This window comes from Astatotilapia calliptera, chromosome 12, assembly GCF_964374335.1.
Source record: "Astatotilapia calliptera chromosome 12, fAstCal68.1, whole genome shotgun sequence".
In the NCBI taxonomy this organism is placed as follows: Eukaryota; Metazoa; Chordata; class Actinopteri; order Cichliformes; family Cichlidae; genus Astatotilapia; species Astatotilapia calliptera.
In genome coordinates, this window is record NC_137433.1 from 33278762 (window position 1) to 33422940 (window position 144179).

The 144179-nt window shown below is 40.3% G+C and overlaps 6 protein-coding genes across 9 annotated transcripts; 3 read left to right on the forward strand and 3 right to left on the reverse strand.

Moving 5' to 3' along the window:
* Positions 1 to 1301: 1301 nt before the first annotated feature.
* coq5 (coenzyme Q5, methyltransferase) lies at positions 1302 to 7778 on the reverse strand. Its single transcript, XM_026188821.2, has 7 exons — positions 7566 to 7778; positions 5612 to 5761; positions 5299 to 5523; positions 3502 to 3608; positions 3252 to 3340; positions 2115 to 2226; positions 1302 to 1688 (listed from the first exon to the last, which is right to left on the reverse strand). Exons 1-7 carry the CDS (start codon positions 7744 to 7746, stop codon positions 1587 to 1589), a joined length of 966 nt encoding a protein of 321 aa, XP_026044606.1. The 5' UTR covers positions 7747 to 7778; the 3' UTR covers positions 1302 to 1586.
* A 5564-nt stretch (positions 7779 to 13342) lies between these two features.
* kremen1 (kringle containing transmembrane protein 1) lies at positions 13343 to 74445 on the reverse strand. Of its 3 annotated transcripts, none has more exons than XM_026186144.2 (9): positions 74170 to 74445; positions 50099 to 50261; positions 41954 to 42045; positions 22876 to 23000; positions 21229 to 21382; positions 20083 to 20415; positions 15439 to 15720; positions 14794 to 14878; positions 13343 to 14144 (listed from the first exon to the last, which is right to left on the reverse strand). In XM_026186144.2, exons 1-9 carry the CDS (start codon positions 74246 to 74248, stop codon positions 13985 to 13987), a joined length of 1473 nt encoding a protein of 490 aa, XP_026041929.2. In that variant the 5' UTR covers positions 74249 to 74445; the 3' UTR covers positions 13343 to 13984. The 3 variants fall into 3 exon arrangements, with proteins under 3 accessions (XP_026041929.2, XP_026041930.2, XP_026041931.2); XM_026186145.2 differs by having other exon boundaries at positions 13605 to 14144; positions 15481 to 15720; XM_026186146.2 differs by having other exon boundaries at positions 13605 to 14144; positions 15559 to 15720; positions 74170 to 74442.
* Positions 74446 to 93479: 19034 nt separating this feature from the next.
* Positions 93480 to 126555, reverse strand: susd2 (sushi domain containing 2). 2 transcript variants are annotated; one of them, XM_026186142.2, is made up of 14 exons: positions 126163 to 126555; positions 125819 to 126017; positions 125345 to 125493; positions 117481 to 117832; positions 116482 to 116683; positions 115893 to 115978; positions 115526 to 115794; positions 114837 to 114980; positions 113885 to 114037; positions 113206 to 113457; positions 112189 to 112467; positions 111722 to 111898; positions 103810 to 103906; positions 93480 to 94432 (listed from the first exon to the last, which is right to left on the reverse strand). In XM_026186142.2, exons 1-14 carry the CDS (start codon positions 126227 to 126229, stop codon positions 94381 to 94383), a joined length of 2478 nt encoding a protein of 825 aa, XP_026041927.2. In that variant the 5' UTR covers positions 126230 to 126555; the 3' UTR covers positions 93480 to 94380. The 2 variants fall into 2 exon arrangements, with proteins under 2 accessions (XP_026041927.2, XP_026041928.2); XM_026186143.2 differs by lacking the exon at positions 103810 to 103906.
* On the forward strand, positions 126552 to 129366 carry LOC113032962 (retinol dehydrogenase 14). The gene is made up of 4 exons (XM_026186147.2): positions 126552 to 126976; positions 127166 to 127408; positions 127810 to 128112; positions 128944 to 129366. The coding sequence occupies exons 1-4, from the start codon at positions 126856 to 126858 to the stop codon at positions 129201 to 129203; spliced, it is 927 nt and encodes a 308-aa protein (XP_026041932.1). The 5' UTR covers positions 126552 to 126855; the 3' UTR covers positions 129204 to 129366.
* Positions 129367 to 131734: 2368 nt separating this feature from the next.
* Positions 131735 to 136254, forward strand: LOC145432462 (E3 ubiquitin-protein ligase TRIM35-like). Its single transcript, XM_080309423.1, has one exon. The coding sequence runs from the start codon at positions 131855 to 131857 to the stop codon at positions 133271 to 133273; it is 1419 nt and encodes a 472-aa protein (XP_080165549.1). The 5' UTR covers positions 131735 to 131854; the 3' UTR covers positions 133274 to 136254.
* Positions 136255 to 140905: 4651 nt separating this feature from the next.
* LOC145432464 (nuclear factor 7, brain-like) lies at positions 140906 to 143035 on the forward strand. Its single transcript, XM_080309425.1, has one exon. The coding sequence runs from the start codon at positions 140936 to 140938 to the stop codon at positions 142367 to 142369; it is 1434 nt and encodes a 477-aa protein (XP_080165551.1). The 5' UTR covers positions 140906 to 140935; the 3' UTR covers positions 142370 to 143035.
* Positions 143036 to 144179: the final 1144 nt, after the last annotated feature.

The window sequence follows — 144179 nt, forward strand, 5'->3', positions numbered from 1 at the left end:
AGAAATGTGAATGCAAGGCTGACACTGGTCAATACACAGAATTTGTTTTATGCATTGCATTTCTGTCCAGTTGTGGCCTACCTGTATGAGAGATGCCAGAGCAACGTGGCAAGCCTTATGCTGGGCTGGGAAGCTATTTGTAGCAATATCTAGACACTGCACAGGTTTTCGTTAAACTTCAGACCAGAGCGAGTGTCTCGGGGTCAATAGATTCAAACATAGAGTGTAGCACTCTACTTAATGTTTGGAAGCCCTTAAAAGTGTATTTTTTTTGTCACTTACCCGATTTCCACAATGAAACATGCTCTATTAAATATCTTTAAAGGTTCTAGCATGTATCAAAAGGCCAAAGGAAAGTAGCTGGAAAAGACTCATCTTTTAAAAGGGTTCCTTATTTGTACTGTGACTTTTCTTTTTGAATGATGCAGTTATAAGTACCGCAGTGTATCCGTTTGAATCGTGCTGTGCATAATACATACTTGCGATATCATTGCTTGTCATTCATGCCTTTCTGTTTGTCCTGCAGACTGTTTTTAATACTGTTTCTATGAAATATACACATTCTCTACACAGAGGAAAACCTGAAATAACCCTATTTATAAGTTAACCCAGTGCTGTAATCAAGTGAGAATCTAATCTTGCCTTTTGCATAGAGATATGTACCTACTGCAAATATAACATTTTGGGGTACTTGAGTCACTATTTAAGTTTTTTTGTTTTTGTTATTGTTTCTAGCACTTAAGATTAAAAAATGTGTACAAAAATTAATATTTTTTAAGAATATAATTATTTTCTGTCATTACTATTACAAATGTTTAAAAAAAAAAAAGGCTAGAAATCAATCTGTATATTTCTGTACCTGTATAGCAAACACATTTCATAAATGGAAATATGTTCTCTGAATATTTATTTACTAATATATTTATCTTTAAGCCATGTCTTATGTTCCGAGTGTATGAACATTTGAGTTGCTTTTTATTTTGAGGAAAATCACTAACATGAGACTTTGTATATACATGGTAATTGCACAAAAGACGATTAAATCTTCTCTGACCAAAAAACTGATTTTAAAACTTTAGTACCATACAGTTTTGTAATTAAAGTGTATAAAGATATGTAAAATATACAGTTTTATTCAAGTAACTAATGTTGTGGTGTCCTGCTTTTCATCATGTGCACTCTATATTAATGTTTTCTTATTTTGTGCAAAAAGTCAGTGGTTTAAATTCTAAGAGCTTCATTATAAGGAGTAATTAATGTGCCTTTTGCAGCTTTGGTAATAATCCATTTGGATATTATGATTAGCTTTTTTAGCTTTTATTCATCACCAAAACACATTACCAAAAAAAAAAATCATCTTGTCATTTGTACAAGTACACATACAGTGAGATCTATTAAGAGCAGTTTTCATAATAATTCCTCTGGATTTCATAAATGTTCTCTGACCTTTGGTCATTCTGCAATGAGCAGATGGAAGCCTCAAGCTAGAAAACTCAAGTCTGAAAAATCTGTACAGTCATACTGCAGAGACGCCTGAAACTGACTTTACTTATTCGATATTTTACAGAAGGCATTCGGAGTGCATCTCACAGCTTGAAACCAGAGTGAAGAGCCACAACTCCACCTGTGAAATTGTAGTATTGCACACAATAGAAACCTGCATCTTCAATCATGGATTTGAACTCCTCCTGCAGAGGAAAAAGAACAAGGGGACCAATGACTAACAGTGAATCCACAAAGTGACAGACATGCACACAGCAGTACAGTGTGAATACATAACAAGCTTCAGCTGTTTCTTTTCCAGAGTGGATGTTTAATACTGTGACTGTGCATATAGATCCAATCAGTTGATGTGCACTAAAGACACTGTAACCTCATTTAAATGCTGTCAATTTTTTCTTAGACTAAAAGAGGGTTTAGAAATGTGACAAACAGTGCCAGTACAATCGAGTACTCAGATAAACAAATTCACGCCATTTATCATGAATCAAATCTCTCTTTCAGAAAAAATTATGTGAATGAAAGATCTAAGAAGGGAACTTGAAATTCAGAACTGTAATCAAAGTAAGCGCAGCAATGACAGAAATAAGATACAGACCATAAATCTGCCTTACCTGGCTGGGGAACTTGCGGATGCTCTCTACTAAATACTGATAAGACTTCCAGTCTCCAGCAATAACCTCTCCCAACACTGGGATTATCTGGAAACTGTACGCATCATAAAGCCTGAAAAAGAAAACGGGAATCTCTCAGAACTAGAACCCAGTGTTAGTCTCAAATAACTCCCATAATTACACATTTCACTGAGCTCCTGGACAGTCTGAGGTGCAGCCTGACAGAATTGGATGCACCAAATCATGTCAGGTAAGCATGGGGCTACTCAATAGTATCACTTCCTCCAGGAACTGCCTCGATACTCTCGCCATATGAGACTGAGCTTTTTCGTCACCAGGGGGGAGCCAGGACCCACTGCAACAGTGTGAGGTCTGACACTCGTTTAATCCTGATACCTAATGGCAGTCAGGGTATCTATCATTGGAAGTAGTGCAAGGACTTGGTTTGAGTAGAGTCCATGCATGAGTGGCCTGGGAGATGAGGGCTACTCAGGTGGGCAGGGGTGATTGTGTGTGTGTGTGTGTGTGTGTGTGTGTGTGTGTGTGTGTGTGTGTGTGTGTGTGTGTGTGTGTGTGTGTGTGTGTGTGTGTGATTAACATACCCCTCTGCTACTTGCTGTTACTTGACCAGATTTATTTCACAGATGTTTAATAAACATTATCCTTTACTCTTGATTTATATGATTTTCCAGAGTTCATTTGTGAATATCATGTATTTATACTTTTCAATAAACTAAAACCTCTAAATCACATGCAATCACAGTTCTAGTGCCTCATTTCACTTTGTGTTGAAATCTGTTGAACTTTAAGTCAACAGTCTGCAAGTCAAACTGATCAATGATCAGCTGATGATTCTCAACTTCTTTTTAAATATCCCAAAACTCCATTTCTACTTAAGTGCATGCATACTATCTTAAAGAGAACCAGAAGAGGGCAGCAAGAGCTCATTTAGTCTGTTACATCTGCAGTTTCAGAAAAAGTCAACTGACTTGTAATTAAGCAATATTCATCACATTATATAAACTTATAAAACCATAAAAGCATCTCTTATAGAGAAAATGAACATTTCAGCAAGACTATTTTTTACAGTATTGATTTATATTACATATGCACTCAAGGCCATCATCTCCTCCTCACCTTGCTAACAGGGGATTTGTCACTTTGCTGAACTCTAAGCACATAAACCTGCCGCCAGGTTTCAGGACCCGCAGAGCCTCCTGCAGTGCCTGAAACAGCCAGTTATTAATTTAATGTCAAAGGACACAAAAAAATGTTACTCTAAAAACACAGCTGCTGGATTCATCTCTTATTTAAACTGAGAATAAATTAGTAAAAAATAAAATTTAACTGGCAACAGAAAATAAAAAGACCGTTAAAAGTAACTTACCTGATCTATATGAGTAACGTTTCGAATGCCGAAGGCGATGGTGTATATATCGAACTGGTCGTCATCAAAGGGCAGTTCCTCTGCGTCGCCAACCACCCATGATAGACCTGATACAAAGGAAAACGCAAACAAGCATGAATTCTGTGGGTTATTGGCAGTTTGCAATTCCTCGTGACAGTTTATGCCAATAGCTCCGCCATAATTACAGTGTATCTGTTCGGGTCATGCATGGCTGAACAGAAATCTCCCACACTTATAATTAAACTGTTTGCATCTCCTGTATCCTGTGTGTCGTTCCCACCACCATGACTTGCAGAATGTTTCAAGCTGAATAGTGGCACAAATTTAATTTACATTTTGTTTTACTTGATCTAAAAGTGTTTACAGTCAAGTTGCAGTGTTTCCACCACTAAAGCTGGATGCTTATATCTGATATCAGTGAATGCAGGTTTTTTTCTTTAAACGCATTTCCGTGCATACGTCTCCTCCGCTCTGGTGTCAGGTTGACATTGTTGTCAAGATTTCACAATCAAATAACTTTTTTCCACTGACGTAAGCCAGGTATACACTGCAATTGTGGCTGTCCCACAAGAAAGACGACCAACGTGAAGGAAATGCTCAAAAACGCAGTTGTACGTAACAGCGAGTTGCCTTTTGTAACAAACCAACCAGTATGATGCAGAAGTTTGGTCTGTACGATGTGTTCAACTGTTCCGGCTCCAGAGAGGATGCAGGTGGGATAAATATCTCAGGAATCACCACCTTGCATCGGAACATGCAATTAAACACGTATAATGATTGGATAGCGTTCTCGAACAACTCCTTTCCCCCATAAGTTCTGCATGGTTTCTTTTGAGAACCAGACGATATTTTGACAGGTTTGAGAACCGATTATTATGTAGAGTTACAAGCAGAAGGTAGGGGAATTTCTGTGGGAAGGAAATGATGAAGAGAATCTCTGAATCATTGATATTTTTTTTTGTTTGTTTTTTTAATTGTGACTTAGCCCAAAAGCCACTAACAACTCCAGGTTCAATTTTGGACCACAGCAGTGGTAAACATTTTGGCACTGGCATCAGTCTTTTTTTGGTGGAATTGCATAGAATCTGTCCTATATTGGGCTCCACAGATCCACAAACAAAACTTTTGCTTAACTACCACAACGATCAACTCAATACTGGCATCACTGCGGAGAAGAACAAACCCAAACAGACATTTCTGATTTCAAGAAAGGAGAAAATCTCATTGAGCTGTGGTAGCAAAAACTTCATCTGTATATGTGATCTACTATTTTAGCTATTACCAGGACCACATTTGAATGAATATTTGAGGAACTGCTGCTATGCATCAGACCCAATGAATCAGAAGGTATGACCTTTGGAAACTGTGCACCAAACCTCATTTCTACAAGAGCCATTTCTGAAATCTCACAGACTGTAGGCATTTCAAGTATTATCTCCAGGCTGATGACAATATGTTATAGACATATTAGTGACACTTTTGCACATCTTAAATTAAAAAACAGTATTTTCCACATTAACCTTTTGATTCTGAATGGTTAGTTCTCCTTCTGTCAGACACAAAGCCAGCTTTCATCAATGAAAAGCTGTTGATTTCTCAGTTATAATGCATCTGAGGCTACGTGACACAGCATACATTGCCAGTTTCCTTCAGAACAACTCAGCCAAAGTGAGGCTAAGGCTCCTATTACTGATGAGATCTGTACATGCACAGAATCACAGGGACCGAGTATCCAGCTTGAAGACACTTGAAGCAGTTTTGCATTTAGAAGATTACCAGCAGTGATGCCCAAGCTCTCAGCCTTCTCCTTTCCCACTTTGAGCATCTCTTTGTTGATGTCACAGACAACAGCCGTTGACTCCCGGGGCCCGTCCGTCTCTATCGTGGAGTAGCTGTTGGAAATGTCCTGCAATGACAGCGTCTGGCCGAAGCGTACCGCCCGCCTCTGTTGCCGCTCCCGCTGAGAGCGAACGTACTCCAGGAAACGGAAAGAAATGTCACCTGAAGATCATCACAGGGAATACAGATGTGTATTGCCAGTAGATGTTTCAGTTTGATGTTTCGCAGAAGCGCACACAAACGGTTTTACCTGTTCCACCCGCCACGTCCAGGAGCCGAGCACCAGGCTGCGGATGCATCGCATGCAGCAGCATGTCCTTCCACAGTCGATGAATCCCCAAACTCATGGCATCATTCATTATGTCATACTTCTGTGCCACATTCTCAAAAACTTTATATACTGAAAAAGAAAAAAAAAACAATAAGAAAGAGGTATAGAATAGGGGTAGGATTTATGACGTAACCTATAATATTATCATAGCTACCCTGGACATCAAATATGACATGATACAGTGGTTTAGTGATACAATGCAAAATAGTCCATATATGAAATATCAGTAATCTGTGCAAATGAAATAAAAGAATATCCCCAAAAAGTTTAGAAAGCAGAGCGTTAGTGTGTATGTGTATCACAGTTATTCGTTTTAATGTAGCAGCTCAATGTGAGTGAGTTCCTCCTTCACTTCAAGGTTTGCTGCAAGAGTCCTGACAGCGACTAGAAAGAGAGAGCAGATTTCTCCTGTTTTGGCTTCCCTTCATTGGCTCCCTGTTAAATCCAGAATTGAATTCAAAATCCACCTCCTCACATACAAGGTCTTAAATAATCAGGTCCCATCTTATCTTAATGACCTTGTAGTACCATATCACCCTATTAGAGCACTTCGCTCTCGCTCTGCAGGCTTACTTGTTGTTCCTAGAGTATTTAAAAGTAGAATGGGAGGCAGAGCCTTCAGTTTTCAGGCCCCTCTTCTGTGGAACCAGCTTCCAGTTTGGATTCGGGAGACAGACACTATCTCTACTTTTAAGATTAGGATTAAAACTTTCCTTTTCTCTGTATCTATTATTGTGCGATCTACTGTACAATATAAAGCGCCTTGAGGCGACTTTTGTTGTGATTTGGCGCTATATAAATAAAATTGAATTGAATTGAAGGTCATTTTGTGTATTTTTTATTTTTACCCTCAATAATATGGCAAGCTAATGCACAAGGAGTCAGGAATTACTGACTGCTACAGAGTTGTTATAGTTAGTTTTGTATTTTCTAATTAGATTTTTTCTTCATTGAACTTTTAGTTTTTAAATTCAGTTTAGTTTAGTTATTTTCCAAAGTGGATTTCCTTGTTTCAGGTCTAGTTTTTATTTATTTATTTATTTTAATAAATGTTTAGTTTTAATTTAGTTGTTAGTGTTAGTTTTAGTCCTTTAATTATTATTGTATTAAAGGCATGTATTAGAGGCAAGATTTAGGAAAATTAGTGCAGATATTACAATAAAAACTTATGACAAACTCATAGTGTGTCATAGTATTGTAGACATCTCAATAATAATATAATGTCTTTCGGTGACTAGCAGGCCAAGTTACCAAACTAACAGACACTAAAACTAAGGCCATTACCTCTACATTTTTTTTTTTAAGTTTAGTTTGTTTTCACATCTAGTTTCAGTTTTTAGGTTAGTTCCAGTTGACTGTGATAAAATTGCTCTGCTAAGTCAGCCCAGGTCAAAAGTTTGGGAGACTTTTTGGAATTTTGGAGAGTTATAGAGGTAGGTAGGGTTGGGATGGTTTCACATGTGCAGACATCCCATGTCTGCACATGTGAAATATGATGAATATGAATATACTGGGTATAAGATGTTAAATATGGAGCACCCAGGCAGGAGGACAAGAGGAAGACCACAGGGAAGCTTCATGAATGTTATGAAGGAGGAAATGTATATGGGCTGGTATGACAGGATGCTGTGGGATATTAAAGGTGTCACTATGAAAATAATCATAAATAAAGTTGACGGCATCGCACTTTAAACACTTAGAAGTTCACTGAATGTTGCCTCAGACATAAACGGTTAGCCGAATTGTCTAGCAGTTCCTCACGACTCTAAAATGACCTCATATCGCGTGCTTCAAAGTCTGTACATGTCTAGAGAGGCAACGAACTATTAAATGGAGAGATTTTTATATGAAGACTGGCTCCACAGTCGCTCACCTCTTTTCGCCTTCTCTGCTTCCGACACGGTCTCAAAACCAAAATGCGTACTTCTTTCTTCGGCTGATTCGCTAAAACATCGACAGGACGGCCGAGCAGAAACCCCGGCGGCTGTAACGGTGATGTTTCTGTGAGAAAGTCGGATCGCTTGACGGACAAGCAACCTCACGGACGCCGCCATGTTGCCTGACAGTTATGTCACGGGATGTCGTCATTCGTAGGCGACAATGTAGTCTTTTTTTCTAAGTAGCAATATTACAAAAATCTAAATACGTTAGTAATAATAATAATAATAATAATAATAGTTTAATGCAGGTTTTGTGAAATTTTCATGTAACACAGGTGAAGGGAAACTTTTATGGTAGCTGGCCAGGCTACATTTTCTCTTTAGCTGCATTTTAGTGTCCCGTGGGGTTCTCCATGCAAATTGCTTTATTGTATAAATTGTATCAGCTAAACCTTTTTCATGGAAAGGATATTGTATCAGAGTGTGTCCTTGTAGTACAGTGTATTAAATATTTGATATTAGATATTTTTTCTCTACGATATGTTTTTGGTTACTTGCTTAAAAAAAGGATATTATTACTCAAATAAGAATCATAACTGTAGGTAAAAATCAATGATACACTCACCGGCATAGATGTGGCATAGATTCAACAAGGTGCTACAAACATTGATCGGAGATTTTGGTCCACATGATACATGATACAGCAGCATCACAAAGTTGATGCAGATTTGTTTGTTGCGCAACTATGATGTAAATCTCCTGTTGTGGTCTAAATCTAAAATATATAGAGACTGTTGATAAATATTATAAAGCTCAAGATTTTAATTTATTTGAAAGCTTGTTTTATTGTTTTTGTTTCATGACATTGTTCTGGTTAGCAAGGCCATTAGGGGGGTTTCATAGTTGACGTTATGCAATCAAACAATTACTGTGTGACCAAAATTTTAAAATAAAAAACTTTATCATAATTTCATTTCATTCACTGAGAAAATATTATTATCCAAGAAGACACAAATACGAAGAGCTGGTTCGGGTTCAGGTTTTTAGGCCTTTCTCAAAGGTCAGTTTGCCAGGGAACTAAACCTCGCAGTATCCATTCAACAGATGAATCAGTGATTTTACTAAATCTGCTTGGTTCTTCTTTTTTATTACTTTTTGTATAAATCATCAGGGGTGAAATGTAATATTTTACTTTTCTGTTGTTGCTCCTAAGTTAAGCTCTTCTTGCCTACTGTGTGTTCTGTTTTGGGATCGCTATTGTTTCTCTTATATTCATTCCTTCTTCAGCACATTTTGAGCATTTTTAAGTTTGTCTCTTATCACTGTTATGCACATGGCATTATGCACATGGCATTCAGTAATACATCTCTTTTAAGTCTGCAGATTTTTCAGAGGTGTTTAGACTCTATTAAAAGTGGTTGAAAATTGTCTCTAACTTAAAATGAGGAGAAAACAGAAGTCCTTGTTTGTGCCCCCAACAAATTTATGCAGAAAGTAATGGTGACTAGTTCATCAGGAACTTCAGAGTATGTTTTGAGTCAGCTTTCATTTTAGACACTCTGTCTCACTCTTGCTTCTATCATTTAGGGAAAATTGTTAAGTTGAGCTCAGTTGCGTCGCGCTTTGAGCTGGAAATTGGAAATCATCCTTTTATTTCATCATGTCTGGATGATTGTAATTCATTGTTCACGTCTCCTATGAAATCTTAAAGCTCGTCTGCAGGTTGTTTGTACTTACATGTCACACCTTTAAGGTGCACTGGCATCCCATTAACTTTAGAGTTCACTTTAAAATTCTGGTTTTGACTCTTAGAGGTCTCCATGGACAAACGCCAGCTTACATCATAAAACGTTACATCCTTACATGCCCAGGTCATGTGATCAGGGGCCTGCTGGCTGTGCAGCATTTAAGGCCGAGGACTAAAGGAGACAGAGCTTTTGCAGCAGTGGCCTCCCAGTATGGAACGCTCTCCCACTGAGCCTGAGTTCTGTGGATCTGTGATCTCTTTCAAAAAGCAGCTACGTATCCATTTTTTAACTTGCTTTTGGGTAAATTTATTGTTTGGATGTTCTACCACTTTTATTGTAATGCACTTTGTGAGATTTAATGTTTTAAAAAAAAAAAAAAAAAAAGCATTAAACAGGCCAGCATACCTGTTCATTGACATTCATGAGATAGTACTGCAGAGTGAAGTGGGTCAAACAGGCAGGTTCCTCCACGACCAGTCAACTTCTTTCACAGGGATCGTTTTCAGATCTATCAAGTGAGACAAGCTCCTTTACCCTCTAATGCTACATCCCTGCAAATTAACCTGACTTCAGTACCCTGAGTGCAGAAAGTGGCAGGTATTGTCTCCTATTCTTCTCACTTTCTCGTTCTTACAGTAACCAGACACTGTCACCTTTTGTCCCATTGTTGTCTTAATTACTGGTCGACTTGGGTTCAGAGGGATCTGCTTACTCAAGTCTCTTTTCCTTGTCTGTTGACTAGGCTGAGACTTTTCATTGGGACCCAGAGGAGCGATAATAAAGTTTAATCTGCACTACGGCTATTGGGAGAAAAAAAAAAACACTTTCAATGAATACATTCATCCAACAATTTTAGCAACATTTCAGATTATCTGTGGTGTAGAAAGATTATTTTACACACAAGTAGCAAAAAGGATGCCGCTGGTACCAAGCATCAAGGCGAGGATCATTTAGATATCTTATCACCAGTAGAGGGAGTAAGAGGATTGTCTACAGATTGCTTTTTTGTCTGATGTATTGGAATGTTCTTGCTGATCTCCAGAGGACTTTGCATATTAAGACCATTGATAGTCTTAAAATTGCTTATTGTTATGTGCACAGGTGTTTTGCTTTAAAATTTGCTTCATTCAGAAGCCTCAGAGGAGGTTTTTCTTACTCTCAAACAATAGTCAAAAAAACAGGACAGTTCCCGTTTACCACTGAGAGAATGACTTTACCATGAAGTTGCATGCGGCTAACCACCAAATATACAATCCAGATTTCAGCAAAGCCAAGCTTTAAGCAGTTTCAAAGTGAGCAATGATGAAAGGAAAACAGAAACACCTTTCATGAATTAAGAAATCAATGCTGTAAATGTCGCAAGTGTTCCAGCTTATTAAACGCCCCTCTGTGTTCGGTTTTGTTTTTGGATTTTTCTTCCTCGCAGTGTGTTTCCAGTTGTAAAGCTGGACTCCTGCTGTTCCTTCTAAAATGTGCAGGTTGCATGCTTGACCTCATCCCACAGTGGCGCCAATGGCTCACACATGGCACTCCAAATCCTCACTCTTGCGCATGCATCTCCAAACAATCTGGGAGTCATTTCGCATATCTGATAAGTTTTGTGCTTCGTGGAAGAAAAGGCGAAGGCCTGTACACATGTCCCGAGCCTGAATCCAATCAAGGCAAGTAGACTTCAGAAAGTCACACTGCACCTTTAGATTTTCGCACACAAAGCACAGAAAGACTTCAAATGGAAACGGGGAGAATGGGATTAGCTTGATCTGATATTTGCAGCCCATATGCTTTGCAGCAGCTCGGGTATCAGAAATTGAGTTTGATGATGAAATAAACTGTACTGCTGGGGCAGAAGAAAACAGTAGAGTAAGCACAACACAGGTATAAGAAACATGCATACAGTGTTTATTTTGCAACCAGGACACATTAAATAAAACTACAAAGATACTTCACTTATACAAAAGATAGATTATATCCCATTCACATACAAAATAACAATAATTTACTGTATAAATTAAAATTTTCACTATTTTGCTATTTACAATTTGATGAAAACAATGTTTTGGCCTCTTGTGATGACTCAGGGCTTCTGGTGTTGTTTTCATGTTATCGAGCACTACAGGACATTCATATCAACAAAAACAGTTTTGGAGACAAGAAAAAGACTGTTTCCACCGCTCAGAAGACGGCGTGGAATTTTACGACTGACTGGAGGACCGGACAGAAAATGGAAGTTTGCATAATTCACCAGGCTATCCAAACAAATATGCCCTTGTTAGATTTTAACTGTCAGATTTTGTTAGCTTGTGTTTGACTTGAACGCGCATTAATTTCCCATTGCTCTCCGTTTCTCCCCTTCTTTCTACGCTTGGTCAGCTCTGAACATCACAGACCCAGGGGCATGTGCTCTTGTCTTGCAATAATTAACATGAGTTACAGTTGAGAGGACAGGCAAAACATAGCAGAGAGTAACATTTTAGAAAACTTCTGATTGGGAAACAAAAGTTATTCATCTTTTTACGGGTATTAAATTCTGTCTCAGTTCTCGAAAACCATAAATCTTTTGATTTGAATGTCACTGTAATGCTGTGTCATGCATAAAATATAACCTTTCTTTCAAGTGCTCAGGTTGCTGTACAAGTGCGTATTTTTTTTCCTTTTTTTGTCTTTTCACTGAAACAGAGCTGTAAGTGATTAAGTACCATTTCATCTTGTAAGCTGAACCAAAATTAAGTGCTTCAAAGTTAGGATCTTTTTTTATTTTTCTTGCCAGTGAGAAAATAACTCAGCGGCCATCTGCAGAAACCTTGAACATCCAGTCTCACATCAGGAAAGGCCAATTACTATGCCGTTGGTGCATTAGTAGATTCTGACCTTTCACAAGTAGTTAAAATGTCACAGAAAACCATTATAGCTGGAAACCTTCTGTCAGCTTGTGGATAGTACCTTGGGGTGCTTTTGGTTATATTTCTGTCTGACTATATTGTTCGCACTCAACCTTTTGGCCTGAAATCTATATGACAAGTAAAAGCTTGAAGGTCTGCAGCGTTCTGCAGAATTTAGACAATTTACTGGTATCAAAGATTAGAATTTTTTTTTTTTTAAAAGCACTCCACCGTTGAGCTAAAGTAACACAAAAGAACTTTGACAAGTTGCTTAAATGCTTTGCCGAGACACAAAATGAAAGAGCAGTCATAAATATCATCATTCCCACACTGAATTACATAATATACAACAATATTCATCCCCCTGTAATCAAAAGACAACATAATGTGAACAATATGTTCAGTAAACGTCCAAGACTACACATAAGATACACAAATAAGAAACAAAAAAAGCCTTTTAAAGCCTCGTCTGTCATTATATGAAGAGTTCTATCCCAAAAGGCTAAGTGTGTCAAAGAAAATAAATCGACATCAACAAAATCGTGTTAAAAAAACAATGTAAAAGATCCCGTCTGAGATTAATGCTTTCAATCACTGCACAAGACCGGGAGGCATTTTTGACATTTAAGTGGCGGAAACCCTATTCTGGAATGAAACTCTTCATATCTACATGGATTTGTTAAAGAAGTGCAGACTTTTGTGAGGGACACCAGTCCACTTTGTGAAAGAAACAGATGTGCGGAACTGAGTCAAGGGAAGAGGAGATCCTTAAGGCACTTGAACAGCATCAAACCGGAAAGACTCCCACCCACAACCGAGCAGAAAAAGCCCTCAGATCTTCCCGAGCCTCCCTAAATGGCAGTTTGTGAGCAAACTGCACCAACCCCCCAACCCCCCAGCCAGCTAGCTACTTCTCCTCGCCACACAAATCCATGGGCGCTGAGTGAACGAGTGGGCGAACAAGCTCCCTTTCTCGCTGATCTTTTCATTTTGCGGTGACTGATTCGTCCCCAAAGTGCTGTCATATCTACCTTCCGTGTGACATTTCCGCGTCCTGTTTCCCTTTCCTCAGCAAGCCAGGTGTCACGTAAAACATATATTTAAAAAAAACAACAAAAAAATATTAGCAGTTTGAATACAGAATTAAGAACACAAATGAATAAACAACTCTTTGGATGGGAGGATTCTGGATTTTGGCTGAAAATGTTCATCCGCATGAGGCAGTTAAGTTATTAAAAAAAACTGAAGTTTTACAGCATGTGTCATATGTGTATATGTATTAAAGACTCAGTTTCTTCATCCTCTCGTTGATGCTGATGAAGATTCGGCTGCCACTGAAACTGAACTGAGCTGATTTGTTTTTGCACTCCAGCTTTGTCATATTTTCACTAGTGAGCTTGCTGTCCAGAGGGGTTTTTGGAGGTATCTTGATTGGTAGGGTCATCCATGGGTGATGGAAACAGCTTCTTGTATGATAAAAGCATCTTTGAGATTTTCCTCTATCCAATCTTTTATTCTCCTCTCCAAGAGTGGAGTCTTACAGTCCTGCCTGCCCTCCCGCTCCTCTTCGGTGCTGAGCAGGTTAGGAGGGCGTGGCCACTTTGGCACACAGACCATTTAGTAGCATTCACTCAGTCAGTTGTCATTAGCCACTCAGTTGTTGGCTTGTTTGCTTAGCGCCTCAAAGAGTTTCATTGTCTGAGGGCCTGGCATCTGACGGCCCTTGAACAGAATAGTGGCGGGTGGCGGTACTGTTTGGTTAGATGGCAGGACGCAGCAGGAGCACTAGTTGCCCACCAGGGGGCTGAGGTCACCGTGGTGGTTCTTTAGCTTCTTCTTGAACAGGGAGATGGTAGAGGGGCGGTACAGGATGATCCAAGGCTCAGAAGACGCTGTGCTCTGGCTGCAGGTGTCTGAACCACTGACGGTTGGGATGTTTGGAGACCTGAGAGTAGAAATGAAGACGAAGTAAAGACAAAGAAAAGGAATTGCACAAAAGAGAGGGGAAAGGAGAAAAGATGGAAAACAATGAACAGAGATTAATAAAGAGAGTCACAAATGTGTCCTCGATTAATGTCACAGACAGATCCATTAAAACGGTGGTACTAAAGCTCTTGTGTAGGTTTTTACAATTTTTGGGTACTTGTTTAAAAGCCCTCAATATTTTTGGACTCAAAATTATTGTAATTAGTGGTAAACCTTGGCTTTAACTTAAACTTACTATATTTATTGCATTCGTTTTTTAAGGAAAATGGATCCATTTTCAGGGGAAAAATCTTTATATAAATGTTTCTGTGTTTTCACTGAAGGGAAAGGGAAACTATGTTCTACTGGAAGAAAATGTTTAAACAACGTCTTTTTCTTGTTTTTCAATTTTCTGTTCTGTTGATGCTAGGAGATTCTTTGATCGGAAAATTTCTGGCTTTAGTCAAAGTGAAAAAACAGACTTTTGCGGCTCCAGATAAAAATTCTTTACATAAGGACTTGTTCTTTCATCTTCAACCAGTATGGTATGAATATCGTGGCGTACGGGTAAAAGCTTGGAAACGTGATACTTGGCTGATCCGCCACGCCTCGAACATCCTCATACTTACTTGACTGTGACGTGCAGCAGCAGCTTTGCTACCATGGCGATGACAGTCAGTATGAGGAGAGCTGCTAAAGCGTAGATGGTCCACACTAGACAGAGAGCGGAGCACATTAACAAGACATCAGACATCCGATCACGGTAATTAAAACAAACCGCAGCAGACTGAAGAGATTAGCGAGTCAAGAACTATTCAAGCGCTGCTTAATTCAAACTTACACCTGTGAGAAGTTCAGTCAGCTAATTGTCAAGAAATGGCGATACATTATCAGTGCACATCTGTTATCAGCTAGCTGTTTGAGAAAAAGAATTAGGGCTTGGAAAGAATAACATTTGGAGGAAGCAGAAAAGCGCAGAGCACATCAGTCCACCCTGCAAAGTGTTGACTAGATGGCTGATTGGGAAAAGTGGGGACTTCTGAGACAATGACAAGTGAAAACAAGCGTCATGTGGCATTACTTCAATTATGATCATAGGGAGTCACTCTGGGCCAGAGCTTCTAGCAGTATCTCGACAAACCAGAACAATTTTCAAACTTTCAGAGAAACCAGGTCATGCTAAGTGGGAGTTCTTGCTAAGAAACCTCCAACAGCATCCCAGCAGAGGCAGAGAGAGGCGCGGTAAGTGCAGTGTACGACGGATGTTAACATACTAGCGCTGTGGCCGGTGGTCTCGCCGCGTCCAGCCCACTGACCTGGCATGTTGTGCTCCGGTTTACCGGGGCTGGACGTGATCACGTAGAGGATCTGGGACGAACGTCCATTCGTCGTACCGTTAGATTTCTCTGTGACTCCGCCAGCCAGCTGGGGCCCTGCTGTGCTAGACACGTCTTCGTTTTCCTCCTCGTCATCTCGTTCAGACTCTATTGTTCTGGTGTCCTGGCTTTGAAGCGCTCCTTCAGACTCTATTGTTCTAGTGTCCTGGCTTCGGAGTGCTGGGGGGAAAAAGAAACAGACAGTTGAATGTTATTCCTTAAACTATCAGGTGGAGACATGGAACAAATCAAAAGCTTACTATCCCACAGCACCAAGTTGATCTGGTTGTTTCAGTGACTAAAAGATTACTTTGTCAGGTGTGGTGCTAAGAATATTCAATTCTGATGTGAAGTGTCTCACAGCACTGGCATTTCCAAAGAAAACTGCAACTTTCCAACTATTCAGACATAAATGATTGTCCTGTCCTTGAGGTATAAGCAGAGACGTCAACTTTAACAGCAATAAAACTAGTTCTCAGTCCCAAAAGAAAATAATGCATGAATACAATACAACAACATTACTTCCATCCTTTTTCTTAACTGCTTATCCACCTTGGGTCATGGGGAGGCTGGAATACAACCCAGATGACTTTGGTCAAGAGGTAAATTACACCTAGGACAGGTTACCACTTCACCACAGGAGGCAGACAATCACCAGTTAACCTAACACACAAGTCTTTAAACTGTGGCAGAAACTGCAGCACCTGAAACGAACTAACACATCCTCAGGGAGAAGATATAAACTCAGACAGGATTAATATGGACTCAGTGGCCAATATTTATCTCCTCTCTCACATTCTGTCTCACGACGAGTTAAAAACGTTAAAATATCGCTCCCTGCCATATTATAACAGCACACCTGTCTGTAAACTGACACTTTCCCCCCCAGTTTTTAGGTAATGCATCAGTTTTTGTCAGGGAGAATAATGATTGCATGCTCTTTGTGGTAAAAACTAATTTCATTCAGGACCACTATAGCCAGAAGAGCACTGGGATTTCAATATCCAGTTTTCAGTTGATGACCAGCTCAATTCTGCGACCTTCCCATCCATTCATGTGCTTACATTTAAAGCCAGAGGAGGGCAGGGTGGAGCAACTAAATGCAGAACAACACAGCAGGGATCAATGATAACACATGACATATTACACTGATATGACATTGATAATGTTAGGTACAGAATGAAAAAGGGTGGAAAGCGGGTTGCAAAGCTGCTTGCACCTGTGTAGCAACTGTAGGAAGACTGAATAAGTCCAATATTGAAGGTGAATAAGGGTATCAGCTGACACTGAGATCAGCTGATCTGCTAGGACTGTGACTAAGCTTGAGTTTTGGCCTGTCTGAACTAAATCACTGTGCTGAATTTGTTCGACACAGTGATTTCTGATCACGCTACTGCTGTTTTGCACACTGATGAGCTCTTTTTGATATAATACAAATCTGATCTGACGCATTTAATTTGTCAGTAGCAACAAAACAAGCAACGTTAACGGAAGGCAGATCACATCTCGCTATATCAGCGAGTTTTTATGAAGTCCTCCATCATTTGCATTTAATCATTTGTGAAAATGTCACCCTTTAGCCACAATAAGAAAAGGCTAGAAGGAGCTTTTGATAAGATAGGAGAGGAAAACGACTTTCATTATTCAAGAAAATCTTTTATTCATCTGGAAATATATAAATCATTTATCAGTTTTAGTAGTAAAATTACTCCTTGGTTGTTATTATAACTTAGCTTTACTGCCCTTACTAGATTACAGCTCTGTGTAATGTAACATCCCGTGTCTTCACAATGAAGTGATGAATGTAGCGTCGAATGCAGAAGAGGGAAATGTTATGCCATGTCACTGTAATTTCTACAAGTTAAGGGCATCGATCACTTAACACTCCTTTAATTATTCCATTGTATAAACTGGGCTGCAGCAAGCATGAGGTAATATTATACTACTTCATGCTGATCATGTTGTTGAAAGTATATACAGCAGAGGCACGAGTGAATATTTAATACTAACTGCATTTGTTAAGAAACAGATGGAGTTTGCAAAAACACCCAAGCGTGCTATAAACATGTGGTGCTGAGAACTTTTTTTTTAAATTCAAGACATGATTCAAAAAGTGTTTGCAATAAATTCTGTTTGCTTTAACCTGCTTACAGCTCCAGATGGGCAGAGTTTGCTTCATAAAACAACAGTGCCAGGGAGCATGGACTATTTCAGCTCATTTATGGGCTCCCAGAGGAAAGCAATATCCTAAATGAGATCTCCTCTGCCTTTCATTTACGTCTCCTAAACATAGTTGCGATTTATTTAAAATCACTGTGTGATTTTAAGAAATGTTCTCGTCCTCCGTGTGAAATGTTGCCGCTGAGAAACAAACTGTGCAGTGTTTCAGTCTCACACTGATATTTATGAGTGTCACTTGGGTCTTTTATTATTTTTCTTACATGTTAAGGTTTGAGTCATTATGCTGCAATTGTAATCATCCGCAGATGAGATATTGTGCTTTACTTAGATGCTTAGAGCAGATGTCTGTGAATATCAGAAATTAGATTTAAAGAATTAAAACTTTTAGACACAGTCACAAAACATCAAAAGATTAAGCACACGTATGAAGAAACAGAATAAATGACTTAAGTTATAAATTGAGAAAAAAAAATTTTTTTAAGCATATTTAACTTCAGGTGACTTAGTAAGGACCTAGCCATCTCTAACAATTTGAAACAGTCCAATGGAAATGATAGTTTCCACAACTCTCCACTGACTGCTCCATTGGCAGTGCAGAATAAACTTTCCAATATGTGAGTAATGGTCGAACCAAAAGCATATTTCATTCGGGAATACCAGTGTTCAACTGCAGAAATTTATATCTGGTGGCATGGATATGTTCTGGAGACTAATTAAGTCAGAAATAAAACACAATCTGGGTTGCAAAGAGGCTTGCAGATATGCAGCAACTATGGGCTACGACAGCTGCTGGCATGTGGGTTGGGACTGGCGTCAACTTATTTGCTGGGAACTGCAGTTAAGCTTGACTTTGTGGCCTTCCAACTAACCAACTCAGGCTCAAGTTATTTTTTAAATACCCCAGTATGTTCAACAAATTATTAACTTTACATTAAACACATGACATGTACTGTGCAGTTCTTTTATATTGCTTCTCATGAATCTTCTGTACATTTATTTATCTTATTTCACATCACCTCGCCTCTTCCACTGCTGAGGTGCTTCGAGTTTCTCAGCTGCGTGAACTACTTTCAAATATCGATTATTCCAGGACTGTTCCACTCTTTTATGAATGCTGGTCAGATGTTAAACCAGCATGGGTTTTTTTTCTTTTTCACGTAATTGCTCAACCTGGCTGTGATGTTCCCAGAACTGCCCACATGTTTCCCATTTGCAAACAAAATGCCATGCTTCAAACCCAGTCACAGCTGAAATGTGCTGTCACTGTCATCTGAGAGCGTTTATCCTCAAATTACAGATCCAACCGCTCAGCCTGCCACCAAGGAGATATTAAACGTATATGGTGCTGACACTGTCTGCTTTCTATTTGTACCTCAGTCACTATGTGTTTTTATCTATATAGTTCTGTTTGAAAAACAAAAAAACAACTACTTAATTCAGGAGGTGACCTTTTCTCATAACCCATCTCAGATTGCATTTCTGGAATAGACTATACCTCCCGCAAAACAAGATCCATGCCATGAGAAAGGATCGTGCCTGTCTGAGGGTCAGAGGATTTTGACCTTCCAATATTGTTTTTACTGTAATGCCAGCAGGCAAAGAAAAATGACACAGAATTACAGATGGAGGGAGAGAGGGAGGGGCGGCTGGAGACTGCCTCTTAATGTGAGCTTGAATGTCACCTACAGTGAATTATATCAGGGTGTGCTTTGCTCATTCCTGCAGAAATTAATCTATTAAATCATTTCTGGTGCTTTCAGACTATTCATGAGAGAACATAACACAAAAAAACAAGGTTTTTTTTTATTCCACATGAATCCTTATACATTCTTTGCATTAGCCTGGGAGGAATAAAATTACTTTGAAGTCCTCTGAGCTGTAGTTTCTTAGAAATGCATCCACTAGACAATGAAATCGGCATATCAGAAGCCGTAATGCACACGATGGTTGTATTTTTTATGTAGGTGGCATAAAAACTTTCAGTGCAATTTAGCAGAGAACACACTCTGGGTGAGCACTCTGCAGCAGCTTGATAAGAGACTGAGTTCCTAGAAAAACAGAACACATTTAAATATGCAATATCACCCGGGGCTGTGAGACATTGACTAGCAAATGAAAAGAGAAAAGGGCCTGCCAAAGCCATGACAACTGCCTAACCACAACTAACAGGTGTTGCTTTACTAAACTAGGGATGCTATGCAAAACTCTATCATAGTGCTAGCCAGCCAGCCAGCCACGCAAATGAGGGTTCTTACTTTGTTTGCAAAGTGTTATGAATGAAGGCAGGCTGAGCACAGAAGCTATAATGAAGGAAAACATCACAATAGGTGAGACATTTCAGAAAATCTGGTGAGCTCTCACCTTGGTAAAGAAGAGCAAATCCCTTGGCCTGGTTGGTTCGGTCAGAGTAGAAGTACAGTATGACAAAGTCGCCCGTGATGTTTACCAGATCCCGCGGAGGGCTTCGCCAGTCGAAGCGGGCCACCACTTGATTTGTGTAGCCATCCAATAGCTCCACCATGTCGGTCTGGTCGGAGATGTCAAAGAAGGTGAAATTGAAGAGGATGGCCGAAGATCCAGGGACCTGGATAGTCCAGTAGCAAACACGCCCAGCCCCGTATTTGTCAGGGAAGTCAGGGGAGTAGATCACTCCTGATGGAGAAGTGTAGTTCCCACCACAGGCCCCCACTCGGGCTGAAAAAAGAGCAGTAAAAAAATGCCTGTGTTATTCGTTTAAAGATTAAAAGTTGTGGAGATGGTTGACATCTGTACTTGTGATCATGCTGTACATGACTTTTTGTGATTGATCAGACACAAAGGACAGACATGTCCTTTGATTTTTAGCACCACAACAAAACACCATAGCTGTGGTATCTGATTTATTAAACTCAAGCTGATTTAGATTCAGAATTTAATTCAAAGCATCTTTACAAGATTCAGCCTAAAAACAGCCTGAAGAAGAATGTGGTTTAACTGAAGAGTATGTGAGTATTAAAAACAAGAAATAGGATTCACGCATAACCAGCAACAAAGCTTCTGGAAAATGAGCCTAACTGGACATAACATATGAATAAATGTTATGCAAGAAACATGTTTTTGAATGGACCAAAAAAAACCTTTTCAGGAGACTGAAATATAGGTGGTCTGAGAGAAAACTAGACTGCTGAGCCTTTGGGCTTTAATTTCAGGCTGTACAAAACCTGATCTTTGATAGCAGATTTTGTCAGTCAAAAGTCTTTTCAGAGCAGATCCTGTCTTTGATGGCATGGCGGTATGGGTTTAGAATAAAGAAGAGCTAGCTGCAGGCAGGGTTACTAATTTTAAAATTGTAGGTGTGTTGTGTTCTGACTTCTTACAGCTTTACGATGATAAAAGAAATGAGCTGTCCCCAAATCAGATTTGTACAAAATAAAACTAGACTAAATGTTTGAAAATGTATGTGACATTACAGCAGAGATGTGAAAAGACTAAAGAATGAGATCAAGAATGACAACTGTCAGTGCTCACTGCTGAATATGATGACCCAGCCGTCTCCGCCGCAGGGCTGAGTGTGGTCACCGAAGCAAACATGGTTACACTCCATGCTAGGTGACTCCCCACGTTTCTGTAGGTCCACATCGTTGCCACAGAAACAGGCATATCCTGACTCCATACCAGCAAGCTGCAAAACAGAAAAAGGAGTTGTGCAACTGAGGAAAACACTGAGGGGGTCATTCTGCTGACTGCAAACACACATTCTTTCAGTTCTCTCAAACTATAAAGATTGTTGTTTTCCCATAAAATAAGACTTGATTACATTACATTTTTTCATTTTAAAAGGACCAATTATGTTTTTCATGTTCGATTTATGTGGAATTGTGTAAACGTGGGGTAAACAGTTGACTACATGTAGCTACTTCCCTCTGAAATAAGTGACTCGAGCCTAAAGCGCCCTAATTGCTCTTTCTCTCGTGATTACAAGATGTTGTAATCCGAGTCTGTATAACTGTGGCCTCTCAGCTGATTAGAAGACTCCCTTCAAACACGCAGCTGCACACGGGGTGTACAGAAGAAACGGTACAGGAATAACACCTATCTGTCTTTCAAATCAAAACTGTTAGTAAACCATTCCAGAAAGTGTCAGCGCAGGAATGTGACACGTCAAAAACCTTCACACATCTTGACCTCGCCACTGCTGGCCACTCGCTGTCAAAAGAGGTATTGTTCTTCATTCAGAAGGACGCCGTTGTTCGATATTCAGGCTCTAAACGAACACACGCAACTGAAGGTACTGGATAATTTCCTACTCATGGAATAAGAATTCACGCAGCCTCTGCTTCCACCCAGATGTATCAAGCTCCTTGTTGTATTATTCTATCTGATGCGGTTAAATTTGAGAACACGTACACAAATACTTTTGGCAGAGTAAACAAGCCATGGATTGCTGTCTCACTCATCAGGCATGCTCTCTGTCAAAAAGTCACGTGGGATCCATATTTCAGAGCACTGATGTTTCACGTGTGTATTGAGGACAGTGACAGTCCAAGGGTAGGCAGATGATGCCAGTCTGTTGCCATTTCCTGTAACATCTGCCTAACTGAGAGGGGAGGGGGTGCCTGTCAGTATCTGTCAATGCATACTGAGCTGAAGTGGATCTGCTGAGACAGAAAATTAACACCTGGCACTGTTTGTAGCAGGGACAATGGCACGCCAGAAACAGAGAGAAGGGAAAATGCAGTGAAGAGGAGGAACCCAGTGGGCTAATAACCATTCATTTCCAGCTGTCAGCCTTGATTATTGTGATGATTCGTCATCTGCTGGTTGGCTTCAAACAGGAAGCGTGATGGCTGAATAAAGAGGGCATCATCTAGATAACTGACAGAAAACTACCCATAAAAGCAGATGATTTGCATAAAAGCCTGACTACTGCAAAAAGACTGCTCACGCCTGTTTTAAAAACAACAATTTACTCTGTTTTTACATCCAATAGGTAGATTTGAAGTGATAGGACAGAGGATAAACCATAAACCAATTACGGTTTGTTTTCCTCTTTTATTTTGGATTTTTTTTTTACATTTAGTTTTACAGAACTTGTCATGTTTGATTGCAGTTGAAATAAAATTTCTCATGTTTTCTTGTTATTTAATATATTTTTAATTTAATTCCAAATCTCACCTTGTATCTTTGCTTCCTGCAGAAGCTGATACAGTTTTGGATAGTGAGTTTGTTGGAGGTCTCACTGGCACCAGTCAGGGTGGGGGGGTCACCACTGTCTCTGAAGCACCCCAAGTTTCCAGGCACTGTAGGGAGAGCAGACCAGAGTGGGAAAAAATGATTAGTTATATGCTGCATCTTAGATGCAGTCTGCATCACACAGTAAGGCGAGGTTTTCACATGATTAGGGAAGATCAAATGTATAATGGAATTAAAGTACAGCAGGTGTTAGAAACAAGTCGACAGATATGGAAAGAAATGGATTATTTCATACAGAACATGCTTCAAACTATATTTACATGGTCTATATGCTGTTTCAATTTTCTAATCATGTTTGTGATTAACGCTTAATCTCAAAAACCCAGCCCAAAGAACAATCAGTGATGACACACTCGTCAAATATTCAGAACTCTGTTTGAAACTTCTAGCTTGAACTGCCAAGAAGCAAGCCAGCTATTTGGCTTCTGAGAAAAAGAGAAGAGGAGGAGGAGGTGGCGAGTGGCAATGGAGGAAGAGGAGCAGAGAAAAGAAAAAGGGGTGAAGAGGACAAGGATGTTTAAGTCATAGCGACACAGAGCTGGAATTTAGAAAATGTACCATGTCAGATTTGAGAGCTGTTGCATCAGATTAGAAATATAACATTTTCTAAATGTGTGACTGTGTGTGTGTGTGTGTGTGTGTGTGTGTGTGTGTGTGTGTGTGTGTGTGTGTGAGTGAGAGAGAGAGAGAGAGAGAGAGAGAGAGAGAAAATAATTTTTTAAAGTCTCACGTACAAAGAAAAAAAAAAAGGGGGGGGGGGGGGTTCCCATGTGGAATTTGTCACATGACAGGAAGAAGACCATGTCCAACACCTGGGCCTTTATTAAACTCAGATTTATTAAACTCAGTATTTTTGTAAAACACAAAAATTAAGAGCAGCATTAGTTTTGGCACGTTCCAAAATTAAGCTTTGCCAGCAATCATTGTGTATAAACTTGCAACAGCTGATTACAACACCCTTCAGTAAAGTGCACAATATTTCTGTTGCTTTAGTTGTTCAGCACTGTCTTCAGTCAGTCCTGCCTCTGCAAGCCAATTTGCAACCCATCTCTAAACCAACTCCTCATTTTTATCCTATGTCTGACTTTTTCCCAGTCATTGCCATCTATGCCTGTTTTATTTCTACACATAAACAGCATAGATGGCTAATAAAGTCTATTTAGGAAGACCCAAGCTAAGTGTTTTTGTCATTGATCAAACTGTGAAAATGCATGAATATTGGCTACATTTCATTGACAAGTTGCTAAGTGGATAATCTTTAAAAAATGACCTTTATCTTCTGAATATGACTTAAAGCTAATGATTACAAACCACAAGATAGTGTTTACTAAAATTATAGATTACAGAAATCACATCACTCTTATGCTGGTTTCACTTTTCATATGAGGAGGCTGAAATCCTATTCATAAATCAGTTGTCCTGACGGACGTGTTATAAAAAAATATAATACTTCTGTGCTTTTACACTCAGACAGGCTTAAGCTGAACAATAGATCTTTGCACAGCAGCCACTTGACATCAAACAGTAGGTAAGCACAATTTCTAATCTCGTGAATTTAGGCTCTTTGACTAAACAGAACAGAACCGACACTAAAAACATTACTTTTGAATTATTTTGTTGATACTTTGATGATAGCCTCTCATGTGCACCAAAAAGTTTCTCTGCATGCAAGTTAGATTTTACAATATGTGAGACCAATGCGCCAACAATGCCAGATGGATTTCTAACCAGACAGATAGATGAAAGATGGATGTTGACACCTTTCCAGATCACATTCGTGCAGATGAATCAAACTGTCTGCCCTAATCCACTATGTATTCATCAAATACTATACAATCTTTCAAAATCTAGTACAGTGATTAAACGCTGCAAAGCTTTTAAATTCAATGTAATAGCTTGGGAAGTGCCAATAAAGCCTCCAGCAATCTATATCCTATTTGTGATTTGCTTTTCATTTAAATCCAAATGCGCTTAAAGTTATTTATTTTGATGTTCAGAGCTAAAATGAATTTGACAAACATAAGTAAATGCACACCATGAAAGTAATTTCAACGGGAAGTTGAAAAAAAATTCTCTTCAGTGTAATTGGAAGTGGTGTCATGTGGCCTTAGGGTGTGAAAGAGATCATTAGGGAACGATAGAAAAGACAAGAGCAAAGACTGCGTCCAAAATAGCTGTCAAGTCTGCTGTGAGATACAACAAGGACGCAAAAATCAAAAGCATGTGACACTGTGGTCTGTATTAAAGCATTTACAATTTCCAATTTCAAATGACCTTTAGTAAAAACTCAAAGTCTGATTGCTCCTTATTTCATACAGTCATGAAAAAGCACAGTGGCTGAAATCCTATAACTGGAAATCAAACCGCTACACAAAGATCATTGTTAGATTTTTGTGTAATGCAGGACAATCATAGTTTGGAGATCAGCAACTTCCAGAAAAAACGCACATTCTCCAAAGGGTCAGCGATGTGAGATCAGATGCAAAGAGGGTGCTGCACCAAAAACCTCCGCAATTGCTTTGGTCAACTACCAGATTGATGCAGTTGATCTTAGTCTGCATGGAAGACGCTGAGTTGTCTGCAAAAAAAAAAAAAGATGACTGCCAAGACACGACTTTTACTTTGAAAGCAAGTGTTTTGCTTTCGATTTGCGTCACGTTGTTCACAGTTTCGTTATCGCTTGGTAATGACTTGCAAACTGGTGACCACGGCAACCTGCTGGCAACCAAAGAAATCCCATAGAGGTTTTCTCTTTGTGAGTAATTTCACACTAGCAATTGCTAGTAACCGCTTGCTTACTGGTCACAGAATATACCCTTTTCCCTAGGGATTGGTGGTTACCACTGGGTCATTAACTGGTCTCTAGGCCTGCAAGAATGGGGCTTTTACATTCAATTTCACAGCAAATGCGAGCCACCACTCACACATTTATGGTCACTGATGGCCTGTGAGGCCTTAATAGCATTTGTATTGATTTTTTATTTATTTCTCTAATGACATGCAAATAGAATCCCACAGAGAACTCCCCGCTAGAGTTTCCTCACGAATTGAGAAGAGCGCAAGACGTTCATTTGATCCTAAGACATTACACAATAGCAATTCCTGTCTATTTGTACAACAACACTGTCTTGCTTTGCGGGTACACCAAAGTCTGACAACATGCTCAGACACTGTAAAGTCCCCTGATACTGTACACCAACACTGTCCTAGAAATAAGAATCTCTTGAGCTCTGCCTGTCATCAAACATGCAGGCACAGCTCGGCTGATGACAGTAAGTTCCACCAGTGCACAAGCAGTTCCCAGCACGAAACAGAAAAACACTTCATCTATTTTTACAAGCCTGTCATGAAATGTGGAATATATTGGTATTGTGCAAACAAAAAAGGGAGTATGGATTTGCATACAACTCTGTTTGAATGTTTATAACATTACTACAGAAGAGCATCAATCAACTCTGCCTTCATGAACTGAAGTGACCCTAATAAAGACCACACATGTGCATTGTCACTGGCGTGCCAGCTGCTGCCAAAGTTAACTTATTGGCTTGCACAAAGCACCAACAGAATCTGTAGATTCTCTCTGTTTGAGGCACAAAGACTCTTTGGGGAAAAAGTGTGACATGTTTTAGATTCTTCACAAATTGTTGTCCACAAGAATGTCCCCCACAGACTGGAAAATGAAGACGAATAGAAAGAAAAATGGTGCCGAAACAGACTGGCAGAGAGACAGCCACTCCCTGCATTTCGCTCACATTTGATGACCGTTAAGTGACCGGCGAAATTCTGGCAGCAGCCAAGAACTGTGTTTGACAAATGACTCAACACTTGAAGACAAAGTCCTCAGACACACTCAGACCAGCAATAAATCATGTGCTATATTCCTTTTTCAGCCACAAACATGCCAGAGCTTTAGAAGAGATTAATGTGGTTGGTTGGGATGGGGGGATCATTTACTAAGACTCCACGGTGCACACTTGCAAAAGTAAGCACCAGATTATTTGACAGGTTAAAGGCAAACATGACAGTTATAAGAATGTTTGAGGTCTCTCGTATTTTCCACGGTGCTATAGAAGCGGTTTCTTTTTTATCAGTTGCTTAAGTACACACTAGCGGTGAGGTGCACAACAGGGAAGCAGAGAAGAAAAGAGAGATAAACACCTGGTAGGGAACCAGCAACTTCCCTCCGAGCAAGGCAGGCAGGTACTACTTCAATAGAGGTTTTGAAAAGCAGAGGAAAAAATGCTACTGCTGTGCTCAGGAGCTAGATTAAAGGCACAAATGCTCTTTTTCAACTTGGCTTTGACAAGAAGATTGCAGACTAAACTTAATTTATCATTCTTTGTCCTCTTCTCGTTTTAGGGGCTGAGAAGTACTGGCTGAGGAGCGGTAGGTGTCCGGCTCATACACCGGTGCACTGGAGGTTTGTGCAGAACTGAAGACGGCGACAATCGCTTTTCTATGCACCGCCCTGCAGTGTGCATCCACAAAAAGCACAGAATTGTTCTTATATGAAAACTCCTGAGCACAGCAGCATCTCGCTTAAAAACATCTGCTTTGCAGGCGCAACAAGTGCAAATATCTTCACGTACAGTAAAAGAAAAAACACACACAAACACACTCAACACACTTCAAAGCCGTTGCTGGAATTTAGACTTTAACGAGCCAGAGGGGAGAAATGGAGGAAACACAAGGTGTATAAATGCTCCAGTTAGCCCACACCAGACCTCTGAAAACCCTGGGAGATCACAGTGGGGAAAGGGGGGGACTTCTACAATGTTTAAAAAACCCAGCCACACTCATCCCAACCTGGCAGCCTCAGCTCACTAAAGAGCAGTCAGCCAGCTTTCCCACAATGCACTGCAGACAGGAGGCACTGGGCAAAGCTGCAAAGTTCATGGTTGTCTGTTTAACAGGAGGTCTTGCCAGGCAGCAGACACAACAGCACCACTGACCTAAAACACATGAGAGAAAAAGAAAAAAAAGCTCCAACACAGAATGATGACAAACAACATCAAACATGTGCAGCAGGCTTTGGCAAATGTGCTTGGCAAGCAGTACGTGCAAGCTGGTTGATGAGCTGGAGGGACGAGCATAACATTAAGCAAACATAATTATAGTTATAAATTTCTATGACGTGGAGGGTAAAGAACTGAAGATATGCATAAGAATAAGCTACAGAGGGTGAGAGAGAGTTAAAGAAATGTTTTCTTTTTAATGGGACTCTGGGTAGGACTTCTTATTTCAACCCCGTTCGCTTGCACCACCCAGCAGAATGCTCCACACGAAGCAAGATAGTGAAGTTGAATGATGAATATGATTTTTCTGTATTATAATCAATGGAACACTGGAGAATTTGGCAGAAAAGTTATTCTTGCAGTCTGTCCTAATCCTATAATCTAGAAGAGATGAAAAAAATTTGAGTCTTTTCTGTCCCTAAAAGCAGGGTAGCAAAAAGAATCCTTACGGCACACATAACTCTATACCTAACTTAGTTGTTTTGAATGGACTCTCTATTCATGATTTGAACTGACAAAAACGAATCCAGTCATTTGGTTTTGTTTTATTTAGTTTCTTTTTCTGTAAGCGGTTTGTGAGTTACTGTCTCAAGAATTTGGGACGTGGGAACATAAAATGTCAAGTTTAATGTCAAAAGGGGATGACTGACGATGCCCACTCAGGTGATGAATGATATCGCTCTGTGGCTTCACTCTGTGGGTGATGGCACGAGGTCTCTAAATAACTGTGTTGAAATTTATGTTCACTTTCTAGATCAACTCGTCCGCCAGACTTATCAAGTACAAACAAAACTGACACAAAAACACACTGAACAACTGATTAATTTTCACATTTGGCTCAGAAAAAAATATCACCTTGAACTACAGTAAATAGATATATATCATAATGTCCACTAGTTTACTAAAATATTACAAAAAAAAGAACTGATTTCCTGAGAATATAAGCACCAGATTTCAGGAAACAGCCTTCAACACCAGGGAAATGCGCAACGTGTAAGAAGTTCAAAGGTGTGAGGAATGAGGAAGCATCACTGTAGGAAACAAATTCTCTTTTCCGCATCCTCATGCAGACTAGAGCCCAGAACAAAGCCCAGCTGGGCTCAGCCAATACTGATATCAATTTTTGAGAGAATAAAAAATCCATTATTATAACATCTGGCTCTGACTACCAATGCTTCAAAAGCCATCCTTAGAAAATAAGACAATACAAAGCTATACAGCTATACAACTTAATCAGGGCCGAGTCTGATGTATGGGGATAAAGATGTAGTGATGACAAGTGGGGAACCAGACATACACACAAAAATGTAAAACACATTCATACTTTTAGATGAAAATGCCAAATTTCATTTATTTTATTTGTGTGCCGGCTCAACTTGGGATATAAAAACAATAAATAACAATATAACTTTTTTTTGGTTTTCATTAAAGCTCCTGCTTTAGAGCTTTTGCAGACATGTGACCACTCACCACATGACATTAATTTGTCGGCCATTTTTAAACGTGTAACAATCCTGACACGCCAAGTGAGTAAAAAACCTTCTAAACATTATGAAGGCGATATAGACTATGGCAGCTGTAAGTATTAGTGTATACACTCTCTCAGAGGAAGTAAAACACTCTCATGGCAAGCATTTTGCTCGTTATGTGGAGAAATGTGGGAGGGAGGACTTGAAGATGGATGTTTACTTACTCCCACTGAGTGAGTTTAGTGATGCTCTGAAGTGCAACCGTGGTGCTCTCCCTGACTTCACAACAAACGATTTATATCATTATGCTATCAACAGCCCATAAAATTATGCTGGACCAGATCTGAAGTCCTGCAAAATGGGTAACAAACCTCAGTCACTGGACTCTTCCTGGAACTGCAGTCACTGGACCAAGGGGACCATGGTCACTGGTCACTGCTCAGGTATTTACCTGATTTTTATTGCATTTTGATATTGATGTGTCACTGTGCATTACACTGTCGACAAGTGTATGTAGCTCATTTGTGATTGAGAGTTTTGGGATGCTAGAGTCTTAAAACTCTAGAGATCTATCTTTGGCGGCCCATACCCTGGGAGGGGTGACAGATTCTATTCTTAGCTTACTTAACGACAATAACTAAATGCGACAACATCAAGAATAAATAAACACGTTCCTGTTGGATTTCTTATGTTAGAACCAACTTCAGTTCAGGAGTGAGGCTTGAGGTAAGGAGGAAGAGGATGAGATGGAGACGAGGAGGAGCGTAGCGGTGAAGGAGGCAGATGAAGAAGATGAGAAAGAAAAAACTAGAAATAGAAATATATAAAAAGTAAAAGTGTCAAATGGTCAAATATTCTTTGAAACAGATACTGTTAAACTTTAAAATTCAAATAACTTATAACTGACCCAACTATTTATCAAAGAAATTGTCTTTTTCACCTTCCAAATCAGCAGGAAAGCAATAAAAAAAAATATTTTGTGTCCTTGATGATTGCAACACCCAACAGTCAGTGATAATTTCTGTGTAAACAATGCATGACTTTAGGCGTGATCACTACCAGTGTCATGTCCAATATGGCGGACAGCTCTTGAGCGATATGCACATGATGTGACGTGCAAAACATATAGCATTTCCTTCTCTTCTGAATGTTTTGTGAGCACGGAAAGATTCATCGGTTTTTCCTTTTATGAATCCATCCATCTGCTTCCGCTTATCCTTTTCAGGGTCGCGGGGGGCTATCCCAGCTGTCATAGGGCGAGAGGCGGGGTACACCCTGGACAGGTCGCCAGTCTGTCGCAGGGCCAACACGCAGGGACAGACAACCATTCACACTCACATTCACACCTAGTGGCAATTTGGATTATCCAATTAACCTATCCCCACAAGCTGCATGTCTTTGGACGGTGGGAGGAAGCCAGAACCCACACAAACATGGGGAGAACATGCAAGCTCCACACAGAAAGACCCCGGCCTGATGGCGGAATTGAACTCAGGACCTTCTTGCTGTGCGGCAATAGTGCTAACCACCGTGCAACCACCGTGCTGCCTGAATCATGGCCCTCAAACATTTTTATAAACACCTGTTTCCTTGACAGCTTAATTTATTATATTCGCATCAAATCTGAAATCTCGAGAGATTTAGTTTCAATAACACTCTAGATAAGAGAAAATCGCTGAAAAGAATCACCGCGTAAAACCCGTTTATTCAAAAAATATAAACCTTAAAATGATTCTTTAAGCATCACCAATGCTTCATTACCATCCAATCACACCATAACAAAAAGCGAATTAGTGCGTTCAGATTAGAGACGGGACGTTCTAGATGTGTGGTCACAAAGCAGAAGCAGGATTTTAAAGGCACATTCCTCAAGTGCTAATAGGCTCAATTGAAGTAATTTAAAACACAGGTATGTTGACGCCTTGGAAACTCTCCCGGCAGCCCATTAATCCACCACCAGCAGGTTAACCATTCAAATCGGAGGCGCACACACACACCGCTTGAAACATGCACTGCCTTCTGAGGAATGCTAACTGCAACAAAGCAAGAAAACAACACTTATCACAGTTGGTGTTTATGTGCTGTTTTTTTCTCCTTTCCATCCCGTTCTGTCTCTCTGCCTTCATTCCTCGCTCTGTCTCCCTTTCATTGTGTCTCGGCCCCATTTATTACCCCTTTTGTAGTACAGTATGCTCAATACATAAACAAATACAGCTGCTGCATTTCATCAAGCCTTTGATTAGTCTTGTCGACTGCACCACAGCCCACGAGAACACAAGAGAAATCGAGAAATATGCCACAAACTCCCCCAGGAGAATCATTTCTGGAAACTCAGTATTGTTTGTAAGGAGGTGGGTGTTGCCATTATGTGTTTCTGCTGCGTTTATGCTTTGTTTTTCTATGGAGATCATAAATTCTCCAGCCTGTAAATGGGAACAGTTTACAGTTATACAATAAAGGACTTATTATTGGACAGAATGAGAGAAGCATTTGTATCCAGCAGAGTGACTTTGCAAGTTGGACATTCAAAGCACGTTACTGTGTGTGTGTGTGTGTGTGTGTGTGTGTGTGTGTGTGTGTGTGTGTGTGTGTGTGCGTGCGTGTGCGTGTGTGTGTGTGCGTGCGTGCGTGTGTGTGTGTGTGCGTGTGTGTGTGTGTGAGAGTGCGTGTGTGTGTGTGCGTGTGCGTGTGTGTGTGTGTGTGTGTGTGAGAGAGTGCGTGTGTGTGTGTGCGTGTGCGTGTGTGTGTGTGTGTGTGTGAGAGAGTGCGTGTGTGTGTGTGTGTGTGCGTGTGCGTGTGTGTGAGAGAGTGCGTGTGTGTGTGTGCGTGTGCGTGTGTGTGAGAGAGTGCGTGTGTGTGTGTGCGTGTGTGTGAGAGAGTGCGTGTGTGTGTGCGTGTGTGTGTGTGTGAGTGCGTGTGTGTGTGTGTGTGCGTGTGTGTGTGTGCGTGTGTGTGTGTGTGTGTGAGTGCGTGTGTGTGTGTGCGTGTGCGTGTGAGAGTGCGTGTGTGTGTGTGTGAGAGTGCGTGTGTGTGTGTGTGTGTGAAAGAGCGACAGAGAGGCAAATGCACTGCATATTGCGCTTGTTTACTGTATATGATGTCTGTTTCTTATCCCATTTAAACATTTCTGTAGTGTAGTGGTGACTGTGTCACAATGTGATTGTGATGGAGGAGATCAATGTCTCATCCCAGGGGCCTGGGATACTGACTAACCATCTAATTAGAGGGAACAAGCAGGAGCCAAAGCTTTAAGTGAATAATTAGTGCTCTCAGAGTCCGAGAAGAACAATGCAGGGAAGAGATGAAAAACGATCACCATACCACATCACTGCCTCCCCTCACAAAACCAAACAGCCTGTGTCCTGAGGAGTTTTATGAGACTTGATATCAGAGCAGCTGGGAGATGAAGAGAGAAGCAGACGCTCTGTGACCACCTCAGATGTTAAATAAGCTCCTTTATTTATCATCTTGCAATTTCAGTAAAAACGACACACGAGCAGAACTTCAAACTTGTGACACTTTTACTCATTGGCAGTATTTCTATCAGCATCGGGCAAAAACAATAAGTGCATCATTCTTGCATCCCTTATTTGGTCCAATTGGCATCAGCAACAGTTTTGCTGAAGCTGTGTAACCGCAGAGGACACTAAAACACAACAATGGAAAGATAGATGGAAAAAGCATTTTTCCAGACATCCTTTGAAACCTTATGAGAGTAGGTAATAAAAGACTAGCAGCTACAAGCACCAGTAATGGTCCCTTTAAACGCACAACTTTTTTTTTTTTCCTGAGGATGAAGCAAGAGAAAAAAAACATGCAGTCATTAATCAAAGAGCCTTATTAAAGAGGGAGTTTAAATGTGATCCATAAAATTCATGGGATATTTGTCCATTAGATAATTAAATACTCCATTTTATCCACGCAGCTGATATTTTCGTTTGAGGGTAACACAAAACAACGATGAAAGAAAAACTGAAAGAAAAACTGAAATGAATCCTCTGGGAGGCATAAATGTGCCGCAGGAGAATGTGGTCTGCATGCCTGCACTCATCAGGTGGTTACCAAAAACACATATTATCATGGACCATAAACACATTTAATTCATTGTGCTTCATGGAATTCAGCCAAAAATGTTTGCATTTTTCCTTGATCGGTTGAGAAGGCCCGAACTACAATTAGAGGAAAGTTGATCACGAATAGACAAAAACAGCCAAATATATCGAGCCCTCGAAGAAACTCTACTAATTAAGTTATTATTTGTAATTTCAAGTGCAATATCTCAGCAACTAATGGATGTACTGCCATGAAATTTGGTGCAAAAGTGCACTGCCCCCCACCACCCCAGGCCCATTGGCTTTAGAGAGAATTGGCAAATATTTGCATTTGCCAAACAAATATTGCACAACAAGAAGATTAGTAGAGATTACTTTTACTTGGCTTACAGGGCGTCTTTATACAGACTCACAGAACTGCTGTAATATGAGTTCTAGTCAGTTAACCTTACCTTTAAAAAAAGCATAAAAACCAATTGCCTTGAAAATGAAATATGGGATGGGTGTGTTATACTACCAAAGGGTGCAGGACACTTGCATATCCTATAGTTTGAGTAATAAAGTAAAAACTGTACAGAGTACTTGATAGATTAGATTTAAATGTAGTCTTTTAGTATATTCCCAGAATGACTCTTTTAAAAACACCCAATTAAGTGAGACACACTGTCTGCACAAACCGCAGACTCATTTTGTCACTGTCACTACTTTCCAATATTAAAACTTAGACCGACTATGATAAAGCATTTTGATCAAATTTAGCAGAAAATGGGCAAACCTGCAAAACACACACACTTACACACACAAAACAGGTAAAAACACTAGGCGATCGAATGCCATTTGCCATACAATAGACACTAAATAAAATTAAATATATTATAACTGTGCAGAGCTGATCTACATTTGGCAGCGAGCCCTCATTTGTGAGCCCTAAAGTAGCTGACCTGCTATTCATCTCCTCCTCGTTCCCAGGAGAAATACTAAACAATGGCCATCTACTCATTAGCAAACATTCTACACAGGCAGCTCACCTCGTGATCAATACATCTAATTCCCTAATGGTCCTGACTGATTTAACCCCAGACATTTTGAGAATGGGAAGGAGCCAGAGACGGGGTCTGAGAGACCATATTTACCTGATTGTCCTCTGGTTTGTTTTTGTGTGTTTACTTTCTAGATTGCATTTAAAAGTTTCCTCATAACACTTCATACAGGTATTCTCCCTGAGGGCAGGTGTGGGTGGAGGTGAGCTTTAAGGAGGTCAGAGGTCACAATAAGCTAATAGTAGTGATTTCAAAACTCCTCTGCCCACTTCTTCAGGTAAGGGCAGGCCTAATGAAAGTGAAAGGGGCATGTCAACCCCATAAAGAAGTGAAGCTTAGTACTAAAAACATTTAAAAAGTCACTTCACTTCTTCCAGAATAGTTAACCTAATATATGGCACAAAGTTTTAGTCCCATTATTGCAAAGCAGTAACCATCTAATTCTAGTCACGGAACACCTGCGAGAACACTATACATAAAACTGCATTAAAAAGAAGGAGTTTGGCATGTTTCTGTGAAAAATGTGCAATTAATTTGGCTGGGAGACAATAATCTTGGCAGGTAACATTTTTTTAATTTATACTCTCTGGGTACTTAAGTCAAAAATCTGAATTCAGGCATTAGTTGCACTTGGTTGCGCACAGACACAAACACATGCACGCACTTACACTATTTCATCCTTAATAGAAGCCTCCATTTAACAAAATGAGTATCCTTTTGTGAATGTAATGATTTTAAGGGAAACCACATTATAAGGCTCTCAAGGATCATCCGTTATGTTCATTCTTTGTGTTTTAACAACACAGAATGACTCATATTTTCAGTTTTCCATTATAAAATGTGTTTGTGTGGGGGGAGAATCTCCAGAGAAAACTCATAAGTACAGCATGACTGACCTTACCTCAACTTCAGTACTTATAATTTTTTACATACAGGAGCTTATTAAAGAAATAAGGAAATGCCTAAATTAGCTCACTTCGTTAAATGTTCTCTCTGAGACTCGAAATATCTCACTGGGTTTTGCACTGGTAACAGTGCAGGGACACGCACGTGCACACACACACGTGCACACACACGTGCACACACACGCATGCAATGTTGCCTGAACCTGTGTCAGTATTATGGCCGAAAAGCTGGCTGTGGTGAAAGCTGGTGCAAGACCACCTAAGGGAAATATTCGGCCTCTAAAAACAATGACAGAGTGAGAAAAATACTGCAGTAGCAAAACCTGAAGGCATCCCTGGTTTAGGCAACCACAGCAGCCACGAGGCAGGGCTGTGGTGCTTCGGTCCGGGCTTCCAAACCACATGTCCAACTTGTCTTGACCTCTTGCTTATTTTGATTCGCACTTGTCCTCGTCTCAGACACTCATTCAACCATTTACTTGAGCTTTCCTGTCAATCATAGCATACTAAATAAAAACTTTCTCCAACCCGTTCCCTTTTTCCCAGAGCTTAAACTTAAGGAACACCACCCATGTATAATCATTCAGCGCTGGATGGTGTCACATTAGGACTAACTCTGACATGAAAATAAAAACATAGAGACAAGCCTGCATTAGACACCTCGAGATGAGTCTCGCCTACAACCTTACTTGACCTGCTGTTAGTTTGTAATACATGAAGAAAACAGATGCAAGACATTAAAAGCAAAACACAGTTTAAGTGTTAGGCATTTCTGGACATTATTGGGGGAAATGAAAAATTCAAAAATGAATCCTTAATTTAAAACACATTTTATATTGTACAGACATTTTATTACAATATCTGCTACTTTGACTTTTTACCTATTCACGGTAGATTTGTATAAAAACACACAGATTTACGGTTACACAAGGTTAAAGTCAATTTTATACAAAAATCTGAAGGTCTTTATACAATTGTGTTCATAAACCAAGCAGAGCCTCATTTACAGAACATTTTATCCCTAAAAAGTGGACAGTAATGGACATCAGGGAATGATGAAAAAGGATCCTCACTGTAAAACCTTTTTAAAAACTATCACAATTTGAATTGGAATACTTTATTAATCCCTGAGAAAATTATGTGGTTTCATTTGCTCCAAGGCAGTAAGAACAGTAACTGATAAACAGATTTAAATAACACAATACATTAAAAAGTTATAAAATATAAAAAATAGTTCGAAAATATATATAAATCTATTAGAGCTGCATATAAAAATAGTTTGATTATAAATATATAAAATCAAAAACACCTGTGAACCCTGAACTATCCTGTATTTAGTAGATTTATATAAACTGTCAAAAAATCTGGTTGATGCCCTTTAGATTGTTTTTATTAATCACAACCTTACAAACCCAGTGGTTCTACTTTTTGTTACTAACTGAATCCAAATCATTAACTGGGTGGAAGGATGTGGTATACTGCATCTTTCTATATAATGGGGACAAAAATAATCTACACTACAAGGAAAGGGTTTCATTAAAGTTTACAGCTTGTATTTAAGCAGTGACGATGGACATTTATAGCAACTTCAAAAGTAAGTTAAGTCCAAGAAACACTCGTTTCAGACATTATAAACCTTTGACATGCAGACTGTTCACTTTCCTCACAAAACACTGAACAAGAACGACGAGGACGAGCACACCTGATCGCATTCACTCAAGAGTACGTCAGGGTTTACTAAGGTGATCCGCAACTTCAAAGTGGCATTTAGCGTCATCATAAATCACCGTAAATGAAGGCACTTATCTCAACACTTCATATTTACCTCAACGTTCAGCAATAAAACCTGAACCAAACACATTACTGCTTTGTTTTAATGCTTTTTAAGGTGTGACTGGTTAGCCTTGCCAGATGAGTGTAGTACTGCTCATATTGAGACTATTGTTGCATGTTGACCGGCAGCGTTAGTCAGACATTCCCTCAATTGTTTAAACAGATAAAAGAATAACTTACTGTAAGTGTGGTGCAAACACATTGACAGCTCTGTAACAAAATGATATCTTAAAGTATCACAGAGCTTAAGGGAATATTGGCATAAAGATAACGTCTCTCATCCTAACACCACCCAGCAGGTATCGTCAGCCACAGCAACAATGTCTAAAATAAACAGAGACTGTACACCACACTCACATAGTCTATATAACTTGAAATAAATCGGCAACATGGGCAAGCTTAGCTGGGTTTATCAACTCTTATTATTCCTAGGATTGGTCATGGAAAAATGTATTTTCAAACTATTCTAGTGAAGGAAACCAAGGGGAAAACTCAAATGCTCCACATCTCCATACTACAGGAACACAGTGGCATAACAAGTTTTTCTTGGTTATATGCTGTTGAAAGATGAGCTTCCAATGTGCACATCAAAGCGACTTTATCTTGGCAAACGCTTGAAGACTTCACCCTGACAGTTTCACTCTGTCAGTCAAATTCAGTCAGCGCATAGCATCAAGCAAATGCGTGTCAGCTTCAAGGAGCCACACCAAAAGAAAATGTCTCTGCAGTATGGAATGCTTTAGGGAAGGAACCATCACACTGTCAGTGGTCATGTAAACAAGCATTTCAGAACATCACAACAGAGACGTACAGCAACAGAATCCTTTGTAAAAAGTTAGGTCTATAATTTTAACCAGATTTTTTTTTTCGTGGTTTTTTTGTCATCTTATCAATCACTAATATGACTGCATGTTTTAACAAGTGAGTAAAGCATATTTTCAAACTGAGCTAATGTTTGATGAATCTGCTGTCAATGCAAGTAACCACAAACTCATTTTTCTTTTACCTCCCACTTACTGTCTCACTTTGAATTAATGGATTTAGCAGTTGCATTTGTTTTAAATTTAATAAACCTGCTGGTTTGGTCGCAGGTTTTCCTTCCACCTCATTAGAAAATTCCTTCCTCCCAACAGACTGTACATAAAGGATGGATGTAGCTTTTAAGTCTAAAATGTAAAAACAGTTTTGAAGTTCCTTAAAATGCATTCTTTCTAACAGCCAGACTCTTTTGGTTAAAAAAAAGTCTCTTCAGCAAACATTCTGGTCTCTACTGATATTATTATTTAGGGCACACTCGTCTTGTCATTGTCGAGTCACTAGAACACGAGCAGGCAGGACGGTTGCTCTGACACAGTCACCCCATGGTCAAGATACCAAGACAGCCATGATCAAAATGCTCAGCTTGAGGTGTTACAACGGGAATTTACTACTTTACTTGTGACATCAGTGCGGCCATGTCCATCCTTTATATATCCTTCCTCAGAAAATGATTTCACAAGCTGTTATTATGATCTATAGTATGGCCTCTGTGGAACGCGTGAAAAATTGCATGTAAAATTGCATGTAAAAAATGAGTGGCGTCACCTTTAACTTGGCATCCTGTAGAATGGAGCTTTTTACGTTGAGTTTAACATTATCACAAGTGTGCACATCATCCCAAACCCATCACAGGCAAGCTTTAACCTCCAGTCTCTGGGTCAAAAAATGGGTGTGTTGAGGCCTTCTGACGTGCATGTTATCACGTTGTGTATGTTGTTTCAGGAATGCTTGTATGGGTTTAGTAAGACACGACAGATGCGATCACTTAGTTGGAGGACCTGAGTGGACTTGTTGCTTTCTACAGTTCATTGCTAAAACATAGTCCTCTCGGTACACTAAAAGCCTGGTTAAAATGTATCAGCATTCAACTCACCTACAACGTTGAGAAAATTAAATTTCACAATGAATGAAAGAGTCACATTACTCAAAAGAACATTCAGTGCAGTTTAATAATGAGATAATTTTAGGGGAATTGAGATTTTAGTTATGTGAAAATGTTTAGAACTGCTGTCAGAAGAGCAAGGCTAATGTTCGAAGCAAGATGTGGACTTCAATATATAACGACAGCGAGCATTTACCGATCTGGCAACGAGGAGCGGCTCTACCTTTAGGACAAAACTTGCTGCGCAGCTGTCATTGTGTACAGACGTGCACTGACAGCGTGCCTTTTTGAAATGTTTAGACAATTCCACCACATGACGCTGCCATGAGGGATTACTAAGATCAACAAATGTACTGACCTACGCTGTAATCCACACTGTCAGTTCCTGGCCTCGTGTGACCTGCCTGCCTGTGGATGCTCCATCAGGGTGTGTCACCCTCAACAGGGGTGGCATGACCCTAGATGACAGGAAACCCAGCTGGATCACAGACGAACCACTAGCAAGGCTGCGGCAGGTGGCTCAGCGAGTGGCGACCCACTACCAACCACACGACATCAAACGTAAGCAAAAAAGCAGACAAAACGAAGGCACAGACAAAACAAAAGTGAGACAAAATGAAAACACAGACCACTGTTGCCTTTCCTCTGGCACACCACAGTGTTTTTGAGGCTATTGTAGCCAGCCGCAGACTGAGAACACTGACACCAAAAGAACATCAGCATTCTCTCACTTGGCAGCCGAAGCTTTCAAACGCAGAAGATTGAGAACACACAGCGCCAGAAGGTGAGGCACCACGTGGCGATTGTGGTTTTACAATAGATGAGACAGAGCATTCGTGTCTGAAAGCTGCCTCGTACCCCTGCAGGGAGAAACCGTCTCCACCAAACAAGCATGTTTTCATGACACTGAATGCCTGGCTCGCAGCACACCCCATCTCCTTTTCTTATGTTTCATTGCTCTATCTAACTTTCAACAGCCAAACAAAAAAGGGAACGATCATGTAAGGCAGCACTTGATATGGGCAAAGCTCTGAGCAGCTGAAAATTGGCCACATGTCACAAGGATGGGTTACATACGCAGTACTAGGATCCCAAACAAAAACAAGGCTCAACCAGCACATGGTATATCCATACGGAATAAAAGCTGGCCTAATTTTACCAAAGACAGTGACAAGCTCTCAATGTACACACTGCTCTTCCAAACCTTTGTGGTTTGGGAGGAAAAACACACTGTGCTAAATGGACAGTTGTCTGAAATAGGTCAGTCAAAACTCTAATGGGATACAGACAAGCTCCTATATGCATAATATACCGAGGATAACTATGGCTACACACACAGGCCGTGCAGCCAACAGGCATTATTAGACGGGTTAATGGGTTCCGGGCCATTCAAACAGCAGGCTTTAGTCAGGCATGCTACTCAGACAGGATAATGGTGGGATAGCTAGAGGGGCTGGGAGGTTCTTGAGGCCTAGTAGTGCCTCGTAGTACCTACTGCAAGCTTTGCAGCTTTCCACCTGCACTATTTCTACTGTTTTACCTCAAGTTCCAAGACAGGCTGCATTTTCTTCTTCTTTTTTACCTCTTTTTTGTGGTCTTTAGTCTTTATTAATTAGGATTTCTGGACTAGCATCACTAACCCTGCAGAACAGGTTAGACCCTTAATGCGGTGACAGTGGTAAGCACTGCAGATATAACTAAACACTACACACATTAAATATTAAGGAATGAAAAGGGCTCAGGCAGCCACAGGAGAAGTACAATAGATATTTAAGGATTTGGAAAAATAATAATAGAAAATACATAAATATAGAGAAGGAATCTCAGGCACGCAGCGATAAAGTAGGGTTTGATTAGATTAAATGGAATGTTATTCATTCATGACTGAAGAGGAAAATGGAATATTTATGTAAGTTAAACAAATCAGTCAAGCTCTGCTTGGTAAAATTTTTTGCCTTTATCTCTCCTATTGTGCTCACTTATCAGATTCATTTAGTTATTAAAATAATATTTGTTTCCCAACTTTATTGGCACTTTTATAATAACACATTGTTTGCATTTAATAACATCAGCATGTGCACCAGTTACATGCCATAAATCACTAGATCTGAATCTCCTCTGCGGGTATTCAGATATTTGGCATCAAAAACAGTGTTAGGCTGATCCATCAGAGTCTGTTTTCAACAGGAGCGATTAAAAAGGTGGAAGGAACAAAAGCACCGGGATTAAAGACAGGCAGCTCTTTCTAGATATGTGCCAAACTAGTAGAGAAGACACACAGAAGCCCTAAATCTCCCTGTGTAAACAGTCCATCACACATATTAATCCCGGAATTACTGGACAGGGAAACTCTCACACCCACATGTGAACAAAACACACAAAAGCATCCACAAACTGGTAGATGCACATAGTCGCTCACATCAAAAAAGCATGTCAAAACAAGCTGCAAAGCCAAAGGGGGAAACTTATGAAGATAGATATATACAAAAATGCACACACGCACATTCACACACACACAAGTAGGCAGTGACAGCTTGAAGACAGGCCCAGGCATGGCAGGAGGAGGAGTGACGGAAGGCAATTAGAGACATTTTTTAGATGATAATAGCTGTGTACAAGCCACCGCAGTCCATAAAAGCTATTCATAGCAGGCGAGAAGATGAGCATAGCAATGAAAGTGGTTGGACCGTATGCCCAAGATTTGCCCCTGAGGGCATGGAAGGGATGAAGACAGAGAGCGAGATAAAGAAGTGGCAGTCTCTTACTCTGGCATGTAGGGATGTCACAGTATCTCCAGTAGATCCCGTCCTCATGATCTGCAATGTAGCACCACGGCTGAACATCCCCATCAGGATTCCTGCAGAAAATTATAACAATCATTTGCCTGCATTGGATAATTTTAAACAAGAAACAAATAGTGGGAAGAATAGTTGAAGCTCCTCTTGTGATTATAAAATTATAATCTGACAGTATAGCAGCACATAATTTGCAATGTTTCCCTGTTTAACAACCCGCTTCATTTAAAAACGGGTTGGTGTTTGCCCTGCTCTTTGCCAGATGTTTGTTGTTGTGCACATTTTTTGTTTAAAGTGGAAATAAGGAAATTTTGCACGTACCGAGATATCTATTATTAAAAAAATGATGGGTGAATGCATCAGATTGCTCTCTCTCAGAGTAAAGATTGAGGAGAGCTGAAAAAAAGGATTAGGGAAAAGCATGGGAAGAAGAAATGATAGTGGGATATCAGATCAAAAAGACCGGCTATCGACTGAATACTCAACTATGTTTCAGAAGGAGATTATCTCAGCTGTGTCAGTCATCCTTAGTAGCACCCTTTGGTGCTTGTTGGTTTCACCCCTTCCTCTGTACTCTGGAGGCTCGACCCTGCATGCCAGTCAAGAGCCAGTCCAATTGGTCTAGTTAGAGGTTGGGGGGGAAGCCTCTTTGTTCTGGGCCAGACACAGACCTAAAAAAAAGGACGGCTGATGGGGCCAAGCTTTTGTCTGAGACTATGGCCTCTTTTGATCCTCATCAAGGCCCTTTAAACCCATGAGAATAAGGCTGATGGGCCCCTCAGTGCTTTTCCTTTTCAGTTTCACTTACAAAAGCGATGAGAAGTGGGATTGAAGATACCTAAAAGCCTTGTGCAGGCTTCATATCTCCAGGGTAATCATCCAGCTTTGTAAATCATGACCTTCACAGTAACTTCTAATTTGTCGATAAATAAAGTCAAAGCAGCAAGTGTGCAGCGGAAGCGCAACTTGGTCTGCTTCATGTCTTTAAGCTCCATTTCAAGATAATTCCAAACTGGAAAAATACACTCTCTGCTGACTAAAGAAGCCTTCTAAGATGACATCGCTATTTTTTAGCGCTGACGGTAATTGCCAAAAACCTTTTCTTCATCTCTTTTGACACACCTCATTGTAGCATCTTGACAAAGCCCTGCAGCGCTGCACTATCCCGTTTCACCTTTTGTGCGCACAGTTGTGAAGGGCGTTTCCACGTCTTTTATTCTGCTATCTAACACACTATCCTGAGTTTCCTCCTCTCTTTTCACACTGAGAATGAGGTATTGACAAAGAAGACTTTTCAGAGTTGAACTGAAGTTTAAGCTCCTTAAAGCTTTTACTCTGAATTCATAGCAAACATGGCTTTCTTTATTGCATCCTGTTAGCCATGGGAGTCTTAAAGAAAAGGCTCATCTAGTCACGATCATCTCTCTCAACCTAAAATGTTCCCATGTTCACAGGAAACCAGCCTTGGTTGCCAGTAAATTTGGACTTGATATCATGAGTGCAGATCTGTCTGTCGCTCCACCCAAATTGGAGGCAGACACCTGTTTGTTTACCCCGAGGCTACTGTTAAAATGGCGAAAAAGAGCAAAAAAACTGGGTCCAAGCATAAAACCACTGATATATATACCCTTTCTCCATTTCTTCTTCCTCTTCTTTCCTTTCTGCGCCTGTCAACACATAATAGTCCTATTTGAAATAAGACTCCAAGAACAAACCTAAGATAGTGCTGCCACTTATGTAATTTAGTGCACTTTCTTAATCATCCCTCCAAAAGTCAGGCATGAATTACAGCCATTAGCATTAAAAAAACATCCATCCAGCAGACCACCCAACCCAAATCTGACCTACTGACATCTTTGAACAGTACATGATGTAGTGTGCTCCCCCTCTCTGAGCTTTCACCAAAACCCTGGAGCTCAGATAGCATTTTATCCTTTTTCTAACCCACACACACACACACACCTGCACACACCCTTTCAGTAAAAGCATGAGAACATCATCCACGGAGCTAAATGAACAGGCAAGCCCAAAAAGTTGGGAAATATAATCAATCCTGCCTCGAGCTGCTAGCTCGCACACATACAGAGTGTGTGTGAGGGTCAAAATGGAAGGTGGAAAGCAGACAGCTGAGGTAGCATAGGGCAGATCAGCGGAAAACTTAATGCGGAAATCCATTTTACGTATATATATATATACTGCATAAAGTGTGTCTGTCTGTGTGTGTGTATGTGTGTGTGTGTCTGAGGTTGCATTCACCTCTGTGTGCGTCACAGATTGCCTGCTTGGCTCTGAGTAGATGAGCTTGTTGAAACACTCCCATACCCAGAGGTAGATCACAGAAGATGTTTGGACATTTAATTGGCACAATTACGCTGATCGACTCATTTTGCTCAGAGTGAGCCACACACTTTGGTACTGAGCCAATTATAGCCACATTGCATTTTGCCTTAAAGGCTCCGAAGCTGCGCATTTGAAGGAAAGAGGGGCTTACAAACGAAGACTGAGAAAAACAGCTGTTGTTAGCTGGCTGCTGTTCAAAAGGTTTCCTTTACGTTAGTCCCAAAATGTATGATGCCTGGCACGGAAACTGCACGTAACTATTGAAAAGAAATCCTTTACTTCAGACTATGTTTTCAAATTCTGGAAATCTGGAGATGAAACGTCCTAACATTTTTTCATGAGATAAACTCGAGATTCTACAGTGACTTTTGTTTAAACAATTGAAGATATGGAAAAAAAAAACTTGAAAGAGTCACATTCATCATTTTGCCGAATTGGAGAGTGGAGAAATGCTGATTGCACAGTGGTGGCGAGAGGCTTGTCTGGATAGGGATTTGAGGTCAACAGCAGATCAGAGTCTGGCAATTTACTGCCTGAGAGAAGACTCTTTAATTGACTTGGATGATTTAGCATGCAAACTGCTGCCCGCTGCTGTGCTCCATGAATGCATGTATTGAAGAAGAGGGCTTGTCAGTTGTAGGCTGATATGTATAGTCTACTGTCTATTGTTGCTCTCTCATGGTCTACTTGTGCTAAATGTGAAGTTGTGATCTTCCCGTGTCCTGTCTTGCTGGTAAACCAGCCTCATACTTTTTTACCTTACTTTTATTCATATCTTATATGTCAATAATCTTGGTTTAAACGTGCCTGGAAAATATCAGTTTCTGAGATTTGATATGTTTAAGGGAAATGAAATGATTTCACAGCACTCACAGCAGCAACAGAAACTATATACTGATCAGCCACAACATTGAAACCTCCTGCCTATAATGCGTAGGGGATGTGAGCCCACAAAAACAGTTTGGTCTGATTGGATCATGGACACAAAATCGCCTTTGGGTGTCTGGCAACAGGATGTTGGCACGCGATCCTTTGGGTGCTGTGGGTTGCAGGGTGGGGCCTCTGTGGCTCTGGCCTGTTATGGCACATCCTGCGGATGCTCAATCGGAGTGTGATCCGGGGATTCTGGAGGCCGGGCCATGTTCCTCGAGCCATTCTGGAGCATTTTTGCAGTGCGGCTGGGAGCATTGTCCCAGTGCGTAGCGAGAGGGGGTGGGGTACGTGTGAAAGTAGCATCCACATGACTGCCTGGACCTGAGGTTTCCCAGCAGATAATTTGCATTGCGACCACATGATCAGTGTTATTCACTTCATCTGTCAATGGTTTTAATGTTGTGGCTGACTGGTGTATGCTTTGAGATAAACAGTCGTCACTGCTTTGGGTAATCAGCAGATCAGTTTTTGTTTAAACAATTTCTTCAGCACAAAACATACCCAAATGAAAGCTGTTGACAGTGAGGCCTGAGGAAACAGGACACTGCTGCTGATTAACACACTGTTAACTTTTTTGTACACCACAAACCAAGTTGCAGGAAATACTTTAAAACCACCTAGCTCCAAAAGTGATTTTTCAAAATAACTCAGATTGACCAATCCACTATTTGTATTCGCTCAAACTCCAAAAACATTGCAAAAGATGAACACCGGCATCAGCAAAGATCAGTCAGTCAATATCAGTCTGTATAAAGGCAGAAGTTAATTGCTTCAAGGACAACAACGTGCTGTGATCTGCAATGCAAAGGGCAGCAAAAATAAATAAATAGAGAGTATGTTTTAAGAAAACAAAGTATCACAGTATTAATACACTTATTTAAAGATTATTTAACCCGGACATAGGACCACACACCAAAGTAGTCTGAACAGAACAAATTACATCTTGGAGACACAGATAAAATGATAAAATGTGGATTATAATATAATACTATACAATCAGGAGCTCATTATTGTTCCCCAAACATATCCAGCAGCGGTGTGCATCGCTGAATGGAGGCAGAAATCTCTTAACATCTCAAAACGAAGACGAAAGAAACCAAACCATCTGTAAACCGAACACAAAAACCTGCTCAAATAAGGAGAACATTTTAGTACAGGAAGTTTGTTCCTTCTATGCTTCTGATATTACTATAATGTTGATGTACATCTTCTTGTGGGACACTTCTATTAACTTCCTCAATTTAACAAAGCAGCACCTTGGGATCACAATAAAGTAATACCACCAGTGGACAACTTGGCTGCAGTTTGTCTGACCTCAAATTTGCACCTGACATCATGGAGATTCAATTACAATCAACTTGGGGAACACTTTTCACTCTGGCATTTCCATTATCTCATCTATGTAAGGGAAAAGCATTAGAAGCCATACTGAACACTCATAAATCCTACCGTACACACACACCTGCATATATATAGCCATCAAATGGATGGCAAAGCTATTCAACCACCCACTGAACCTTCAAGCAATTCACACCCTCACACTAATGCAGTCCAATAGCAGCCCTTAAGGAACAGTGGATTAGAACGAACAAATGAAATATAAATCAGGATTTCTATTTCTGTGATGCTCTTCTTATGAAAGTCACAAAGTATTACCAAAATGTCAAAGAAGTGCTTAAGGTCTGAAAAAAAAAGTGTCTTTTTTTAAGCGTACAACTGCATAATTATTAGGACGCAACATCCGAGCTCAACACCAAGAGTTAGAATTAACATCTATTTCATAACAAGAAATCAGCTCAAAATCCAACCAGGCTGATAATTAGCGATGTGATATTCACTGCCTTGCTAAGACTCAGCTTAGAAATGAGCGCTCTTGTCCTTTTCCTGAGGCTTTGTGCTCCTTTCTTTGCAGGGGAATAATGTGACATTTCCCCTCTGCCCAGTTTCCCCCTGTTTTCACTCGGATATTTTATAGCGGGCTATAAAAATGAAATGTGGGGGCTGTTAGGGTTCTTTCTTCAGCACCACTCTGGTGCCCTCTCCAATAAATCACCAGCAGGAAAAACGCCAATGATGGGACTAAAAGTCAGTTTGTAATCCTCTACTTCTCTGCTTCACAAAACTTGATATTTGCTTGGAGCTGTGTGTTAAAATTAAGATGTGTGATGATTCCTGGATTCACACTTTCCACCTGGGCACTGGCTTCAATTCTCACCTCTTAACACTACAATTGGCCTAACAGTTAGACATGCCAACATTTCCCTGGCTCTCCTCATTTTACTCCATTTTCTTGCTGGTACTTCTTTTGTCCAAGGATTACCACCTCTTTGTTTTCAAGCCAGAACTGTCGACAAAAATCTAAACCTTAGAGGAGAGACAAACATGGGTAGGTCAGGGAGATGAGAAAGCATCTGAAGGTTAAAGAGGGTTAAAGAAACACTGGAAACAATTTGAATTGCAAGATGCACCACATGCAAATAAGGAGATTTACAATTCAAATTGGGCAACAATGTCCAAGACACTTTCCCACATGGCTGGAAAAATCCATCTCGTGAGCCAGCTTTCTGTGATCAAACAAATCAAGCATTACACATTTTTATGCAGTGGGATAACTCCCTCTTCTGCGGGTATGTTCATAACATTTGCAGTCAACAACATGCACAGACATTCACAAATGCTTGACCTTGTACAGACAAAAATGCCATCCCTCATCTTTCCACAATGAACAGGCCACTTTGCTTCCCATAGCAATGCTGATGGGTGACTCCTTACAAGGAGGGTCTCTGAAAACAGTTGTTGCTACAGCCCTAAGTGACAGAAATCCCTCTGTCGTGAGTGAAGCAAAGCTACGTGCTATCAATGAGTTGGAATGTCTGCTTACTGCTTCAGGGGCCAAGAAAACAGCCAAATCCTAAAAATGAAGATGTCCATTTTGAATGGTGTGTTGGACATAATACGCTTCTAATACGCAGGAAAGCTTTTCTCCATCCTCTGCATGTATCCTGCTCATAAATCTTCCGAATTCCCATCCAGCTGAAGTAAAAACAAATCTGTCCAGTGCCACTTGAAAGCATTGTTCCGTTATGAGTTTACAACCATGACATAGAGAGGCTTTCAGAGGCTTTGGGCCCGGGAGGAGGAGGAGGAAGGGGTGTTCTGTTTCTTATGGCCGGGCGATCTGGGCCAAGCCACTGTTCTGGACGTCTCTGCGAATTTGAACTGACTCACGAATGAGTGTGGCTCCCTGAAAATACACAAGTTTGACAGTTGTGCATGCAATACTGACAGTTGTACTTGGAGTGTGACTGACGGAGAGAAAGGGCTTGCTAGACACCCAAAGCCACTGTGTCCCTTCACATTCCAGGGATGAGGAATAGAGATTTGCTTACACAAACTCTTCAGGCGTATTTGCGTCCTTGCGGTGACAGGGCTAAACGTTCTCCTCTGGTACTACATATAAAATATTCAGAAGCAAATGTCTTAGCTGGTCCCTGGTGTTTAAACCCTTTGCAAGACAACAACAACATGACTCTAAATTCTTCACAAAGTCAAGTGCTTTGTCCACGAAGTTCAAAGCTCCGTCAAACAGCAGTATTGAAAAGAAACTTTTTAAGGCGCTACTAATCAATAACAAATGATCATCATCATAAACAAAAACAAGATAAGTGCTTATATAATTGGTAGGCTTAGACTGTGAGCCACAGCTTAGGACTTTGTGGTAAATCTGATGGATCTGCAACACAAAAGAAGATTGCTTTACAACAAACAGCATGAGGGAAAAATTTGTTATTCTTCCAGGCAACCGCCAGAAAAGCTTGCTCAAAAGGCTGTGTGTGGAAAGGAGTGAAGCTTGCAGAGAAATGCCTAAATGAACTTTTACCCTTAGCTCTACATCTAGACGCTGAAATCCTTGTCAACAAAAGATCAGAAACTGCATTTGTGAAATCAGGCCTTATTTATTAATCACCTAAATCAATTTATGGATGCACAGGTCACTTTGAGGTGAGTGTGACCTCCGAGGGAAGTGAGTCCATCCTGGATTTAGAGTAACAAAGGTATAAAAAGAAAAAAGGTTGAACAGAAACAGTTTTGGAGCAGTGGTTCCCGGCTAGGAAATTACTGGTCATGAGCTTCGGTTTTGTAAGGATGAAACAAACAGAATACAACGTGTTCATTAGTGGTTTTTGCTACCTTTGCTCAAAGGCAGGCCACTTGTTTCCACCTGTTACCAGTCTTTGTGTTAAGCCCAGTTAGCAAGCTGACAGCTGCTGGCGGCAGCTTCATATTTTGTGATGAAAACAACAATGCCACTCTCTTCTAACTAAATACTTCTATTGAAAATGCGAAATCTGAGAGCTTGTGAGCAAAGAGATAAGAAAGAAGACAAATTTGACTGTGCACATCCCTTTCCTTCAGGCTTTTTAGTCACATTTGTATCTTGTGATGTACTGGAGTTTAAGTTCTTAATTCTATGCATTAACAGATCGCAGTGTTTTATTTCTGTGTGGATGGTGGCAAACATCTCATTAATCTTGTAAAAATGTACTTTTTAACTTTTTCTTGTTATCCACAGTGTGAATTAGCATGGCATTTGCTCAGTGCTCTGTTGAGCTGAACACAGATACTGTTCTGGATTGCGTCACGAACGAAGCTTTTATGTTGTGAAACTGTGCGCATGTATAGCAGATGACTAGCTTACTGTAAAAGCTATATAAACTTCAAATTTGAGTTAAAGTCAACCAACTTTTGAGGGATTTTTTCATTGGGTCTGATTCTGCAGTTTTTATGTCCCAGTGACCACTGAAATTAAAGTTATGGCTCTGTGGAAAGTAAAATATTCACCTGCAGTAGTTATGGCTGCCCAGACCTCCTTCTCCATTCGGGTATTTGAGGGTGTTGTAAGGGTGCTGGAAGGTCTCATTCCAGAAAAGGCAAGGTTTACCCCCATGCAGGCTGGTCTGGTTCTGGAAGCCCCTGTAGTCTTCTCCATTGGCAGTGTAACACTCTGTAAAAAGAGAGAGAGAGAACGTGAACTACGATTATAAAGCAGCCTCTAATGTTTGCAGTAAGGAATTAGCCATGTATTAAACTGAAAATCAAACACTTGGAGAAAGCTTTTAAACAGGCGCGTAAAACTCAGCCGCACATGTGTCCTGCTTTATTAAGAATCTGGACTGTGAAATTTACTTGTGCAATTAAATTTTTTAATGTCTTTGGAATGAATATAGATGAAAAGTTTGGAATAATTATATTCTTTGCCCAGGCTCCATACATTTTAAACTCTGGCCAAAAAAATGTTAAAGCAAGATCAATGACAACATTGTTTCAATTAATGCAAACACACGAGCATAAAGAAAAGAAAAGACCCTGCAGATATGTAGCAAAAGCAAATATGGATTGAATTTTGAGGAAGTGTATAACAACCATCTGGCTAAGCGCAAGAAAAAAAGAGAAAGCCGGGTTCCCAAGGCAAACAATGGCTGGTTCAGAGCTTTTCTTCGCTGAAAAGGGAATTCAAATAAACAACGGCTGATGGAACGATGATGAGCTATCACCGCTCATCACAGTGAGCCTCGGGGGGGATCCTGTCAAGAGAGCTTTAACAGCTACAACTGAATTCCTCTTTTGATTGCATTACAATGGAAAATATTAATTTATTGTGTGACTGTTTTGATTACAGATGACGTAAATTCTCGTAACTTGAATGGCTGATAGATCAGGAAACCCATTTTCTTTAATATGTGGGGATCAAAACAGGCTTCTCAGTGTACAGGTATGGCATTCATTTTTGTGCAAACAGAAGGTGCAAAAGATGCTGCAAGAGCAACAAGTTGACATTTCCACAAAGAAGAAGAGCACACATAAATATCACAACAGTTTTACTTCTTGCCTGTCAGTCAAACATTAATGAGGAGCAAACAATACTGGGGTCTTGTTGCTATGTATGTGGTTCGCCAATGACCGGCCCCTTTTATCAAGCTAAGCTGTCTGGGCTGAGTATGACCTAATGCACTGCAATATGACAGTCATTATACCCCTTGGTGAGCCAGCTGTGCTCCAAGGCTCTTTCATATTCTCTTTTCAATCCAAAGTTTCCCAACTTCCTCTCTGGTGTGTTGTCATCTGTTCTGCTCTCTCGCTCTCGTCTACTCGCTTCTTCTCTGCCGTTGCTTTTCTGTCGTTCTCTTTCAACTGACACAGATAAGCATTTCTTTGGGGATGCTTTACCCTCACAGACTTTAAACGTTACTTCTGTGGTCAGTTGCCAGGTCCGTTCTTTGCTGGTTCTCTGAGCTAGTCGCACAGATAAGGAGAGCTGAGCAGCACTGATAAAAAGTTATTTTCTGTGGTAGATCAATGAACTTCCAAGTTAACCCTCTGCGTGTTATTGGTACACGTGAAGCGGTAAATAAATGTACAATTAAGTTACTTACACTAAAACTAAGTGTCGTTAAAGTTTCATATCTTTTATAATTAGCTTCCCATACTCTGCAGCATGCTGTGCGATATTTACAGCAGTTAGTTTGCACGCAAACATGCATTCCAGCTTCTTGCATCCACCACAAAGTAGTGCTAACACTTAATTTAGAGTAAATCAGCGTCCCGACTGCTCTCAGTGCGTCAGCCAAAGTTGATTTTAATTAAAGTTGTTTCGGCTGTGTTGTTCAGTCAAGCTTATCAGCTATTCATCGTCTGGCTGACAGCAGTTCAACAGCAGCAAGGAGCTGCAGGGTGTCAGGTTCCTGCAATTATGATGCCACTCTATTGTCTGTAAATGGCTCCCTTCTCTCTTAGCAAATTAATACTGTCTTGGCATGCAAGGATATCAACCAGCAGATCGTAAATCCACCTGAGAGCGGCTGAGGCAGAACACGACTCCATAAAATTGGAAAAACAGCTTAATGGTGTTTCAGTGGGGGTCATGCACTTGCCAACCTTACATAGGGGAGCTATGAGATGAGTGGAGGAAACAAGTTATCATCAGGCTGACATCCAGAGGACAGACGAGGCATATTAAATAATGCTCACTTCTCAGGCCTCAAAAGATGCACCTGCAAACAGATGCAGAGTTTATGGGGACTTCTGGCAGGGGGGGGCTTTTTCTCAGGATTAATGCTGGCTGCTCTGCTTCAACACTTATCTTGATAATTATTCTTAATGTAACGTATCCTCATTTGGTAAAATGGGACTCATATGTTGATTTTATGTTGTATTTACAATTTTTTGGATGTTGGCAGTCATGGCAACAAAAAGACAGGGAAACACTGCTTCTGAGACTTTGGCAGCAGGACGAGAGCAATTATGAGTCACTGCTCCCCAAAAGCAATCATGGCTGTTACTCCACAAGTCAAAGAGGATAACATCAGGAGGGACAGGGCAACTGACTGCATCCCAAATGAGCTCACGTCCTTCAAATATCTTCTCCTCAAACAGAGTGAGCATTAAACTGACCGAACTTGGCTGCATGCAGAGCTGCTCAATGCACTGTATCAAAAAGAAAGAGCCAAATGACTTTGCAAATGTCTTCCATCTCTCTCTCTTCTCCTCCTTCAGGAAACTTTCCTCTTGAGTTTCAGGATGAAGCATTGCTTGTCTGCACATGGTCCGCTTGGAATGGGTTGCCGCTGGCAAACATCCCGCACCGCTGTGGCCAAGTTAGCTTTCCAGGATGAGAGGGTAAATATGGCAGCGTTTTGCCACTGTTACAGAGATGGGGGTGGGAGGGTAGGGGGTTGATCCATGTGGTTTTGAGGCATCATTTGCTTGTGGTGGGAATGGGAAGTAACAGATCTGCAAGGACTCTGATATAAGTGAGGCCATCGTAAAGATGAATGGCCCATTTAAAAGCCCTGCGGATGCCCACACATCTATCACACTAAAAAGAAAAGGCCAATTTTGCATTGGAACGGCGTAGGTATGGACCCTTTATCCTTGTCCTCCAGAAAAGGAAGAGCTCATCCACTGATTGGCTCTTCGCCACTTCAGGCCCACTCCCCTCCAAACACACCCAGCCCTTTCCTCACACCCTCTTACTTGTCACCAAGCAACTGTTGCGCTCTCGTCACAAGGCCCCGGGCTTTCTTGTGGTTTCATCATAGACTGTGATGGGAAACAGAACCACCACCGCATAAAAGCGAGAGAAAATGGGGAAAAAACTCCAATAAAATACATGCAGATCTACAAATAGAAAAAGTCCGGGAAAGAGAAGAGGAGGACTCGCCCTTGACCAAGCCCTGTGCTCACAAAATACAGCACCACCCCAGCAACGAGAGGCAAAAAAAAAGAAGGCACAAACTGGAGAAAATCACTGAGAGAGAGAACTAATCGCCCTGTTATTATATTTGCTGGGATTTGAGGCTAATGCTTTCCACATTGCAACTCGAAATCCACTTGATGCTCCAAAAAAGATGGGTGACGAAAAGCGATAAAAACTGTATGGGGTTGTGGTCGTGTGATCTCAAGAACACAAACAAACAAATAGTTTCTCTGAAACATGTTGCCCGGTCACACGAGAGCACTTATTTGTTGTGTTTGCTAGGAGGGATGAAAAGCAGCGATAATTACAGACAACTGCTTCCTCACAGAGGGTTGACATAAAGAGCTTCCTTCCATCTTTATTACATGCTTTGGACTCAGGGGACAGCAAAACAGGCTTACTGCGTGAGCAACATTTCCCCTATAACAACATTACACAAAATGAGTTTATGATAGAAGTAAGCATGTACAGTATTACGGACTAAAACCAATTTGTTCAGGCACTAACAAAGCTCAAAAACTGGAGGCAGCCCGCAGAATGTGTGCAATGTTTCAAAGTTTTGTTTCAAAGTCTACAAACAAAGATGACAGAAATGACACATGATTAATACAGTGCATTGCACTGGTTGCCATTAATGTTGGCCAAACTGGGCCAGATGTGTGGGGTTACAGGGTTCTTTTCAGAGGCGACACAGCTGGTGGTAACACAAGTGTGGTTCCCCTTTTGTACAACAGCATCCTCAATCCACATGTAAATTTCAGAAGATCACAGAAAGGCAAATTGACAGTCGCACGTTTAGTACGGCTGCTTTAATGAAGTTAGAAGATGCTTCGGAGAAGTCAGTGACTTCTAAGAGGAGGCAGCTCAGCGGTTAATGGACCACACCTCACCTCCTTGCTTGAGAGGTTTTTCTTTTAAAAGCACCCTCATGCAAGGGTCAATGCAAGTGCAAAGAAAAAAGCAAAGCGATGAGAACAGATGCCTCTAAGTAGGTAAATCTGCAGACAATGACTTCTAAATGGTATTTACAGTCCCCCTTTTCATTCCTTGCTTTTGTCATAGGTTGTAGCCTCAGATAACCAGGTCATAAACCAAAAGCTCATTCACTCCTAAAATAGCCTCCACCACCACTTTTCCTGCAAAAAAAACGCCACTGCACCACCCCCCGTGTTCACTACCACAGTAGCCACAGGACTCCCTGCCAAAGTTTCTGGGTAGCACCTATAAAACGCGGCCCCATCTCATTTTTGTGCAGCCCCTATTATTTAGTTCTGTAATGGAAAGAGTGTAATCTGCTGGTGGGTTGGGTGTTCTGCCAAAATCCCCTTTGTTTGAAGTTGCTTGAGGCAAAAAAAAAGGAAAGCATACAAGTATTTTACTTTTACCCCAATCTACTCAAAGGCCCCCTAACTTAGTGTTGTCTAAAGCAATTTTGAAAAAAATCAATCAACAAAATTAGTGAAGAAGATAATGCATCCGTCTTTTCAGGGTTTCCTGTAGAGGCCAAATTAATATCTGATAAAATACAGCACAGACTGACGAGGTTAGCTTTGGCTCTGGAAATGAACAAGGATGGAACTATGTGGGACGATTTTGAGTTTCACTTGGCAGACGTTCAGGGAGTGACGGATGGGCTACAAACTCTGTCAGTGACGTAAAGGACATTTGGAGTCTCACTGAAACCCTCGAGGGAAGTTGCTAGCAAAATACTGAGATCAGGGGCCTGTCAACTAGGCTGACATGAGGGTGGATAGGGTGTTTTATTCAATTACCTCCCCCAGGGACTTCCTTACCATTTCCTATAATCACAGTCAACATGTGCCAAAAGAAAAAAAAAAGAGTCAGTATTTCTAAACAATAAAAACGTACTTACTCTAACACTGCCTTTGATTCTTCAATACTTTGTCTTTAGTTTAGTTCCCTTTCCATATGATGAGAAAACAGAGGTTACAGGGTTAAACAAACAGAAGGTGAAATCTCCTGCATACTCAACACATGCCACTGAACCTGCTCTAAACCAGCTCCAGACATCACAGTAAACATGACTTTTGCAGTCAGAAGAAAGCAGGCACTTTAAGTGAGGACATAGAGGAAGCAGAGATAGAGATGCTGAGCTTTCCAAGGTGCACAATTAGGCCGTCTGGGATCGATCCATCTTAAATTAAACGAAACTGCAAATTAGAGCAGAGCACTGAGACGGCAGGAAGGATTGTGAAAGACAGAGCGATGGCAAGGGAAGCAAAATTAAGCAGAAAAGAAAGAAGAGAGAAAAACAGACAGGCAAACACAGAGTAAATCAGGGTGGGACAAAGACCGCTTTTATGATACCACAGATAGTTAACCCAGGCTCTAATTTTCTTCTTCTTCTCCACTGCACCAGTGAAGTGAACACTTGGTTTATTTTGCACTTCCCCGTGTTATAGACAGGGCTGACAAAGCCCAGGCTTGTAAAATTAACAGCAAACACACAGCCCAGTGCCAGGGGTCTGAGTTTCAAGGTACAAATCTCATTCCAGAACAGCTCTGTGGTGCAGCTGCGTGCTGGGGCCCTTTACCAGCAAACAAACAACTGATGCAGGGCTTAAGGGAGAGAAAATATGTCCCTCTAATGCGTGCCTTCGATGAAGAAAAACACACGACCCATATGGGTTCCTCGTTGCAGGCAGCCTTTGATAACCAGAGGATCTAAGGCTCGTGATTCAAGTCATGATGGCTCACTGTTGCTAATGGCCATGTTTGACTCACATGGGGGTATTTTAAGCTCCCTCTCTTCTTTTTGTTTTGCCTGTAAATGGATGGTAAAATGATCTCCCAGTCAACTTGTACTGTCAGATGCTCAGATAAACATATGCAGTGACAAAACATGCATTAATCTGAGCTCCTACCCACATCATTCCAGTCCCCCCCCCCCCCCCCCCCCATACCCCTACTTTCCCCCCCACATGCACTTACAGTAAGAATGAAAGGGAGCAATTTTCATCAGTCGAGCAGCCGCAGTATTTTAAGATGGATCCGATGTGGAGGGAAGGAAGGACGAACACACACTTGCACACACACATGCACACAGGCTCCTTTGTTCCTTCAGTGGTAGGGCCAGTGTCATTGTGGCGATGCCATTCTCACCCACTCATCGCTGTACTGTAGATATCGCCCACTGAGGGTGTGCATGTGTGTGTGTGAGCTAACATGTTTGCATGTTTGAGTGCACGTCTGTCAATTCCCTAACGCCTCTGCTCACAATAGACCGATCTTTCAAAGGCAGTAATCAGTTTGCAGTAACACTGTGTAAGCTTTGCGGCCAGCGGGGATTCAGCTCATTAAAGAGCCAGTCTACCTCGAATTCAAGTCCTCTGGCCTTAGTGCTGACCATCTACTGCTATGGCACTTGATTAGTTGCGCTTAAAAAAAAAGAGCATGATCTCTTTCCAGAATTTATGACGCAGTAGCACAAAAGCCGCAAACCATGAAATCCTTATATATATCCTAAATAATTAGGCCCTATCTTATCTTAATGGATTCATAGTGCCATATCACCCCAACAGAGCACTTTGCTATCAGACTGCGGGGTTACTTGTGGTTCCTAGAGAATTTAAAAGTAGAATGGGAGGCAGACTCTTCAACTTTCAGGTCCCTCTTCTGCACAGAACCAGTTTTCAGTTTGGGATTCTGGAGACACTTTACTCTACTTTTAAAATTAAGCTTAAAAATGTATATTTTGATAAAGCTCATAGCTCCTAGGTCTAGATCACGTGACCCTGAATCCTCCCTTAGTTACGTTGCTTCCCATGATGCACCATGATACACCACTTTGTATTTAATCATTAGTTATTATTATTAATCTCTGGCTTTCTTCTACAGTGTCTTTCTTCCTGTTAAAGGGAGTTTTTCCTCCCCAACGTCACCAAGTGCCTGCTCTTAGGGGGTCTTGCGTTGTAGGGTCTTTACCTTACAATATAAAGCATCTTAGGGTGACTACATTTGGATTTAAACTAATTGAACTGAACTGCTAATCTGATCTAATCTGGGGTATCGTTCACCTACACATGGCAGACTAAGGCATCCCCCTTGGTTAAGATGTATTGTTAGCTGATTCCATGCTTCTTTTATCTGGATAATATAGACAAGAGAAAGAAAACAGTTCCTGTAGAAATTTTCTCAAAACAAGGTTTGTGGATTTCTTTAAATAACTGGGGCGTGATTTGTGCAAAGAGATACTGCTGCTGAATTTTTTATAGGTATTTTTTTAGCTCCAAAAAGCAAGTACCATCTGTTTTTATATTTTATTCAACAGAAAGCAGAGACCTCTACATATATATAACATATAATTATAACTTTAAAACACCAAAACAATCTAGTTTAATAAAGAGCACAAAGAGACTGAAAATATATAAGTATGATCTGGGGATACCTTTTGCACTGTAAGGTATGCCACCTTAAGGTAACGTGAAAGCCAGACGACTACACCTGAAAGAAAGGTGAACCATGAAGGAATATGGGAAGGGTTGCCTCTAAACACACCTGTTTTCGATCGTCCTGTTTGTGCTCAGGTTACCTGGTATCTGAGGAATGTAAATTATATGTGGTTTTTGTTTGAGCTGAGGTTCTGTCAGAGCTGTTGCAGGGATTTGTGTGCAGCCATTAGTGATCCCCCAACACACACACTCTCAGAGGTCCTGTGTGATTACAGGGTCCAGAGAAGACGAGGTCAGACTCGGATAAATAAATGTCTCAGGTTCAGGGAGAGGGATCAATGTGACAGGGCCTGCTAATGCAAAAACCCAAAAACACCAAATGGAAAAAAATAACTGCGAAACCAGATCAAAAACACAGCCCATTTTCCTGTTTATCCTTAACAGACATCATTATTAAAAAAGAATGTTTATTCGCTCGTTGAGCGAATCGGGACGTAAAGCGAGAGGAAGCTGGATCCCCTTATGTTTTGAAGAACTTTTTTAGGATAGTATCCAGCTTTCTTCTGGCAGAACACTTACTTGTTTCTGCTTTGAAGAGAGTTTATAGATTTCTGCTCTACTGTTTTGATTGGTCATTTCCTGTTGTGGAACATTTTTGTTGCCAGCAGTCATACATGACACAAAAATTTAATTTGGGGACTGTAGAAATCGATGCCAGTAAGTAGGGAGGGATATTCCATATCTGTTTCAGATAGAGCTAAGAGACCAGAGTAGCTAAACAGGTGGTTATTGTCTCTATTTTTTTCCAGTAGTTTTATATTATTATATAGTATTATTACATAATATCTGAAACAAGCCTTTTCTTCTTGCCAATAAAATACTTTATAAGCTAAGGACATTTGTCACATCTGAATATCTGGGTCACTTACTCAGTGTTTACTGTGCTTTGTTTCTTTTATTTATTTTCTATATAATTATTCTTAAAGTAACAGATTAGTCAGAAAAATCCCTAAATTCCAAGAAACATTTGCTAACTCCAAGTCCTGCTTTGATATGAAACCAAAAAAAACCTCCTGAAAAGAAAATAGTTCTCATATTGAAGAAGCTGCAATTATAGACACAATGTTTTTGTTTTAAAGCTTACCCAAATGGATAATGAGCTGTCGAAATGCTTCATTTTATTGCTCTGAAAAGTAGAAAACAAAATATGTTGTCTGCCACTTAGTGTAGATATTCGGTAAGTGTGGCCTCCAGAAATGGAACAACATGGTTACTGGAAATGGGGCTTAAGTTAATCTAGTGTTTGAGTGAAGCTTAGGACCACATGTTGTCATTATATGTAGCTAAAACAGACAAAAACAGGATTTTGTTCGTGCTTTGGAAACTGCGGACAACAAGAAGCGTACTCGAAGATGCCAGCGTGGACAAAATGGACACAATCTATACTGAATACTGAGGTTTGGGCAACTTTTACTTCTTGTTTACACTGGTGGATTAACAGACTCCATGTGTGGAGCGCAAACATGCACCCATCTGTATTCAATGAATCTCCAACATGCTCATTTGCAGAGTGGTAAACACATATGAATAAAGGCCTCAGCGTGTTTGTTTTTTCTATCTTTCTAAACTACAGATGGAGGAACTGGACGTTTCCTTCAACATTCTTCGTCATGTTTAGATTTTTTACACTTTAAATGTGTTTACATTGAAGAGAACATCTTCATCTTCAGCCTACTCAGGACATTTTGCGCTAATCCCTTGCTACACTGGTGCAAATACTGCCTGTTTTAGGCCTCAGAACAATGACCTCGCCAAAGGACACCTTTATTTGAGTTGACTTTTGATTTTGCTTGACTTGTTTAAATTTTTCTCGTGTAATTATCTTGCCTGTATGACCAGGTCGGAGAATTAATAAAGCACATTTCCACCGCATGAAATCACAAAACGCTGTCAGACCGCAATTGAGTGCACTTAGAAGGACACAATAACAAGAGCACAATGGACTGCTACAGTGGGGACCGCAATGTTCAACATAAGCCCCCTTTTAACTAGCCACGTCTCCAGTTCCTGATCTTGACTGTGAAAGCGATCTTTTTCATTGTGGTTGGTGCGGCTGTGGGAAGAGCAGGAGTACTGGGAACCAGATGGCTCTGGTAACAGACAGGGGGTATCCCACCGGCCTCACTAAGAAGGGGATCCATTACGTAGGATCTATTGAGGGCCAGTGGATTTTGTTTCATGGCATTGGCCAAGTGTGACCACTCCTCGGTCGGTGTGGGTCGTGGGCTGGTGCCACGTAGGCTACTGCAGACCCAGCCCGTTTTGTGTTCACCTCTGAGAGCTGTATTCACCTTTGCTGCAGGACAGACAACTATATCGGGGCCTCCTGGCGACTTGAGTTACATCCCTTTTGACTCGAAGCCTCTTTGAAAGGCAGTGCAATGGGATATGATCGGCTCCACGGCTTGAGGGACAATGGTGGTTTGTGAAAACGGTGGACAGAGATGTTCCTCTGCACTTTTAAAGTGAAGTCCTTGAACTTTTGAAGCTCAGGTAACCTACGGTGAACAAGAAGAACCCTAACCTTATAATATGTCTTGGAGTAAAAGGCCATTTTTTTGTAGAGAGTGTAAATAATTTTTATGTCTGTTTGTTAGAGTGTATATATTAAAGACTTTAGAATGCAAAAAATCTCACATTCTCAAAGCATTGAGGTGGGACTACTTTTCATGGGGTTATCTAATATCAGAGCTTTACGGCTTGTGTTAATTTATTTCCATATTCCTAAAAAGACCACACGTTTCATGTTTCCCAGCTTCTGTTCTGCACTCTCAGATTCCCTGTCATGGCTTCTTAGCTCTGTCCACTGCTGGCTTTGTTCCTTTGTTTTCAGTCTGCTTAGCTATGCTTGCTCCCTTCACTTGTCCAAATGTTTGCTCTGTCCACTTAGCCATGTCCACTTGCTCGGCCTTGTCAAATCGTCACTTGCTGTGGGCGTTTCCTGCAAAGGGAAGAAAGGTGAAAATTTGCCTCTTCGGCCACAAACTACTGCAGCTGGACACAAACCAGACCCCGAGGCTCAGCAGCAAAATTACGCTCCATTTATTTAAAGTGGTTTCCATTACTCTACCGCAGTAGAACACAGACCTCAGTGGCCCTGGCCCAACCATAACTACAGTATAAAAAGAACTAAAGTTCGCCGGACAGGTCATGTCTCACACAGTAGCAATTCAATATCCTCCCGTTATGTTCTTGGTTACGCTTCTCAAAACTCCAAACTGCATGTGACACCACAAAAATACATGGTTGCTTTGAAACTCAGCCTGTGGAGATTTTTTGCAAAAAAACACCCAGCCTATCACTAGAAAGACGTTTGGAACATGTTTGACTCAAAGAAAGAAAAACAGCTAATTTACCTTAATCATACTATGTCAGAGTCGTACTAATAGTATGTTGAAAAAGACAAATACTGAGACAGGAAGCTGGTTTGTATGGTTCTGGGCCACGACCAAAATAAATCAAACCAAAGGCTAATAGTTTTTATCCCCGGTTCTCCTTGAAATGTGGAAACAATACATCAGCCAATGAAAGCTGTTAGATGATAGCAAAGCTGCACTTCTATTCTATCAACACAGCCAGAGCTGATAACGCTCGCTTCACGTCATTATAATATAAATCCAGCTTTGTGGCAAAAAGTTATATTTTGTGTAATGTTTTCATGCATCAGCCACTTCATCCCCGGGGCCTTAAACCTCCTTTAAAATCCCATTCTCTGTGAATTAAACTGAGCTTTGATAATGAAAACAATTGTTTGTTTGAGAGTTAATAGAATTCATAGAACATAAGGCTCTATAGTATTTCATTACTGTTTTCTGAGTATTTGATTTACCCTCTTGCCCTGGAGTGTGTTCCAGCTGATGGGCTCTGACTGCAGCAGAGAGCACCAGCAAAGCTGAGGGAGAATGTCACTCTGCATTGACTGGAGTGGGCCTCCTCATGCATACGCAAATGTCAAGGCGCACGAAGCGGCCAGGCAACACGGCTCATGCATAATAGCATTAAAATGGGAGGAGACGTGAATCAGTTGCAAGAGACGAGAAAGACAACTTGGAGAACAATCCAGACACTTTGAGACGGAAGGGAGTTATGAAAGAATAAGGTAGCACTTTTCACAGTCCAAAACCAACATGTCACAGCCATTCAGCAAAATACTCTGACTGGTCTCAACTGACCTTTGAGCAACAAAACCTCACAAACCAGTACTCTGACCACATGAGTGCACTCTCCCACCTAAACATTGTTTATCTCTTTAAAGCCTGACAGTTGTGTACAACCAGCAGCAGCTTGACAGCTTAATTCCATGTTGTCTCACAGGACCGCCTCCGTGGATCAGGGACTGGGGTGACACACTCAACCTCTCAGCACTTTGTTTGGGGACAGTTTGTAATTAATATGACTGCTGCATCTGTCACGCCTTGTCACCTGTGGGGGGAGGGGGTTATCCATGTACTTCCCTTGCCATCATAAATCCTGAAGCTGGAACAGGTCTGGGTGTTTTGCATGATGGGTCACCCGGCCAACCGCCAGAGCAGGTGGTGATTTGCACATGGTGCAGGAGAAATGAAAGAGCTTCACTCAGCAGAAGCTTAATAAGAGAAGTGCAGTGACTGAGGAACGACACACACTGAGGTGCTTCGATCAAAGGAATGTAAGCCTTTGAACACGACAGGACGAGAATCAGAGTGGCACGATAATAAGCATGATTGTGTTTATAATAACCGGGTCTGTTTCTTCTCTGTTTCTCTCTCTTAGTGCTTATGGTTTTACAGGCGATCCAGTCCCTTGGCACTGGAGAACAAGGGTATCACCCACAACTTGACCTTCGCAGGGCACCACCCAGAGGTCAACAGGAACTCCATCAGCAGCAACTTGTCACAGAAGCACACATTTGCAACATGTTCCAAACTATGAGTCAGATTCACCTTAGTTTTTGCCAAGTAAATGAAGGAATTCTTCAAAATTTTGACCTGTCTTCACAAGTCAAGACAGGCTGAGTATGTGTGTGCTAAGAAGTGCAAACTCAGAGTTTCTGGGCTCTATGTGTGGCTTCAAAGTAAATGTGAATTCTTCTTTCTTCTCATCTAGCGTCACCAGAGAGCTGGTGTAAATATTTATTTCGATCTACCTCACGGTTAAAATTTACAACAAATCCTGCAACTAGTTATTTGGTCCGTCTGAAAAAAACTCCCAAAAAACAAAGGAGGCGTTATCAAAAACACCCAACATTCAAGTGACATTGAGGCAGCTGTGGTTCAGGTGGTAGAGCAGGTCGTCCACTGGTGGATCAATCCCTGATTCCCCCAGTTTGCATGCCAAAGTATCCTTGGGCAAGATACCAAACCCTGAATTGCCCTTGAGGCATCCTTCAAAGTGCATCCTCTTTTGTATATCTTCTATGACCATTTTTTTTGTTTTACTTTTAATTCTTGTTTGCTTTGGTTCAGGCAGTATAGCTACGCCAAGTTTAAGATGAGATCATGACTTGCGTTGATGCTAATCATCAAATCGCTAATATGAATTAATTTGTGCGATTCCAAATTGTGTTGAACAATAACACAAGTTAGAAAGCTCAATTTTCTGGGTTATGAAGATCGACAACACCAGTGTACCTTTTATGTGTACATATGACTGTTTGGTCAGTTAAAATTAAAATGTAAGAATAAATTATAAAAACAGCTTGAAACAAAATGATTTTTTGGGACAGTCTACAAATGCATAACACTATTTAGTGATTTTTTTATTTTAGTTGTAGTAAACATTACACGTGAAGGGAGCAACTAATTTTACATTTTTTAGAAAACAATAATTGTATGCATAACGTGTTGTAAGCTAACATGTTACCACTCATAACTTGCTAAATAAGCTAGCCTGCTTGTTTTTCACGAACACATTCTGTAGGATGTGCACTTTGATCACCTGTTGGTTAATTCAGTGGCTGCAAAGTGTCCTTGTTCTGATTGCATAATCTGGGTACGTCCACTTGCCAATAATTCAAAATACCTGAACATGTTCTGTTGGCTAAAAAATAGTTCCAAAGTGAACGATGTACAGACATCAGAGATGTAGCCCGGCGATCTTCTGGGTATGCTTCTTGGACATTACTTGGATGCCAATATTGGATTTTCTAGCAAGAGAAGGTTTGTGTTTAAGAGTTGCCTTTCATTGTCATTTTAGCTGCTAGAAAAACAGAAAGCAAAACATTTTCTGTCAAGAGAAAACTGAGAAAGTATATGCATTAACAAGGTGATTTAAACTCCTGACCTCTCCATCTGAAGTCTCTTTCTTATGCTACTGAACTGGACACTGAGCTGATCATGGCAAAGACTTACAAAGCTCATATTGGAGGGCTGAGAGGTCATTGCTCTGACAATTCAGAGATGCAAAACACATAGATAGATAGATAGATAGATAGATAGATAGATAGATAGATAGATAGATAGATAGATAGATAGATAGATAGATAGATAGATAGATAGATAGATAGATAGATAGATAGATAGATAGATAGATAGATAGATAGATAGATAGATAGATAGATGGATGGATGGATGACAATCAAATGTCATGAAAAAATAAAGAGCAGTGCATTTAATTTCTTCACTGCAAAAATATCCCTGATATTTCTTGCTTTATAGGAAAAGGTCTTACTACGACATATCAGTGTCTGTCCATCAACAGTCACATATAACCAGTTTGAGTGGAGAGAAAACACTGATGTTTCCACTATGCTGGGAGTGCTTGTCTTAGTGCCCATAGGCTATGCAGTAAATTCATTACTCCTTTAGTGCACAGTAGCATTTAAGCATTTTGCTAAAAAGTCCCAGTGCCAGATGAAGTCAGTGCATGTACTTTAGATTTTGTTGCTTTGCTAAACTTGTATTGTGGGCATTGCATTAAAGATTTATTATGCCTCTTTATGTGCTTTTTGACTCATTATGCATCCACATAACATTAAAAGGAGACAGAGTGCCTGAGTATACTTTGAAAACAACAAGGACAAACTGCCTGGACAAGTATATATCCCAAAAGACACAAAAAGAGTGTTTAAGAAGTGTACAAATCTTTTAGGGGCATTAGCTTACTCATCATTTCAATGAGTGATGAGAGAAAAGGCAGCAGAAGCAACCATGTGTCTCTCCAGTAGATTGTTCTGTCCTGCGACTGATGCAACCACTTTTGCATGTCCTTGAAGGGAAATGCAAAGGCCTATGTTATTTCAAAAGTCATTTGAAAATGGGCAGCAGCTCCAAAGCTTGCCTTTCCTCTTAGGAAGAATGCTATACATTAATCCAAACAGTTTCAGTGTAAAATACTGAGGTAGGCTAATAAATGTCACATTGAATTATTCACTCAAAGATGAGGCACTGTTCTCTGCAGCAGATAATCTGTCAAAAGAAATGGATGATGTGATGCACAATAACTCTAAACCAAACAACATCTTGTGACTGTTCTCCAAGATAGAAGCATAAATCTAACAGATTAGATAGAGTTTTATAAAGCTACATGTATACATACATACATACATACATATAGACAGATAGACAGATAGATAGATACACACACACACACACACACACACACACATATATACATACATATATATATATATACGCTCACCTAGCACCACATCTGGTGGATTTGGTATTAATTTTAGCAAGTATCTGGCCATCATGGTTGGGGGTTACTGTGGAATGGGAGACATCTGGCCAGTGGGCATAATATGGCAATAAGTAACTATTAAATAAAGCAATGTCTCTTTAGCTGCACTGTGTTTGAGGCTCAAGAGTTATTATGACAAACTAAGATCTCTGTCTCAGTACTGTTGATCCCAGGTTAGCTCACATATTACTGTAATTACAAATCTTTCACTTGGAAAAGTATTTTGGAGATACAGCAAAACCCAGACTAAAACGGTTTGGCAGCCACCCCCCGGCATCTTTGCCTAGTATTAGCTCTTTACCTAGTTTCATAGATAGATGTGGAAACAGAGAAATAGGTCAGTTAGAATTAGTTTAGCTTTCTTTTCATAATAATTCTCTCACAGACAATACAGACAAGCTGCACCTATAATTTTGCAATACTCTGCAATAAAAAAAAATAACTAAAAAAAAAAAAATAAATCTGTGGGGCTGTGCTGGAGTCAAGCATTTCCTTGTCTGCAAAAGTGGGTGCTAATTCTTTGTAAAGTATCAGTGTGAGTAAATCATTCTATTTAATCTGCCATTACTGTGTAAAATATTGATTATTACTGGTTGTTTTCACAACTCCAAAGCCTGGAAAGGACAAAGGATTTTTAAATAACTCAAAAACTTCCTCTTGCTGCTACACATGATCACATCCTTAATCATCTCTCTCTCTCTTTCTCTCTCTCTCTCTCTCTCTCTCTCTCTCTCTCTCGCACACACACACACACACACACACACACACATACACACACAGTACAGTACAGTAAAACAAATCTGCACGAGTGGTTTTTGTGTGTGTGCGTCAGAATGTGCTGCACAGAAGCTCACCAGGGGAGGAGAGGTTTCCATCTCCATCTTTGAACCGGAAAAGCAGGGGGAACCGCAGCCCCCACATCTGAGACCCAGACTCCATGCTCCCACTTCCCATAATGCTCCCTGACACTCCCCACTCTGGGCACTGAGGATTTAGTCCTTATGTTAAACTCTTTAAGAACCCACTGTCTCCCCTCAAATCAATGCTTCACTGCGATCACCTCTGCCAACACAAAGCTCGTGATTCTTCAAATGGCTGAGGATGGCCTGTTATTATCTCTCTGAGGCAAACGATTCAGAGCATCGCTCCTTCACACACACTCACCGAGATTACGCCGTCTCAAGGGTTACAAAGGTTGATGGAGCCCAGTCATAAACTGTATAGGCTGCGTGGACGAGCTGTAAGAAGATTAAGTCAAGAAAGATTGAGGATGTTGACTGGGTGAAAGAGGGAGAGATGATGATTGGAGGCATCCAGTGTGCCGTGTATGCATACACTTGTGGTTATCTATATGTGTTTATATGAGTGTGGCTGTAGTTGGAAGAGAGAAACATGGCACCTCTTGGTTTGACACTTGACATGGCCCCTTTAAACTCTTAAGCAGAAACACTGAAAGTTTATAGAGACTCCAGATGGTAACAGCTGCTTCACAGTTAAACTTCACTTACTCCCACACACACACACACACACACACAGAGCTGAAATTAAATTAAATTGGACAATGCTTTTCTGTCATTAAATTAAATGTCTTTTGGTTTCAGACTTTAGAAAAAAAAAGTGATTTAAAGACGTTAAGCGCTAACCATCTATGATGACCATTTTTAATTTTTTGGATTTTTTTTAATTTTCATTTTATGAACTTAATAACTGTTTAATCATAAATTTAATTAAATTCAAACTGGAACCTGTGCTTTTAATCTAGCAATGACAAGAAGTTCTTGTGGAGTTGCTATTTAATCTACAATTAAACGCTGCTGCTGACCAACTAAATTAGGGGTGTTAAACAAAGACTCCAAGTGTGAAATTTGCAGACAAGTCATTAATAATTATAGTTTTTCTATAAAATTCACTGCTTCTTCAAGTTTAGTGAGCATTACTACACAGGGGTAGACATGCTTGGGAAGTTAAAGTGTTTCTAGATCATGACAAGTTGTTTGAATCCCAAAGACGTGACATACTATTAAGGATGGGAATCGAGAAGTCCCAGCAGTCCAATTTCTTGGAATCGTGAGTCTGCTTGTCTATCAATCCCGCTTATGGGTTCTCGCTACAATCAGTTGACTTCAGTTCGTGTGTTGAAGGAGAAAAATGGCGGGGCAGTCCACAGGGTGGATACAGCCATTACTTTTATTTTTATTGCACAAAAGCATGAGAGCGCAATGGTAAAGTGCAAACTGCATCCAGGACAGAAATACTTCCAATAGTTATGCTGCTAAGACAACTTTTCAGCTCTTTTCAAGGACCTGCACAGACAGCATGCTAATGCTAAGCTAGCCAAGAACCCAGAGTGACGTTAAAGCTGAGTGAATATTGAGCTCAGCAGCCAGAAATCGAAGCTCAACAGGTAATAAACTGATGAGCAGTCAGACTCCAGCCTCCGTTTCTACGTGTTCATGTTTCTAAAGTAGAATCACTGTGGCGATCGCTTTCAAGTCTCTTTTTGCTGGTTTTCATTATTGCTTTGTAAAAAAAATCCTTTATTTAATACAACAAGAAAGATCCTGTGTGTGTCCTCATTAGATATGGATTTGTGTTGCTGTGTGGGACGATGGCCTATAGGTTTAAAAAGTTAAATAGTAATTATTTAAGGTCAGTTTATACAGTAACAAGAAAGTAATGTAACACATAGTATAACAAATTACCCTCTCCTGGGAGTAAGTAGAAAAGTGTTCTGTGTAATATGTGTAATAACCACTTTTTTGAGTAATGACCTCAATACTGATCACAACACAGAGAGGAAAACCTCCAACATATCCAAACATTTGAACACACAGCATGCAATTAATTTGTACAAATGTGATGTCTTTTATATGCTGCTTAGTGTAGGTGATGGCCGTCAAAGGGGAGCCAATGAAAATCGATAAGAGGATCAATAAGGATGCATAGGTTTAACTCATCCAGCCTACTTGAAATCACATTGGATTCTATGTCGCCCAAAAACTAAAATGAGTTTGACACCCTTGAACTAAATGTACTTTTACAGCCAAACTGTCACAGGTTTCACTGCTGTACTATGGCAAACTTAATTGTTATTTCTAGCCCTAAACTCTAAGGTACCGTATGTGCTTCTGCCATGTTCCCCTGTTTTTCACAGAGGGGTGAGGTTAGACAAGCACAAACACACACAGGCAATTCACGCTAACTTGACATTAAGCCAGACATCTGAAAATAACTCCTATCAATCACACAACAACCCAGTGAAGACAGAAGCTGCATAACAGTTGCCAAAATGAAGCTACCACCTCTGTACAGTCTTATGAACCAGTTTTTCCTCGCCTGCTGCACCGCAAGACACTCAGTTCTGTCTGTAGTCAAGGGCGATGAATCGGTCAGAGTCCAGGCCAACATCATGCCCTGCTGGATAGCGATCAGACACTGAGCAGGAAAGAAAGAGGGTTGCCAGATGCAACAGAGCGTTGCCAGTTTATGCAGCAGCTTATACACAAGTCAGGGTACAAAGAGAACTCACAACACGTGGTCATTCATCCAACCATCAATTTATTTCATTTCTGGTCTTCAGATGCCTACGTTGAATAAAGTTTAAAAAAGAAGCAAAAAAAACCCTGAGATAAATATGTTAGCATGGCTGGATATGCAGCAAGCTCATTTGATAGGCTATATCACCAGCTTGACAAATCTTATCACGTAGCATTATTTCATGCATGTCTAGCTAATAAGAGACATTGCAAAAAGTGCAGAAAAAAGCAGTCCCATCAGGCACCTCACACTGCCTTCGATCAGGCCAAGATTCAGCTGGTCGAGCACAGCCTGATATTAACCTGATGTTTTTTTCATCAGGGCTTATTTCTGACAGCTCTGTCTTCTGTGATCACATAATGAGAGTGCATACCATATTGCCAAAATGCCACAGCTTGCCCTTTTCAAGTTTCAGCTTGACACAGCCAAAGCTAAGCGTTTTCATTAAAGTTGCAATGTGTGCAGTTGAGAAAACTCCTCATATACAATGCACAGACTGTATACAAACAACTGGTGTTAAAACATCCTGACATGAGCTGGGGCCAGATTTGACAAAGAATCTGAGGAAACTGCACACTCATGCAGCAGTGACTTGTCAGTCACAACAGCCACACCCTAAAACATATCCTGCAATATTATCTATTTTACTCTTATTAGGACTGTAATTTAAAATACAGGCATCATCTTATATGAAATAAAACTTAAAACTAGAGACCATAAACTCATAGGGTAACTTTTTACTAAGGTCACAGATTTCATTAACAGCATGGCCATTTTCTCCAAACTTTCTACATATTTAGACTTTTTTGTAATCAGAGTCATAGCTCTCTGCTGCCTATTTCTTTAAGCTTCTGTGAGTGCAATGTCAACTATAGAATAGGATAGAATAGAATGGAATGGAATAGAATAGAATAGCCGTTTACTGTCATTGTACATGTACAATGAAATTATGGGTGCTCCACACCAACTGTGCAGGAGTAAAACATAAATAGTAAGACTGCAGCAATAAATAGCAAACAGAAGAAATAAATTGTGTTATGCCTTTCTAAATGGAGTCTTCACCTGCACAAATTTCCTCCAGATGCTTCGGTTTCCTCGCATCATTCAAAGGCAGTTTAGGATAATTGGTGATTTACAACTTTCTCTGCATGTGAGTGGGAGAGTGTGTGGCTATGTGTATCTCTATGTTAGCGCGACGATGGACTGGAGAACTCTACTGGGTATATTCTCCCTCTGGCCTAATGATAGCTGAGATTCCAGTACATGGTGACCCTAATAAAAGTAAGATAAGTGTTTAAGGAAGGAAGGAAGGAAGGAAGGAAGGAAGGAAGGAAGGAAGGAAGGAAGGAAGGATGGAAGGAATGATTCAATTCAATTCAATTCAATTCAATTCAATTCAATAGCGCCAAATCATAATAACAGTTTCCTCAAATTGCTTTATATTGAAAGGTAAAGACCTACAATAGTACAGAGAAAACCCCAACAATGTGATGCCCCCCTAAGAGCAAGCACTTGGTGACAGTGGGAAAGAAAAAATCCCTTTTAACAGGAAGAAACCCCTGGCAGAGCAGGCTTGGGGGCTTGGGGAGAGAAGGCCTTCTCCTATGACCAGTTGGAAGTGAGGGGAGGAAGACAGGAAAAAAGGCATGCTGTGGAAGATAGCAAGCAATTAATAATAACTGATAATTAAATGCAAGTTGTGCATAAAAACATAGTGAGTGAAGAAGAAGCACACTTCACTCTCTTCCCTCTTCAACTCCCAGCAGCCTAGCCCTCCTGCAGCATAACTAAAGGAGAATTCAGGGTCACCTGATACAGCCTTAACTTTATGCTTTGCCAAAAAGGAAAGTTTGAAGCCAAATCATAAAAATAGAGAGCGTGTGTACCTCCCGAATCCAAACTGGGAGCTGGTTCCACAGAAGAGGGGCCTGAAAGCTGAAGGCTCTGCCTCCCATTCTACTTTTAAATATTGTAGGACTACAGCTAAACCATCAGTCTGAGAGTGAAGTGGTGAACTGGGGTTATATGAGGTCAATGGAAGGATGGATGGATCTGTTAAATCTAACACATACCCATACACACATCCCTTGTCTTCGGCAACGGGTTGACTGACTCTGTCCAAAGGAGATAAAAGATGGCTGCCATTATCCATAAAGCAAGCTAATAAGCATTCCACATAGTCATTGTTTATTCCAATAAAAAGCAAAATGCATGACTGTAGTATTTAATGCACAGCCATACAGGCCTCTTAAAACAGTTTTAACAAAAACTCCAGAAAACTACTGGCCATGGCCCAAAACAAGTGTATCAACAAAGACATGAAGTTTTCTTTTTATGCTTCAATTTCTGAAGAGAAATAACAAAAATGTAAATAATTAGTGAACTGTAAAGCTGCTGTGTTATACAATTTTGTTACATTTGTGTTCAGTCTTACAAACTAAGTTCATCAACCACACACTGACGCCTCATAGACAGATGTAAGAGTGGTAATGATCTTCTGATCAAACTGACCTATGAGCTACACCAGCATGTACTGAGACAAAAAAGGACTCACACACCCAGATTTTAATAGGGAAACCACCTTACTGTAATGTCAATACTTGAAAATTAATTAAAAAACTGTGTGAATTGTGTGAACTCGTTACATAAACAAAAGACTTTAAGTTTCACCAGTGGCCACCTGTCTTCCACCTACTAGTAGAGACAGTCCTGGTTACCAGAAACATGAAGATCATAAATCTGCCATGATTCACCAGCTTGAGCTTGTTTAAGACAACAATGCCATGAGCTAGATCATTACTGGCTTATAGACCAACTCAATTACACTTCATCTTGACAGTTCTGACAGACTTCAGCTTCTACTTGTGTGTACATTTGTAAGCAGCTGCCAAGAAAACAACAGCAGGATGCAGTCGGGCACAACAGCATGTGGGAGTCTAAATGAGTTTCTTTTATAAAGCTTCTTTATAAAGATAAGGGTCTGTGGTTAACTATCACTCTATAGTGGGAGTGTTAAGTGTGCTGTATGGAAGAAGAGCACACTGTCATATTATATGTTGCATAATGGTACTTAACTGCTCCACCGCTACAACCATCATGCCATCTCTAACCCTTAGATACATTTGCACTTAGGTGCATGTTTGCATGTGTGCACAGCACCAAGTGCGTGATTACCACTGAGCAGGAGATGAAGAACACTTTGATGCTAATACACTTCTGCTTGATCCAAAGCTGCAGTCCACAAGGACAGAGAAAGCATTTCAAGTGTAACTGTTTAAGGTGCTGTCTCACAAAGGCGGCAGCAGCAGCAGCAGCAGCAGCAGCTGGCTTTCTGGACGACATTAATAAGCTGCTGCAGGTAATAACTTCAGCGGGTAAAGGAAAATGCCGCTGTGCTGAAAAATTCATATTTGCCCATGTTACCCTGATTTGTTGCTTAATAACATTACAGATGTTCACTTGATTCTTTTCATCCAGATATCCAAACACTGAATGGAACCGTTCAGTGCAATTCAGCTCTGCCTGCGCCACAGAGCCCATCTTCCTCAGCTCTCATTACTTTGAAAGACATAGAAGGGCTTTAGGTGCTGCTGGCTTTAACATTCAGTTTGGCCTCACAGTCCAGTCAAATTGAGGGTATTTAACCTTCAACCAGCAAAGACAGCCTAAGTCAATTCTATCATTTACAACAAGAGACTGACTTCTTGTAGAGACATTAAATTATTGTTTTACTTTACAGTAAATATGGCACAGCTGACAAACTAAACATAAACTTGGCCTTTTCTTCTCCCCTGTGTTATGAGGGGGAATACCATTGCTTTAAATACTTTGTTAATACATAGGTACACATGGGAGTACTTACGCACTAGCCCAGATGGTGGACCCTCTAATTTGAAATCCAAGGGTATAATTAAGAGACAAAAAAATTAAAAAGGAAAGCATGAGGATTTGCTGCTTCGACATGAAACGCGGCACAAATTACAGCAAGGAGAAGCTGGTTAGTGCGGTCATCATTATTAGATATTCACATTCAAACAAAATAGTCTCAGAGCAGGCGGCTCTCACTGGGGATCCGGCTGTTACTTTGAAGTGCAGCAGATAGACGCAAGCGTACCCTTTGCGTATTAATCTGAACTTGATGGCAAATTAAACGGGTGATATCAGATGACTTAGCGGACGGTTTCAAGTTCATTCCGGGGAGAACCCGTATTTGCACGGTTCAATTAAACAGCCAGCAGGCCTCCTCTGGCGATATGATGTTGGGAATGAAAAATGTTTTATTTCTGCAAGAAAAGCTGAAAATGCAATCAGTTCAAATGTATCCGTTGAACTTTGAGGGGCTGATGTAGAAGAGGTAAATAAAAATAGAGCCGGATGTGTTGGAAAGTGGATTGTGAGGCAGCTGCAGGTTTGTCTTATTTTAATGTAATCAGGGAAACTCGCCGTTTCCCTGATTACATTAAAACAATGTCTGTAAAACAATATAATAAAGGCGACCTGTGGTCCGTAAACGTCATGGTACGAATGTGTCCCGGACACCTTACAGTTAGGAGCACAAGTGTTTATCTTAGTACGTGTGGAAGTGACGCCTGATCGTCAGACCAGACACTTCACTCCAGAGCACCACTCTCCTCCCTGCAGCCGAAAAATCAAAACAATTTCCCTGTGAGCTTTGGCTGCTCGGAGGGAAACTGTAAACCTCTCAATTAAATACCTCATGCCGTTTGGGAAACAATGCCGTAGTGGGATTTTTACCAAGGCGATTAACTATGAATGAAGTTACTGCTAACTGCAAGATGTGGGATAGCGAAACAAATACCAAGAGTATCATGAGCATATTTAGGACTGCTGCACTTTTTAGTGCGAGTTGTGCTGTTTGTTTGTTTTTTCTCTTTAAAGAAGAGAAGCGCTTGTGCGTCGCGCTAAAGAGGAACTTTGGAGACGCAAACCCGTTGCAAGGAAAAGGCGAAGAGAAAAGTTTGACTTACCGGTGTCGAAATCATTAAAAGCCGCGGAAGAAATAAAGCCAGCGAGAAGCAGAGCAGAGGTGACGGTCCAGGAATCCATCGTGTGATTAAAGAGTCTGAATTCGCTCTCAGGTGAAGTGCAGCCTGACGGACGGGTGCGCAGAGCGGCAGGCTGCTGGACCGACTGACTGACTGGCTGTCTGACTTGCTGCTTGTCTGTCTGTGTCTGTGCAGGAGTCGCGCTTTGGCCGGTGTTAAAAAGTCCCTGAACTTCAAGGCAGGTCCTACAGCTACTACTACACTGACACCACTACGACGAGACCAGATAGTAGAAAACAGGGATCCTATTTCCAACCCATGTGACAGGAAATAGGGGCAATGGATTCAACCTGCAGCACTGGGAAAGCAGCAGAAAGAAAAGAGGAGGAGGGAGGGAGAGAGGGTGGCGCGATGGGGTTTTAAAGGTGGTCTCTGTGGTGCAATGAACAGCAGGTCCGCAAAGTTAAAAATCAAATCACATCAAAGCATAATAATCACAACTGACCGCAAACCAAGTTTAATATTACAGCTAAACTAAAACAATATAATAAATCAGTATCCAATACAATCACAACGACAATGAAGCATGTTTTAGGTCAACACGGGCAGAGTAGCGACACAGCTGGGGCTCAATACTACCATAAAGCAGGGCAGTTAATGGAAAACATGCTATAAGACTATAAGAAACACATTATAAACATTCTGAAATATTATTTTGTCTGTTTTTATGATGAGTCTAAATATAACTAATGGTCCACTGTGTTTGGAAACCATGCCCTCTCATGCACTGTGTTAAACAAAAGACAAGGAGAGGCCAAACATCCTTCTAATATAAGAAAATATGGTCAAAAGTGTGGAAAAGATGAAAAGTGAGTAAAGCCATAGTTTAGTATAGTCTCACATCTTAACACAAACGAGATTAACTGGAGGAATGAAGCTGGGGAAACTACTTGTTAAGTATTTCTTGGAAGAAATTACTTTTTTTGGCGGGATTTCTGATCAAAAAAACTTAACAAATCACAAAACATTTAAGGCCTACATTTATTTATATATTTATCTGCGTTTTGCTTTATTTATTGTTCATGTGAAAACCTTTAATTGTTCGTAAAGAAAACACAACTATCACAATCTAAAATCGGAAAGTCAGATCCTAATTCTACGGTTGCTCTTTTGCATATCTCCACCGAAGCTTGTCCAGCCCTATTCACTAATAGAAACAGGTGCACTGAGTGTACAAGCCCACTGTGAGCACTTCTCGGCCCTTTATTATTACATTACAGTCAGTCAGTCTGACCTCGTGAGAAACAGCACCCTCACGTGTTTAACAGCAATCACCATGAAGCACTGAGAACACGCTTTCAAGCCCAAACAGCAGCCCGTTAGACTAAAAGTAGTATGATTCCGCCATGCTGAAAGGGGGGTGGGAAAGCTCAACATTTATTTGGCCAAAAAGACTGGGTTGAGAAGGGGTGTTCTGGGAAAGTAATCTAGCATGACGTGTGCCCTTTGGACAAATGCGACTGTGTGGCCTTGAGATGCTTGCTGGTAAAAGCTTAACTTGTTTTAAATTCAAAGACTGGGACTGTTTAGGAGAAAGGAAGTTCTTAGAATTTAACTACGTTGGACGTTTGCTATGACTGTGACTTTTTTGTTTGTTTGTTTGAATTGCATTACTGTAGAACAGCCAGCTTTTAGTCTGACATATTTAAGGAATATTATATCTAAACCTAAACCTAAAATATTCACCTGTGGCTGTCGAACTCAAGTACTGTACACGTCTGCTACTTTATACTTACTCTATAGTCTTAATTATTCCAGTCAATTAATAAAATGTGTAGCTATCTTCTGACTAATTAATGTACTATTGTGTTCATCCATAACCACCGATTTTGAATGTCTTGAGAAGCAAAATGTGAAAGGGGTTAACATTGTAGGACAGAAAAGTTTGTAGCTTTTCAATACCCTTCAAACCTGTAGAGCCTTTATCAGCACCAGCCTCCATTTAGAATTTGCTATAGCAGTTTCTGAGGAGGAAGTTTGGACCATTCCTCGTGAAACTGTTACAGTTCATTAAGATTTGTTGGATGTCTAGACTGAACAGCCCTCTTCTGACCACACCATTTCAACTGGGGTAATGCCAGGACTCTCACTTAAGCCTTAAAAAACACATTTTTTCTTCTTTGGAACTATTCATCTGTTTATTTCCTTTAAATTGTTGCATCATCCAACCGTTCATGAACTTACTGCTGCCCTGAAATTGTCATTATGCAGTTTCTGTTTCTCTCTATCTCCTCTTGCTTGAGAAGTTCAGATTTGTTAGACTCTATATGGATTTACATTTCCAACCTAGCCTCATTTTCTTAAAGCACATGACCAGGTTCACTAAAATCTTCCTCTGGCTTTTATTGTTATTATTACTCCAAATGTCCTTAAAGACATGACGGCTGTTTTTGTGCTGTCAGTTCAGCCAGATAGTATTTATTTACAATTTAGGGCTTAGATAATATCAGATGGCAATTTCTTTGGAATGCCAGTGAGGCCATAAACTGTTTTTTCTGCAATTATGTGAACAAAATTGTGTTTATTATTTTAAATATGGTGTGTTATGTGTTTATCCTCACACAAACAGATTTTGTGCCAGTGGGATAAAAGAAAACATCCTGTCCATGTGAAAATGAATGTGAATTGGCGCTATCAGTCTGAGATGCTGTGCAGTTTAAGTAGCAAGGCTTCCTTTGTCTTCTTTGTATCTGTGTGTGTGTGTGTGTGTGTGTGTGTGTGTGTGTGTGTGTGTGTGTGTGTGTGTGTGTGTGTGTGTGTGTGCGTGCATGTGAGTCCGTGTGTCTGATTGCATGCTGGGCTTGTCTGTACATGCTGCCCGGCCACATTCCTTGTGGTCTGCTGGAGTTACTGTAATTCTGTTCTCCCTTTTTGCCGTCTTCAGAAATAAGCTGGCACTTCCACACATCTCATTCACACTTATTTATTTAGTTATCATCCATATTTTTGGCATTTTGCCCTTTAGGAATTCTGATTGTTTTCCTTTAAGTACGTTTCTTCCAGTATCACGTGTATGGATTTTTAGCATGGGTGGCTGCAGCAGAGCCCCTCACCCTGCTATGTGTCCTGACTGTTGAGTTATACAGGATGGGGGCTGGAGGTCACAGCAAGAATAATCCACTGAGATGTATTAGAAAGTACTTCAGCATCCCTGACCTGCCTGCCAATGCGAAGTTATGCATAGCTGAATAAGAAGTTGGCCAAGATGCTTTGAATTCACAAATTCGGGGCCAAGACTATGTCATGTACTTGTTCTCTCTTGGGTAAACACGAGTGCCTAGCCCTGAATCTTAATGTCACATTTCTTTCTTTTGTAGCTGAATATTATTTCTCCATCTAGGCTTTTGCTCTTGGCATTTCAGAGAACCACATTATATAGAGCCCCTGGGTCACAAATGGCCCATACAGAGTTTGCTGGTTCTGACATTTCTGCTGCTACCTAAAGTTTGATGTTCCGATTTCTTGAGATAGTGAGCAGCACGGTGTCATTGTGGTTAGCACTGTTGCCTCACAGCAAGACGGTCCTGAGTTCAATTCCACCATCAGATGTGTGGAGTTTGCATGTTCTCCCCATGTTTGCGTGGGTTCTCCCCGGGTACTCTGGCTTCCTCCCACAGTCCAAAAACATGCAGTTAATTGGAAACTCTAAATTGCCCATAGGTGTGGGTGCGAATGGTTGTCTATGTGTTAGCCCTGCGCCAGACTGGCGACCTGTCCACAGTCTACCCCGCCTCTCGCCCTAAGACGACTGGGATAGGCTCCAGCACCCCTGCGACTCTGATAAGCGAATGGATGGATTGTTTTGATTACCATAATTGTAATTCAACCAATCACATTAGTAATAACAAAATCACTGGTCTGTATTGTATCTTTGGATTGTTTCTTGGGTGTTGAGAACATTTAAAGATGATCAGATGAGGCTATTACCAAAATAATCAAGACTATCACTAAAAGGAATTATCAGGTATAAAAATGATCCGGGAAAGTTGAAAATGGTTAAAGGGGACACTAACCAGAGTGATTTATATTATTATTGCTTGGATCACACATTATTGTTGCAATAGGACTTTTTTCAACACCCACGCCAGAAAAATCACAAGAATACCTGAACTATCTGTATATCCATAACTAAAGCTATCTCCTAAGAAAGAAAACTCGAATGTAATTTGATGGATTAATCTTAAAAACTAGCACATCCCAGCAGGGACAGGCAACACTTCTGAGGCTAAAATTAAGGAGAACTGGGACGTGCGTCTCGCACCCTTATGAACAAAAACTCCTCCGTTTTTTTTTTCTTTTTGGCTGCAACGTGACAAGAAGAAAGATATTTTTTCTCCCTCTTTGACATCAACACTGAGTCACTGTTTGCTGTCGGGATCATTCTCCTCAGTGCCAAAATAATCTCTGCCATCGCCTGGCTCATTACACTAATTAAAAACAAAACACTCTGGCACACACATTGACGCACAACTCCTTTTGTCTAGTCCTATGGGGGACACAGTGAGTCAATGCGATTACTCAACCAAAGCATCTGGTTGTTGTTTGAAGTCTGTGCGACCTGGCCAACACCCCCCCCTCCCCCCTCCCCACATGGCCACATCAGTGTCTATATGATCCACATCATTAGTGGTTGCACACACACAACACAACACACATTACTGTGGCACTCTATGACCCCAGCAAAGATCCGCCAAAGTGGGCTCTCTTTGACAAATGACTGCCTCTGGCCTTTTCTGAACCAGTAACGACTCCCCAACCACCATCTTCTCTCAACTCTCATGCCCTGCGTACACACCTGTACAGGCCCCTGAGCTTACCCGTGTTCAAAGCCAAGATAAAAGCCACTGTTTATATCCAGCCACCTGCATATAACCATCAGCCGCTGTAGCAGCACGGCCCCTCCTCCTCCGCCTCTCTTCACTGACACACACAGCAGTCATCCATCTTGCTCAGCCTCCCAGGTCTCTAATTAGTCTCCGGGTGGGTGACACCCTCTGGAATGTTTATTGTAACATCTTTCAGCTATATCTGCTTTAAAAGAGAGACAAAAAGAGGAGAAGAAGAAACAGTCATAGAAGCAGAGAAAGAAAGACGGAACAGGTTTCTATAACATAACATACAAATTAAATTATATTCATTTATTTCATTTTACATATATAATTTGGGTTAATAGACTCATTCTTATATAGCACTTTTCAACTTTCAACTCATTCACACATTCATAAAAGCATTTTTTATGCCTAAGTTCTTTTCTGTCTGCATCTGAGGGCAACTTGGGGTTCATCATTTCACCCAAGAATACTTTGGCACACAGACCAGCACAGCAAGCTACTGAAATACAAAGCTTCCAATTAACAGATCACCTTTTTTACCTCCTGAGCTCCTCAGCCAACTCAACCACAAACAATCAGCCACTACATTAGGTACACATTGCTAGAACTGGGTTGGACCCCCTTTTGCCTTCAGAACTGCCTTAATTCTTCATGGCATAGATTCAACACAGTGCTGGAAACGTTCCTCTGACATTTTGGTCCATTCCAACATGACAGCACGTTGCAGCAGTTGTTGCAGATTTTTTTGCCTGCATATCCACAATGTGAATTTCCTGTTCCACCACATGACAAAGGCACTTGTTTGGACTGAGAACTTTTGACTGTTGCCATTTGAGTACAGTGAACTCATTATCATGTTCAAAAAACTAGTTTGAGGTAGGTGACATGATGTTAGCCACCATCACAGTACGAGTACACTGTGGTAATAAAAGACTTTGCTGGTTAAACAATACTCATTTGGTACTATGGAGTTCAAAATATTCTCCACATGATTACGTCACCAGCAGCCTAAACTGTTGATGCAAAGCAGGATATATCAATGCTTTCATGTTGTTTATACTAAATTTGGATCCCATCATGCAAATGTTGCAGCGAAATGGAAACTCATCAGACCAGGCCACTTGTTTTGCTCAGGGAGGCTGCCCCTCCCTCAGTGGATAAACTCCGAGCACAAAAACAAAATGACCTGGTGACGCTGCAACCCAGGACTCATTTTTTAGAATCAGAATCAGAATCAGAATCAGAAAGGGTTTTATTGCCAAATGTTGAGCAGGTTTACAACATTAGGAAATTGCTGCGGTGCTTCAGTGCAAACATAGTGTCATAAATAGCACTTAAATAGACATGAAAAAATAAAAGTAGGAATAAGAATTAAAGTGCTACGTAGAAAGATATGTGCATGAGATATACATGAGATATATACATGAGAATAAGAATTAAGAGTGCTACGTAGAAAGATATATACATGAGTGCAGGTGGTGATCAGTGCCAAACATGGAATGATGCAGTGAACACAGCGTAGGGTCATGTGTTAGTGGTGGGTACAGTCATATGGTTATTGTTCATGTGTCCAACAGCAGAGGGGAAGAAACTGTTCTTATGGCGAGAGGTTCTGGTGCAAATGGACCGGAGCCTCCTGCCTGAGGGTAGTAGGTCAAACAGACTGTGTCCAGGGTGAGAAGGGTCAGCTGAGATCCGAGCTGCACGCCGCAATGTCCTGGAGGTGTACAGGTCCTGCAAAGATGGGAGTCTGCAGCCAATCACCTTCTCAGCAGAGCGCACAACACGCTGCAGTCTCTGTTTGTCCCTGATAGTGGCTCCAGCGTACCACACGGTGATGGAGGAGGTGAGGATGGACTCGATGATTGCAGTGTAGAATTGCATCATCGTCCGTGTTGGCAGGTTAGGCACAATGAATGCACATCATTCATGTTTCTTGCACCTTGTCTATCAGGCTCACTGGCCAAACACATTGGAGGCCTCAAAAACTTTTATAACCAAACCAAAAACCAAACCTAAAGCATTTCAACTCTTGTAAACCAGACCCTGGTTCCTGCATAAGTGATCATTTCTTTTTTCGGAAATCCCATAAAAAGTGATGGATTTATTTGGTGATGCAAGACAATTTACTGGGGAAAGGGTGGCAACAACAGCAGTGGTGCAGAGAAACAGCAGAAAAATAATTCTTTAAAAAAACAGTAAAAATATTTTTAATTGCTGAGAGTAGAGCTCTACCAAGCCACAAATTTGTATTACATACAGCCTATTAAAGTACAACAGACATAAATGAAAATCTATGAGTTAGACAAACCAAAAAAACAATCCTCTAAAACATTGTTTTGTTTATTATTGGATTAACACACTAAAACTGAACCAATGAAAGCAGATTTTTTAATTTAAAGCATAAACCAACCAAAGTTTTGGTTTCTGGTGGCTATCAGAATGAGTTGTAAACTCAAACATAAAATTACCTTATTGCTGTATAAAAATGAGCTACACTCTCTGTCAATTCAATTCAATTCAATTTAGTTTTATTTCTAAGGTTTTGTACATCAGGAAACAATAAAAAATTATCTGGGCCTTACTAAGTGTTAAAATTAGGTAAATACACGCTGAGACGAACAACAATACTTGATATGTTACTCTGTGCGAAACACAGATGCAGTGTATAAAAAATTAAGTACGCCTCATGATTAACCAGCTTGTAGATCCACATTTAGCAGCAATAACTTGAAGTCAATTTTGGCCCTCCCTTCTTTACAATGTTGTTTCAGTTTAATTGAGGTTTGCAGACATTTGTTTATGCACAGCTCTCTTGCAGTCCTGCCGGTCTGGAATTTGACTGGGCCATTGCCTCACCTTTTCTTTTTCAGCCATTCTGTTGTAGATTTGCTGCTGTGCTTGGGAGCATTGTCATGTTGCATGACCCAGTTTTGGTTAAAGTTTAGCTGTCAAACAGATGGCCTCACATTTGACTCTAGAATACTCTATGCACTGGTGGACAGAGTAGGAATTAATCTTGGGACCTACTTTATGACAATCATTTTTTAATGAATGTAGCTCCATTAGTGAGATGGGGGCAAATCAAAAGCAGCCTTATAAATAACAATATATCAGTGGTCGAGTCAAGGACATGAAAGGACAGACCACCTAATCTGAACATGCAACAAAAGTGGTCAGTAAGAGCTTTAAAGATGGTAATGAATCTCAGTGCTCCATGACAGACAGAATTCAGCATGTGTAAGCACTGTGAGGACACATGCATATAAATCACATCACCATAATCAAGCACAGACATAAAAGAGAAAAACAAAAGTCTCTTTTTTGGATTTCAGGAAAATCCAGTTGTTATTTCAGTTTTTTCGCCGGTTGCTGAATGTGAGGTGTATGTGCTTAATAGTTGGCACGAGGAGTTTGTGTTGATATGCTGCTTGGTTTCCACCAAATGTGGCTTTTTGCATTTACAGCCAAATATCTCCGTGGTCTCGTCTGTCCAAAGGAAATTGTTCCAGAAGTCTTGTGGTTTGTTTAGATGCAACTTTGCAAATCTAAGCCATACTGCCATACCCTTCAAGAGGCTTTCTCCTGGCAACCCTTCCAAACAAGCCATTCTTGCTCAGTATTTTTCTAATTACACTGTCATGAATTTTAACAGTTAACATGCTAAGTGAGGCCCGTAGCTCTGGGTCTTTTGCAGTTTCTATGAGCACTTTATGGTCTGACATTTCTGTGAATTTGTAGGGACGTCCACTCCTGGAAGAATTGGTAACTATCTTGAATGTTATGATTAATCTTTCTCACTGCTGAATGATGGACTTCAAATTGTTTGGAAATGGCTATAAAAACCTTTCCAGATTAGTGTGCAGCAATAACTGTGCTATAATTCTCTAAGATTATTGCTAATGTCTTTCCTCCTCATCACTGATCTAACACACGTGGTCCCAAAGTTAAAAGAAACCTATAATGCTCCTTTCTAGGTCCATATTTTGATGAGTGTCTTTGCATGAGTCATAGTTCAAAGTAACCTTTATTTATCTCAAATTGGGCCTTGGTACAGCCGTTCACTTCATTCGCTGTCTGAAACAAGCCAATTTAGCACTTCTCCCTTTAGGTCAAATTTGATCTGAGTGGGTGCTGCTCGTAAATAGAAGGTTGTCAAGCACAGGTGGGTGGAGCTTCTGTGACATACAGTAAATTAGACCCTAGTATGTTTAAAAAAATCGTGTTAAACCATAACACACATACACACGCATATGTCTATATCTATCTATGTATCTATGTATCTATCTATCTATGTATCTATCTATCTATGTATCTATGTATCTTATCTATGTATCTTATCTATGTATCTTATCTATGTATCGATCGATAGATCGATAGATAGATAGATAGATAGATAGATAACCCTAACCCTGATTATGAAGATTCGTAGAGGTGTAACAATTCTGTTTTTTTTCCTGCTAATTTTTTCTTATTTATGTCCTCTGTCGAAATTAAAGACAGTGGTATGAAATAAACAGTGGATTTGGAGAATTGTTATACTCTTACTGAGTAGGATAAATGATAAAAACAGTGTAGATAAGGACATCACGGTTGTTATTATCATCATTCCTCCAACTCATCATAGACTAGGGAAAGAGCCAGAAGCTCGTTGGCCAATTGTTCCGGACTTCCTGCTATAAAGTCCCTAATCAGAGCATTCATTTGTGATACATCTTTATTGTGGGCTGACAGTGACAGAAAATCTGATTCACAGGAAGACACAGAGGAAGAGAAGCTAATGGAAAACTGAGCATATCTGCGGTATCTCTTATTTATCTCGAGAACTTATGGAGCATACAGGTCCAAAGCCATGGCACTAAAGCTCAAATTTAGCTTCTAAACAACAAAACACAATTTATCATTGGGACTGCTCATGTGAAACCTAAAAGTCTACACAGACTCCCTTTAATTCTGGTTTCTTTGTAGACTTGTGAAAGATTCTTCAAAGGATTTCAAAAAGTGGTCACCAGGCCTGAATCAGCATTAATTCAAATCCTCATTTTGAGCACAAACAGTTCCAGCAGTTTACCTTTGTGGCATATATTGAGGGCCAATTGCAAACATGCTGTGATGGATAGGTTTTTCATGTCACCTAAGCAGGGTATGCAAACCAGGCAACACAGTCCACCATATGCATAATGTAAACTTCTGAGAAACACACTTTGAGGTTCCAAAACATGGTATGGCTACAGCGTTTACACAAGCTACACAAAAGGATGATGGCAAGGGTCTTGACGTCACATTTAATTCCGCAACTAAACACTTTATGGCCATGGGAAAACAGAAACAAAGGTCTGTAGAGTCACATAACTACAATGACAACACTCATGAGCCTCGTTACAGGTCTCAGAGTGCAAAGACAAATGTATGTTTACAGGTTTATGGCTTCAGCATATAAACAAGGCCAACCCGACCCCGGCACGGTCACTGTTAATATGCCATGTTGTGCTGTTGTTTGGTTGGTCTCCCATTACATCGTAGTCACAAATTGAAACGAAACGACATTCTTACATGCAATCCATGAACAGTCAGTTCACAAAGCATGTCAAATCCTTGCTTGCAAAGTGAAACTGAGTTGTAGTCAGGACTAATAGGTTTGGAGGTTCTGCTGCTTGAAGTTCTAAGAAATGATCATAAAGTACATCCAGTAAACTCCAGAATACAGTGGTTTTTCATATTAATCATTTGTTTTGTTTTTTACTGTGTTTCCTTTCTGGCTTCAGTCTATGCGCTAAGTTAGCCAGCTGCTGGCTCCAGCAACATATTTACTGGAAAAAAATGTGGAATCAATTCTCTTTAATTTAAAGCACAAGGGGGAAAAATAAAATAAACCCATTTCCCAAAATATCAAACATTTCCTTAAAAGCTCATTTTAAATGAATTTCTCTTCAGAGTCTATGTAGAGAGACACGTAGACTCACCGGCCACTTTGTTAGGTACACCTACTCAACTGCTCTTTAACACCAATATGTAATCAGCCAGTCACACAGTAGCAACTTAGTGCATTTAGGCTTGTAGACATTTACACCCAGCATCAGAATGGGGAAGTAAAGTGATTTCAGTAGTTGTGAACATGCATAGTTGTTGATGCCAGACATGCTGGTGTGTTTCAGAAACTGTTTATCTGTTAGACATTTGCAGCAGAACTGTCTCTAGGATTTACGGAGGTCAAAGTAAGAGAGCATATCTAGTAAGTGGTAGCTTTCTATCTTCTTAATGTCAGAGGCAGAGATGCTCATACTGTTTGGAGCTGACAGGATGGCAACAGTAACTCAAATAATTACTCATTACAACCAAAGTATGCAGAAAAGCATCTTTGAACGCACAAACCATCAGAGCACTGAAGTAGATTGGCTGCAGCAGCAGAAGACCACACTGAGTGGCACTTCTATCAGCTGAGAAGAGGAAACTTAGATTACAAATCACATGGACTTACCAAAACTGGACAACAGAAGATCGAGAAAAGATCGTCTGCTTTGATAAGTCTCGATTTTGGTTCCAACATGAAAAAATGGAAGGGTGAAAAATTTGGTGCAGCCATCATGAAATCATCGATCCAGTGTTTGTTGTATCAGCGGTGGTGGTGTAACTGTGTGGGGGATATTTTCTTGGCACACTTTGAGCCACTCAGTGCCAACTGAGCATCATTTAAATGCCACAGACTACCTGACTATTGTTGCTGACCATATCCATCCATTTATGTCCACACTCTACTCATCTGCCCAAGACTGCAGGTTACTGAGACATGTTCCGAAGCTCAAATGATTGCTGCTCAAATGGCCTCAGTGGTAACCAGGTCTCAATAGAGCACCTTTAGGATGTGGTTGAATGTGAAATTTGTATGTTGAGATAAGATAAGATAAGATAAGATAAGATAGAACTTTATTAATCCCTCGGGTGGGTTCCTCTGGGAAATTCGATTTCCAAAAAAGCACAGCACCGACAGAAGTTACAGAGTTATACACACACACATATATATAAATACAGAGATATAAATAAAGTATAAATAAAATATACAAAGGGGATAAATAGAATAAATAGGAATAAAAATAAAAATACAAGTGAATTGCACATTTCAAGTATTGAGTCTATTGCACCGTTGACTATTTACAAAAGTATTGCACAAAAGGTATTGCACAGTGAGGTGAAGAGGCACTACAGCTTAGTTGTTCCCTCCTTTGTCCTCCTGTTTCCCCTCCCTCTCCCCTCCAGAGAGGAGTTAAACAGTTTGATGGCGTGTGGGACAAAGGAGTTTTTAAGTCTGTTAGTTCTTGTCTTTGGGAGAAGCAACCTGTCACTGAACAGACTCTTCTGATTGTTTATGGCCGTGTGCAGAGGATGCCTGGCATTGTCCATAATGTCCATCAGTTTCTTTAATGTCCTTTTCTCTGCCACTGTCACCAGAGTGTCCAGCTTCATGCCGACCACAGAGCTAGCCTTCCTGATCAGTTTCTCCAGCCTGGATGAGTCCTTCTTTGCTGTGCTGCTCCCCCAGCACACCACAGCATAGAAAAGTACTCCAGCAACCACCGACTGGTAAAACATCCTCAGGAGCTTCCTGCAGATGTTAAAAGACCTCAGCCTCCTGAGGAAGTACAGTCGGCTTTGGGCTTTTTTATACAGGTGCTCTGTGTTGCATGACCAGTCCAGTTTATTGTCCACCCACAGCCCGAGGTACTTGTACTTGTTGACCACCTCCACCTCCTCCCCCTCTATCTGAACCGGCAGTGGACCTTCTCTGGACCTCCCGAAGTCCACAACCAGTTCCTTAGTCTTTGAGGTGTTGAGTTGCAGGTGGTTTGTGTGACTCCATGCGACAAAGTTCCTCACCAGACTTCTGTACTCCACGTAGCCAACAAATCTGCAGGAACTCTGTGATACTATTATGGTTTAAAAGCCAACAGAGGGTTCGACACCTCGAAAGGTGTAACTAACAAAGCCTCTGGTGAGTGTACAATTTGCCACATAGAACGTGGTGTGTTTGGTAAGCTTGATATAGAATACCTTTATCTAGGGCTGAATATATGGTGTATAATGCAAAAAAAACCCCACAGAAAATTAAGACATTGCATTGATAAATATTCTATTCAAAATAGGCAATAAGTGTTTTGTTATTCTTTTTAGTGAAAAAGTAATAAATAAAAATTTAAAAAGTAATTATTTCATGAGACTATAGTAAAACAAAATAATAGTGTTCTGATGAGACAAAGAATATATTTGATAAACAGGGGAACTAGGCAAAGTCTGCCATTTTTTGCTTAAAGGAAACAATTAGCTGATTAGCAAAATATATTAATTAAACAATTCTTTTAGCTTTGCAGTTAAAAGTTTTTAATTAATTCTCTTTCAATCCTCAAAGTTATGTGTGAATAAAAAAATGCGAGTGCTGAATTCCTAAAGTTTATAGACATAGATTAGAGTAGTGCAGCAGTGACATGAATACTTATGAGATCTTTGACCTTGTGAGTTTGGACGCACTGAGGAAGAGAGAGAAAATAGTGAATCACAGCAATAAGAATTCATAATGAGACAGAGAGAAAAATAAAGGACCTTCAAAGCCCCGGTGATATTTATCGCACATCCATAAGCAGGTATATCCAGACACAAACAGAGCAGAACATCCAGAGACATCACAAGCAAGTGCGCCTAGACAGTAAACAAAATCTGCCTCCAGGGCCTCTGAATGTGGGCTAAACAGATACAAAACAGAGTGCGACAGTGTCTTGAAAGTGAGCATAAACAATTGTGAATGAATCATTTCATGCACTCAGTAGACTCAATAGAAGTCGGTCAAGCTGGTTGCACCAGGTTAAATGATAGTGAAAAAGCACTTGTGCTTGAAGCACTGAATATTTAGATGTTTTTGATTAATGACAGTAAATGTAAAAAAAAAAGATACCAGCCCAGGCTTGCCTTCGTCTCTACTGGCATGGTTTCATTCGAAAGATATCTCCAGTGCATGTGTGTGGTGTCTCTGTACTACGACTCACACGGTTTCAGACTACGTGCACACCCACTCAGAGACACACACAAAAATCCTTAGAGGGAAACATGCACATGCACAAAACAGACTTTTAATTCTTTCTTTATCATATCTATTCATCGTACAAGTTCCACAGTGCATGATAACGAGAAAAAAGGAGGAAAAAACAAACCAAGCATGGAGGAATATGTGCCTTTTGAAGTTGTCTTTCTTCTTGGAATTGGGTTTGGCGTAACGTGGCTACTTAAGCAGATCATTAAGTGTAATGGTTGGCGAGGATTGCAAAGCTTTATCTCTAATGGCAAGAACAAAGTTCTTGATGATCTGGGGGATTCTGGAGCTGGATTTGATGGGAATTCCCATGCCTGCTGGAACAGTTTACTTTGAAACATTTTGATCTGTGCTAACAGACAGGTGCTATCATAAATCTATAGTCAGGGAATTACTGACTCAGCTTTACATACTGGGACTTGGGCATATAGGGATAAAGTTATCCTTTGACAGATTACTGTATATCTAGAGCTTGGAGGTTCTGCCCCGGACTGACGCCAGTATTTTAATGCCTGCCAGTGACACGTGACAATAAATCAAAGATTTAGAAATATAAATGGGCAAAAAAAGAAACCTGGAATGAATATATACTGTGAAAAGCATAGCATGCAGAATATCCATCTCACAAACCATCAGATCATCTGACTCAGCTTGAAAAGGAACCCAAACATGTGGCAGAGTCATGAAGAATGATCCCAGGTACAAGAAAAGCAACGAGTCCAGCAGCCATTTGTATATTTGATGTCATCTGGAGTGTGCCTATGCTTAGAAAAGATTGATAAAGTATAGTATTGTACAAATCCTCATTTAAACTCATAAACTAATATTCTTTTACAACTAACAACCTAAACCTACAAACGTGATGTCGTTCTCAGTTTGGTTCTGAGTAGACCACACAACATTAAACCATGTGGCTGTAAGTAGGATCTAATCAACACAGATGGAAAGAAATCACAAAGTGTGCAGGCAGCTTTTCATGCTTGGTGAATAGAGATAGGGAAAGGACTGAAGTTGGTCACAGGACAAACGAATTCATATCTGCAAGGGCTGAACTTATTCATAAACAAACAGGCAGCACAAAGAACAACTGCATCTTTGCACACCATGAAGAAATACCAGGGCGTACATCTTTATTCATGAGAACAATACATCTGAGCATAAAAGTTTATTTTGAAAATGGTTGCTATTTCTTTCAGTAGAGAAATCGGAACGGGATGTTGTTTGAGGATTATGAGCGCCAAAATGATTTCTTAGCAAGAGAATAAGCTTTGATTTTTTTCCCCCTCTGGGCAAATAGAAAGTGAACACCAACAATCTTTATTTATTTTCTCCTCGCACTTTTCTTTTGTTGATGCCTTCCACCGCTTTGCATTTGAATCCCTCAAAAATCAGGAAATCGCTTCCACCCAGCTTTCGTATTTATGAAAACACGTGTTTCCAAGAGCCTGCAATGAATTTATATTTGGTACAAGCTGCGTAGTGCATCTCACTCCCTTGGCAATGTGCCCGTCCACAAGCTTTCCATGGAGGTTTGTCCCCCCCCAGTTTCCACAGATCCCGTTGATTGATTCGCTGTTTAATGGCTTCCTGTGCTGGGCATAGCATACGACAAACATCTGTAAGGGTGGATCGGGCATACTGGTTCTCTTTTGCTCTGCTACGCTCATCTGTGGTGTAGTAAAGTGAGGTATCTGCCTTTATTGTGGCCTGAGAGAATGACGTGCTCCATTATAAAAAGCACTGACTCCACTGAAAAATGAGCCATGGGTCCTAGCGGCCACTGGTTGCTGAGTGGCTCATAGTGCCTCAGGGGATGAAGTTTAGCCTCAGATGTTGATGACAGATGATTTAGGGGGTGGGGGGTTATAGCAGCTGGGCTACGAGTGATAAAGTTATACTAAGTGTTAATGTCCAGAGTAGTTTGAAGACTCATCTCTTTGAGTCGATACAGAAGCTAAGGGTTCAGCTTTGGGCTATTTTAGTCAGCTTCACTATGGATTCCATCTTCTTGGTATTCTAGTAGTCACAGCTCTGATAAGATAGTAAAATTGCTTAAGATCCAAGTAAATTAACGTTGTGGATATTTATTAAGAATCTTTAGACCCACAGCACTGAAGCAAATCACAGGAAATTGGAAAAGAACATCAAGCCAAAACTAAATTAGCTGAAAATAAAACTCAGAGTGTTCAATAACAAAGAAATTAGCTCGTGAGAAGCATTAAATTGGGGATATTTTTATGGAAAAAAAGTACTCTAATTTTGTAAAATTAAAATATAGTTTTAAGATGGGTTTCTTTTATGCATAAAATGTCTGATATGCATCATGTTTACCCTTTTTTTGTTGCAGTGCTGTAACATTTGCAATTATTCATCTATTCCCCCCCCCCGTGCTATGGATTATGGCAAGTGTCAAGCCTTACATCACAAATTGCATTTAGTATCAAATCTTTGTCAAATCATCCCTAAGAAATCAAGGTTAACAATATGTCAACTTGTAGTCTTGGTCAGACATTTACACTCTTCAAGGGCATAAATCTTTTCAATAGGGTTGACGTCAGCGGTTTTCAAAAGGCCATTATTCCAGGAGTTTATGGTCAGCCTATTTTATATGCGATGATTGTCCTGCTGGAACACCAAATTGTGTCAAAATTTCAACCATCTAGCTCCTGATTTGAGGTGAAGTTGAAGAATTTCGAGGTAATACTCCTTCATTATTTCATATCCTTTGTACAATTTACCACTACCACTGGCAGCAAAACAGCACCAGAGCAAGACAGTTGCTTGACAGCTGGTACACTGTTCTTAGATGTCGAGGCTTCACCTTACTCCTCCAAACATGTATCTTGTCTTTGCGACCAAAAAGCTCAAGCTTTGTCTCATCTGACTATAAAACTGTTGCCGAGATGGCATTTGGGCTTCTTTACATGAAGCCTTCATGTGGAAGTAAACATGAATCTCACTGTGCAAACTGAACCAGCCAACTGCCAATTGCCAATGTCTGATATACAAAGATGCTGGGTTCAGCTGTGGCTCACCAATCAGCCTGTTGAGGTGCACAGTAGCCTGTTTTCAGCAACCACCATTTTTGTTTTCAAGTAGAACATTGTGATATCTAATGCAAAATTTTCCATGTAATAATATTGTTTTCTAATTATAATTAGGAAAAAAAAATTCTAATGATTTTACATAAACTACTGTCCATAGATGGCCATAGTGATGGCCATATACTGCAGCGGTCCCCAACCCCCAGGCCACGGACTGGTACCGGTCTGTGAGTCATTTGGTACCGGGCCACGAGAGTAGAGACGAGAGTGAACGAGAGTGAAATGTATGGTTATCTGGGTTTTTATCGGTTTTTAGCGTTATTTTGTTATCGTAACAAACTAACTCGGTTTTCCTGGGTCTTTTCACGTGTGTTATGAATAAATCGTCTTTTTTTTGGTACCGGTACTAGTTTTATTTTGTTTTATTTATATGCGACTCCTTAAAGGCCGGTCCGTGAAAATATTGTCGGGCACAAACCGGTCCGTGGCGCAAATAAGGTTGGGGACCGCTGATATACTGTATATACTCTTCATATGGGGGCCAAAAAAGGGGATGCTATTTCATGTGGAAAACTGTCCAAAAAAAAGACTTCTTACAACTGTGTATACTACACCTTCCATAAAACAGCACAAACTGGTTCCAACCAGAATAGCAATAGAAGTGGGAGGCACTGGTGCACAACTGATAAACAAAACTGGGACTTCACTCTCTAGATTTGAGAATCAACTACTTCACAGAGGCCTGAAACTATAGACCCCATTATACAGTTTTGGCATTTACAACATTTCTGATATATTTTTATTATAATTCTAATTATAATATATTAAATATATTACATAAAAACAAGAATAATTCCTTCAAAATCACGGGCCTTTCCAATTGACCTCAAGCTTTTGTGTGGTTGTGCTACATACAGATGCAAGTAAATTACTGATAGTAAGATGATTTTTAATTAGTCTGTTAATTGCCTGTTGGTTTTAGGATTTTGTCATGTTTGTAAAAAGACAATGTAAAAATATAGTATAACTGCAATATAAAAAGCAAAGCTTTTGTTTTTATCCATCTTAGGATTAGACGACTTTTCCAAAATCTTCTTTTCGACGTAAAGTGTTCACGTTGCCAGTGACAAAACTCTGTGTTTGGGCAAACACCTTAATCCCAAAATCAATCTTTATTTCAACGTACGCCTTAAAATTAGGAGAACATCAGAAGGTGCTGTTCAGCTACGAGGCATTAGAAGTTAAGGGACAAAGCACACCTGCAAAGCTGCAGTTGACATGAAACAAAAAGCACACCCAAAACAAAAGCCTCATCCAAAAGCCACTTCAGAAGTCTTTCCTCATAATCTAGGGATGTAGAGCAGATCTGAGAAATGGGAAAAGTCCCACGTGAAAGCAACAAGCTTGCACAGAGTGCATTAGCATTTACTTGTGTTTGAATATGATTGAACTAATTACGGCGGGTTATTGAGATGTTAAGCGACTGTAAACACTGAGGGTTAGAACAGGCCCCCACTGAGATGAAAAACCTCTACTTTCATCCATACGCAATTAATCAGCATCTGACTCTGCAAACAGGCTTGCTCCATTGCCTCTCTTGTAAGCACTGACTGACACATGAAAGGAGGGAAATTTGCACCCAGTTAGGAGATTATACAGCAAGTGAGTCAAATCCGAGCTGATAGTGCAGAAAGACCCCAGACATCGACACACTGGGAGGTTTACTTGACCTTTGTAAGAGTATCAGGACCTGTTACCAGGTAACAAAGTCGAGGAAGTTGGAACATGTGTACTTATTTATGCTTTTAGGAAACATTAATGTGACTTTATGTGAAAAACGATAGGGTCCTTGAGGGATAGCAGAGCGGTAATAGCCAGGGTTTGCAGGAGCTAGTAATAGATACATCATTGCACAACTGCTATTCGGGAAACAGCGTTCACATGCAGCAAAAACTTCAAAGCCTTCCATGTGCAGAAGGCCAGGTTATTTCAATTAGCCTTCAACAGAAACCCTTCTTCTACCCCAGCTGGACCCCCACCTATCACTCGCAGAGATCAGCCACAGGGGACCCTGTCACTGTGTTTCCTTTTACCCCCCAAAGGGCTTTGTTTTGGAAAAGGAGAAGCCAGTCAGGTTCAAAGTGGAGGAGAAGACCGTGGGGTAACATGAGATGACGGTCTGTCCGATGAGGCATGCTGCTGGGGCGAATATGGACGATTCTTTTATTTCTGAGCTCTAAACAGTAGTGTACACATATAAAGGAGAAACAACTAGAAAACCATGGGACAACATTAGATTTATTGATTTTTTATGTGAGTTATAGATACTCGATCATTGTTTTCAAATACAGATATATAATGTAGTTCAAAGATTTCCAGTGGGAGAAGTTCACATTAAAGGATTTGGCATAAAAATAAGCTTCTTTCTTTGCATTATTTTCAGTTTACGGTTAAAATATGGTAAGGTTTTAGTTTAGTTTAAAGGCAACATTTCAAAAACATTAACCACAATTCACAGAGCTTCTTAAAGCATTGAAGGCAAATGTCTTCCGTGTACACAAAGATTCAGAAAGCAAGTGTTGACAGAGTGCAAAAAGTTGACCTTTATGTAACATTTGCGGATTTCTCTGGCTCAGTCACTCAGCAAAGCCCTTCGTTTGACTGAAGGCTACCAGCCCACACGTAGGCTGAACAGAGTTCAAAGTTTTTCAACCAAAAACTGGTCAGGTTCACTTCACATTTGACATGAGTCTGAACACATCTGGTCCTATTTTAAACTGAACGGGAGAAGGGAGTGTTGATTGTAATGATGATATGTCCATGTAGTATTTACACAGTTCTCTCTCTCTAGCAAAGATCGGGCGTTCAGTCATGCAAAACTGGGATATAAAAACAATCATGGCATTTTTCCTTTTCTTCAGTTCCCTCAATCGTCACCCCATGCACCATTTACCACAACCTGGAGGTTTTCCAACCTAAACAAGAAGAAAAACATGAGGCCAAACAACAGACTGAAAGCCTAACGCCTGAGGTTTTCTTGATAAAGTCAACAGGTCAAGAGAAGAGCGCCGTCCTATTCTGTAGTGCAACTGTGTGTGTTGGTTTCCAAATGCTCAGCTCTGAACATATTTGTGGCCATTGCTGATATGGTTGATCCATAATTCAAAAGGACTTTGAGAGTTTAGCAAGGCTGCTGTTGGTTCACCATCTGGATTGGTTTGTCTTTCCTTTCTCTGGAAATACAGATAAAAGAGGTAGTCACTGAACAAACTGTTAAAACAAAATTAAACAGTGAGACCTGAAAAGCAACCAACAAACAAGAAAAACACACATTTTCATCCTAAATCCCTTTTGGGTGTGTTGTTATTTCAAAGATGATCATTGTCATCTTTCCAAAGTTACTGTGGGGGGAAAAACATTGCCCTACAGACTGTTTCTCCTGCAGCTTCATGGGAGTAGTAGAAGTAATAGAGAACACTTGTTTAATCAAAACTAACTGCGAGTAAATTGTGTGGTGACCTTGCAGCAGGGCAAGCATTATTTTCAACTCGGCTCATAATAAAAGCATTTTATTGCTCTTATTGACGGTGTTTTATTAAGCAGCTTTTATAAAACTTGCAAAACAAGGAAATAAATGTTGAAAGGAAACTGTACTATGCCTTCTGTGGTACATAAACTACAGTAGTAAAGCATTAGGTGGTTTTTGACCTTAGGGCTCATTGGGATCATTTGAACTTGATGAAAAGAAGGAAACGTGTACTAAAAAGACTGGATTTGATCCCACAATGACTGGAAGGGCATTACGAAAGAACTGTTTTCTGAAGAACAGAAAGATTAAACCTAGTTTTAAAAACGTGGATGTTGAGTGGATGAGTATTGTTTTAAGGGAGATCTGATAAAATAGTAACCCATCCTTTAAGTCCTATTCACAGATCATCATTCATACTTCGGTAGTTATTCAGGGTTAGATCAGTAAGTTATTTCAGCATCTGCGCTGGCAATATCTGAGCAATTTTTTTGTAATCTAAAAGAACACAAACACTCACCCTTCACTTTGTTAGGTACACGTGATAAACTGCAAATATCTTTTCAGCAGCAACTTAGTGTGTTTAATCATGCAGACCTGCTGAAATTTAAGCCGAGCATCAGAACAATGGAGCTTCCAAAATGACAGAAAGACAACAGCAACTCAAATAACTACTCTTTTCAATCCAAGGATGCAGAAGAGCATCTCTGAATGCACAACATTTGGAACTTTAAAGAAGATGGGCTACAGCAGCAGAAGACCACGCCGAGTGCCATTGCTGTCAGATAAAGACAGGAAGCTGAGGCTTAACTTTATACAGGCTTACCAAAACTGGAAAATAGAAGATTGGAAAAGTGCATGGTCTGCTGCAACATTCAGACAGTAGGGTGAAAAGCTTGTGTGAAAAACATGAAAGCATGGATCCATCTTGCCTTGTATCAATAGTTCACACTAGTAGCAGTAGTTGTGTAGTGGTGTGAGAGACCTTGGCATACATTTCTTGGCATACTTCGGGCCTCTTAAGGCCCAGTATACCTGCTGTGGTTGCACAACGCAGGGGTTACCACAATCCAGGGGTGCAAGACCTTCTAAATTGGGAGCTAGCGACAAGCAGTTTGACATCAACTTTGGTTTATGGTGTGATGTGTGAGGCACTGCACAGCAATTATAATGGGACCCTTAGTACCAGCTGAGCATTGTTTAAATGCCACAGCCTACCCGAGTATTGTTCCTGACTGTGTCCATCCCTTCAGGGACACATTTGTAATGGCTGCTTCCATCATACGTAACATGTCACGAGCCAAGCTGAAATAATCTCAAACTGGTTTCTTAAACATGACAGTGAGTTCACTGAACTTAAATGACTTCCACGGTCAACTGACCTCAGTCAAACCTTTGAGATGTGCTGGAGCAAGAGATTTGCATAGCTGACAAATCTGCACCAACTGTGTGATAGTATGATGTCAATTTACAGCAAAATCTCAAATAAATGTTTCCAACTCTTTGTTTAATTATGCCACAGAAAATATGGCAGTCCTGACACAATTCGGTGATGACATATGCTTCTGGATCCAAACTACTCTGCATTTATTGAGGCTGCTGTGTTTTTAACATGTTTTAATGCTTTGTATCTTGTTATATTTAATCTGAACAAGTCCCTAAAAAAGTCAGTGATCACTGTCGGCCTCTCTCGGTTTTTATTACCACTATTCATTTTAAAGCTCAGTCTTTAAAACCTTACGATGTAACTACAGCGCAGCCCATGCAGCAGTATGTTAATGACTAACTTCGTATTGTGGATGGATTATCTCAGTTGTTCTCCTGACTGAAGTTTGGTCCATTTACAGCATCCTGCCATGCGATTCCATTTGTCCCTAACTTTTATCGAGTGGAAAAAAGTTAGCATTCATCCTCCAGCTTCACTGTGCTAATGTGTTTATATTATGCTAACACAGCTGTGTAGCTAGCCACCACATCATTATATACCAGCTAGCCCAACTTCAGTAACCCTACAAACGTCACTGCTGTTTAGTTTTGTCTTCATTTATGCCGGCAGTGATAGCATAGCAGAGCTGTACGTCTTAATTTTTCAGAAATCTCTCAGTCAGAACGTGGTATATTATGTTGAGGTGGAAACTAGCGAGCTAACTTCCTGCTAATTTCTAACTCTGTTAAATTGAATAAATTCTGTTTTCATGGATGCCTGGATGTTAAACTTCATTGTTACACCTGGTAGAGCAGCCACACTGATCATTTTATTAAAGGTGAAAGAATTTAAACAGTTTGTAACTCTCAGACATGTGGCAGTGTTCGTTTGACTTTGGGACCTGAAGAGGAGTTTGGACCCAGAAACGGCTAATGATGTCAGACTTAAAGGCCAGATAGTAGCAAGGTGCACCTAATGGGATACAGACAGTCATTTTAGATATGTCAACATTTGGATTGTGATTAAAATTTCATGATGAGAAGCAGAGAAGAAACCTCCCAAATTCAGAGCTATTTTTAAGTCATATTTTCAGATGCATAAGTGAGACACCAGAGTTTCCTACCATTTGGTGTTGAGACGGTTTACTTCTCTTTTCTAAATGTGCTTCCCACATCAATCCTTAAATCTATTCTGAACCCTTTTCCACATTCAGACAAACACCCCTCTACCTTTTTGATGTGTCATAAAGCAGAAGTGGAGAAGACATCACAGTACACACACACACAGACACACAAACACAGACTCACATCATATGGTGTAATGACTTTCCTACTACTGTGGTGAGCTGCCAGTCAACCTGTTGAAACCTGCAAAGTAACCCTAGATGTGGAAAGTACCCCTGCAGGTCTAAGACACATGGAACAGAGGCTCAGGAGCTCTGCGAGCTTTGTATACACAAACACACATAGCCTCATGCACACACAGAGCTGTGTAGTTTCACTGCTTCTTTCCTCCAGACACACAACCCAGACATGATCTGAAATACGGTAAGAGCCCAGCTACTTCCATCCTGATATGCTTCAGATGTTGAAGAGGAATCGATGTGTCTGCACTTGTCCGTAGGAGACTTTTCATGCATGTGAATGTATAAGGTGTCTCAACACACTTGGGCTACTGTATATGGAAAAACTTTATATTATTAGTAGTATTTGCTATAAAACAAACAATCTGTGTCCTTAAATTAAATGTTTAATTAAACCTAATTTCTATTAGTTTTATAATTTGATTTACTTAAAAGTTTTCTGCGCTTTTTTGAGAATTAGTTGTTTAATAACATATACTTGACTATTTTGACAGTTCCACATGGGTGAGTGCTAAGACCCATAGGACTGTTAATGTTTAACTTCAAATCACTAATTTAATAGTGTGAGCGTGCTGGATATGTGATGTGGTTTTTAATGTTTGTGTGGTAAAGAACAGGGTTATGGCTTGGCTATAACAACAGGCCACCATGGATGAGACTTGTAGTGATTAATTGTTTTCAGTGAGAAAACTCTCTACTGATGGATAAATTAAGCCATGGTCAGTTACTTTGGCTCAGTATTTTGTACATCATTTAAAATTCCGCTCTTTTCAATAAAAAGGAATTCTAACCAATCAATTTAAGTTTGCATAATTTTCAAAGCGTACTTGTATTTTTTCTAGTGTGTATGCACCTTAGGTCTCCAATTGCAGTATGTGTACCAGCATGCTGTATGTGTGAGATCACCTGACTCACATCTGCAGACCTTTTGACACTCATCATATCTTTTTGCACCTGGCCTCCTATGATCAAGACTTCAAGAAGAGAGGGCAGGTGTGCGCGCTCCCTGCCCTTATGACTTATAAACCTAGTAGTTTCATCAAGTCGCTGCCCCAAGTGATGCTGGAAGCGGGAGGCGGCTCTTGACTCCCAATATCCATCTTTTTTCCCCTCCCTTGCCATAGTTATAGTGGGGGAAAGCCCAAATGAAATCTACGAGGCCATAAAACAGGCCTTTAATTTGCTTGTATATGCCCAGGAGCAAGCACTACTATTAGCCTCTTGTTTCTCTGGACTGCATGATTCTGCAGGGTATATGGGTTTGATCAGATCAGAAAGAAAATTTATGAGTAACGTTTAGGAGGCTGGGACATGCTGAATATCAAATAAGCAGGTGGGATTCATTGCATCTGTATGTCTCTGCTAGCACAGCAAAAAGGTGACTTGGGAGGAAATGAGAGGGAAAGAGGACCTCTAGCTATGTACCAGTTTGCACAAGATGACAAGAACTTCCAACTTCAAACATATAATCTCATCAAAGACTGAGTGAAAGATATATGGGTGGCTATGGCTGGAGGCCTACCAAACAAAAACAAGGCAATAGTTATGTCTTAATTCACAGTGTGCCTGACCTGAGGAGACCTTGGCATTGCTGCTTCACACAGAAAGAGAGACACAGATCAGAGATAACCATAGTTTTTAGACATGCATGCATGTATTCTGTATGTTATCTGCTATTAGTGTAATTTTATCTTACTGATCAGCTGCAGTGTTTTCTCTGCATTATCATCCTGAGAGCCAAGTTTTGCTTTCTGCTGTCAGCTTGTGATTACTTGGATCTGATAAGTATACAAACCAAGCTTTCTCTTAGGACAGAAAGTCAGAATTTCCTTACATGGCTTAACAAATATAAAACACTATAGAGCACAATCAACTACAAGGTGTTGAAAAACCAAAAGCCCCATTTGAGAATGCAGGGTCTCAGGCTCAGGCTATATTAAATTTACTGCAAGTGCAAATTTAAAGTATTCAGTTGGTAAAATACAGTGGACACAATTATTGTGCAACCTTGACAGAAAAAAATAAATTATTATCCTGTGTATTTATGAAACAACAATGCCGTCTGGTCCCATGATGTGGTGATAAAGGGGACATGCTGCATGCCTGAGAAGTGGCTGTACCTCAGCAGGTAGCACAGGTCATGGTGATTCTATCCACGTCTGCATACTAAATATCCTTTGGCAAAATACTAACCACAAGTTGCTCTCCGACAGATCCATCACAGTATGAATATATGCAAATGTTAGGCAGAAAAAGCACAGATAAGAAAGTGGTTGTATGAATGGGTGTGTGAGGGCAACCGGACGGAGATTGAAGAGATCACAACAAGGACAGAAGGAAACTAAGGGCTTAAATATACACATGAGGTAATCAGGAAGGTGAACTAAATTAGACTAATGAAACAGGGCCAACAGAACTTAACTCAGTGCTCACAGGATGAGAGACTATCAAAATAAGACAGGAAACCAACAGACAGAGAGACCCAGGCTGTGTCCCAATTCAGGGTCTGCACGCTTGAAGTACGCATTTTAAGTGCGGTTACGTCACCGCCACGCGACGACGGCTGTCCCAATTCGAAGTGTACTTCAAATGCATACTCCAAATGCGCCGTCGATTTCCCCAAATATCAAGCGTGGTCCGGTGCACGCTTCGTGGTCCCATATATCCCACAATTCATAGCGCAGCGGTGGGTGTGGATAATTTTGCCGCAAAATACGGCAGAAGCGAGCGGCCGAAGAGGTTGTTTTTTTCCCCCCCAAACTTTATTGAAATTATAAAGTGAACAGTCAGTCATTCCAGTTCAGTTTGTACAGTAGACATACAAGGCAAATAAGAGTAACAATATACAGTACAATGAAATAAGAAGGATAAATAAATAAAGGAGAAAAAAAAGAAAAAGGGGGGAAATGTGACAGACTTCATAACAACTTTGTACTTGAAAGTTGTGACAGCTCAGTCGTTAAACATTTCTGAATGAATTTCAATCAATGATAAACCTTTTTTATTGGAAGTTAATTTAAGAGAGTTTAAGTAATATTCAATTTCAATCAAAAACAAATGAAATGATGGGGTTGAGTTTTGAAATTTACATTTATGTATATGGCATTTCCCTAATAAGATGGAGCGGCCGAAGAGTGAACTGTCAAAAGTAGTGAATATGACGTCACTTATTTATGTGCGAATGTTTAATAATTACGGACGGACGGACGGACGGACGGACAGACAGATAGATAGATAGATAAGGGGTGCAACGATACACAAAATTCACGGTTCGGTTCGGTTCGATACTTTGGTGTCACGGTTCGATATTTTTTCGATACAAAAAAATGTTCATGCCTTTTTAATTTGTCATTTATTAAAATTATATATATATATTTTAACTCAAAAGTACAGTTTTTAAATTTAATGTTGCTGAAACAAAAGTAATTTAAAAAATAAATATATCTCTGGGTTGTCAAAATTTCAAAATCCCTGGTAGCCCTTCGGGCAGGGACTCTTCAGTTTTTGGTAGCCCAAAATAAATTTAAGTAGCCCGAATAAAAAAGAGAGCGCTCTTTTGATTGATGTTTTGTTTCCTGTTTTGTTTCCGTTACAATATTATATATTAAAGTATAATATTGTAAAGGAAACAAAACATTAATCAAAAAATGTTGAAAAACAAATTACAACATTGTACAAAAATTACAATCATCAACTCAAATACTTGGTTCTAATTGAACAGAAATTTCTATGAACTTGTAAGAACTGTGTAGGACATGAATCAGTCTGTGTCAGATCCTGAATTTGAAATTTCCACTGAAGTCACGGGTAAGAGACAAGTGGAACCAAGATCTAGGCCATTTGCTTTTTGAAGTTTGCAAAGACTGCTAAATTTTGCCAGTGGTAGTTCACTCTTTGCAACATAGTACGCTGTTCTAAACAGATTTTTCAGGTTTATTTTTAGTATGTTATTTGCAATTGGTGTTTGTTCTGGGAAAGATATTGCAGACTGAGCAATAATGCATTTCTTGCATTTCTCATGGGTTCTAATGGGGGCCTTTCTTAAAATGACTGGTCCCAGTAACAAAGGCGCTTGTCGACTCAGAAATCGAGAGAAAACCAACAACACACCCGGAAGAACATTATGTTATTTACACGGGTGCACATAAGTGGTCCGCATGTGCGCATTCGCTGTCAAAATAAAAGACGCGCACCAGATAAGAAGTTGCAACGCGCGTTTGCGTCCATATAAAAAGCACTGTTTTTGTCCGCCGCTAGAGTGGGATTTTCACGGCACATTCCACACCACATCTCTGTGCGTTCATCATTTGTTTGAAGCCAGCTCACCTCCTGCAACCACTTTTCCGAGAATACGTGCTTCTTTTGTGGTTCGGACTCCTTCTGACATTTGTTTGGAGGTGGAGGAACACCAAAGTAATTGCTTAAAGGAGCTTCTTCGACATCTTTAAGAGTTCTAAACAAATGTCTGTCCTCCTCCAGAAAATCTTATGTATACAAACACGCGTTGCAACTTCATATCTTGTGCGCGTTTTTTTTAAAATTTTGACAGCGAATGCGCACCTGCGGACCACTTATGTGCAGCCCCGGTTATATAGCTCGTCATATTGCAGCCACAGAAATTATTTTGTCCATGAAACCATAAAGCTGCACTTTCTTTTTGCCTTATAGTCTGATTTGTCATAACTTTTCCGTTTTGTGGTAAGCTTTTCTTTGGCTGTCACTTCTTCACCCTGACCTGTCTTATTTGGCTCGGCAGAACTAAAATATATATCTGCTGCTTTTACACACACACACACATAACGGTCAGCGATTCTCTGCGCGATCAACCTCTCACATGTTTAAGCTGCGGGAGATTTCACTTGTCATGTTTGCATAGTAAGCTAACGATTAATAAGACTATGTCAGAGGAATTGGTGCACAAATTATCATCACTCACAGATCAGTGCTGTCGCTCTCTATACACAGTTCGCGCGATTGCAAAGTGAAAGCAAAAAACAAGCGCAAATTCAAACGCGATTTCAATATGTCACATATTGACAATGGCTCACCGATGCCAATGACATAATTACCCAGCTACATTTCCGAAAGAATGCAAAAGCATTGACATATATTTTTCCTTCCTACAATAGCCCGACGGGCAGGGCAGAGATAGATTTTGGTAGCCCGACTGGAAAAATCGCTAGCCCCGGGACGTCGGGCTAGCGATTTTGCGAGCCCTGTATCTGATTGAGGAATCACTCATCTTTGGAAAAGAGAGTTTATTACAGAGAAATGGCTCTTTCCAAAATAAAAGCTATACTATACGCTTCTTCTGGGCTATATTCTCAGCAGCATATTGTAGCGGGTCAGGGCTGTTCGGGGTTCTGTTTGTACAGTTATGTTTTGTTTATGTTGCCATAGTGACGGGTGACGCCCACTCGCTGCGACGGTGTGTCGTGATGTCATGACAAAAATGAATGACCAACAAAACATTTTTCTCCTTCATTTCTGTCAAACAAAGCTGTATGTAACGTGTCTCGCGGTTAGTATCATGGTTGCTAGGCAACCTGAACAGCGCGACGAAGCGTATACCGTCCCATTTCACAAGCCTCTCACTTCCGCACTTCTCGTACTTATAGTACGCACCGTACGTAGTATGCGTAGTGCGCGTACTTCAAGCGTGCAGACCCTGAATTGGGACACAGCCCCAGATTCCAGACTCAAAACTAGCTTCAGGGAAGGAGTAAACACAGAGATAACAGACTAGCAAGACTGAAGGTAAACAAACATGATGACACTGAAGACAGAACACGGACGCTAGAACAGATTGGACACAGAAAAAGAAGAAAGAAATCAAGAACTCTAAATAGACTCAGAGACAATAGAAAGGAATATTTAGGAACTACAATACAAATTAATTAATCAGACATCAAGAATAAAGTCTGAATACTGGTAGAGTAGAAACATGCTCTTCCATTTACTCTTACTTTTTAGTGAAGTAATCTTACCTTTTTTTCACACTATAAACAAACTTACTGTTGTAACACATAATAAAACTTGGTGGATACCAACACTGTACCTCTCAAATCAAAAAGAATCCAGTGAAAAAATGAGAATTCATCTTTTCATAGAAAAAAAATCTAATTAAGAGAAACAGAAAATCAAGCTGCAGCAGAACTGCTGCTAATGCTGTGAAGAGCACTGTGACTCCTAACACTGCCATACCTTTTTTATATTTCTTGTGTCCTATATTACTTTTAGTGGCATAAGCACAAAAATATTGATTTTCATGTGTAGCAAATCATGAGCATCTCACCTTTTTTGTTTCCTGTTTTGTAGACTGATTATTATTCCCACAGTGACGAGTGCTAAGAGGGAACCAACAGCACCGAGAATAAAGCCCACTTTATCGTCTGTGAAAAATCACAAGAATGTAGTTAAACACTGCTATAAACTATTTATCCTTCAGAACAGTCATGCACCCATCGCAACTTTATTATTTGGAGTATCAACAACATCAAGAGTTTGTAAAACAGTGAGCTTGTTTTAAGATCTCAGCACAAGCTTAGAAACTTTATAAACAGTGACAAATGATGAATGACTAAAAGTCCTTTTTTTGGCTAAACTGTTACATATATAGTGAACGTTTATGTGTCCAAGGACTGGTTGAGTGGCCGAGGAAGCACACACAGAGGCATAAATGGTTATTAAGTAGTATAAGATTTATTTATAGTGCTCACCAGACAAATAAGTCTGGTGAGCACTATAAATAGTGTCAGGCTCAGGGTGATTTTGGGTGAAAAAGAAAAAGAAAAAAAAAAGAAAGCACTCTTTCCCCACACAACATAAATTTTGCTCACAGTGTTAAAAATCTATTATTCATCCAACTGGTACACTGAATATAAAAGTCCCCCACTTGCTTTTTGACAGTTTAGTTCTTCAACATTGTGGTGACATATCAGGCACACTTAATCTACAAAGACTTTGGTAATATTAACACTGAAAAAGTGTATTTATTTTTACAGCAGGGAACTGATGACAGTATGTATACAGAGGAAAATGACAACAGGAAAATATGCTAAAATGCTGAAGCCCTGATCTTTATTATTTAACTGGATATACAAAACATTTTATTACAATAACTAGAATGAAGGGGTTAGTAACCGTTGTAACAGCAAGACAAGAATAAATGCACCAAGTGGACAGTGCCAAGTGGTCCACAGACACATAAAGTACAGAATTAAAAAGACTGTCCTATGAATTTTAACATGGGCATGGTGAGTCAGTATAAAGTGAATATGAACCAAAGAGAATCATCAGATTTGACAATTTCCTTTGTGCTAAACAGGCAAACACTGTGCTCATATTAGAAAGCTTATTGTTGTTTCATTTTGTTCTAACGAATCACTTTGTTATGTATGCCATTCATATAAAAAACAAATCGCAGGTATTTTCTCATCTAAACCAATTCATACAATATTAAAAAAAGTATGATTGGCCAATTAGCCAGAAAGCAACAGTTACTAGGCAGTGTAGCAGTTTTTAAACATACCAACGGGCTTAAACAAAACTAAAATGATAAACCTGGCTTAAAAAAACAACTTGACTCTAAATTGTGCACACTTGTTTAGGTGATACTGTGATTAAATTAAAAAAATCTAAAATGTTCCTTTGGGAATTGGCAAGCACAAATGAACTATACGACTTTCTATTTGAGTCTTCATTTGAGCACATGTTAAGTGTGATGCTGGTCCTTAAAAATAACCTCAGCTGTGTGAAAAAAAAAACAACAAGCAACAACTAAAGCTTGGCTCAAAGAGGTGGCAGTTCGTCTTGTAACCGGAAGGTTGCCGGTTTGAGCCCCGGCTCGGACAGTCTCGGTCGTTGTATCCTTGGGCAAGACACTTCACCTACCACCTACTGGTGATGGCCAGAGAACTACACCGAGATGCGCACTGACAATGTACTAATAGCTTCACAAGCTTCTAAACTACTCTGTGTTAATATCAATGGATCAGATCTGGATGCAGCAGGACTGACATCGAACTTCTGCACAACGACTGAATGCTAGTCCTCCACATGCTCCCAGTATAGTTATAATCTTTACCATTAAAATCAATCTGGTTAGTCCACTCAAACTTCACTGATCAAATAATAAACCCTCAGTGAGCAACAGCACTCGGGTTGAAAGCATCACATTTCCACTGAGATGAAATAAACACATGATAAATATCACAGGGTTTGACAGAGAGTATCCCTCACCTGCTTCACCTATCCTACAGTGAAAACAGATGAAATTACATGTTACATATTATCAATTCAACCTCAGAATATTTCTGAGTTCATAATGTTTGGACTGATTAAAATGCACTCCTTTGTCTTTATCTCTGAAAGAAATTGCTAGTCGCTAACACACCCGGACACCCTTGAGCTATGTTCTTAATGCATAAAGCTTTTCTTAACATAGAGATAAGTTTCTGGGTTTTCCTTTTTTTTCTGTCATTGCTGATACCATCTCAAAATCGTTCTGTTGGCTTTTCTCTCCTTGGTAATAGCAAAGACGTTTCTTGTTCTTGTTATTCTGACAGGTGCAAATATTCTTGGAATTTGAAACATGTATATGATTGAAACTTTTGTCATTATAGGTTCCCTGTACAAAATTAAAAACAAAACAAAAAAAAACTGCATTGCATCACCGCACTTACAAAAAGTAAGGTAGGCGCTAACTAACAACACTGCTTGTCAATCATCTGGCATTTAAAAATGTGATTTTGAACACAAAATTACAGCAGTTGTAGTTGTAGTTGCATCGACATCTACAGCATATGTGTATGTTTTAACACAGAATTTTTTAAATATATTTATGTTACATCCACTCCTCAATTTCTTGCATTTGTACTCGTTTCTTGCCCATTTTTTTCTCTACTTAGCAGAAAAAGTAGAGTAGCTTGTGAAGTAGATGTTGATTGCACAAATCAGTGGCTACAGAGTAACAATACAGATTGGTACAAAATCTCCTTTGAAAATAAAGCCTTGAACACACAAACGAAACAGAAATGGTTCTGTTGTTTTCCTTTGTCTGGGTTTTTCATGCATAATGGCGATCTCCAAAGAGGTTTTCATTAGATCTAAAGAAGAATCACTGTTTTTTAAAATAATTATTAACCTGTTTTGTTGACTAGAGTTTCAATAACTCAAGTATGAGATTTTATTTGTCCATCAAATACTAAAAACAGCAGGTGAAAGCACACATTACATTCTAAAAGAAAAAAATCAGACTTCATAAGTCATAAGAGGCTTATCTGTTCATGCTGGTGGACTCGTCACCAGTGTCGGTCAAGTTACTTGAAAAAGTAATCAGTAACTAATTACTTCCCCAAAAAAGTAATCCCGTTACTTTACTGATTACTCATTTTCAAAAGTAATTAATTACTTTTAAAAACACGATTTACAACCTGAATAGGTGATAAAGCAATAGATTTTTCAGCCCAGTTCTGCATAATCCATCATACAAAATGTAATCAAATGGAAAAGTCTCTTTTGCAAGTAAAACACAGCAGAAAATAAATAAAATCAAACACTAGCGGTCCTGTTGCTCTATTTTCACCTGTAAAGCAGGAGCGGGGTAGGCGGAGGTTTACCCTGGTGCAGGTGTGCCGCGGTCAGTTGAAGAATCCGCAAGTTTCTCTGTGAATTCCCCATTACGTCATAGCGCACTTGGTGCTTGCTTGGAAGTTTTGGGGGGGGTTTTTCGCTGTAAAAAGAAGTTTTCTTCCCACGCACAACGGACACTAATGTTTTTGTCACTTTTTATGGAATCAAACTCAAAGTAAGGTCAGTACTTCCACGGTTTAGACGCTGCACGCTCATACTCTCTCCCGCACTCAATATATTATCCATTGTTGATCTGCACACAGCTGTTGTCACGAACGTCGCACTTGCTTACGTCACTGTCATGAGACATTCTCGCAAAAAAAAAAAAAAAAATCACGGTTTTAGTAACGCAATAACGCAGCATGCTTACGGGAAAGTAACAGTAATCTAATTACCGTTTTTGCAATAGTAATCCCTTACTTTACTCGTTACTTGAAAAAAGTAATCGGATTACATTACAAGTAATGTGTTACTGCCCATCTCTGCTCGTCACTTGCCAGTCACAAATCAATAACTGTGAAGTTTCACAGTCAGATCCACCCCGCACTCATCACATCTGGTTTCTATATATCAAGATGGTTGAGGTGAAAATAATCAAACTGTGGCTTTGTAACAGGACTTTACAAACCACTGGGTAATGCAATAGTACACGTCCATCTTTTCTACTGCGTATGATACTAACAGTTAGAAAAATGCAGTGTGAAGGCCATATGAAGTACTTGCTGCAATTCTTCTAATCTTGCTCAGCACAGTGTGAAACAACACATGTCAAATGTTTCAACATTCAACACTGCTGACTTCACATTCTTGTATTCATTTTTTAATTGAATGTTGAATTAATTTGAATTAAATGTAACTTGAACTCAAAATTAAAATATAACAGAGGTGAAAAAGCCTGCTAAGTGGAATTTATCAAGTAGAGACTTTCAGTGACAGAAATGGCCACAAGCAAGACACTAAAATGTGAGCAACATGACTGGTTTTAAGGTCTCGAGCTGTCCCTGGTTGGCATTTCAATTCTCATTCTCCTACGCAACCTGAATTTACCAACCACTTTTGCCTCTCTCTCTCTCTCAATGCTCAGCTGCACTATCTCAGGGGAATCTAAGAGAGAACCACAGCGAGTAAATTGAGTGAGGCTTTGTCTTGCAACCCACGTCACTACTCCCTATGAAAATTGCTCGATCCCCTTCTGGCAGCTGTCACCTTCCCTTTAATCACTTTCTTCCCCTCTACGCAAGAAACTGTATTAATATTATAAGGCCATTAAGGTGGGCCAAACCTGTTATTGGTATGCATTTGATACTCAACCAGGGGTATTGTTTTTCAGAAGACCGTGACAAGGCACAGCAATGCTAGTAAGCTCTATGACCTTGTAAGTCTCTCACAGCCCTGTCAGTCGTGAGATCAAAAGCACTCAGAGGACTTTCAGTCCAAACTCCACCTTCACTTCTCCAACACTCCCATCTTTCTAGCAGAAGATATTAACATTATCCTCACAACACACTGCACCACCACTACCTAAACTCTAAAATGGCTAAAAAAGCACGCCGACAAGTACAGCATCCATCTCAAATAGCTGGGGATTTTAGTGATGGGAAAATTCATACAGAGATCCACTTTTGATGGAAAGGACTTACTGTCACCTCTGCTGATAGCAGGCAACATTTCAGCAGCAACTCATTAAAGTGACTCAGAGAAGAAGTCAAACTGGATGTGGTCACATTTGTTGTTCAGCGGCACAGCCTTTTCATCTCAGCTGTGACTCCAATTCTGCAACTGTTCAGCCTGCACATCGTGCTGCAGCGATTCATTTAAGGGGAGGAGGCGAGATCCACCAGGGCGTCTCCAGCTCTGTCTGTATTTAGTATGTTTACTTGGTTAGAGGTCACATTCGAATGGCGGAGTTAACAGCTCATGCAACACCTGCCATTCCGAACCTCAGGTCATGTTTGCAGTTGTTAGCTCTGATTTGTGTAACGAGAGTGTCACAGCAAATATAATCATTGCCACAAAGCTAAAAAGGCCCACCTTTCTGTGTGTGTGTGTATACGCCCGTGTAGAACGGTCACATTAAAGCACTACCTCACAGAATATGACTGTTTATTTGTGCACCTATCTGTCAGAGAGACAGCACAAGCTACAATCAACAATTTCCACATCTTGCACCATAAAAACAAATAAAACCACGTGGCCTTTATGAGCACTCTGCGCCCATAAAGAGATGAGAAGTATAGCAGGAATGTGTCCAAAACTTCAACAAAGTATAAAGCCTGTTTCAAACTAACTTGACATTAGTGTTGATGAACATCACCGCTCTACTGCAATGACCCAGCAGTTTTTCAGCAGTGGAAAAGTTCACAGTGTCTAAGGCCACAGGCAGCTCATCAGGTCAGGAGCCTGACCGGGAGAATTCTTGTCATTTTTTCCAACATTTGCAAGCTTTCGCAGCATGACTTCGCTCCCCAGGGGTCAGTAGCACTACTGTGCTCTTCGCCCACAATCTTTGCTCACCACCAATCCTAATTGTGACAATTGAAGGCCCAAAAGTTCTTCTTCTTCTCCCAAATAAAATTCAAATTGAGTTTTTGACACACCGAAGGAGAGTCATCCATCACAGTCGCACAAGTTCAAGTAGTCAGAAAAGGGATATGCATGGTATTTTCCAATTATGGATAATGTAATAATAATTAAGATGAAACCTTAGCAAAAAAGTCAGAAAGGAGATCGCTGTGAAAAGAAAGCAAAATAACAGATGTAGAGAAAAACAAAGAGATATCACCAGGCTTAATAACAAACATTTCTAAACAGTTCTGCTCTAGATAACCACGTTATGAAACCAATATGCTAATAATTGAGTTTGGATCAATTGTATCCAGCTGTACCAAGCTGTTTGTTACAAGGGACTCCAAATCTTTTCAGTGAAGCTCATTTATCCCCGATCACTATCAAGAGGAAGTCTGTGTTTGTGGTTATAACGAGGAAAGGATGGAGGGCAGGAGTGAGGCCACGAAAGGACGAAAGCAGAGGTGGATCAGAAGTTAAGCGCTTTCGATTCTCTGCTTCATCACTTCTCAGATGCACCATTTCATCAAATCTTAATTTAACTGCAATACAAATAATTACTATGTCATTACCAGTTGTTTTCTTAAAATCAACCATTTATTTCCACAAAACGAGGCATTAACCCGCTCTGTCACAAACACATTATACTGGGCCTGCGTTCCAGCTCACTTTCTTTTTACTTCCATAAACTCTGCGACTGATGTTACAAAGAATATACTGAACACATACTACAGAAAGTACATGCATTACAAGCAGTATGCAAACAAACAGGGCGTACTGCGTGAATATAACATTGTGAGATAAACTGTTGCTCACACATTTGTCACGTCTGTAGAGCCAAAAAAGGCAAAACAAAAAGAAAAAAAAGGTTATTAAAATGATTTTAATTGGAAGCAGCTTGGCTGTGCATATGTGTGAGGCTTTTTTCAGAGCATAGAAAATAAAAACTCTGTTAAAGTTACCAGAAAAAAAACATTCTGGTTTTCAGGCTGCAAAATGAATTCTGATGCTGTACGAATCTTGACATACTGGGAGAACTGGTACTGACCACACTAAGAGTATTCAATTGGAAATACTGCCATCTGATGGCATCAGCTTAAAACTACAATACTCATTTTGAGTTCTTAGATGAGGTGATGAATGAAAGCATTAGATGGTTCCAGGTGGTTCTAATTCACAGACACAAAGCCGAGCCCGTTCAAGTTCAGACGTTTGTAGCTTTGTTACTGAAGGTCTGCATGAGCAACCGCGAGCCAAGTCTATGTAATCTTTGCTGTCCAAAAGACTGCATGACAAGAAAGAGATTCACCAGTCATCTCAATTTCAAGAGGAAGCTGCTACCAATTGTGGAGCACGAAATGTGCAAGTTTAAACTGACAGAGAAATTACAGCGTTCACATTTTTCCCTCCAGTCTAAATTATATTATACTTCAGTGCCAATGACAGTATACATCATGCTACAAGACTCAGCTGGCAGGGAGTTACAAAGAGTTTGCGATATGGAGTCTATCACAAAGAAAGTGAGACTTCTTTTTTTTCTAAATGTTTTTCAGACATGTGGCACTGAACTCTGTTGCCAATGGGAACTGTTTTGAAATATCCACCATCTCCCATCTTTAAAGACATAAAAAAAATTGATCAAATGCACGAGATTCTGTTCAGATCATCAACACACTTGTTTGTCTTAAAAAAAAAACAGCTCATTAATCACTTGGAAGAGAGATTTTCATTAATAATGTCTGCAATAGTTATATAGTACTGGATCATATGCGTTCATATTATTGCTCCTTTTCTCACATTCATATCTGCTGAACTCATTTTACCATCAAATCCATCAAAATTAGATTTATTTTAAATTATAAACTTCTTAAAGTGTGTATAAAAACAAGAAATTTATACAATTTCAATTCGACTAAAGGTGAATACTGCCCACAGAGTGCCCTGCCTCGGCAGAGATTTGCGTTCTCAGAGAGCTTCTTGTTTATTATGGCTTTACTTTTAGAGCGTACCTGTAATACAGAAGGGCTGATCTCCTGTCCAGGTCCCATCACCCAGACAGGTGCGCTCTGCAGATCCATACATTATGTAGCCTTTGTTGCAGGCGAAGCTTAGAGTGCTCCCCTCCAGGTAATCAGTCCCGTTCTTCCACCCATTCCTTGGTGTGGGAAGCCAGCCACAAGACACCACTAAGGAAGAATAACACACTAAACTATTATTTCATTGTGCTCTGCCAAGTATTAAAGAAAAGGTTAAAAAGGGTTATTTTCAGACGTATAACTATAAAACAATTTCCAAAACTAATATTTTCTCTTATTAGGTTTTCTTATGGCATAATGTGATGTATAATCCTTTCTACGTAACAACACTGGTGTTCAGTGTTTTTCAGATACTCAGTTTTATTTAAAATGAAACAGTAAGAATAAACATGTAATCACAAACTACATATGAATAGGCTTCCTCTTATTTCCTGTGGTACCTGGTTTCAGGGCGTGCAGTAGGGCTTGGTGTTTCTGGTAGGCCTTGAGTGTGGCATTTCCCACTGTGAGGTCCCGAGTCGTCAGGGTATCATATTTACAAAACTGTGAACCTTCTCCATAACACATCGTCAACATGTCTGCCACCAAAGGGTCATCAAGGCTCTCGGGTAGAGAAAAAGCTGGAACAAAAGTGGGGTCATGGCTCGGTGGGATATTATACATATCCAAAAGGTGCTCTGAATCATATGTGAAAAGGGAGGAATTCTTTGAAATGTTCCCTATGGGCAGAAACACACAATATTTTCATTCGTTAAAAAACAAAAACCATACAAGTATATTTGTGAAATTACTACACACTGTCATTTAGGTTTGGACTTAACAAAACGGCTTATAAATGGTGAAACTAAAGGTCTGTAACATATAGGGGACATATCTCTGAATAAAAAAACAACTATTTTTAAACCTTGGATGAAACTGATTATTTTCTAGAATGTGGTATGAAAAGTAAAGAATTAGAAGTACACAATATGTAAGCAAGTAAAAAACCCAGAGCAGAGTCAAATACATGCTGTCGTTTTGTTTTGAGTGTCTGTTTCAGTTAAAACAGCACATGAAATCAGTTAAACGGTTAATTGTATGTCAGCTGTTCACTAGTTTTTAAGGATCTGTAACAATTGAAAAGCACCAATTTATGTGCTTTTACTTGCTCACTCTCTAAAATCTATTAAGGCTAACTTAAAACTTGCATATTCTCCTTCTGTGCACTCTCAAAACATTTATCATAAATTGAGCCAAATATGTAGTCCTTTTATTAAAACGCTGAAAAAACTGATTTGATGTGGGGATTATTAGCAAATCTTTATATTCCTTTTGCCTTTGTAAACACAGAAAAGAGCTCGCAAAAACAAAATGATTCATAAGCACATTTAGTGTTTTCGATTGATAACTGGTTGTCAGCGTTTGCTCAATGTGATTGATTTTCTGCTGTTTCACAAACAACAGGCTCTCTTACTTACAGCTGGCTCCAAAGGTAAAGATTTCTTCCAACGTGGCATCAGCTGAGGAGATGACTTCTCCGAGTTGGATGGTCAGATCATCTGACGGGTCAGAGTTCATTGAGCCAAGGAGACCCTGGGTGTGGTTGTAAAACTCTCCTGGAAGCAGCACGGTCACTGCCATGGTTCCTTCATACAGACGAACCTTCACGCCAACACCGGAGGAAAAGATTACAGTCACATTCCCAGGACTGGGGCTGAACACATACACTCCTAGAAAACATAGATTCATCCATGAGTTTATAACAAACGGTTCCAGTTTAATAAATGTAACAATAAAACAAAAAACTGAGCAACTAAAATATGTACAAGGCATGGTTTAAATTTTAAAAAACTTGTGTTTTATCATCCTAAACAATAACTGTCTGCAGGCTTTGCATCACATAACAGGCAAACCTTAAAATGTAAGCAAGAAAGCACGAAAAAAGTATGAGAACAAAAAGCAGTGAATAAACTGTTGGAGGAATGCACAGTAATGACAGGAAATCACAAAAGATCACCTCCAAAATCAGAGTTTTTATTTTTTTAAAGTTACTTTGTTAATAATTAAGATCCTTCTTTTGATGTAACTTTGGGTAATAAAAGTGTAACGATTTTTATCAGAGCTTTAACCAAGTCAGGAGAATCTAAAGCACCTCACCATGTAGGTCCATCCATCTCTGTTCAGTGAATGGTAGGATGTTTTGGTTCCTCAGCACCTGAAGATGGGCCCCTGCTACACGCACCTCAATGACATCTGATGCATCCTGTTTCATAGCCACTGACGACAGCCGTGTGGCTTTGGCCAAAGTACCTTGTTTTTGGACATAATTACATTTTAAATATGCATTATGTACTCTGAAGTCAACATAAAAGGGGACCTATCATTCAATTAACATAATTTACAGCTCCTTGTTTATCTTATGTTGGGTCTCGGTACAAACACTCGTTTCATCCTCTGCCAGAAACAAGCAATTTTTTCTGCTCCTGTGGTCACAGTCAGAACTCTGTGCTTAAGATATTAGAACCCTATTTGGGACAGTCCCTCTTAATGACATCAGACAGGGCCAAGAGTAGAAAAAAAAAACATGGTGCGTTTCAGGAAGGCCTTAGATTTTGGCTCTTACTAACTCTTATTTGTAACCAGAGTAATAATATAAATGTATTTAAAAAAAAAGAAAAAAGAAATAAAGGTTGACTTTAAGTCTCTGCCGTTTCAAATAATCCAGATGTTTGTCTTCATTGATCTAATGAGGGGACTATTAATGGCATCTGGCTTTCCAAGTCACTTGGCCCATGGCTCTTATATAATGACTTGGAAAAAATTCTAACGAGCGAAGCTAACATCTGTTCTTCTTCAACACATCTGACTCTAAGAAGCACTGAGTAAAAAAACAAGGCTGTCATTTTGTAGCACTAGTGCATTCTCTTAAACTAGGGGCTTAGTTTGCTTCCTCTCAGTGTGTAAAACATTAAGAGAAACAGTGCATGCAAAACAAGACAGAATGCGTCACGCGATGTTAAGGTCAGCATGCGTGGGCAAATTCCAGAGGCACACCATGGGGATCAAAGAGTGGATTCAGACAGGCCATTCACCTCAAACGTGGACTCACCGTTCTTAAGTTTCACCTGTTCTGTTCTGGCCTGAACACTCAGGCCTTTTGCTGGTGACGACACAAGGTAATATTCTCCTTTGCCATTGAAAGTGTACCTAAGGCCATCGAACGTTATGAAATGTGGATCCCCGAGGACGACACCTGCGAGGCATTGAGAAAAAAGCAGCGATGCCCACAAACATAATTATTTCTCATCTCTCGCAGAGCTTTTCTAATATCAACATAGAGGTTGCGATGTTGTTTTTAAACTCATGAGATGGAGTCAGTTTTTTGTTTTTCACATTTTAACTCTCAGCAATATTCTGTCATTCATTTACTTTACCTGCAAACCAATCTTATGTAACCTGCTGCTCTAATGACCGTTTGCAGAATATATTATAAGGTTCAAGGAAGACAGAAGTATTTGGATAAAGATTAACAAACACTCAGTGTGGGCCTATTTATTTTAGCAATAAATGAGGATGTTTGACTTTTTAAAAAAAAGATACTTACTACTGCAGTATGCAGTATAAGACACATTTTTATATAGCTGACTTACTTACTGAAGTTAAACAACAAAATTAACTAGTCAATAATTCTGATATAAGACTCAAATAAAAACGGTTTTATCAGGTCTTGATACCCGCTTTTCATTCCCATCTATGAATTAAATAAAGACATATGACTTGACTGAAGAGTCGTCTCACCTGCTCTTGGTGGTCGGTAGTTTTGACACCCACTTGAAGGTCGACGTTTTAAGTATATATGGCAGTGTGGGGACCACAGGCAGCAATAATAGAAGCTCATGACATCATAAAGCCAGTGGGAATACCCTGGCACCCGTGGGGGTTTAATGTAGGGTGGCGAGCCCCAGTCGTGAGCCCTGTCTGGGGTGCTTCCACCAACTGAGTCTCCAGTCAGCACCAGAGAACCTGTGCTGTCATAGCAGCACTGCTGCCCTGATCCATGGATAGGACTACAAATGATAAAACAAAAATCGCAATAAAAAGGAAAAGCGTATTTCAATTTTACATTTTTAAAAACTTGATTTTTTCTTGATTATGCCACGCCTACCTGGCATGAATTGCTCGGACACAGTGGACACAACCTGGGTGGTAAGTGCACACACTTCCCCTCTCAATGTCACAACTATAATCAGTCTGAAACACCAAAATGGATGGAAAATAAATAACAATGACCGGTGTAAATCTTTAACAGGCCTTGACAATGTTACCCTCGCAGTCCACTACAGAGGCACAAATCAGCCAGACTGACAATTTAACAGAACAAGATTAGAAATATTTTCAAAAAGACAGAGGAGAACAAAATCCAAAATCCATGCTATCTTTTTAATTTCCACCCTTATTAGCCTTACTAACCGTAACCCTGAGAATACTAAAGAACAGCTTCCTTTTAAAAACAGTTCAGAACAGTAAAGGTTCTTAGTTGGGATTTTTTAAGCTGTAAATCAGAATCCTTTATTAATCCCTAAGGACATGATGTAAATATACTTTTACTAACGGTAAGGGTATGTAGACTTCAGTCTAGAACAACTGAAGAAAGGCAATCCAATACAGGAGTCTTATGCTCTACTGTATCTGACCATGTGACACACAATCTGTACAGATATTATTTGAGGATTCGCTGAGGTACATGTACTCACATGAAACCTGCCTGTATCTGCTCGGGCCTGAGCCAGTGTGCAAGGACAGTCGATGAGTTCATTCAGGAAGTTTGGCAGGTTTTCCTCCAGCACATCCCATTTCAGACACTTATTGTGTGCCCAGGCTGCAGAGTTTTCTCTGAAAGCCTGCTCCAGGTGCCAGGCCAACACGTAGCCTCCACTCCAGAGGCCTTGTACATCTCTGTGTTATAAACAAAACTGTGATTTTGGTACAAATAAAAACAGAAAACAGTAGTAGATCCTCGCGTTTCAGATGCTAGCAGACATTTGCAATGATGAAGGGTTGTAGACAAGGTTTACAATCAATCCAAATGTCAAACCTTAAATAAAAACTTTGGTTATTACAAAGACAGTCACCTTAAATCTAAGTTTTTAAAGCCAGGCACATTTTATGATCAGATTAAATCCAAATAACCTCTTTCTGATATCTGACAGATATAAAACTATACGTTTAAGATGAACCTCTTATTGTCATCCATGTTCATAAATACACTGTTCCAGTGGTGGATGCTAATAATAAATATGGCCACAGTTTTGAACACTGAGGTCAGCGTAAGTTTGAGCAAAAAAAAGGCTAAGCCTCTTTGTTTCAGACAATGTTCTTCTCCATTTCAGTCACAGAGCTTTGGTTGTAAGTACAGAAGCCACTCCCACTTGCTGCTCAAATCTTTTGCCTGTGAGGGGCTGCCAATCAGAAGAAAGCCTTAAGATGGCCTTAAAGACTGAGGAGCTGTCATGGCAAATGATGGCCAGTATAACAACAAAGGTTATTTTGACCTGGGAGTCATGCAAGAATAACAATACAGAAATTGAAATTAGCATAATAGTTTCAGTTCACATTTTTTCACCTTATTCCTAGAATTTTAACAACTATGAAAAGGATGCAAAATTGTTAGCATTATAGCAAGATTTTACAAATATGGGACAAAATAATGTTTAAATATGACATGTCCAATGCCTGATATGTATTATAGATACCTTGCTCCTTCCACGTTAGAACTCGCAGTAATGCGGATATTGCCCAACTCCCAGTCAGAGTAGTCCTCTTTGGGCTCAGGGATGAAGCAGAAGGCACCAGTGTTGGTCAGATTTCTTCCAAGAGAATACAGATACCGCAGCTCTGCCTCTAAAAGGGCTGATGCATTTGTCTCTTCTTTTGCTTTAAACTCTCTGTAACCCCACAGCTCTATGTTGACCTTCTCTGCACTGATCAAAGAACTATTCCAAGTGAACTCAAGTCGTCCTGCCACATTCGGCGTGCCGTAGTATTGCCACTGCGTTGCATTCCCCAGGGTAACTTTATAAGCAGGATCTGCTTTACTTGGATGGACTGATAGTTAAACACAACAAATTTAATTGTAATTCACAAGTTGTAGCAACAGTTTTAATAATGTATTGGAAGCAGCATGAATAATTGCAAAATGGGTCTATATTATTTAATTTTTTCACACTGGCCAATATCTAGTTGGGGAAGTGGGAATTAAAATACTGTATCTGCAATGAAGTCTTCTTTAAATAGCACTTAAAATATTTTCTATAGTTTCTAAATCAACCTAATAGACAGTTAATACCCCAAAAGGTTTAGATATCGATCAGTTTAGAGACAGGACATAAACAGTAGGGGTGCAACGATACTCGTATCGATATTGAACCGTTCGATACAGTGCTTTCGGTTCGGTACGCATATGTATCGAACAATACAAAATTTGTAATTTATTTTATCAACTTTCCTTCTGACGATGCTGTCTGTGTTGAGCGCTCAGTGAATCTGCGTTCGACTACTCCGCCTAGGCTGCACTGTCAAGCGCAGATCCACTGAGCGTTCAACACAGACAGCATTGTCAGAAGGAAGAGCGCAGGGCAAACTAGCGAGACAGAAGTTAAGCTCTCCTTGCAACATGGCAAATTGAACCTCCCCCACCCTCATTCAGATCTGGCGTTTGGAATTATTTTGGTTTTCATGTGATGTAGCGAGAGGAGTCACCCGTCACTATGGCAACATAAACAAAACATAACTGTACAAACAGAACCCCGAACAGCCCTGACCCGCTACATTATGCTGCTGACAATATAGCCCAGGAGAAGCATATAGTATTGCTTTTATTTTGGAAAGAGCCATTTCTCTGTAATAAACTCTCTTTTCCAAAGATGAGTGATTCCTGAATCAGATACATGACCCTGAAGGTAAGCGTGTCATGGACTAAAGTAAAACAGTATGGGAACTAGTGTGTTAGCGCAGTTAGCTCGTTAACGTGTTGGCCGTCTAGCCCCATGCACTGGGCGATCAGGGATAGCTCATTAACGGAGATTTGCCGTGTTGTGGCGTTAACTTCATTTCAATGACATTAACGCTGACAGCACTAGTGGGAACACAACAAATATGACTGCACATTTACGCCGACATCATCCTAGTGCAAAGACAAGTGGAAGCAGACAAAAACAACAAGCATGCATGCTACAAACTTTACCCGAGTCATTTAGACAGCCGTTAGCACATGATTTGCCATGTTGTGGCAAATCATGCCAAATCAAAGCATGAAAAACAATCATTATGAGTCCCTTTTTGAAGGCAGTCTTGCTTCCCGTGAGCTAGCCAGGAAGCACAGCCGTTCATTGACATCTGCAGAAGAACACTGCCTCTAGCTAACTGCTCAGCGCGGCAACCGCACAGCAACAACAACAACACACAGGGCGCCCTCTGACCCCGGAAGGACACACCGTCGCAGGGGTCACCCATCACTATGGCAACATAAACAAAACATAACTGTACAAACAGAACCTCGAACAGCCCTGACCCTCTACATTATGCTGCTGACAATATAGCCCAGGAGAAGCATATAGTATTGCTTTTATTTTGGAAAGAGCCATTTCTCTGTAATAAACTCTCTTTTCCAAAGATGAGTGATTCCTGAATCAGATACATGACCCTGAAGGTAAGCGTGTCATGGACTAAAGTAAAACAGTATGTTGGATGTGCCACGCAATGCTCAATTACATGGGTGGGAACTAGTGTGTTAGCGCAGTTAGCTCGTTAACGTGTTGGCCGTCTAGCCCCACACACTGGGCGATCAGGGATAGCTCATTAACGGAGATTTGCCGTGTTGTGGCGTTAACTTCATTTCAATGACATTAACGCTGACAGCACTAGTGGGAACACAACGAATATGACTGCACATTTACGCCGACATCATCCTAGTGCTAGGAGAAGTGGAAGCAGACAAAAACAACAAGCATGCATGCTACAAACTTTACCCTTTAGACAGCCGTTAGCACATGATTTGCCATGTTGTGGCAAATCATGCCAAATCAAAGCATGAAAAACAATCATTATGAGTCCCTTTTTGAAGGCAGTCTTGCTTCCCGTGAGCTAGCCAGGGAGCACAGCCGTTTATTGACATCTGCAGAAGAACACTGCCGCTAGCTAACTGCTCAGCGCGGCAACCGCACAGCAACAACAACAACACACAGGGCGCCCTCTGACCCCGGAAGGACACACCGTCGCAGGGGTCACCCATCACTATGGCAACATAAACAAAACATAACTGTACAAACAGAACCTCGAACAGCCCTGACCCTCTACATTATGCTGCTGACAATATAGCCCAGGACAAGCGTATAGTATTGCTTTTATTTTGGAAAGAGCCATTTCTCTGTAATAAACTCTCTTTTCCAAAGATGAGTGATTCCTGAATCAGATACATGACCCTGAAGGTAAGCGTGTCATGGACTAAAGTAAAACAGTATGTTGGATGTGCCACGCAATGCTCAATTACATGGGTGGGAACTAGTGTGTTAGCGCAGTTAGCTCGTTAACGTGTTGGCCGTCTAGCCCCACACACTGGGCGATCAGGGATAGCTCATTAACGGAGATTTGCCGTGTTGTGGCGTTAACTTCATTTCAATGACATTAACGCTGACAGCACTAGTGGGAACACAACGAATATGACTGCACATTTACGCTGACATCATCCTAGTGCTAGGAGAAGTGGAAGCAGACAAAAACAACAAGCATGCATGCTACAAACTTTACCCGAGTCATTTAGACAGCCGTTAGCACATGATTTGCCATGTTGTGGCAAATCATGCCAAATCAAAGCATGAAAAACAATCATTATGAGTCCCTTTTTGAAGGCAGTCTTGCTTCCCGTGAGCTAGCCAGGGAGCACAGCCGTTTATTGACATCTGCAGAAGAACACTGCCTCTAGCTAACTGTTCAGCGCGGCAACCGCACAGCAACAACAACAACACACAGGGCGCCCTCTGACCCCGGAAGGACACACCGTCGCAGGGGTCACCCATCACTATGGCAACATAAACAAAACATAACTGTACAAACAGAACCTCGAACAGCCCTGACCCTCTACATTATGCTGCTGAGAATATAGCCCAGGACAAGCGTATAGTATTGCTTTTATTTTGGAAAGAGCCATTTCTCTGTAATAAACTCTCTTTTCCAAAGATGAGTGATTCCTGAATCAGATACATGACCCTGAAGGTAAGCGTGTCATGGACTAAAGTAAAACAGTATGTTGGATGTGCCACGCAATGCTCAATTACATGGGTGGGAACTAGTGTGTTAGCGCAGTTAGCTCGTTAACGTGTTGGCCGTCTAGCCCCACACACTGGGCGATCAGGGATAGCTCATTAACGGAGATTTGCCGTGTTGTGGCGTTAACTTCATTTCAATGACATTAACGCTGACAGCACTAGTGGGAACACAACGAATATGACTGCACATTTACGCTGACATCATCCTAGTGCTAGGAGAAGTGGAAGCAGACAAAAACAACAAGCATGCATGCTACAAACTTTACCCGAGTCATTTAGACAGCCGTTAGCACATGATTCTCAAACAAGGAGGAGACGGAGGTGTCGTTTGGTCTTGCTTCCTGTGAGCTAGCCAGGGAGCACAGCCGTTTATTGACATCTACAGATGAACACTGCCGCTAGCTAACTGTTCAGTGTGGCAACCGCACAGCAGCAGCAACAACAACAACAACACACAGGGCGCCCTCTGACCCCGGAAGGACAAACTGTCGCAGCGAGAGGGGTCACCCTTCACTATGGCAACATAAAGAAAACATAACTGTACAAACAGAACCCCGAACAGCCCTGACCCGCTACATTATGCTGCTGACAATATAGCCCAGGAGAAGCATATAGTATTGCTTTTATTTTGGAAAGAGCCATTTCTCTGTAATAAACTCTCTTTTCCAAAGATGAGTGATTCCTCAATCAGATACATGACCCTGAAGGTAAGCGTGTCATGGACTAAAGTAAAACAGTATGTTGGATGTGCCACGCAATGCTCAATTACATGGGTGGGAACTAGTGCGTTAGCACAGTTAGCTCGTTAACGTGTTGGCTGTCTAGCCCCACACACTGGGCGATCAGGGATAGCTCATTAACGGAGATTTGCCATGTTGTGGCGTTAACATCATTTCAACGACACAACGCTGACAGCACTAGTGGGAACACAACAAATATGACTGCACATTTACGCCAACATCATCCTAGTGCAAAGACAAGTGGAAGCAGACAAAAACAACAAGCATGCATGCTACAAACTTTACCCGAGTCATTTAGACAGCCGTTAGCACATGATTTGCCATGTTGTGGCAAATCAAAGCATGAAAAACAATCATTATGAGTCCCTTTTTGAAGGCAGTCTTGCTTCCCGTGAGCTAGCCAGGGAGCACAGCCGTTTATTGACATCTGCAGAAGAACACTGCCGCTAGCTAACTGCTCAGCACGGCAACAACAACAACACACAGGGCGCCCTCTGACCCCGGAAGGACACACCGTCGCAGGGGTCACCCATCACTATGGCAACATAAACAAAACATAACTGTACAAACAGAACCTCGAACAGCCCTGACCCTCTATGTTATGCTGCTGACAATATAGCCCAGGACAAGCGTATAGTATTGCTTTTATTTTGGAAAGAGCCATTTCTCTGTAATAAACTCTCTTTTCCAAAGATGAGTGATTCCTGAATCAGATACATGACCCTGAAGGTAAGCGTGTCATGGACTAAAGTAAAACAGTATGTTGGATGTGCCACGCAATGCTCAATTACATGGGTGGGAACTAGTGTGTTAGCGCAGTTAGCTCGTTAACGTGTTGGCCGTCTAGCCCCACACACTGGGCGATCAGGGATAGCTCATTAACGGAGATTTGCCGTGTTGTGGCGTTAACTTCATTTCAATGACATTAACGCTGACAGCACTAGTGGGAACACAACGAATATGACTGCACATTTACGCCGACATCATCCTAGTGCTAGGAGAAGTGGAAGCAGACAAAAACAACAAGCATGCATGCTACAAACTTTACCCTAGACAGCCGTTAGCACATGATTCTCAAACAAGGTTGGTCTTGCTTCCCGTGAGCTAGCCAGTGAGCACAGCTGTTTATTGACATCTACAGAAGAACACTGCCGCTAGCTAACTGTTCAGCGCGGCAACCGCACAGCAGCAACAACAACAACAACAACACACAGGGCGCCCTCTGACCCCGGAAGGACACACCGTCGCAGCGAGAGGGGTCACCCGTCACTATGGCAACATAAAGAAAACATAACTGTACAAACAGAACCCCGAACAGCCCTGACCCACTACATTATGCTGCTGAGAATATAGCCCAGGACAAGCGTATTGTATAGCTTTTATTTTGGAAAGAGCCATTTCTCTGTAATAAACTCTCTTTTCCAAAGATGAGTGATTCCTGAATCAGATACAGGGCTTGCAAAATCGCTAGCCCGACATCCCGGAGCTAGCGATTTTTCCAGTCGGGCTACCAAAATCTATCTCTGCCCTGCCCTTTGGGCTATTGTAGGAAGGAAAAATATATGCCAATGATTTTGCATTCTTTCGGAAATGTAGCTGGGTAATTATGTCATTGGCATCGGCGAGCCATTGTCAATATGTGACATATTGAAATCGCGTTTGAATTTGCGCTTGTTTTTTGCTTTCACTTTGCAATCGCGCTAACTGTGTATAGAGAGCGACAGTACTGATTGGTGAGTGATGATAATTTGCGCACCAATTCCTCTGACATCGTCTTATCAATCGTTAGCTTACTATGCAAACATGACAAGTGAAATCTTCCGCAGCAAGCTTAAACATGTGAGAGGTTGATCGCGCAGAGAATCGCTGAGCGTTGTGTGTGTGTGTGTGTGTGTGTGTGTGTGTGTGTGTGTGTGTGTGTGTGTGTGTGTGTGTGTGTGTGTGTGTGTGTGTGTGTGTGTGTGTGTGTGTGTGTGTGTGTGTGTGTGTAAAAGCAGCAGGATATATATTTTAGTTCTGCTGAGCCAAATAAGACAGGTCAGGGTGAAGAAGTGACAGCCAAAGAAAAGCTTACCACAAAACGGAAAAGTTATGACAAATCAGACTATAAGGCAAAAAGAAAGTGCAGCTTTATGGTTTCATGGACAAAATAATTTCTGTGGCTGCGATATGATGAGCTATATAACCGGGGCTGCACATAAGTGGTCCGCAGGTGCGCATTCGGTGTCAAAATTTAAAAAAAAAAAACGCGCACAAGATATGAAGTTGCAACGCGTGTTTGCATACATAAGATTTTCTGGAGGAGGACAGACTCTTTAAGTTTAGAACTCTTAAAGATGTCGAAGAAGCAAGCTCCTTTAAGCAATTACTTTGGTGTTCCTCCACCTCCAAACAAATGTCAGAAGGAGTCCGAACCACAAAAGAAGCACGTATTCTCGGAAAAGTGGTTGCAGGAGGTGAGCTGGCTTCAAACAAATGATGAACGCACAGAGATGTGGTGCAGAATGTGCCGTGAAAATCCCACTCTAGCGGCGGACAAAAACAGTGCTTTTTATATGGACGCAAACGCGCGTTGCAACTTCTTATCTGGTGCGCGTCTTTTATTTTGACAGCGAATGCGCACATGCGGACCACTTATGTGCACCCGTGTAAATAACATAATGTTCTGCCGGGTGTGTTGTTGGTTTTCTCTCGATTTCTGAGTCGACAAGCGCCTTTGTTACTGGGACCAGTCATTTTAAGAAAGGCCCCCATTAGAACCCATGAGAAATGCAAGAAATGCATTATTGCTCAGTCTGCAATATCTTTCCCAGAACAAACACCAATTGCAAATAACATACTAAAAATAAACCTGAAAAATCTGTTTAGAACAGCGTACTATGTTGCAAAGAGTGAACTACCACTGGCAAAATTTAGCAGTCTTTGCAAACTTCAAAAAGCAAATGGCCTAGATCTTGGTTCCACTTGTCTCTTACCCGTGACTTCAGTGGAAATTTCAAATTCAGGATCTGACACAGACTGATTCATGTCCTACACAGTTCTTACAAGTTCATAGAAATTTCTGTTCAATTAGAACCAAGTATTTGAGTTGATGATTGTAATTTTTGTACAATGTTGTAATTTGTTTTTCAACATTTTTTGATTAATGTTTTGTTTCCTTTACAATATTATACTTTAATATATAATATTGTAAAGGAAACAAAACATCAATCAAAAAATTGCTCTCTTTTTTATTCGGGCTACTTACATTTATTTTGGGCTACCAAAAACTGAAGAGTCCCTGCCCGAAGGGCTACCAGGGATTTTGAAATTTTGAGAGCCCTGAGATATATTTATTTTTTTAATTACTTTTGTTTCAGCAACATTAAATTTAAAAACTGTACTTTTGAGTTAAAATATATATATATAATTTTAATAAATGACAAATTAAAAAGGCATGAACATTTTTTTGTATCGAAAAAATATCGAATCGTGACACCAAAGTACCAAACCGAACCGTGAATTTTGGGTATCGTTGCACCCCTAATAAACAGCTTTATATTTCAGCAGCTTACCTGAGAAATACTGTGCAGATCTGTCAAACTTAATACCATCTGTTGAGACATCAAATGGTATCCAACCTGTCTCATACAATAGAGGAGAAATACAGTATGCACGGCCCTCAGCATCAATAAATCCATCACGTAAAATTTCACCTTTAAACCTGAAAAAAAAGAACACAATTTATTAGTAACAAGAACTGTGTGATTCAGATGGAAAACACAAATATAGAGAGACTAGTGAAATCTGACTACAAACCTTAGCTTCCGTTCATGCTTAGTGTATAAACATAAACGCCAAACCTTTCACCTTCACAGTTTAGTAAGCTATGTTAACATCTTAGACCACCTTTCAGCACAGGTAAAGCACTTTCCGCCCCACATTTCCCATCAGTTTGCTGAGATCTGGCTAATTACCCACAATGCCATCTAAATCCTAGTAAAATATCTCTGACCTTAAAATTACACTCTTATACTACAAAAACACACCTGCAGAGAAGCTGCCCATGGGGATGAAGGTCCAGTCCGAGGATCCTGAGCGCTTTTCCGCCCAGCATGGAGCTGGAATAAGGGATCACCTGGAAACAGGACTGATTGTAGTCTGCACAGCAGCTCATCAAAGACATACAGGTATCATGGCAGGAGCACTTCTCCAGTACATCTCCACAGCGTCCCCTGCACGTTTGACCTAATGAATAGTAACAAAAAATATTTGCACTTCATACCTCAAAATATATATCGACTTTATATTACAACAGCACAGCCGCATTCCATTACAGGGTGCGCATAATTTCTGATTATCTGTCTAATGAAAAACTTTGAAAATGACTTACCAGCTGTGTTATATGAGAAAACAATAAGAAGCCCACTGAGACAAAATATCTTAAAGTTTCCCCTCATCTTTAGCTTGGACAACAAAATAACGTTCACGCTCCTGCCTGTGTTACACCATCTTTGGCTGAAAGTCTGCCAAAGGTCATTTGAGGTAGCAAACAAAATTAAGTATTCGACTTTAGTAACAGTTCTAAATCACGAGGTACTGATTAACAGACGCTAAGGTCTGACGTTTTTATTTATTTTTCCTACAGGAAACCAACAAAATGTATATATTCTTTCCAAAACTCGCACTGTCACGTATTTAATTTCATTTTCAGCTATTTAAAGTTACAACTTTAACCGTTAACTCGTTTGGTTCACTCCACTAACATATGGGTTTATCCACGCATACACTCGCGAGATTTTAGGGCGAGCGGTTCGCGCATGCGCACACCTCGCATCTTCCTGCAAATGACTCGAAATGGGCAGCATTGAATTGTTGTATTGAATTAAGCTATATTTGTGTCTGAAATTCGCCCTGCTTCATCTACTGTCTCCTACGTTTACCGCGACAACGAACCCAAATGTCGGAATAACAGGGGGAAATGCGACTTTGCGCTCAGTCATCTAGCTAACAAGCTAACCAGCTAGCAGCATCATCAGCTGGTTGTATTAAAGACGTCAGTGTCGGTGAGACTGCTCGCTGGGAAATGTATGTTTTCTACACAATTCTCGCATCTTTAGTTTTTTTCTTCATTCTGAAATGGATGAAAAAGAGGAGATATTTCACCGACCTGAAAAGACTTGATGGTAAAACAGTTCTTATAACAGGTAAATGTGTGGGGCAGCACACACCTTTAGTAAGCTTTGTTGTTGATGCAGTGTTAGTGGGGTTTAAGTTTTTAATAGAAGTCAAAATACTAAATAATATTACAATAAAACTTAGATTATTCCAAGCAGGGTTACAGTAATAGATTTCACATAGGACATTTATATATTAGTGCTTATCATTTTTCCTAGGTGGTAATTCAGGTATAGGTAAGGAGACCGCTGTTGCCTTGGCACTGAGAGGCGCCCGTGTCGTCATCGCTTGCAGAGACCCGGACAAGGCCGAGACGGCCGTCAGAGAGATCAAGTTAAAGAGTCACAGTCTGAACGTCCTTCACATGGAGCTGGATCTGGCCAACCTGCGCTCAGTGAGGGAATTCTGTAAGAACTTTCTCCAGAAAGAGAAGAGGCTTGATATCCTGATCAATAATGCAGGTGAGTGTGTCAACCACATTTAGGTCTCTTGATCTATGAAACAATATCAAAAGCAATATATAGAATAGGAACTATTTCCTTTTAATAAATCACATTTGATTGGAGTTGATTAGCTTACACTATTTAGGTTTGTTTTTCCATGTCGGATCCAAAACAAGCAAGCTGCTGATGTGCAGAATCCTGCATAGAAAAGTTTGCAGTGACAGCAGAAGCTTATTGAGACTGTAGACTGATAGTTTTACTTTAAAACTACAGATGCTTCCCAGCACACATTGTCGTAAACATCTGTGTTGTAGCTACACTGTATGGAACCAAAAAAAAAAAAAGCAGGATTTTATAGTCACCTGTTTCCTGCCTCACCATCTCATTGTTTTTTGATCTCTTTCTTTCTCTTTGTGCAGGCATGCCCAGCATCCTTGACTGGACGGATGATGGCTTCAGTATGTGTTTTGGCGTCAACCACTTGGGGCACTTCCTTCTAGCCAACCTGCTTCTTCCTCGCCTGAAGGAGTGTGCCCCCAGCCGGGTGGTGACCCTCACATGCTCCACTTACAAATACCAGAAATTGGACTTCCAGGACCTCAATTACAACTTGCTTCCCTTCTTCACCTACTGCCGCAGCAAGCTGGCGAATATCTACTTCAGTCAGGAACTGGCTCGCATCACTGACGGGAAAGGAGTGACTTCATATGCTGTGCACCCTGGTAAAAACCTTTTATCAACAGTTCTCTTTAATCAGTTTTTATTATGTCTTCTTTCTATAATTTGCCTTGAGGTAGAATGGTTAAAAATTATAAAGAGATTTTGTTTTACCCTTCCATCTTTATCCTTCAAGAGGTACATTTTCCTAACAGAGCTTGCAGTTTTACTGTAAAAAAAAACCCCACCCTCTCCCCTTCCTTTTTATACAATATTTGGGAAGTCTCTTCTGGTTTTGAAAAGTGAGACCAATGTTGGATGTGGTTAAATCTGCATTGTTTCTCATAGCCAGCAGGGGGCGACTCCTGGTTGCAAAAAGAAGTGCTTAGTCTTTGAGAAAAAACTTTTCACCTTTCTTGATCTATGACTTGAACAATCTGTTGAGGTTTCAAGTGCAAGTTTCACAACTTACTGAATGAAACATGCAGTTGATTTTTTTTAAATTATGGTGTCTTTAGAGTCAGAGAAGGCAATAAAGCAGGGTTTCCTTTGGGATAACCGTTTGGGTCTGCCGTGTTATTAATGAATCACGTTTGACATGAGCATAATCCATGGTTTTTCAGTCAGATCCACCTTTCCTCACGAAACCAATTAGAGAGAATGGCAGTATAGGAGATTATGATTTTTTGTTTTATTTAATTACCTGGATGAGGGAAAAAATGGTACCAAGCATGACAGCTGAAATTAACAGTACCAAACTCTTCCACCGCATCTTGACTGTTTGATCCATTGTAGCGATGTACAGAGGCAAAAATACAAACTTGTGTCATTCAACTATTTAAAGACCTAAAAAGTTAATAATTATCCTCATATCTTGGATTTTTATGTTACTCCAGGTTTTGTGCAAAGCAGCTGGACATGCCACTACTCTTTCCTGTTCCGGATGCTGATGCAGGTGATCATGTGGATGTTTTTTGTGCCGTGTGAGATTGGAGCTCAGACTGTCATCTACTGTGCCGTGTCAGATGAAGCTGCCAAACACAGCGGGGGGTACTTCGTCGACTGCCGACCTGCAGTGCTCCGTCCTTTTGCAAAAGATGCAGGTGTGGCCAAAAAGCTGTGGGAGGCCAGTGAGAGACTGGTGAAGCTGGCTTAACTGAGGAATCTGAAGGCACTTTTGAAATGACCCCACCTCTTCTTGTCCTTTTTCTATATTATTTATGCATATTTTGTTATGTTTTCGTGAACATTTTGCTGTGTAAATTCTCTTTTATGTACTTGTGTATTTCAAGTAAAATACTTTATTTTACAAACACCAATTTTTGTGGACGACTTACCCTGCCTTATTTCTCTTGCATTTGTACATGAATATTCATTTAATGAATCAGTGACTTCATGGTTTAAACACTTGATTTATAGCATAATTTATGTGGTGATTGTTCAAACAGGACGGGTTATATTTTGATAAAGCAACCACAATAGTATTAGATATCTATCAGTATTAAAGGCTCTTCATAGGGAGTGTTACAGTTTTTAAATTGTTAATGAATCAAATTGCACCCTGGGCTGTTAAGATGTGGTGTCAGTTTTCCTTCAGGGAAGCTAATTTGAGTACTCTCAACTTTGCTGAATGGAGCTCCAGACCATAAAAACACAAACACTGTAAATCAAACAAAGAGATATGTAGCGAGTCGATTGAAAAGGATATTTCAAATATAAGAAGCAAGTGGTGACAACACTGGAGAAAGACGGATGAAGAATGGTGCTTTACTGCTGTGGAACAAGAACAAGCTTGTGCACGCATATAAAGCAGTCTGACCACCTAAACAATCTCAAGGCTGATTTACTAACTCTCATTTCTTACTTATATTATATTTAATTAGCAAAAACTCATCTGAATTTGTGTGGACATCATTTCTCTGTGTTTATATCCACCAGGTAAAGCAAAGCTAACACTTCCCTTACAGATTGTTTTAGGGGTAAATTCACCATCAGTTTGTTAACATTTAGAATTTTTTCATTTATTGTTTCTTGGTAAAATGTATTTTAAGTTATTTTTTGTTTAGAAGTAGCTTTTTATCCATACATGCACTGCATATGAGAAGCTTGGAAGCACTTAGGCCTTAAAACTTTTGGTTGGTTTTTAAAAAGCAAAGAATGTCTATATTGGATCATATATTACCAGGCAATAAATACAGTGAGAAGTTAGTGTATGTTAAATTCACTTTTAAAAAAAGGTAATGAGGGGAGCACATAGAAAATCATCCAATTTATACAACTGGGAAAGAAATTAGTAACACAAACTAAAGGGAAATACATGAGGAGTCTGTTGTTTATTAAGATGCTGCATACAGCAAAGATCAGGATATTAAAGCTGTCAGTACTAAAACTAAAACCAAACATTTTATCAAAATAAATTTGAAATTCACTTTACATTCATTATTTTCATCACAGGTATCTGTGCTGTGACAAAGTAGGTTTTCCACATTTTTTCATTTCATCAGGTCTGAGTTCACAATAAACCTAAAAGCCAAAGTCTGATGGGAACATTGCACAGGTTTTCAGCCTCATCTAGTTCTGTCAAAAGTACTAATAAAAGCAAAGGACAGTGTTTTCGACTAATAATGAATTTCCAAATATCATTTAAGAGAAACACTGTCAGCGCAACAATAAGTAAACACGTTGACTGTGGCAGCCTTCACTAACAGTGAAGTGATTAGCAGATGATCTCACAAAGAGGGATTGTGAGCGCTGGTCTTATGTCTTATGTCACACACAGGTGTCGCCAATGCGTGTAGACACCACGGCTCCGCCCCAAGGTGGAAAAACAGGTGACAATGAATTCACACAGGCATGTGGTCCTAAACTTTGGATCAACTGTAAAACTGCCTGTTTCAGTTTTTTTTTTAAATGCCCAAATGTTTTGTCTCACTCCCATTTCTTCTTGTTGTAAGTTGAAGCTCTACTTGAAGCCTTGTTAAGATCCAACCATGTAAAATAAGATTTTTGCCACTTTTCAAGTGGTCTTAAACTTTTGATTGGGACTGTAAATTATTACATATTGTCTGGATGTTGTCTTCAGTTTGACCAGTTTATCAGTCATGTCTCCTGATATTATGAATCTTAGTATGAGTTTTACTGGAATAATAAATATTATATAAAAAATTCTGGCAACTGGGGGAAAAACTGTCCCATGTGTGAAAAGAAATCTTGAAAGGATTTTCCAGGAAGGAACTTTACATTGAAAGAAATTCTTTGCTGGGAGACAAAGCATCATGTGAGACAGAAAAGCGAGAGAATTAAATGGTCGTGTGTAGTAGTTGTTCTTTGTGGACGATTATGCCATTATAATATATATTACAGTAACATATTAAAATATTAATGTATTAATATAGGATTGTTTGCCCTTTTTTAAACTGCTGTGCCATGAATAACATGAATAACGCTATATTTGAATCTCGATCCTTGGTGTACAGAGGTAGGTCGGTGCAGCCTAAACTCAAACCAGAATTTAAACAACGACGCATATTCATGTTGGTTCAGCTAAATGTTTTTTCTGAAGCATCAGATGAAGTTTGGTGGAGTATTCAACATCTGTGACACAGAAATGGCGCCATCTACTGGGAATATAGCAAGTCCGTTACTATCAGCTCCGCCCCTAACAGAGTAAATGAAACTTAAACTCATTGTCGACCACGCTGGAGACGCCTTCACATTAAAACCTGAGCTCTGTACCGAAGAGCACAATTTGGTGGCATTATCAGGCAAAGAGGTCGTATTTCGGTGAGTCATAAAAAAAATTACGAAATGGCGGACAAAGTCGCACTTTTTGAAAATTTCCTGAGCTGCCATGTGTGTTCAGAGACTTTCAGAGATCCTGTGTCTCTGAGCTGCAGCCACAGCTTCTGTTCAAGCTGCCTGCAGAAATTCTGGGAACAAATTACAAACAAAAACTGTCCCATTTGTAAAAGAAAATCTTCAAAGGATGAACCACCCATGAACTTTGCGCTTAAAGAACTTGCTGATTCATTTGCTAAGAGGCAGAGTGAGAGCTCACCTGAGACAGAAAAAGAGAAGGAGGTGGTGTGTGATAAACATCCAGACGTCCCTTACTGGTACTGTGAGGATGAAGACAGAGTTGTGTGTCCTGTGTGTGAGTTTTCTCTCCACCAGAGTCACAAAGTGGTTCCTGTAGAAGAAGCAGTCAGTGACCTGAAGGAGCAGCTGAAATCTGACTTAAAGTCTCTGCAGGACAAGAGGAACAAATACAAACAAGTGGAGGAAACATACAATGAAGTGAGGGAACACATGAAGAAGCAGCTGTTGTCCACAGAGAGGCAGATCAGAGCAGAGTTCAACAAGCTCCAGCAGTTCCTGAAAGAGGAAGAGGAGTCCAGACTGGCAGCTCTGAGGGAGGAAGAGGAGCAGAAGGGGAGGACTATCAGCAGAGAGATGAAGATGATTGAGGAGCAGATCTCCTCTCTGTCAGACAGCATCTGTGCTGTTGAAGAAGAGCTGCAGAAACACAGCGTGCCATTCCTCAGCAGTTATAAAGACACTCAGAGCAGAGCCCAGAGCTCAGTGTCAGATCCACAGCTGGTCTCAGGAGCACTGATAGATGTGGCCAAACACCTGGGCAACCTGTCCTTCAGAGTGTGGGAGAAGATGAAGGAGAAGGTCCACTTCAGTCCTGTCATTCTGGACCCAAACACTGCACACTGCTGTCTCTATCTGTCTGATGATCTGACCAGTGTGAGACATGGAGACACAAAGCAGCAACTTCCTGATAATCCAGAGAGAAACATTAAGTATAATGATGTTTTTGGCTCTGAGGGCTTCAGCTCAGGGAAACACAGCTGGGAGGTGGAGGTGGGAGACCATCCTGACTGGATTGTAGGTTTAGTTAAAGAGTCAGCTGATAAGAATGAACCTTGTGCATCACCAGAATTTGGAATCTTGTGTTTAAATTATGACAGTGGAAAATACACTAATGGTGTTGGTCAGACTGTGACAGTGAAGAAGAGTCTCCAGAGGATCAGAGTCCAGCTGGACTATGATAGGGGGGAGGTGTCCTTCTATGACCCTGAAGACATGACTCTGATCTGCATGCACAGGGACACTTTCACTGAGAAGCTGTTTCCATATTTTTATATTGGAGAGGCAGGGGACGCCAAAATCTCTGATATCAAAATCTGTCAGACTGAGGTTTCATTGAAATTTAAGTGATTGTTGTTCTTAAATGTCAGTATGGTGCTTTTCTGGTCTTTACTCTATTCAAGTAACTAATTTATATTTAGTAAAACCACAAATACTCTTAAAAGAATGAATTAGATTTTTGCTTAATCGAAGAAATTAATTATTTTTGTTCTAAAATACAGAATATCCCCAATTAATAGAAATGCTTAATCCTAAATGTTTTCCTTTAATCCTCAAAACTGGAGAAAATGGATACTGAACAAAACTGATTCTAAAAAAGCATCTTTATTGTAAAATAATTCATTTACCAATATATAGGCCAGTATATAATGACAAGACTTGGAATTTATGTGGGGGAAATTAATATTCACTGCTGATATTTTAATCTGGAAGTAAAAGTTGCAGCTAAATAGTATTAAACTGAATTTATTATTTTTTATAAAGATTTAATCTAGTCAAGTAAAGGCATGAAAAGACACCACCATATAGGGGTACATATTTTACATCTTTAATTAAAAAATAGAATTATTTTCTATCTTCAGATTGTCAGTTAAACTAAAGGAACATGAAATCAATATAACGATAAAGATTATAAGAAAAACAATGTTTTCTAACCCATTACATGATTAAATTCAAAGCTAGTTTTTTATACTTTTAAAACAGAGCCTGAGATGTTAAAGCATTAATGCAGGCCTTTTTTGGCGGGAAGTGGGACATCTTTTCCAAATTTTGGGTTATGGTGTAAATATGCTATAACAAGTATCTTATCCTAATCTGATTGTTTGTGGAATTTACCTTTCTACATTTTTCAGTTAAAAACTCTCATGACCTGAATGAAACTGGACAACATGTCAGCAAACTGTGTGACAATCAAATTCAATCTCCACTCTCAAGTTCATTTTCAATTTCTTGACTTTGGTTTTGTTTATTTGTTTGCTTAATTAAAATAAGAACTCAGAATAATGTCAATGTAAAATGTATAGAACATAAACAATGTAGTGTGGTATATACTGCTAAAAAAGGGGGTACTTTTGTAAAGTGAAACATGCTGAAATTAACGGCAACATTTTTCCACATTTAGCTCAAAAACTTACAAAAACATGTTTCTTCGAATCATTTTTTTTACGACATTTAGTAAAGTATTTATAACTTTTCATATTCGTAACAATTTTAAAAATACATATACTTGATCGGTTCCAAAGTGAAAATCACTGCTAACCAAAAAGAACACATAGACTCATCTCGCGTTTGTAAAAAAACCAAAAAAACCCCATCTTGTTGCATGTTTTTAGGAATTCTGTGGACTGACGAGACAAAAGTGGAACGTTTGCATTCTGTTCTGATGCTGAATTTGTAAGTTTGCTTACAAATAAATATCAAACAAAAATAATAGAATAAGATAATGATAAGACTAAAATAAGATTCAAAATCTTTAATGCAGTTCAAAACAATATATTTACTGAAATATGGCTATAAGCCTTTATAATGACCAAAGAGATTTTGCCTGCCTCTCGCCCTAAGACAGCTGGGATAGGCTCCAGCGCCCCCTGGGACCCTTGAAAAGGAGAAGTGGAAGCAAATGGATGGATGGAGATTGAATTTGCTTTGGAGAATTAAACATTTTCTGCTTTTGTTTTAGTCTGTTTAGTTATTCAGAGCTCACTGTCAAGTTATTCAGTTATGGAAAACAATGGATTTGTCATTGTTTCATGTCATTTGACCTGGCCTTTTGAGTTTATGGTGTTTTTTTGTGTGTTGTAATATTTTTGGTTTTCTATTTTTTGATTATTGAGTTCTCTTTATTGTTTAGTTTAGTATTTTAGTTTCCTTGTTTTCTTGTCGAGATGTCTCGTCTCCCCTTCCTGTGTGTCATTCCATGTCACCCCTGACGGTCATGTGTATTCCATGTTTGCCCAGCCCATCATGTCTCTCTCTTGTGCTCTCTCTCATGTTCCCTTGCTCCTGCGTATTTAGTGTGTGAGTTTTCTGTCATTTATTGTCGGGTAGTCTGTTGTGTTCACATCACGTTTCCTGGTTTTCAAGATGCCCACATTCTGGTTATCCCATCTTGAGGTTTCTCATATTCAGTTGATGTTCTTTGTCCTTTTGGTTTAGCATTTAGTTTCTCCCATTTTAGTTAGGTTTTTGATCTAGCTAAGTTTTGCTTTGGTATCTGCCTGCCTTTGTTTGTTACCTTTGTAGAATAAGGAGGGGATGTTTTTCTCATTATCATTCATTATTTTAATATGGCATTATTAGTTCATCAGAAGTATATAACCAGCTTTGCATTAAACATAAATTGAAGTTTTTGACCTTACATTATCCTTTGCATTACAGTGATGGTGATAACTTTAGTTAGATTTTTTCCTTACAGGTACCAGAATAATAACATGATTTTCCATTGCAGATGTAACCATGATCATTCCATACACATTGCAGTTTGTTGCTTATTCTAGAGTTGTGCTCAAGGTAATTAAAGGTTAAAAGCTACAGCCAGCGCGAGTCTGGCTGATCTATGGAGGGCAAAGGCTTTGAGCTTGGGAGGCCGCACGCGCTTACACAGCACTTATAAGATGTTATTCTTGGTGATTTTGTGCTTAGTCATGTTCTAATATGTTTTAAGTAGAAGTAGCTGATCCAGCAATATTCATTTAATATTATATGCTTGATTTGGAGCAATACACACTGATGGTCTTAATAAATGAAAGAGTCCTTGTAGCTGCCATGTTGTGTCTTACCAGGGTACAGACGGTTCCAGGAGAAGGGGGCAGTCAGCGTCTGGCCTCGCGAAGGAGACAATGTTATTCTTTGTGTTAAATAAAATTGTCAACATTGATTGTATTACACCTGTCACTACGCATGAGGGGGCGTTCTAATACCCTGATTTTACAAAACTATGGTGATGTGTTTTTTGAGATGAGATCTGAGACTGTCTGCATACAGTGTCCATCTCCCACGTGTGTGTGATCATTAAATCATCGTTTGACTCAACCCGACCGGACCAGTGTTGTTATTGTGGGTTTTTCCTCTGGTGTCCATCCCCAATATTTTGAACTCGTAACATTTATAACACCTTCTCCCAGCCTAATAAATGGCTCACCTTTTGTAAACCCTGTCCCTGCCTCGAGGGTCTGCATTTGGGTCTGTTATTTTTTGAAATACAATGTAATTTACAACTGTGTAGAAACGACCAAATACTGATGTATTTTCTTCTGTTGTCTGCTTATTATGCATGTCAGTACTGACTGTACTGCATGCTGTATATATATGTATTCAGTTTTGTACAATCGAAATCTTTTTTGTTTTGTGGGATTCATTAGAGATATTTGTGCCATCCATCCATCTTCATCCGCTTTGTCCGGGGCCGGGTCGCGGGGGCAGCAGCCTAAGCAAAGAGGCCCAGACCTCCCTCTCCCCAGCCACCTCCTCCAGCTTATCCGGGGGAATACCAAGGCGTTCCCAGGCCAGCCGAGAGATATAATCTCTCCAGCGTGTCCTGGGTCTGCCCCGGGGCCTCCTCCCGGTGGGACATGCCTGGAACACCTCACCCAGGAGGCGCCCAGGGGGCATCCTTGTCAGATGCCCGAACCACCTCAGCTGGCCTTCTTTCGATGTGGAGCAGCAGCTGCTCTACTCTGAGCCCCTCCCGGATGGCCGAACTTCTCACCCTATCTCTAAGGGAGAGGCCAGCCACCCTTCGGAGGAAGCTCATTTCTGCCGCTTGTATCCGCGATCTCGTTCTTTCGGTCACTACCCACAGCTCGTGGCCATAGGTGAGGGTAGGGACGTAGATCGACCGGTAAATTGAGAGCTTCGCTTTTACACTCAGCTCCCTCTTCACCATGACGGACCGGTGCAGCGTCCGCATTACTGCAGCTGCAGCCCCAATCCGTCTGTCGATCTCCGGCTCCCTTCTCCCATCACTCGCGAACAAGACCCCGAGATACTTGAACTCCTCCACTTGGGGCAGGAACTCATCCCCGACCCGGAGTGGGCACTCCACCCTTTTCCGGCTGAGAACCATGGCCTCAGATTTGGAGGTGCTGATCCTCATTCCCGCTGCTTCACACTCGGCTGCGAACCGTTCCACTGCGAATTGGAGGCCCTCACCCGATGAAGCCAACAGAACCACATCATCTGCAAAAATCAGAGATGAGATTCTGAGGCCACCAAAGCGAAAGCCCTCCGCCACTTGGCTGCGCCTAGAAATCCTGTCCATAAAAATTATGAACAGAACCGGAGACAAAGGGCAGCCCTGGCGGAGCCCATCACCCACCGGGAACGAGTCCGACTTATTGCCGGCAATGCGAACCAAGCTCTTGCAACGGTTGTATAGGGATCGAATGGCCCGTAGCAATGGGCCAGACACCCCATATTCCCGCAACACCTCCCACAGGACACCCCGAGGGACACGGTCGAATGCCTTCTCCAAGTCCACAAAACACATGTAGACTGGTTGGGCAAACTCCCATGCACCCTCAAGTATCCTGGAGAGGATAAAGAGCTGGTCCAGTGTTCCGCGACCAGGACGAAAACCGCATTGTTCCTCCTGTATCCGAGGTTCGACTAACGGACGAACTCTCCTTTCCAGCACCCTGGCATAGACTTTCCCAGGGAGGCTGAGGAGTGTGATCCCCCTGTAGTTGGAACACACCCTCCGGTCCCCTTTCTTAAAGATGGGGACCACCACCCCGTGCCATTTCAGTCCTAAATGTGCAGCCCTGATCAATAGTCTGGATGGAAGCTGTGTGTGTGTTTTTTTTTTTAATTATTTATTTTATTTTATTTTTTTTATTCTAAGCTGACAAACTTGACTGACTGAATTATCTGTTTGATCTGTCACCAAAGTTATTGTGCAGTTATATTTTGCATAGCATTGACATGCAGAGACAGTGAAATAGCAGCAAATGCATCTCATCTCCTCTTCGATAAGTATGAAAGAGACCCATAGAATAGCAAAGTATGCCACTGTTTTTGGCTCTGAGGGTTTCAGCTCAGGGAAACACAGCTGGGAGGTGTTTTTTGTTTTGTTTTTTTCCAATTCAGTTTAAAGGTGATTCAAAATGATGCACCAAATGTGAGGTGATACAATCTTTTATCCATTATTGGTTATTTCTTCATTTTCCATTCATTCCCTGCTCTTTTGTTTTTTTTATTTTATTAAATGTATAACTGTTTTTAAGTCATTTAACTCTTCATGAAACTATTTTTGAACATTAAAACTGTCCAAAATTGACGTGACAAAGATAAACGGATGCTGAAAAAATTTACTTAGCTTAGTTTTATCAGTGTTGAGATCAGAATCAGCTGATAACAATCTCTAGCTAATATGTGTTTTATTGGTTTCAAAATGTAAAAAAAAACCCCTGATTGATAACTTGATTAATAAATAATGCTAATGTCTTGTTAAGTAAGTTAAGTAAGCGATTTTCCCTATTTGAATATGTTTCTTATGGTATGTTCTGCATAACTTTGCAAAATAAATCAAACTGTGCACTTGTATATATCAATTCAGCAATAATTCCTTTGAAAGTGTCATTGCAGAATAATCTTGACTGTCTAACAGTCTATATATTTATTCAGTTGTATTCATACAGACTAGCTTATTCTTTGGTTCTTAGATTTTGTCCTAAGTTCTGTGTAAATTGACTTGTCAGATACAACTCATATTACTCCTCAATCTTCAATTCCACTCACAACAACTAAGAATTAGTAAGAAAACTGAAAACTTTGTAGATCAGAGCAGCAGCTACAAGCAGAGGGAAAGAATCAGAACTAAAGGGTTAATATTAAAATACAGATTAAAGAAAAAGTGACAAAGCAAAATTATAATCCTTATTATATTGATCGTTATATGATGTCCAAAGAAAAATAGTTATATGCGATTAATAAGCTGAGGAAATTGAGAGACAAAGGCTGATTATACCAGCATTTAGTAGAAAATGAAACCAAAATAATAAAGGAAAAAAGTAGAAACAAGATTTCTGTTGACCGTCATCCAAAGAAGAACAAAACAGCTTCTGTGTTTGTTAGTTTCAGTTATGTAATACTGTGCACTTCCTCATTTGAAATATGTGAATATCATTACAATGATTTTCAAGGTTAGAAACACACATAGAAGAACAACACTGTTGTACTCACATGCACAGTTAGCACAGCCAAACACAAATGCCTGCAGGTAACCTTTGACCTTTAAATATGTTAAACAAAGAGAACGAGACATTAAGTGCAGTACTGGATGAGACACAAGTACAATGAAACATCTCAGCTGTTCACATTGAAGGAGATAAAAAAATATTTGACAACATCTTTACCATCTTACAAAAAAGTTGATGAGGTGTTTGGTGGGATATAGTTCACACAAACTATCCTGTATTATATGAGTTTTAAAGTGACATATTTCCCTCTCTGGCAACGTGCAATGATTTAAGTGGGGAAAAAATAAGCATAATAAAAGTGTGTCTAAGGCTGTGAAAATCTGAAACTGAAGAACAAAGCAGAAATAAAAAAAATCACAATCATGGTGTTAAACCCTTTGATATTAAATATCTGTCATACTGGTTTCCCCATGATTGTCAGCCAGGTGGTGACTGCTGGGATTTATTAGGATTTTAGGAAATGTTCATCCATAGAAAGCTGGACCTGTGAGTACCAAACAAGAAGAAGGACTCATCCAGGCTGGAGAAACTGATCAGGAAGGCTAGCTCTGTGGTCGGCATGAAGCTGGACACTGGTGACAGTGGCAGAGAAAAGGACACTAAAAAAACTGCTGGACATTATGGACAATGCTGGGCATCCTCTGCACACGGCCATAAACAACCAGAAGAGTCTGTTCAGTGACAGGTTGCTTCTCCCCAAGACAAGAACTAACAGACTTAAAAACTCCTTTGTCCCACACGCCATCAAACTGTTTAACTCCTCTCTGGAGGGGAGAGGGAGGGGAAACAGGAGGACAAAGGAGGGGGGAACAACTAAGCTGTAGTGCCTCTTCACCTCACTGTGCAATACCTTTGTTAATAGTCAATGGTGCACTAGACCTCAATACTTGAAATGTGCAATTCACTTGTATTTTTATTTTTATTCCTATTTATTCTATTTATCCCCTTCGTATATTTTATTTATATTTGTCTCTGTATTTAATAATGTGTGTGTGTGTGTGTGTGTGTGTGTGTGTGTGTGTGTGTGTGTGTGTGTGTGTGTGTGTGTGTGTGTATAACTCTGTAACTTCTGTCGGTGCTGTGCTTTTGGAAACCGAATTTCCCAGAGGAACCCACCCGAGGGATTAATAAAGTTTTATCTTATCTTATCTTCTGCAACTGCTGGCTTAAGAGGAAGCTCAAAACTTATGAATTTCAATCCTTTGATGTAGAATTGCAGCTAATGTCAGCCTTGAATCATACCAGAATTCAGTGATGCATATGAAAGTTATTGCAGCAAAATTTCTTTACACAACTACTTGAATTTGACAAGGTGGTGGAGTATTCCTTTAACACAGAAAGAGCTCCATCTATTGTGGACAGAGTCAAATGGCAGGTTTGTTACTATCAGCTCCACCCACAACAGAGTAAATGAAAACGAAAGAGTTATAACATTGATCAGAGCAGAGACGCCATTACATTGAAGGCTGGGATCTGTATTTATTGTGAGTTTTGTTATTTTGGGGGAAAAAAGCAAATCTGAAAATCAGATCAAATGGCTGAAAAACTTGTACTTTTGGAAAATTTCCTGAGCTGCCATGTGTGTTCAGAGACTTTCAGAGATCCTGTGTCTCTGAGCTGCAACCACAGCTTTTGTTCAAGCTGCCTGCAGAAATTCTGGGAACAAACTAAAAACAAAAACTGTCCCATTTGTAAAAGAAAATCTTCAAAGGATCATCAAGATGTAAACTTTGCTCTCAAAGAACTTGCTGACTCTTTTGCTGGGAGACAGAAAGTTGGATCATCTGATACACTAAAAGAAAAGAAGGTATTGGAAATGATTTGCAGTAAACATGAGGAAGTGCCTAAACTGTTCTGTGTGGACGAGCACAGAGCTGTGTGCACCGTGTGTGAGTTTTCTCTCCACCAGAGTCACAAAGTGGTTCCTGTAGAAGAAGCAGTCAGTGACCTGAAGGAGCAGCTGAAATCTGACTTAAAGTCTCTGCAGGACAAGAGGAACAAATACAAACAAGTGGAGGAAACATACAATGAAGTGAGGGAACACATGAAGAAGCAGCTGTTGTCCACAGAGAGGCAGATCAGAGCAGAGTTCAACAAGCTCCAGCAGTTCCTGAAAGAGGAAGAGGAGTCCAGACTGGCAGCTCTGAGGGAGGAAGAGGAGCAGAAGGGGAGGACTATCAGCAGAGAGATGAAGATGATTGAGGAGCAGATCTCCTCTCTGTCAGACAGCATCTCTGCTGTTGAGGAAGAGCTGCAGAAACACAGCGTGCCATTCCTCAGCAGTTATAAAGACACTCAGAGCAGAGCCAGAGCCCAGAGCTCAGTGTCAGATCCACAGCTGGTCTCAGGAGCACTGATAGATGTGGCCAAACACCTGGGCAACCTGTCCTTCAGAGTGTGGGAGAAGATGAAGGAGAAGGTCCACTTCAGTCCTGTCATTCTGGACCCAAACACTGCAAACCCCCGTCTCTATCTGTCTGATGATCTGACCAGTGTGAGATGTGGAGACACAAAGCAGCAGCTTCCTGATAATCCAGAGAGATACTCTAATTATCCTGAAGTTTTTGGCTCTGAGGGCTTCAGCTCAGGGAAACATAGCTGGGAGGTGGAGGTGGGAGACCATCCTTGCTGGTTTTTAGGTGTAATTAAAGAATCAGTTAACAAGAACCAACAGTCTGTTTCACCAAAAGATGGAGTCTGGTGTTTACTGCACCGCAGTGGAACATATAACAATGGTAATCAGCCTCTACAAGTGAAGAAGAGTCTCCAGAGGATCAGAGTCCAGCTGGACTATGACAGGGGGGAGGTGTCCTTCTATGACCCTGAAGACATGACTCACATCTGCACCCACAGAGACACTTTCACTGAGAAACTCTTCCCATATTTTTATATTGGAAACATGGGAGATGCCAAAACCTCTGATATCAAAATCTCTAAGACTCAGGTTCCGCAGACCAGTGTGGTCTGAATTTCTATTTGCACTCTATGTAGAAGTGAATAATATTATTAATCTTTATTAATATTAATATATTAATATTCGTGTCTGGACATGCGCACATCAGAGTGTGTCTCTTCTGCTGACTGCTCCTGTTTCAGTCTGAGATACATGAACAGGTGTCATATTTTTTGTATTCTTTTCAAAAGGTGAAACTTGAATTTTAAATCATTTAGGAACTTTTCTAACTAGATCACATATATCAGGGTTTTGCCTAATTTTAGTTATTGATTTGTTGAATATGACTGGTTTGTTTCCTTCTATTCTCAAGTCCAGAGAAACAGGAGTGAATGTGATCTTTTACCTCTGTTAACTGTAAATGTGCAACTTAAGCCTGGCCCAGATTGTAAATGTCTGAGAACTCCCTGTGATTTTTAAGCTAGATAAGTGCTTATTATTCACATAAAAATCAGACATTTACTTTCTACTTTATTGAAAATATGGGCAAAAATATGTAAAATGGATTTTCTTTTCTTTTTGTTTTGTATGTCTGTAAAAAAAAGAAAAAAAAATCATGTAATGCAGTCATCAGTATCTCTTGTTGAGGCTAGCTCCATCTAAGAAAGCAGCAAGGCTTTAACATCACTTTACTATCAGTTATATATGTTTTCATAAAATTCTCCTGGTTGTAGATTTTAACTGGAACTGTCTGTTGTATGAAATATTTGGGTCTCTCAACGTTTTTAATCTATATCATGCCTGTAATATTGCACAACTAATTAAGCCCAAAAGCACGGGTGGCACGGTGGTTAGCACTGCTGCCACACAGCAAGAAGGTCCTGAGTTCAATTCCACCATCAGGCCGGGATCTTTCTGTGTGGAGTTTGCATGTTCTCCCTGTGTTTGCGTGGGTTCCCTCTGGGTACTCTGGCTTCCTCCCACCATCCAAAGACATGCAGTTTGTGGGGATAGGTTAATTGATTAGTCTAAATTGCCCATAGGTGTGAATGTAAGTGCGAATGATTGTCTGTCTCTGTGTGTTAGCCCTGTGACAGACTGGTGACCTGTCCCGGGTGTTGTTAAAATAAATGCTCAATCAACAATCCTTTATTCCATAGAATTCAACACTTTAAGAGCACAAACCGTCCGAATGGGGAGACATGCATGCAGAAGGACACAGCTAATCTCAGACTTGTGGAGGGTTACTCAAACTCTTATAGCCTCTAGTGGCCCCCACCTAATCGTAAAAACCTAATCATTCGCATTCTTTCTAACTCCTAGCGAGCCTGACTTATGGCCTTGGCTCCCTATTTTGTCTGCCTTCAACAACGGTGGGGGTCAAGCTCCCGTGGAATGTGCTCTCTGTCTCCTCTACTATCAGAAAAAGCAAAGTCCTGACTCTCCAAAAACAGTATTTCTTATAACTCAGCAGCAGGGGCGGAGCCTGGGGGTGGCTTACTGGGCTTAAGCCCGGGTTGTTTTGTCAGAAGCCCGGGGTCTTTTGGAGTGTAATTTTTTCATAGTTAGATGCCTGGCTGACAACTGTATAAAAGAAAAAGTACACACAATATTCGAAGCACATAGTGCACACTGTGGGAATTTACGACTGTGCGTGAATCCCCCCTGATATTGGTATGATCCGAGCTCAGGCACTAAGCGACTGAGCGAGGGGGCGGGGCAGCTGCCGCCTGTGAGTGCGCTGTTGGAGAAACGGAGCCAGCCATACTAAGGAGAGCTTAAGTCTGACCAGGTACCAAAGCAAATCATTCGTACTGTACAAATAATGTAAATATGACGGTGAATCACGAAAGATTGATATCAAACTGATCACTTGACCCATATT

Bases quoted from the DNA above. Each gene is read 5' to 3' on its own strand.
- coq5 (XM_026188821.2), bottom strand. From the start codon at position 7,746: ATGGCGGCGTCCGTGAGGTTGCTTGTCCGTCAAGCGATCCGACTTTCT. The intron at 5,762-7,565 runs GTGAGCGACTGT...TTTCTTTTTCAG, and splicing joins AGCAGAGAAGGCGAAAAGAG to TATATAAAGTTTTTGAGAAT. The intron at 2,227-3,251 runs GTGAGGAGGAGA...TTTCTTTTTCAG, and splicing joins ACAAATCCCCTGTTAGCAAG to GCTTTATGATGCGTACAGTT.
- kremen1 (XM_026186144.2), bottom strand. From the start codon at position 74,248: ATGGATTCCTGGACCGTCACCTCTGCTCTGCTTCTCGCTGGCTTTATT. The intron at 23,001-41,953 runs GTAAGAGACTGC...CTCTCCCTACAG, and splicing joins TGACATCCCTACATGCCAGA to TGCCTGGAAACTTGGGGTGC. The intron at 20,416-21,228 runs GTGAGCACTGAC...CTCTTTTTTCAG, and splicing joins CTGGGTCATCATATTCAGCA to CCCGAGTGGGGGCCTGTGGT.
- susd2 (XM_026186142.2), bottom strand. From the start codon at position 126,229: ATGAGGGGAAACTTTAAGATATTTTGTCTCAGTGGGCTTCTTATTGTT. The intron at 113,458-113,884 runs GTGAGGTGCTTT...TATGTTTTCTAG, and splicing joins GAGATGGATGGACCTACATG to GAGTGTATGTGTTCAGCCCC. The intron at 111,899-112,188 runs GTACCACAGGAA...ATTCTTCCTTAG, and splicing joins ACTGCACGCCCTGAAACCAG to TGGTGTCTTGTGGCTGGCTT.
- LOC113032962 (XM_026186147.2), top strand. From the start codon at position 126,856: ATGTATGTTTTCTACACAATTCTCGCATCTTTAGTTTTTTTCTTCATT. The intron at 127,409-127,809 runs GTGAGTGTGTCA...CTCTTTGTGCAG, and splicing joins TATCCTGATCAATAATGCAG to GCATGCCCAGCATCCTTGAC. The intron at 128,113-128,943 runs GTAAAAACCTTT...ATGTTACTCCAG, and splicing joins TTCATATGCTGTGCACCCTG to GTTTTGTGCAAAGCAGCTGG.
- LOC145432462 (XM_080309423.1), top strand. From the start codon at position 131,855: ATGGCGGACAAAGTCGCACTTTTTGAAAATTTCCTGAGCTGCCATGTG.
- LOC145432464 (XM_080309425.1), top strand. From the start codon at position 140,936: ATGGCTGAAAAACTTGTACTTTTGGAAAATTTCCTGAGCTGCCATGTG.